General features: G+C 43.1%; 4 protein-coding genes and 2 long non-coding RNA genes across 26 annotated transcripts; 2 read left to right on the plus strand and 4 right to left on the minus strand.

Annotated features, from left to right (window-relative positions):
* Positions 1-13,814: 13,814 nt before the first annotated feature.
* Positions 13,815-45,668, minus strand: LOC119877167 (zinc finger protein 501-like). Of its 11 annotated transcripts, XR_005372388.1 has the most exons (8): positions 45,581-45,612; positions 44,577-44,650; positions 42,719-43,077; positions 41,208-41,292; positions 39,972-40,098; positions 37,978-38,091; positions 35,304-36,562; positions 28,788-29,530 (listed from the first exon to the last, which is right to left on the minus strand). XR_005372388.1 is itself a non-coding variant. In XM_038561401.1 (7 exons), exons 2-7 carry the CDS (start codon positions 29,205-29,207, stop codon positions 19,497-19,499), a joined length of 1,629 nt encoding a protein of 542 aa, XP_038417329.1. In that variant the 5' UTR covers positions 29,208-29,530; positions 39,972-40,101; the 3' UTR covers positions 13,815-19,496. The 11 variants fall into 11 exon arrangements, 7 of the variants coding, with proteins under 7 accessions (XP_038417329.1, XP_038417328.1, XP_038417332.1 ...); XM_038561401.1 differs by lacking the exons at positions 35,304-36,562; positions 37,978-38,091; positions 41,208-41,292; ... (1 more) ...; positions 44,577-44,650; positions 45,581-45,612 and adding exons at positions 13,815-20,767; positions 23,633-23,719; positions 24,213-24,318; positions 27,608-27,696; positions 28,187-28,228 and having other exon boundaries at positions 29,174-29,530; positions 39,972-40,101; XM_038561400.1 differs by lacking the exons at positions 37,978-38,091; positions 39,972-40,098; positions 41,208-41,292; ... (1 more) ...; positions 44,577-44,650; positions 45,581-45,612 and adding exons at positions 13,815-20,767; positions 23,633-23,719; positions 24,213-24,318; positions 27,608-27,696; positions 28,187-28,228 and having other exon boundaries at positions 29,174-29,530; positions 35,304-35,503.
* A 3,559-nt stretch (positions 45,669-49,227) lies between these two features.
* LOC100856603 (zinc finger protein 2) lies at positions 49,228-70,857 on the minus strand. 5 transcript variants are annotated; one of them, XM_038561409.1, is made up of 6 exons: positions 70,483-70,857; positions 67,259-67,374; positions 56,320-56,391; positions 54,913-54,999; positions 52,893-53,006; positions 49,228-52,356 (listed from the first exon to the last, which is right to left on the minus strand). In XM_038561409.1, exons 2-6 carry the CDS (start codon positions 67,308-67,310, stop codon positions 51,350-51,352), a joined length of 1,332 nt encoding a protein of 443 aa, XP_038417337.1. In that variant the 5' UTR covers positions 67,311-67,374; positions 70,483-70,857; the 3' UTR covers positions 49,228-51,349. The 5 variants fall into 5 exon arrangements, with proteins under 5 accessions (XP_038417337.1, XP_038417336.1, XP_038417339.1 ...); XM_038561408.1 differs by lacking the exon at positions 70,483-70,857 and having other exon boundaries at positions 49,228-52,407; positions 54,913-55,039; positions 67,259-67,355; XM_038561411.1 differs by lacking the exons at positions 67,259-67,374; positions 70,483-70,857 and adding an exon at positions 65,840-67,022 and having other exon boundaries at positions 49,228-52,407.
* Positions 70,858-71,226: 369 nt separating this feature from the next.
* Positions 71,227-71,587, minus strand: LOC111090603. Its single transcript, XR_005372389.1, has 2 exons — positions 71,473-71,587; positions 71,227-71,375 (listed from the first exon to the last, which is right to left on the minus strand). It is a non-coding gene; the product is annotated as an uncharacterized LOC111090603 (long non-coding RNA).
* A 226-nt stretch (positions 71,588-71,813) lies between these two features.
* Positions 71,814-92,385, plus strand: LOC611670 (zinc finger protein 514). 6 transcript variants are annotated; one of them, XM_038561417.1, is made up of 5 exons: positions 71,814-72,309; positions 73,755-73,843; positions 78,112-78,238; positions 78,578-78,661; positions 92,092-92,385. In XM_038561417.1, the coding sequence occupies exons 1-5, from the start codon at positions 72,261-72,263 to the stop codon at positions 92,277-92,279; spliced, it is 537 nt and encodes a 178-aa protein (XP_038417345.1). In that variant the 5' UTR covers positions 71,814-72,260; the 3' UTR covers positions 92,280-92,385. The 6 variants fall into 6 exon arrangements, with proteins under 6 accessions (XP_038417345.1, XP_038417342.1, XP_038417340.1 ...); XM_038561414.1 differs by lacking the exon at positions 92,092-92,385 and adding an exon at positions 81,026-85,050 and having other exon boundaries at positions 72,865-73,843; XM_038561412.1 differs by lacking the exon at positions 92,092-92,385 and adding an exon at positions 81,026-85,050.
* On the minus strand, positions 91,752-92,712 carry LOC119869698. The gene is made up of 2 exons (XR_005372390.1): positions 92,344-92,712; positions 91,752-92,233 (listed from the first exon to the last, which is right to left on the minus strand). It is a non-coding gene; the product is annotated as an uncharacterized LOC119869698 (long non-coding RNA).
* Positions 92,713-92,714: 2 nt separating this feature from the next.
* Positions 92,715-118,686, plus strand: MRPS5 (mitochondrial ribosomal protein S5). 2 transcript variants are annotated; one of them, XM_038561418.1, is made up of 12 exons: positions 92,715-92,856; positions 95,935-96,015; positions 97,768-97,905; positions 101,299-101,424; positions 102,829-103,062; positions 104,727-104,761; positions 107,542-107,632; positions 110,681-110,727; positions 111,405-111,462; positions 111,771-111,833; positions 114,863-114,999; positions 118,105-118,686. In XM_038561418.1, exons 1-12 carry the CDS (start codon positions 92,799-92,801, stop codon positions 118,327-118,329), a joined length of 1,293 nt encoding a protein of 430 aa, XP_038417346.1. In that variant the 5' UTR covers positions 92,715-92,798; the 3' UTR covers positions 118,330-118,686. The 2 variants fall into 2 exon arrangements, with proteins under 2 accessions (XP_038417346.1, XP_038417347.1); XM_038561419.1 differs by lacking the exon at positions 92,715-92,856 and adding an exon at positions 93,146-93,308.
* The last annotated feature ends 23,411 nt before the right edge of the window (positions 118,687-142,097 follow it).

Consider the following 142,097-nt stretch of genomic DNA (forward strand, 5'->3'; position numbering starts at 1 on the left):
TGTTTGTGGAGACAAAAAGACCATAATGGATCAGCTGACCACAAGTTAGCATGCATGAGTCAATAATGAGGCCAGATACCTAAGACGACTTTGTAATGCTAGACAGCTCGAGAGGTCAAAGGTCCCCCTGCAGAGGCCCAGTGGCATTGTCCTGGGCTGCTGAGCTGTGCTCTGGAACGTTAATGCCCTCTCTGGACAGCCACGACCAGATGAGACAGGGCCAGAGTACCAAGCCATAGGAAGCCACCTGAGTCCAGGACAGGACTATCTGAGAGTCAGGAGGAGGGACAGGACAGGCAGGGAAAAGCCCCCACTGGCTTCTGGTATTTCATACTAAAAGCAGCCAACGGACCTGGCCTGCCTGTCTTCTCCCACCACTTCCCACCTGTATTCTCTGAGCCTCTACAGACCTGGCCACCAACTCTAGGTCACAGCCACTGAAGGACGAGATGAGCCCAGACCCGCCTTCTCGGGGCTCTGTTTCCCTTTCTCATGTAGCTAGTGCATCGCTCAGAATGAAGATGGAGCTGGAAGTGTCTAGGGTCCCCCTGGGCCATGGGAGAGGACATAGGAACACCTTGACACTCAGGTCCCAGGCACTCCTGCACCCCACAGGAGCCCCCTCAGTAGTATCCCCCCAGTGGCATTCCACCAGGAGGAGAACGTTGTATGCAGGAAGGAATTGGAGAGTTGCTTTTCTGGGCTTCTTTGAAAGGGAAGATCTCTGCTCTCTGGGTGACCTACAAAGAGAATGCAACCCTTACCCCCATTTCATTAGAGAAGACCAAATCTCATGACAAGTGTCATATAGTACATTTATCCAGTGTACAAGTATTGCTAATTGAAACACAGGTATCGGGGCACCTGGGTAGCTCAGGTCATGACCCCAGGGTCCTGGGATCGAGCCCCACATCAGGCTCCCCGGAGGGAACCTGCTTCTCCCTCAGCCTATGTGTCTGCCTCTCTCTGTGTCTCTCATGAATGAATGAATAAATGAATGAATGAATGAATGAATGAATGAATGAATAAAATCTTAAAAGCAAAACAAAACAACACAGGTATCATGGAACATTAAATGTAGACATACTCTCCTAGGAGTGACTGCCCTAGGGGTGGGAGTTAAACATCAGTCTCTGTTCTCTGTCCTTAAGACACAAGGAAGAATCATAAAACTGTGGGAGAGGCTCCTGAATCACCTACCCTTGCCCAAAGAAAAGCCAGCTTTCAAGGAACAGGAACAATAGCAAAACTCTTCACTCCTGCAGGAGACCTCTTCCTGCTCAGATGCAAGTCCCCAAACCTTCAGCTTGGAGAACAGGTTTTTGGGGGGTTGTAAGGGAACTGCCATTTGAGCACAGGATTTGATGCTCAGCCAGTAAGAAGAACAGGGCAAGGGCAGAGATGAAGGCCTTCCATGCAGCTGGCAGTTGGGTGAGTCTTAATTCAGCTCCCCACAAAATTAACTGCAGATGCCTGAGTTGTACCCCACTAAACATGACTCTCCAGGGGCAGGTTTCTGGTATTTGCAGGTTTTGTGAGGTCTCCACAGGCTCTGATGGGCCAGGTGGACTGAGAGCCATTGCCACGGGCAGACCCAGCCCCCCTCCAGGAAAGCAGACTTTATTCTGAAGGGCAGGGGTACCCCCACCTCACACACTCCAAAGTTTCTTGCAGGGGCATGGAATAGGGTGTCAGGATTCCATTCCTGCCTGTGGCCATCCCCACCCCCACCTTTCCCATCCACCATAGGCAAGGGCCTCTGTCCAGGCTTTGGGGGACTGGATCAATACAGGTCTGGGGGAGCTGTGCATGAGGAGGTGTAGGGAGAGGGTGGGTCCCTCAGCTGTTCTCGAGGTATAAGGGGGCAGGAAGCAGGTCACAGGGAGGAGCCAGAAAAACCCCAGAAACACCTTTTGGGAAGCGTTTAGTGAGTTGTGAGTAGCTGGGATCTGGGGACTCACACCTGTCCCCAGGATGTTTGAAGGTGTCGAGAACTCCCTGACAGGGTGTAGGCAGCCTCTGGGGTACCCTGGGTCCCCAGTGAGGCAACATGAGAGCTCTGAAGAATGGGCTAACATGCCGGCAGGAAAACAGATGGGGTCAGTGACTGGAGCAGTGACATTCCCACCTTGCTCCAATGTAGAGGACAGTGGTGTCCAAGTCAAGATGACAAAGGAGGCAGAGCAATAAAATGAAGTAGACAGCAGAGCTGTGCCACTGAAATGCAAAGGGAGTAGAGCAGCGCCTCCAAATGTACAGGACACTGTAGCTGTGCCTTCGAAATGCATTGCCAAGCAGAGAAGGCAGTCCAATGAAGCAAGGAGAGCGAGCCAGCCGCAGTGATGTCCAAATACAATGAGTAGTGGAGAGGGCAGCCCGGCTGGCTCAGCGGTTTAGCACCACCTTCGGCCCGGGGCCTGATCCTGGAGACCCAGGATCGAGTCCCACGTCGGGCTCCTGGCATGGAGCCTGCTTCTCCCTCTGCCTGTGTCTCTGCCCCCTGCCCCTCTCTCTGTCTCTCATGAATAAATAAAATCTTTGAGAAAAATAAAATAAAATCTTTAAAAACACACACACAGACACACAAACAATGAGTAGTGGAGCACTGCCTCTGGAGGTGTCCCAGAGTGGCTCCCTGCCTTCCACATGCAGAGGGGACAGGAAGACCGCCCCCAGGTGCAAAGCACATCAGAGCAGTGATATCTAAGGTGGTTGACAATGGAGCAGGGCCTTCAAGATTGTAAGCTGTGCCTTCTCAGTGCAGATGACAGGGGAACATGGACTTCCAAATGGAGAGGATGGCAAAGCAGTGCCTCAAACTGGGGCCACGTTTCCTTGCTGGCTGTCAGCCAAGGGCCATCCTCAGCTCCTAGAAGCTGCTTTCAGCTCCCCGCAGTGGGACCCCTCCATGCCTCAGCCAGCAACGGTGCATCCGGTCCTTCTCACACTTGGAATCCCTCTGACTCCCTATGTGTTGCTTTTCTCTGGCCTCTCCCACCTGTCTCTCTACTCTCTGGCCTGGCTCTTCTGCTTCCTAGTCTGGGATCAGGGACTCACATGGGCCCACCTGGATGTTCCCGCATAGGCTGTCCATCTGAAAGCCAGCTGATTAGTAACCTTAATTACATCTGCAAAATCCTATCACAGCAACATCGAGAATATTATTTGACTAAACAACCAAGAGACAGGAACCTTCAAGGGTCACTCTGGGAATGCTGTCTAGGATAGGTTTCCTTACTGTAGAGCTTCCCACTGTCTTGAATTTCCTAATTAATTTTTTTTCTACGTCAGGTGTATCTGTTCAGACTATATTCAATTGAATAGGTCAGAAAATCCAAAATAACAGTGGGTATTCTCTCATGAAATGAGATTGGAGGCTGGCCATCCAGGGCTAACCTGCAAGTTCCATGAAGCAATAATAACACAGGCTCCTTCTGTGTTTTGTCTACTGCATTACCCTAAAGTACTTTCTGACCTTGTGATTGTTTCATGGAACAGATGGTGGCTGGAGATCCAGCTGGAGATCCAGCCATCACATTCACATTCTAGGCTGGGTATGGTCAGGAGGGGTTGATATTCCTCTGCCTGAGGCACCTTCTTTGAAGCAGCCTTCCCAGAAGTCACTCCTAGACCTTCAATGTACATTTCATTGGCCAGGGCTTGATCATAAGGCCACACATAGCTCTAGGGAGGCTGGGAAGCATGCTCTTTGGGCTGGGCGATTTGCCTCCTGGAAGGAAGCCAGGGTTCTGTGGCTTAGGGAGAAGGGAAGTAGGACATTGGGTTGATCCAGCTGTTACTGCCACCCTGGGTATCTCAAATGCATGTGACTACAGGTGTCTTTTTTCTCAGACCACAGTTCAGAAAGAACTTTTAACCTACGAGGGAATGCATTATGTCACATGTATGTTCTATTCTCCTAGTCCCAAAGCAATAAAAGTATTCTAAGACCAAATTATAGAGGACTGAAGAAAATATAAACAGAGGGTCAGAGAATGAAACTCAGGAGACCGAGAACATCATGTCTTTGATGGAGGGGCTACTGGAGTGCCACTGCCCAGTGGGGTGACCCATAGGATAAATTACTGCCATCTGAGGAAGCAGACTCCCCTCGATGGCCAGGCCAGGGGTACACCTGGGTGAAGAAGGAACTGGGCCCAAATGCAGGTCAGTCCCTTCAGAAGTAACCTGTATAGGGATTGTGAGTGTCCACAGGATGGAGCCAGGAGGGGAAGCCCTGAGGGAAGAAGCTGGAACCAAGGACCTAGACCCAGCCAGGGGCCAGGCAGGTTGCACAGAGCCCAGATGCAGACTTACTTCAAAGTCAGTGTGAATCAGTGAGTTGGCAGACCAGCGGGTGGCCAGAAGTAAGGGGCGGCTGCGGCTGAGCACAGCAGGAATTAGAGTCACAAGTGAGACCCAGGTGAGTGCAGATACCCCCCTCTTCCCAGGCAGGTGAATGCAAATCTCAGCCCACAGCAGCAGTCAAGGGCTGGAAGGCAGAGCCACGCAGCAGGAAGGAGAAGGCAGCTCTGGAAAGCCCCAGAAACAGCAGGATCCGGGCATGTGTGCTGGAGGCAGACGCTCCAGGCTCCAGGCTCCGAGACTCCACCTTTTTCCAGAACTGCAGTTCTGACAAGAAGACTCAAGTAGCTCTTCTTGGGTAGACCTCAGGTAGCCCGGAACACCCCGGAAACTTGCAGAGAGAAATGGATTTTGCTTCTAGTCAGTGAGTGGGCACAGCTGGAATCCCCTCTTCTGGTTCTCTCTGGCAGAAAAATCCTTGAGATTGTGCAGCACTGCCTCGCTACAGAGCAGCCCCGGCCTCGGCACCCCCACGCCCCCCGAGGGCGGTGGACTGCCTGTCCCAGGGCAACACCGCCGCCAACGTGGAGGCTCACAGGTGACACCCCCAATCATCACACTCCTCTACTTAAAATACCTCAGGGCCTCTCGTGCCCCCTAATAAAGTCCTGTCCCTCACGATTGCTAAATGCTGTGGCAAAGACCGGGTTTTGTGTTCACCCCGCCCCGCTTCAGCCTCCTCTCCCCGGGCTGAGGAAGACTGCCTTTCCCAGCGTCCCTCGTAGTTGGGTTGGGGCCATGTGGCTAATCCTGGGCACCGGGCTGTAAGGCGAAGGAAAATGAGTTACCCCCTGGCTAAAGCATGGCAGAGCAGGTGTGAGGTCCAGGTCTCTCTGCTCTCTGCTCCCTGGAGCTGCGCAGCAGGATGGTGGCCGCCCGCAGCCTGGATCCCTGGGCCTTAGCTGAGCTGCCAATCCCAACACCCCTCACCCTCCCACCCCCACATACACTCGAACCCTGGCCAGCACCACACATGGCTCAGAGTGAAAAATAACTCCTTGTTGGATTACGCACTGAGAGCTGTAGTTACTCTGTCCCTGAAACGTAACCTATCCTATCTAAATATCCTAACTAAATACAGCCACCATATGGACCGGGCACCTTCTAGCGTCTTCACTGGCCAATCCTCCCACAACCAACTGTTCTCTCCAGTGACATCTGCCATACCCTCCATCCCCAGACACAGCCACCTTGAAGTTGTTTCCACCCCAACATGCCAGTCTGTCATGCTTCTCTCCCTCTGCTATTGAATGTGCTCTGTCTGGACTCATGTGCCCTCCTGTGGTTCTCTGTGGCTAAGCCTCCACCTGCGCCACCCAGTGGGGCCACCTCAATACTGGGTGGGGGGTAGGTCCAAGGCGTGTCTCCACTGCCATACCTCTCCTCTGGTAGTATAATTATGTTTCTGTTTTCACTTCACTGGACCTGAGTTTCTGAGAAGTGAGACATCACTGGAAGAATTCAAGGCAGGCTCAATAGGACACTCCCTAGATTTTGTGTGTGAAGGCCTTGCTTGGAACCAAACCACCCAGAAGGCACTCAGGCAAGCAGTCTCAGGTATCACCTCCATGCACAGCTAGAGGGAACCTCAACTCAAAGCCTCTATTTTGGGGGTCCCAAAGACTCCCTCCACACCTTCTCCAGGGCACCTTCCATAAGGTGCTTCTTCTTCCCAACTGACAAGCAGGGGTCAGAGTCATCGCCCCACCACAGTCAGGATCTGCTCCCCCATCCTGAGGCTTCTGGTCATTTCTATGGCAACAACTTTCCATGCCTGACCCAATGGGAGACTAGATGACAAGCCAGTGTTGTGGGCTTCCTATCCTGTCCAGGCTGCAGGAGCACAGGGTGGCCACAAGTATCGGCTAGAGCAGCCTGTCCGGAGCTGAGGAAATGTGTATTGAAAAGGAAGGGAAATACTTAAAATCCGTGTGTATGTGCATGTGTAAAGCTGAAACAAAGTTTTATAAATTGGAGTCCTTATGAGAAACCCTGGAGAAAGGAGTGCTTCCAAAAATTAAAACCAGAGGCTCTGAATGTGACTTGAAGTTGTAGGAAAAGTGCATTTTCCTGTAAAAGTGCATTTTCCTTTTCCCTGTAGGAAAGTGCATTTTCCCAAAAACAATTAGTCCAATAGAGAATAGAACATCCCACATAATGAGGCAAACTGAAATTAGAGCTAAAAATAATTTCAGGTGCATTTTGCCAAGAATTCAAAAGACCATTCATTCAATCCACAAACATTCACTGAGCCCCCTTTATATATCTACCACCATGCTGGAAGCACGGATGAATGAAGGACTATCTCTCCAACTCTGTTCACTTAAAAAAGGAGCCAACCTAAATTAGTAGGGGCTATTGAAAGGACCAGGGTACAAAGATGTGCTAAGCAATGATGAGAAAACAGAATTATTTCTCTCGTTGTTTTTCCAACAGACAAGGCTTCTAAAGAGACCAGCCATCTTATTCTCTTTTGAAGCAAACAAGCTGGAAGTCCTGGATCAAATGTCAGCAAATCCATGGATGTACTAAGACCCACAAACAATGAATTGGTGAGGTCACTCTGGAGTTTTGAAGAGATGACAAGCAAAATACCATCCTGGAAATGTCAGCCAAAACACGTCTCCTATGGTTTCACTCGGCTGCCAGACCAGGAGAGCCCAGGTCCACTTCCTTAGTGTAGCCCTGGTGACCCACTGCCATGGTCACACCCAGCTCCATTTTTACTAGGACTGGGACATCACAGAACATCTTTTCATCTGTCTCTTCACTTGGAAATTGGTGTGTTAATAGTCCCTACTCACTAAGGCAGAAATGACATCATGAATATTCAGCACTTAAAAGAGTTCTTGCCTATGTGGCAAATGCTCAACAAACGTTAGTAATTATCAGTGGAGCCTGGGGCTCATTAACACATTGAGAATCACGGTGGCGGTGGCGGGGCCCATGAAGGAGGAAGCTTTGGAGGGAAATCATGTAGACTTTCCTAACTCCTCCAAGGGGGCTATGCCACAGGTCAGCCACCCGGGAGATTACATCGCAGTATTTGGGGAGCTCTTCTATAGCCCAGGTTTCAACAGGGCCTTAAGTATATTCTCTTGATTACCTGCCATGGTGGTACATCTGCTCCCTAGATACTGATTTTTGGAAAAAAGATAAAAGCTGTTTTCAGCTGAGGCTGGAGAATGAAATAGGAAATCGAGATGAGTAGTATCATCTGTTTAAAAGTGGATTATGATGATCACATAAGGAAACCAGTTCTCTTTAGTGGTTCCTGAGAGCCTGGGTATCACTAAGATCTGACCCCTCCTAGGCACCTGCCTGGCTGGTGCAACACTGCCACCTGGTGAAGCCAAAGAGAACTACAGGGCAGTTCTTAGAAGGCCAATAAATCCCAAAAAGCACCAAGCAGAGGCGAGAGCTCTTTGGACAGCAGTGTCCTGAAGCTGGGCAGCACTACCGATGCCCTATTCCCCCCTTTCACCAAGTGTTCCCCTGAAGTTAAATTGATGCAATCTACTCAGCTAACTCTAAGTCTTTTCCAGGAAATTAGCATTTCCTTCCATTCCTTTTTCTTTTTAAGCCCAGAGACATGAATGATACAAACACACACACACACACTTTAGACAATTTTATATCCATTGCATGTATACATCTTAACTACATTTTTAAAATAAGATTTTATTTATTTATTCATGAGAAACACAGAGAGAGAGAGGCAGAGACACAGGCAGAGGGAGAATCAGCCTCCATGGAAGGAGCCCGATGTGGGACTCGATCCCGGGACTCCAGGACAGAAGACAGGCGCTAAAACGCTGAGCTAACCAGGTGTCCTTTAACTACCTTTTTAAAAAGATTTTATTTATTTATTCATGAGAGACACAGAGAGAGAGGCAGAGACACAGGCAGAGAGAGGCAAAGACACCTGAGCCACCCGAATGCCTCTAGCTGTACCATTTTGATAAACAGATACGCACGTGTGCAATCCATACCCCAGTTGAGGTAAGGAGTGTCTTCATCACCCTAGAAAATTTCCCTGCCCTTCCCCGGCAGTCCTCCTCTAAGAGGCAGTGACTCTTCTAATTTGTCACTTAGATCGGTTTTATCTTTTCTAGAGTTCCAAGTATCACGTATACAGAATCATGTATCTGTACTGTAGTGTTCTGACTTCTTTCATTCCACATGATGTTTTGGAAATTCATCCATACATCAGGAGCTTGTTCTGCTTATTGTGGAGTAGTAGGCCATTGTGTGATTATGCCATACCTTGTCTTTCTCTTAAGCTGCTGACAGACATCTGGGCTGTTTCCAGTGTTGGCTACAAGAATAGTACTATGTATTAGGAAAATTCTGTGTAAGTGTTTTTGTGAACAAATATTTTCATATCTTGGGCAAATATTCAGGAGTCAGCTTTCTGGGTCAATGGGTAGGTGTATGTTTATATTTAGAAGCAACTGCCAAATTATTTTGCAATGCGGTGGTAGAATTTTTCCCTTCCTGCCTGCAGTGTTTCATTTCTAAAGCTCGGAGGAGTCTAATTCTACATGAGCAGCAAAACAGGAGAATAAACCTTCATATAAACTATTATGTCAGCATTAGTTTCCATAAAACTCACCACATATTAGGGGTGCCTGGGTGGCTGAGTTGGTTAAGCTTCCAACTCTTGATTTTGGCTCAGGTCATGATCTCAGGGTCGTGAGATCGAGCCCATTATCTGCGTCTGAGCTAAGCATGGAGTCTGCTTAAGATTCTCTCCCTCTCTCCCTCTCCCTCTGCCCCTCCCCCCCTTTGCACACATACAAGCACTCCCTCTCTTTCTCTATCAAAAAAGGACATACTCAAAGGAAAGGATGGAGGGGCCAGCATGAAGGGCCCCCACTTTCTCCCTTTCATCATCACAAAATGATGGGAGATCAAATTCTCAATACAGATATCTAACAAAGGACTTGTGCCAAGAACATATCAAGAACTCCCACAAATGAATCAAAAAGAATCCTTTTAAATGGATAATAGACTTAACTAGTCACTTTTTAAAAGGATATTCAAATATCACCTAGCATTCCAAAGAGTGATCAATATCATTAGTTATCAGAAAAATGAAAATTAAAACCACCACGAGAGATTACTACACACGAACCAGGCAGTTAAAATCTAAAAGACTAAAGTTACAAGGCATTGAAAACTGGAACTCTCATACTTTGCTGATAGAGGTGTTGTAAATTGCTAAAGTCTTGGAAACCATTTGACATTATCTTCTAAACAGATGTGTGTTCCATGACCCAGGAAGATATATATTCTGGAGAAAAACATATGCCTACCAGGAATGTGCATAACAGTTATAACAGCCCCAAACTGGAAACAGCTCAAATATCCATCAACAGTAGGATGGATAAACAAGCTGCCGTATATTCATACAGTGGAATACTATACCATCAGCGAAAAAAGACAAATTACTGACACGCACAAGATGATTGAATTACACAAAATGGGGAGTGAGGAAGGCAGATCAAAAAAAGTACATACTCTATGAATTTTTAAAATGATGATCCAGAATGGGTAAAACTAGTTAAAGAAAATAGAAACCAAAACGGTACTTACCTTGGGGGGCAGGAAGGTGAAAGGCTGGGAAGATAAGGTGGGGTGGGGTGGATTGACTGGAAAGAGACAAGGAGGAGTCTTTGGGATAATGGAAACGTTCTGTATCCTGACCTAAAGCTTGTTGGTGGTTAGTGGGTCTGTGCATATGTAAAAATTCATCAGATTGCATATTGAAGATTTATACACTTTAGGAATGTTTAACCTCAATTAAAATAAAATTAGAAAAAGAAGTCTATGAACCCATAGTGATACCACAAAAACAGAGTGGGAGATGGTGATGGAAAGCTCTTCTTTTTGCCAGCTACTTGATGTAGAAGGAATGGTAGGATTAGAAAAATACCATTTTGTAAGCACTAATAATTGACTCAGGCAGGGATCATCAAGAAGTCCAAAAACACTGGGTGAAGGTTGTTGTTGGGAAACTAAGTATTCATAGATAATTTATTAAGTCCAAAAGAAGAGACTATTTAATTACAATGAAGGAATTTGCACTGCATCAGATGTAAACAACGTAATCAAATTAAGCATTAGGAATAACAGTACAAAATGGCATCTTGAGTCTCTTGGTGTGACTTGAGCATTACACAATGTCTATGTAGATTTCTTGCCAAATATGCTTAATATGAATCTAATCATGAGAAAGTAATAAAAAAAAACACAGATTGTGGGACATTTGACAAAAACAACTGGCCTGGGCTTCTCAAAATGTTACTGGTATGAAAGAGAGGTAGAAAGACCATCCCGAAGAAGACTAAAGAGGCAGGACAAATGTGCAACATGCCAACATTGATTGGAAACTGGGCAGTGGGGCTGTAAATGACAGTTTGGAATAAGTGTGGGTAAGTTAAAACTGGCTGTATGTTAGATGATATTATTGAATATTATTGAATAAATGTTATATTCCTTGAATGATGGCATTGTGCTTATGTTGGAGAATGTACTTGCTCATACAGGGTGAGCAAGTACAAGCTGTTAGATACTCTTACAAAACATATGATATCAAGGTGAAACACCACAATGTGGGCAATTTAGTTTCAAACAGTTTAGCAAAGGAAAATGTATATAGACAAAGATAAAGCAAATGCCTTAGAGGAAAAGAAAAAGGAGAAGGAAGGGAGGGAGGCAGGATCCTGAGCTCCCTTCCTGCTGTATCAGTTATTGTGGCAACAATTGTCTCATTGTAAAATTAATCAAGTTAATAAAATACTGCCATTTCTTAAAAAAAAAAACACACACACACACATTTTATTTATTTGAGAGAGAGCCAGAGAGTGTGAGTGAGCAGGAGGGAGAGCCAAAGGACAGGGAGAGAATCCCCAAGCAGACTCTCTGCTGAGTGTGGAACCCAATGTAGGGCTCAAGCTCACAATCCTGACATCCTGACCTGAGCTGAAACCAAGAGTTGGATGCTTAACTGACTGAGCCACCCACTTCCCCTTAAAATACTTCAATTTCTAGACAAAAGAAATCAGAAATTTCCTGTCTTGCATGCCAATCTTGACAACCTGGAACTTGGGATTCCAGAGCCACTGGAGGCCAGGAGGCAAGGACTTGGCCCAGAGGAGGGTGGTTAGTTCAGTCCAGGACACCACATATGATTGAGACCCTTCATGAAAAGGAGGCAGAAAATAAATCTAACCACCAAAAAGGGGAGTTCACAGGGACACTTATCTGAGCACTCCTCATACTTGGTGATGGAAGTTGGGGGATAGGGTAATTTCCCCCCAGTAAATCATAATTACAGACTTATCCCCGGAGGGTTTGGCATTTTAGGTAGTATTTCCTGCATGGTCCAGGAAATCTCTGTTGACAAAAGAGTTACTCAATTCTTTTCTGGAGAAACACCCCACAATACATTTTTCAATATTCCCACATAGTGAGGTCAGTAAAATTTAAGCTCATAACTCATGGTTATGAAACCATGAAAAACCAAGCCAGATTAAAGTAGAACAGTATCTTTAAAGTTCTGAGAGAAAAATAACAGCTAGTCTAGAACTCTTTACCTGGTGAAAATAGACATCAGGGATTAGGGAAAAATAAAAGACACCAGTCAACAAAAACTGACATTTTGCAATCAGCAGATCCTCACCAGAGTAACCTCTAAAAGATGTCATTCAGGAAGAAAGGAAGTGCCTCCAGAAGGAAGGTCTTCTGGAATGCAAGAATAGAGATAAACATGTGGGTTAATCTAAACAAGGACAATGGTAGCGTTTTACAATACTTAAGGTGGGGGAGGGGGAGGGAGTGTGATGTGTGTATTCCAAACACTGACCCAGTTCTTTGCCCCTCCCTGTCTCCACACCCTCTGTGATGTGACTGTACAGCTCCTTTAATGCAGAGGTGGAGTCTCTTTCCCCACCTTCTGAATCAAGGCTGGCCTTGTGACGTGCTTCAGCTGATGGAATGTGATGAAAGTCTGGGTGCACTAGTTTTGAGCTGAGGCTTCAAACGGCCTTGCATGCTTTCTTCTCTCGGACCTCTGCCACCAGGAGAGCATGTCTGAGCTAGTGCACTGGAAGAGCAAAGAGAAGAGCAGAGCCATCCCATTCAAGGCCATCCTCTGCCAGCTAGCCACAGCCAAACCTCCTGACTATAGACACATGACCGATCCCAGCTGAGATCAGATCAGTAGCACCATCTAGCTGACCTGCAGATTCATAGCTGTTGTTTTAAACCACTAAATTTTAGGGGTGCCTGGGTGGCTGTTAAGTGTCTTCTACTCACGTCATGATCTCAAGGTCCTGGGGTCCTGAGCCTCACATGGAGACCTGCACTCAGGGAGGAATCTGCTTCTCCCTCTCCCTCTGCACCACCCCCCAGTCCTGCCCCACTCATGTGCTCTGTCTCTCTCAAATAAATAAATAAAATCTTAAAAAGAAATCCACTAAATTTTAGACTGGTTTGCAATGCAGCAATAACTAGCCGATACAGTAGTGATTACAGTTAAAACATTCTAAAGTCTTTAATGTCTTTGTAGGAACAATAATGAAATTGATTAATTTTAGAGTTTCAGTGAAACATATTTTTATATAATTTAGCTTGTTAAAATGTTACCAATAACCATGAAAAAATAGAAAGAGCATATACATTTCAAACCTATAAAGGAAAAAATAAAACTTATTAATCAATCTGAAAGAAAACAAGAAAGAAGGGGGAAAGGCAAATAGAAGTAGAAGACTAACTGGTAAAAATGTATTAGTGTGATGGTTAATTTTATGCATCAATTTGACAGGGTCAAGAATGTCCAAATATCTAGTTAAAAATTATTTCTGGGTCTGTGAAGGTGTTTTCCAGAAAAGATTGAATTGAGGGACTGAGAAAATCAGAGTGCCCTCCTCAGTGTGGGTGGGCATCACCCAATATGCTATGGGCTTAAATAGAGCAAAAAGGCAAAGGATTGAATTGGGTCTCCCTGCCTGACCGCTGAGCTCAGACATTGGTCTTCTGCCCTAGGTGTTCTTGGTTCTCAGGCTTTTGGACCTGGGGTGGAATTACACTACCAGCTTTTCTGGGTCCCCAGCTTGTAGACAACAGGGTCATGGTACTTTAGTCTCCATAAATGTATGAGCCCATCTCTTATAATAAATATCATTGTTTATCCAATAGAATATATATATATATATATATTCTTATCAGTTGTGTGTTTCTGTGTGTTTCTGGAGAACCCTAATAAACTCTTTCAGAAGTGGGAAAAATCACTAAATTAGATGATCTGAAGGATGCAAGGGTTCTTTGACATTAGAAAATCCACATTAACAGATTAAACAAAACCATAAGATCATCTCAAGATACAGATTTTACTTCTGTCCAAGAAAACTTATTTTAAAAAAAATACGAAAAGACACATTCCATTATATTCACCATTTTTATTGGACTACACCATCATAAAGCATACATGATGAACAGCTCATAAAGGACTATATCAACAATACTTAATAGTTATATAGCACTTGATAGTTTGCAAACCACTTTGCAACCATTATCTACATAATCTAGCCACTCTGAAGGAGGTATTACACTTAAAAATATATATATAAATGAGGAAATGGATTTAAAAGGATGAAGTGATTTGTCCCAAATCCCAATTATTTTCATTCTTTATTTTATTGGTTCTCTATGATATCCTATGTCATACATGAAATTAAAATAAACAGATATCTACATATAGATAATACGTAATAGAAAAAAAAGCACACACCAAAACCCTGAATTCAATTCTCTAGTGGTTTTCACATGCTCTTGGAACAAAGACAGATGTAAATTTAAAATTTAAATTTAAAAATTAAAATTAAAATTTTAAATTTAAATTTAAAAATTAAAAAAATTAACACTATAGTTTATATGTTTATATTCTTTTTTTTTATATGTTTATATTCTTAATCACATCTATCTTTCCTGCTGAAATTTGTAATCTGCAATTAAATACTGGCATTTCCTCAATTTAAACACTATAGTTCCTTGAAAGCTAGATGAACCTTGCAGCCTGGTAGTTTCTACCTACCAACTTGGCAACTTAAATTTGAGGAACATGTGAGCATTCCTCTTGGTACTTTTTTTTTTTTTTTAAGATTTTATTTATTTACTCATAGAGACAGACAGAGAGAGGCAGAGACACAGGCAGAGGGAGAAGCAGGCTCCATGCAGAGAGCCTGACGTGGGACTCCATCCAGGGTCTCCAGGATCACGCCCTGGGCTGCAGGCGGCGCTAAACTGCTGCGCCCCCAGGGCTACCCTTGGTACTTAATCCTAACTGGTTGCAAATGACCTATGTACGCCACAAAACTTTGACAACTTGACCTGCTATTTTGGTGTCAAATGAAAGGATGTCATGGGAAATATGTAGCAGTGCTTTTCCCTATTTCTCAAAGTACAGCTAAAAATCATGCACATTCTGTATAAAACAACATAAGATTCTGAAAGGTGGAGAGAATACAGACTGGCTGGGGACCTCAGGACCTGAAGAACAACACAGCACAGAGTTCCTTGTGTTTCCTTTTGCCTCATCTATCCCAGACTGGATTCTGAAGAAGCTAGCAACTGAGAAATGCCAATGGGCTCAGACCAAACAAAACAAAAAAGGCCCAAGAAAGTCTATTCTTTTTGGACAAAGAATGAGGAAAGAAGTGGCCTAGCAAGACAGAAAATTTTTAGACAATACCCAACCTACTCCAGTCAAAGACCAAGTGGGGAGCCTACATTCTACGCTCACCAGTCCATAATGAGGCTCCTCAGTGCTCCACCCCCACACCACAGTGGCATCAGAGAGGGTCAAGTCAGGGACAGAATTTTCCAAACCAACTCTTTCCCCATCCCACGTTGGCAGTATCATTGGAGACCATATGGAGAGTAGGCTTCCAATCCTACCCAGGGACATCTCTCTCCTTCCTTGATGGTGTGATGTCAGTAGAGACCTGGTGAGGAATTGTAACTCCTACCCCTTCCTGGCAGTAGTGAGGACCTTTATCCAGGTGTTGGTTGAGGCCAATGATGAACTTGCACTTCCAACACCAACTTACAGCAATAAGCAGTATCCCCTCAATCCTTTCTCCACAGAACAGTATTAGAGGAGGCCTGCCACACAGAAGCTTTAATTGGACACAGAATCTCATAACATTAATACTCAAAATGCTCAGATTTCAACTGAAAATCACCATCACACACCGAACCAGGAAAATCTCAACCTGAATGAGAAAACCTATGGAGGTCAACACTGAAATGACACAGATGTTAGAATTAACTGATAAAGATTTTAAAATAGCCATCATAAAAATGCCTCAATGAGCAATGACAAACATGCTTGACACAAATTTTAAAAATAGTTCCAGTATATAGAATACAGAGAACCAAATGCAACTGAAAATATAACTGAAATAAAACCCAATGATGGGAGTCAACATCAGAATGGAAGGGGCAAAGGAAAGAGTCAGTGAAGTTGAAGACAGAACAATATAAAATACCCAACTTTGAGTGACAGAGAGAAAATTACTATGGATGGAATTGTGTGTCAACCATCCCCTAACCACTGCCAATTCATGTTGGAAGCCCTTACCATCTTGGGGCAGCCCCGGTAGTTCAGCTGTTTAGCGCCACCTTCAGTCTAGGGCCTGATCCTGGAGACCCGGGATCGAGTCCCACGTTGGGTTCCCTGCATGGAGCCTGCTTCTCCCTCTGCCTGTGTCTCTGCCTCTCTATCTCTCATGAATAAATAAATAAAATATTAAAAAGAAAAGGAAGCCCTAGCCATTGTGACTGTATTTAGTGAGAGGGATTTTAGAAGGTAACTAAGGTTAAATGAGGTCATAAGTATTGGGTCTTAAGCTGATAGGATTGGTAGCCTTGTAAGAAGAGGAAGAGAGAATTCTCTCCACACACATGCACTGAGGACGGATTGTGAGGACACAGCAAGAACGTGGCCATCTACAAGCAGGAAGAGAATCCTCTTACCAGAAACCAAGACAGCTGGCACCTTGATCTTGGCCTTCCCAGCCTCTAGAATGGTGAGCAATTAACTTCTGTTGTTTCAGTCCTCCAGTCTATAGTATTTTGTTATGGTGCCTTCAAGCAGATGAACAGATTTTGGTACCTAGAAGAAGGGCGTTGCTCTAACCAATACCTAAAAATGTGGAAGCACCTTTTGGGTAGAGGCTGGCAGACTTTTGAGGTGCACGCTATAAATATGGATGTCAAAGACCATTCTGATGAGTTCTCAGACAGAAATGAGGAACGTGTTTGGAAACTGGAAGTAAGGCAACCCTGTTGTAAAGTGGCAAAGAACTCGGCTGAATGGTGTTCTAGTGTTTTGTGGAAGGTAGAACTTGTGAGCAAAGAAACTGTGGACATTTAACATGGGAGATTTCCAAGCAAAGTGATGAAGGTGCAGCTTGGGCCCTCCTTACTGCTTATAACAAAATGAGAGAGGTGACAGAGAAATTGAAGAAGGAATTGTTAAGAAAAACAAACAAACATACCCCAGAACTTGGGAGATTTGGAAAATTCTGTCCACCTATATTGCAAAGTATGAGAAAGCTTGTTCTATAAAGAACACTAAAGGTGTGGCTTAACCACCACCTGAAAAAGAGATCATGGATGTGACTCATGGGTATGATTAAGTTCAGCCATCTCCACAGAAGCCAGGAATAAAAAGGGGATTACACCAGCAGAAACATGCCAGTGGGGACTCAAGGGACAGAAAAACTAAACAAATGGAGGAAGACTGTCAGACTTCTTATATCCTACAGGACTGTACAATAAAGCTACTCAGATACAAATGTGCTCTATGCTTCAACAAAGTCAATGTCAATGTCAGGATCATCAGGCTGCCTCCTGTTTCAAAAGGTGGGGACATCACCTCAGTTTCAATAGGCTGGTTGACCTCCATCCAAAGTTCTGGAGGCAGGGCTGCCCAACAGAGCCTTGGTGGTGAGATTGCTGTACCAGTGGGTCTGTAATGTGGGGCATCAAGCCAAACAGAATCATTCTCAAGACTTAAGATTTAATGGAATTTGTCTTGCTGGGTTTTGGACTTGCTTGAGACCCCTCACTCCTTCTTTCCTCTTTCTCCCTTTTGGAATGAGAGTATCTATCAAATGCCTGTCCCACAGTCATATTATGGAAGCATATAACTTATCTGGTTTCACAGGTTCACAGCTGAACAAGAATTTTGCCTCAGGATAAATTCTACCTCAAGCCTCATTCATATGTGATTTATGTGATATTTAGGTAAGACTTCAGATTCAATGCTGGGATGAGTTCAGATTTGAGGGGTTGTCGGGATGGACCAAATGGGTTTTGCATGAACATGAATTTGGGAGAGTCAGGGGCAGAACGCTATGGGCTGAACTGTGTGCCCCCCAAATCCATATGTTGAAGTGCTAACTCTCAATGTGATTGTATTTGGACACAGGGCTTCACAAAGGTAATAAAGGTTAAATGAGATCATGAGGGTGGGGTCCTACCAGATAGGACTGGCAGCTTTATAGGAAAGAGAAGAGAGAGCTCTCTTTCCACATGCAAACACCAAAAAAAAAAAAAAAAAAAAAAAAAAAAAGGCCATGAGGACATAGCAAGACGGTGGCCTTTTGCAACCCAGGAAGGGCACCCTCATCAGAGGCCAAAGCTGACATCTTGATCTTAAACTTCCAAGCCCCTAAAATTGGGAGAAATTATTTTTTGTTTGAGCCACCCATTCTACATTATTTTGTTATGATAGCCTGAGCAGATTGAGATAAAAAATAATATATACTAGAAAAAAATAGAAGCAGCGAGCCTCAGGAACTACATTCAAAGATCTAACATGTGTGTCATCAAAGTCCTGGAAGGAAAGGAGTGAGGGCTGGAGAATATGTTCAAAGAAATAATGGCTAAAAATTGCCCAAATATGGCAAAACACATAAACCTACAGATTGAAGAAGCTGAGAAAACAGGATAAACTCAAAGAAATCCATATCCAGACACATCGTCAAACTTGTGAAAACTAAAAACATGATCTGCAAAATGTGTGCAACAACCTTCAAAGTCTCAATGAAAAAAAAAATATATATATACAAGGCTGTCGTGTGCCTCTACCCAAGAGAAAGATGGTGAAAGGTAAGTATTTCAAAGTCTTTTCACATCTTTCACAATCCAATGTATGGTGTCAACTCAGGTCTACAACTTAATTTTACTGTGGTTATGAATAAATCTAAGTACAAACTATATACGATTGAGGTAAAATCTTTATAAATAAGCACATTTTCAGGTAACCTAGCTTAAAATGAGACTGAGAACATCAAAGGTCTCTTCTATGCGTTCTCTTTGTAGGCTGTCAGTCTTGACCCCTGGAGTTAAACAGGATTCTTAGCAGGCTGGGAATCAGTAAGCAAGGTCTCCAAGACAAAAAGTGCAGAAGCGGACTGCCAGGTCAACATTCCTTGGCTTCAGGGTGGAGACTTTGTACCTGACCAACTAAAAAGTCTACTATTTTCCCTAGTTGGGAGCACTCATTTGAGCAGTTATCTCAATCAACATCTCTTGAGTTCACTCTCCCAGTTCTTTTTCTTGGTCCTTTCCACCTATCTCCTAAGCATCTTGGACTTAAGACTAAGGACACCTTCCCTTCCACCTCTACTCCCAACCCTGGACAAACTCATCATGAATTCTCAATCTTTTATTTCTGCCTCTGCAATTTCCCTCAAGAACCCCTCATTTCTTTCAAGCTTCATTTCCTTAGCATTAAGAGACTACCCAACCCAGACAAGATGTCTTCTTTCCATCATCACACACCCTATTTCTCTCACAAGGATTTGGAAGCTTTCATATGCTTTAGGGTGCTGGAAATAATCTTCCTCTTTCCCCAGGGTAATTCAAAGTCCTCTGCTGCACTGAAAAAATGTAAAACCCCTCCTTCACATTCTAAGTAAGCTATGTCCTGTATCAGCAATGACTTCTCAACTAATATCTTTTTTTGTAACACATTCTGAAATTCTTTTGTAGCCCTCACACGCTTAGTGATTATTAAATAAATATGTTCTGAATGTACCATATTTACATAGCCTTTATCCAGTATGAATTCTCTTTTGCTGGCCAAATGCTGAATGCTCACTAAAGGCTTTTCCGTATTCTTTGGTTTTCCCTCCAGCATGAGTTTTCTGATGTTGAGAAAGGGATGAACTCTGGCTGAAAGCTTTTCCACATTCCTTACACTTATAGGGCTTTTCTCCAGTGTGAGTTTTCTGATGCTTTGTAAGAGATGAGCTCTGGCTGAAAGCTTTTCCACAGTCCTTACACTTGTATGGTTTCTCTCCAGTGTGTGTTCTCTGATGACGAATAAGGGCTGAGCGGTCACTGAAGGCTTTGGCACAATCATTGCATTTATAGGGTTTCTCCCCAGTGTGAGTTCTCTGGTGTTGAGTCAGGGCTGAACAGTAGCCAAAGGCTTTCCCACACTCATTACACTCATAAGGCCTCTCCCCAGTATGAGTTCTCTGGTGCTGAATAAGGCCTGATCGATCACTAAAGGCTTTCCCACATTCATTACACTTATAGGGTTTCTCTCCAGTGTGAATGACCTGATGCTGGGTAAGGAATGTGCTTTGGCTAAAGGCCTTCCCACATTCATTACACTCATAAGGTTTCTCTCCAGTATGAATTCGCTGATGTTGAGTGAGGTATGAGCTCTGATTAAAGGCCTTCCCACATTCATTGCATTCATAGGGCTTCTCTCCAGTATGGATGATATGATGCCGAATAAGGGCAGAGCGGTGACTGAAGGCTTTTCCACATTCATGACATTCGTAGGGTTTCTCTCCGGTATGAATTCTCTGGTGTAGAGTAAGATGTATGCTCTGGCTAAAAGCTTTACCACATTCGTTACATTCGTAGGGCTTTTCTCCTGTGTGAATTCTCTGATGCAAGACAAAAGCAGAGTAGTAACTAAAGGCTTTCTCACACTCATTACATTTCCAAGGTTTCTTCTCTGCACAAATTTTCTCGTGCTTCATTAGATCTGAATTTTGTTTTAAGTTCTTTTTAAACAAATCGCAGTTATGTAGTCTCTCTCCTTGCTGCTGAGTAAGTAATGACCTCTGACTAAAACTTCTCCCAAATTCATCACACTGGTAACTTCTCTCCCTAGAAGATTTCTTCTGAGTGATAACCTCCTGTATTAAATGCTTTTCATGGTTTTCCTGCTGACTCTCTAAAGAATCCTCACATTCACTGGAACTTTCCTTTGGAAATCTTTCTATTAACACCGCAGGGGCTGATTCTTCTTCAGAAATATCCTGCTCTGGAGTTAGCTCTTGGCTTTCTGGTCTTGTCTCCCAGTCTGAAAGAAACAAAAGTACACATGTATCATGTCCTACATGGGAAAGAAAAATAATTGCTGTGGTAAGAAAATAATGAAAACCAAACAAATGAAAAATGCTTATAAGGAACACAGGAACTTGAAAGCTCTCAAAAACAGCTTTAATCTTGAGAGAACTTGAGAAAAGAAAGATGAGTTGGCAAAGAAGTGCAACTGCACAAAAGGGAAAGAGTGAGCAGGCACTCACTCTTCTATGCAGGAGGGTAGGAGATGAGGAAGAATAACAGAGAATAAGACTAAGCAGAGGTCATACGGGAAAATGGCAGATGAGATTTAAAAACCTGCAGAGACAGAAAAAGGTAGTCTTTCAGGGATGGCCCACTCTTGCCCCCTCACTGGAGCTTCTGCACTTCAGGTCTTGAGAATGACCACTGTTAGTTGAGCTCCTTGCCATCAGTCTTTCCCTATCTCAGGATTTCCCAATCACTGCTAACAGACTCACCTTCAAAATCATCATTCTTAAATGAAAATCTCTGTTGGTTCCATTGTCTCAAGATGAGACACAGATTCTTTTTTTTTTTTTTTTTTAATTTATTCATGAGAAACACAGAGAGAGGCAGAGACAGGAGAAGCAGGCTTCATGCAAGGCGCCTGATGAGAGATTCAATCCCAGGACTCTGGAATCATGACCTGTGCTGAAGGCAGATGCTCAACCACTGAGCCACCCAGGCATCTCGAGACACGTATTCTCTAAGCTAGTATTCTGAGTAGAGATCAGAAAATTCACATCATCATAAAGCTTAGTGATTAAGAAGCTTTGTGAGTGAGTAATCTGGGTAGCTCAGTCAGTTAAGCATCTGACTCTTGCTTTTGGCTCAGGTCATGGTCTCAGGGTTGTTGAGACTGAGCTCTAGGCTCTCAGGCTCTGTACTCTGATTGAGTACATTGGTCTGAGCATGAGTCTGCTTGGGATTCTCTCTCCCTCTCCTCTGCCCCTTGAACTTCTGCGCGCTCTCTCTCTCTCTCTCTCTCAAATAAATAAATCTTTAAAAAGGATAAAAAATAAAATATAAAAAAAGGAAGCAACTGATCACCTCTGATTCCCCCATACCTAACAAACTTTAAAGAGTTAAACAGAACGAAGCTTTAAAACAAAAGAGCAGCATATAGGGAGAAGAAGGTCAAGTCCCTATATGCTCAGATTGGTTCCCAACCTGTCAGGATAGCTGTCCTAAATCCTAGGTTTCCTAGTAAGAATTTTGGGAGGAAAGCTAAAAATGCTAAAAAATGTTTAAATATTTCCAAACTTAAACATTCTTTAATACCCATTCCAGGAGCACCTGGGTAGCTCAGTCAGTTAAGTGTCTGTCTTCAGCTCATGTCATGATCCCAGGGTCCTGGGATGGAGCCCCACATTGGGTTCCCTGCTTAGCAAGGAGTCTGCTTGTCCCTCTCCCTCTACCCTTCACCCTCACTCATGCTTTTTCTCTCTCAAATATATAAAAGCTTAATAAAAAAATCCATTCTAACCATGACTCTACATGAAATAAATCAGTACAATATAACGTTCTCAACTACCTATCATAATCAGGGCAGTGCCTCAGATTTTAAAGGGGAAATGGGTAGAAAGAAGTTAAAGGCAAAAGACTTTCAGCTAAGGGGAATGGAGGAATTAAATTCCCCAAAATTCATGGAGAACACACAGTTAATGAAGGAAAGTAAGAGACTACCTATCTGGTGTTAAGGGTTCAAGCTGGAGAATAAAGAAAGTGAAGTGGTTAGGCAGGTAGTAACAAAAGCCTTGAAACCAGGTAGAGGACTACAGACTGGCAGAGTGGGGAATCTAGCAGTGGTATGCTGCCTCAGTTAGACAACGTTAAGACTAAGGAAAGTATAATTAGCAGATAGTCTAACCAGTTTGATAGAAATGATCAGGTCAAATTTATAATATCTTTCAAAAGAAGTTACCAGGACCTAATCAATAGTTATCACTTGCTTAGCATTTGGCCAGATACCATTCTAGGCATTTCTCTTGGATTATTTAATTTGATCTTCACAGCAACCCTATGAGTTAAGTGCTATCATTATCCCCATTTTACAGTTGGGGAATTTAAGTCACAGAGAGGAACATTCACTGGTTAAAGCTCACAGAGCTAGGATGTAATTGAGATTGGCTTTGAACACAGACTGGTTCCAAAGTCTGCATTCAACCACTATTCTATGCTACCTCTGCTTAGATAAAGAGGAAGGCGGGATCCCTGAGTGGCGCAGCGGTTTGGCGCCTGCCTTTGGCCCAGGGCGCGATCCTGGAGACCCGGGATCGAATCCCACGTCGGGCTCCCAGTGCATGGAGCCTGCTTCTCCCTCTGCCCCTCTCTCTCTCTCTCTCTCTGTGACTATCATAAAGAAATAAAAATTAAAAAAAAAAAAAAAAAAAAGATAAAGAGGAAGGCAGGGGAAACTCAGAGACCAATTTTTAGTCATTGGTCTGAGACAAAAAGTCACATTATCCTACAGAGATAAAATAACATACATGAAAAAGCCTGGTTTTAGAGACTAACACCCAAGCATATTATTAACAAATACTGAAATGTTGACTTCATTTTACCTTATTTGGAAAAAAGAACTGGTTTTAAAGGGTAGAAAGTATTTACTTTCTAAAAAATTTTTTTTAAAGTATGAATTTATAACAGATAATCATCCACAGAGCTGGAGTGTGACACGGGAGAAAGGGACTTCACTTTAAATTTTCCATAGGTCTAGTGAAATCTGGAAAGGCTCCTCCACAAGCACTTCAAAGATGTTTTGAAAAAAAAAAAAAAAAAAAAAAGATGTTTTGACCCATTTGATGCCCACTGACCATCTGGGTTTTACATCATCACTCACCTGAATGAGTTGCTTTTGAGACTTCTCTCTGTAGTTCCTCCCCACACTCCAACTTAGAGATTACATCAGGCTTGGAAATTGGAAGCCCTGTTCATGGGAAAAGAAAAATTAGTTTGGTAAAGAGCTTATTCAGGGTTATTTCCTTGGTCATTAGGGAAGACAGTATAAGAGAAAGAAAGAGAGAGGTCGATTCTAGATTTCTCCCTCAGAAGTGCTCAGAAGCAGGTAGGAAGATAGATATGGGGTCTATTTGAGCAGAATAACTAAGTCACTTGTTTATTACCTCTCTCTATTTAAACAATAAGCACCCATTTCTCAAGAGGTGTCTTCACTAGAACTTTGTCTCAACATCCTTAGGGAGTAGAGAAGAAGGATGTTGCCGCCTAGAAAAATACACTCAAAAGGTGTCCGTCTCTAACTCTGGGAGAGTTAGGTATTTATCCAGAAACAAAAGTAGACATTGCCTGTCTCAGGACTTACAAAGTGATTAAGAATCTTTGATTCTCAGAGCTCCCAGGAACTGAGAAAGCAAAAGTATCACACTGGGTAAGTTCAAAGGGAGGGAGGAAGCCATCCTTACCCAGCAAGACCAGATTCCTATGCTTCTTAGGCACATCTCCCTGAGGAGGGTTCAGCTGCCCCCACTGGGTGAGAGCCTCAGCCATATCCCTGATCACCAATGACTCCTGAAAAACCAAACACACCAGTGCTCACCAAGGGATCTTCCAGGAGCCTCTGAGAAGGACTCAAACTGAGAGCATAAGAGAAGGAAGACAGGAAGGACAGGAGGACATTAGACAAAATGACCTCTACCGTCCCCCTTCCAACAGTAAGATTCTCTGGCATATCTGTAGCCAGACTCGCTTCTTGCCTCCATGCATGAGAACTGCATGTAACCTGCAAGTAGGAAGGAACCTCCACTATAAAACATGAAGGTACCAAGTTACTAGTTTATGTATCAGTAAATTAAATTATAGAACTACAAAAATACTTACCTTTTAGACACGGGGAAGGGAGAAAATATAATTATGAACTATTTTCTTTGTGGTATGGTTTTAAAATAAAAGGAGTTCAAGAAATAGGAAATATTTTTCTCTCTAGTATTCCTTTGAGAATAAAAGCAGTTCCATATAAATGAAAAATTAAGATGTTTGCTGTACATGTCACCAAATGTAGATTTATTTATAAAACAGTATCTCAAGCCCAAATTATAAAAGTTCCCAGAGTGTTCTTGCTATTTCTCATAATGGCCCTGATCAGCCTGACACCCACCCCTCTCTTCACCCCCTGTTCCCTCTCCTCTCTACCCTATACCATACACTCTTCCTTCCACATTCCCTGCGCTCCAATGGGTGGCTGCCTTTCTGCTGCTTGAAGTGTGTGCCACATTCCCTTTTACCCCTTTATACATGCTGCTTTCTGTTCCTGAATGCTCTCCCCTTGCCCCATCCTTTCAGCTATTTTAATCTGACTCACACTTCAGATCTCAGCTCAGGTGTTGTTACCTCCTCAGGAAAGCCTTTCCTGGCTCTCTGAGTTATAGCACCATGTTCCATTTCTCTTGGGTTGTGCATACACTGAAGGGACTTTGTGATTAATGCCTGTCTCTCCTACTAGATGGTAAGCATCATGAGAGCAGAGGCTAGGTCTAATTCTGCTCACTGAAGCAACCCTAGTTATCTGGCACAGAGCAGGAACACTGTTAAGTATTTCTCAAACAGATGAATGAACATGAGAAAAAGAATTAGTAGGAATAAGTTTAAACAGGGTGTTCTGTAAAAGTGTGCAGGAGAATAGATGTGGGGAAGGGAAGAGAAGGCTATCAGTTATTGCAGGGGTACAAGCCTAACCTGGGTCTATGTGACAGGTACAAAGTTCAGATTATCTACTAAAATGCAGGGCAAGGGAGCAGAGTGGGTAATGCTCCTCTGAATCTGTAGCTGAATCTATTTACTGCTGATAAGACAGATGTCTAACAATTTTTCTAATTCTATACAAAAAAAGTCTTGTACAACATTAATTGTGATACATTAAAACAGACCAGTCCCCAAGATGCTAGCAAATAAAGAGTCTAGTTTCTCTTTGAGCCTCCACTTTTGCCATAGCTCCCTGAACATACATATGAATATCCTGGGTCATTCTATTTGTAGTCAGCATTCTAGTGTTTATGATATAGCCCTCCAAATGGTAAAACAATTCACATAATAAAATAAAGTTAAGAGAACTACCTACTTGGAAAATTCCCTGCTCAAAATAATTAAATCTTTATTTTTTTATGTTGAATCTTTTATTAATTTAAATTCAATTAGTTAACATATAATATACTATTAGTTCAGAGGTAGAGTTTAGGGAGTCATCAGTCTTATACAATACCCAGTACTCATTATATCACATGCCCTCCTTAATGTCCATCACCCCGTTACCCCAACCTCCTCTCCTCCAGCAACCCTCAGTCTGTTTCCTAGGATTAAGAGTCTCTTACAGTTTGTCTCCCTCTCTAATTTTGTTTTGTTTTATTTTTCCCTCCCTTCCCCTATGCTCCTGTTTTGTATCTTAAATTCCACATACGTTAACACTTCATTTTAATACTTGAAGTATGAAATCACTACCCTTTTTATTTAAGTTCATGGTCCCTTAAGACCATATGCCTCAGGAGTAATCAACACAGCAATGCAGTATGTACAGTCTCCTCTCTTTACAAATAATGCTTTTAGTAACAGACTGGCAGTTCCTTTCAGACTTTAGTTCCCTGAGAAAACCTCAGCAATCAAACTTGTTTATGGAGCTGCTGCTCAGTGTGCATGTGCTAGGCCTGGAAGACACAGAAAGACCAACCAGAAACTGTCCAGTGGAGGCTACTGACTTTCTCTCCCCTTTCCTCTGAAAGAGATCTACAACTTCCAATCAGAACCCCCAGCGTTTCAGACCTATGCACTGTGAGGCAGGTCTGAAGGTGTCAAATAGTCCCAGTGCCTTTACTACAGAGTCTGCCATTCCCCTAGTATCTAAGGACAGATCCTAAAGAAGCATCTTGACTAATTTCCCTTCAATCAGAGAGAGGAATTTTTCATCTTGCTGGGCCTCTACAGACTTTCCTGGGGCTTTATTTACCTTTGGAATACGACCTTGTGTAGGTTTTTCTGCACTCTGGCTACAACACACCTAAGGTTCCCTTACCACATTCCAGCTCGCCCTACGGTGACACACATACCCCTGGAAGACCTCCAACTTGCTTTTTGCCAAAAACGAAGTTTCTCTCTCTTAGAACAATCCTGTATTCTATTCTCTAATTATCTACTCTCTCTTACTTTCCAAAGTACAGCTTTTATCCCAGTATTTTTTTCCCCAAATACTCTAGAGGATAGAAAACCTTTTTCCAAGGCCTTTTCTTTCTTTCTTTCTTTCTTTCTTTTAAGATTTTATTTATTTATTCATGAGAGACACGGCGGGGGGAGGGGGGGGTTAGAGACACAGACAGAGGGAGGGAGGAGCAGACTCCATGCAGGGAGCCTGACGTGGGACTTGATCCCGGGTCTCCAGGATTATGTCCTGGACTGAAGGCGGCGCTAAACCACTGAGCCACCGGGGCTGCCCTCCAAGGCCTTTTATGACTTGTCTGCACCAGTTATTTATGCATCTTTATATATATATATCTTCTTGCTGATTAACTATTCTCCTTATCTCTATCTTATTTCTTCAGTAAATTCTGTGAGGCAGGGAAACTGGCTTTTATTATGTTGCATCTGACTATGAGACCAATGACAGCACTGAAGAGCTAGTAAGAGTGAATTGAGCACTAAGTGAATTGCAAAGTAATATTGGAGGGAAATTTCTGTAAGGAGCATTTACTGTCAGTTCATCACTCATCATTTTATCAGTGGTCTAGGAATCAGAGCTGAGCAACTCCATAACAATGGAAGAAACCGGATTTCTGTTCTGAGAACAAAAAGGAAAAAAAGAAGAAATTAAACTTACCTGGGGTGTGGGGGTCAGCAGCACAGTGGTCATGCCATTTTCTTTTGGGTTTCCAGCATAGAGAAGGTCTGAGTCCTCAGAAAGTAACCCTACAAGTGGAGACAGGAGCCATGATGATTACTCTTGCCTTGCAGTAAACTTGCAGAAACTGCCATACGCAGCTACTTGTCACCTAAGAAAAGTCAACACAGGAAATCAGGGGACAATCCCACAACATCCCTGAATCAAGACAAGTATGATCGTTGCCTCCCATTCCTCCTATCCTCCTCTGCCCTTAAACTCTAGTAGGACTCTGCTATGAAAATCTGGGCACATAAATACATATTTCTATCTCTCATCTGAGTGAGAGTCAAAGTAATATTCAAAGTCTTTCCGTGTGTCCATCTGTGCCTCACGTAATGATTCATTCTTGTTCTATTCCACGCTCACAGGATGAAAGAAGACTAGTTAAATTCTTTTTGAACACCGGCTTTTCATATACAATACTCCATTCTTAGAAAAGCGATGGGTCTTATAGGGAAAAAACTCCAGAATTCTAAACAAATTGTGACTTCTGGAATCCTCACTTTCCCCACCTACCAAATGGGTATAGCAATCTCCTTCCACCACCTGACGGGGTTCCTGTGCAGACAAAACGAAGTCATTATCAAAAGCCTAATTGCTGGATTTGGTGATTTTGGGGGGCAAGGGAGGCATACATCATCCTAAAGACCAGCAGGGCTGTACCTCAAAATCCCAACCTGAGACCAACCAGTTAGAAAGGGCTGTCGTCTCCCAGAGACGTGATGCTTCTCCTTCCAGAGCCTGCCCCAGCCAGAGGGCAGCCTTTCCCCTTTTTTTCTCTCCAGCAGGTTCTGCGGCCGCATCCCTCCGAAATTCTCACCTCTGCCCCCAGGCTCCATGGCGACTCCCTCCCCCGGCCCGCGCGGGTGACGACTGCAGCGCGAGAAGGGTGCAGCGAACGCGCGCGGAACCCCGGGGGTCCACCGCTCGGCTGCACGCGGGAGGCCCGGGAACGCGCGCGCGACCCTCGCAGAGCAGCCTGGCGCCACCCGGGGGTCCTCCCGCCGCCCTTCTTCCGGCCGCTCAGACTTGGAAGGACCCGCGCCCGGCCCTCCTCGACACCGGGCTCGACCTCCCGCACGACGCGCAGCAAGCGCCCGCCTGGCGACAAAGGTACCTAGGAGTCAGCCGGGCCAAGTTGCGCCGGCCCGAACTCGAGGCTGAACTACAGCTCCCAGAACCCTCCGCGGGGCGCGGCTCACGTCACCGGACGCCGCTTCCCAGAGGACTCCGCGGGACGCGGGCCAGGTGGCCCTCCCCACTGGGGGCTGACGATCCCGCGGCGCCGCGCGGTTACTGGGTCTTCAAGAGCGTTGAGCCCCTCAGAACACCCCTTGCTGGTTGCTCGAAAGGCCGCCCCTTGCTCGATGCCGACTCGGGGCCCGGCCCAGAAGATGTACGCGGCCGCGCTAAACTCCGACTCGCCTGGGACATTCACTGCCCTGAGGCTGACGGGCCGGGGGCTGGGCGGCACCCCCCACCTACCCAGGATGCCCTCCTTACCTGCCGTGCTCCCTCGGAGGGGAGGCGCCTGCATCCCAAAGGATGCTCACCCCGCCCCCATCGCTTCCCTTCTGCGCCTTCCATTGTGGCGGGGACAGAGGCTATAGTAGCTTTCCAGGCTGCATCTCAGAATAATGAAAAGTGCAATCTCAGTCCTGGACATCACCTCAACCCAGACACAGGTCCCCAAGAAGTTATTAGTTAATAACTGGTACCGCTGACCTCAAGGCGACTGGAACATGAAAGTCTCCCAAGGCTCCAGAGAAGTTCGAGGAGCTGCCAGCTGGGATTGGGCGTATCTTCAGGATGGTGCACGTTCTCAAGTATCTTCCCTCAATAAAGTAGCCAGTTTTGTCTCTAGTTCAAATTCCCAAGAAAGAAAGTCAAATTAGCCTAACTGCCCCTGTTTGGGTATAAGCCACAATGTCCATTTGTCCTTTCTCTAATAGCATTTTCAACTTTTAGGTAGCCCTAAACCTTCCTAGAGTAAAGCTTACATTTCTTATGAGCCCTACTTCTGGCCAGAGAAATGAGAGTAAAGTGATTCTTAAAAGGGACAAGGAAGGCTCCTCCATGCTGGCCAGAACACAACTTTTCATGAACTACATGGCTAAGGTTAACAACCAAGGAATGACAAACCAAAATCGTAGAAGGAACTGAGCCCCTGACAATTTGGTGGAACAGAGCTTGAGCTTTAATGTGAGAGATGTAAACTTCTATTTTATATAAGCTACTATTACACTGGGTTTCTGCTATACAGATAGTTACACTTATTTCCTAACTGGTTTATAAGGTTGGCTGCTTTTGGTCCGATTAGCTAGGGCTGAGAGGAGAGAGGGCATGTAATAGAGAACACAGCCATACCAGCTCAAAGGACAGGTGGGAGGAGCCTCCCCCCCCCCCCACCTCCTCCCCTCCATTAGCAAGAGCCACGGAGTGGGCAGTTTATTTGAAAAACTTGCATATGAAAGGCACCACCAGGTGTGGCTGGTGGCTCAGTGGGTTAAGAGTCTGCCTTTGGCTCGGGTCATGATTTCAAGTTCCTGGGATCCAGCCCCACATCAAGCACCCCACTCAGAAGGGAGTCTGCCTCCTCCCTCTGCTCATACTCTGTCTCTCAAATAAATTTAAAACAAAGGCACCACTAGTTGACTTGTCTGAACACGTGGGAATACCTTCCTTTTGTTAACCAACCCCATCACAGAAATCCTCCTTCTTTTGTTATCAAACCAATGGTCAGTTCTGTCTTGCTCTCACTTTACCTATCACCAGCAGTTAATAAAACTGACTACTCCCTCCTCCTGGAAAAACTGTTTTTCCTCCTGGTCATTCCCAGTCTCTACTCTCTTCTCCCCAGCTTCTAACCTAGTGATTCTCAAACTACCAATGATCAGAATCACCTGGAAGGCTTCTTAAAACACAGGATTGAATTCCACCCTTATTCAGGATTCTGCAGTGGGACCTGAGAATTTCCATCTCTCACAAGTTCCCAAGGGATGCTGAAGCTGCTCAATTGGGAATCAACTAAATGTTGGAATGTCCTGTGCTTCAATCCTTGGGCCACTCTTCTTTTTCTGTGAACACTTCTTAATAATATTGTTCAGTCTAGATGTTCTAAATAGCATCCAAATGTGATCAACTCCCAATTTGTATCTCTAACATGGGCTTCTTCTCTGAACTTGAGCTCTCTCCTCAGCCTCTTTACTTGGATGTTTAATAAGTATCTCCTATATGGGATGTTTAAAACTGAAATTTTGATGCCCTTCCTTCCCCAATGCCATAATTCTTTATCCTGCAGTTTTACCTACTTCAGTAAATGGCAGATCATCCTTCTGGTTGCTCAAACACCTTGGAGTCATCATTCTCTTTATCTTGCAACTCACATCTAGTTCCTCTACAAATCCTGCTGGCTGTACTTTCAAAATATATGCAAAATCTGACCACGTCTCACCACCTCTACTGCTGCCTCCCTGGTCTAAGCACCCAACCTCTCTTTCCGGATCACTGCAAATGCCTGCTAATGGGTCTCACTCCTACTCTTGCCCTCTACATCCTATCCGCACTATCCACACACACACAAACTCTCTGATCTCATCTTCTACCACTTTCCCTTCATTTATTCTACTGCAGCCACACTGGCCTGTCATTTTTCAATGGAAAGAAGCATGCTTCCAATATGGAGCCTCTGTGCTTGTTCCCCTGGCTAGATAGACATCCTGGGTAGATACCCTCCAGGTATCCACATGGCTTGCTCTTGGACTTCCTCGAAGCCTTTCTTTGTGAAGCCTTTGCTGACCACTTATTTTTTTTTCCATAGCACTTATCTCTAACATATCATTAATTTTGCTTATTGAGTGTCTCCAACACATGTACACCACAGATTAAGCTCTATGGGAGGAGTATCCTAGAGTATTTACTGCTACTTAGATGATCAATAATTGAGTATACTCTTCTCTATACTTGTAGAGAAGATGTAAATGCCTAAAACTAATATTGCTCTAATTGCTTTTCTCGGTTTTCATTTGTGTGCTTTTGGAAAACCTGGACTTCCTTCATAACCCTACGTTTATTTACAGAGGCTCTACTTTAGAAATAATGTAGCCCTGAACACTACCAGCACATAAATTGGTGTTCCACAGTAGAGTGGAGTTGGAGCCCTTTAAGATAAAAATCCACTGGTCCCCAATGAGTCCCCATTGTCTATTAAGGGTTTTCCTAAATTTAGTGAGGGTTTCTGTTTCCTTCTAGTCTGTCTTCGTGTTTGCCACAACATCCCACCAAGAAAGCATCTTTAGGGACGCCTGGGTGGCTCAGCGGTATAGCACCTGCCTTCTGCCCAGGACGTGATCCAGGAGTCCCAGGATCAAGTCCCGCATCAGGCTCCCTGCATGCAACCTGCTTCTCCCTCTGCCTGTGTCTCTGCCCCTCTCTCTGTGTGTCTCTCATGAATAAATAAATAAAATCTCGGGATCCCTGGGTGGCGCAGTGGTTTGGAGCCTGCCTTTGGCCCAGGGCGCGATCCTGGAGACCCAGGATCGAATCCCATGTCAGGCTCCCGGTGCATGGAGCCTGCTTCTCCCTCTGCCTGTGTCTCTGCCTCTCTCTCTCTCTCTCTGTGTGACTATCATAAATAAATAAAAATTTAAATAAATAAATAAATAAATAAAATCTTAAAAAAAAAAAAAAAAAGGAAAGCATCTTTGCATTCCTAAAGAAGCTACAGTGCCTTGAAAGGCCATCTTCTTTGAGGTTGAAGTTGATAGGTGGAGAGATAAACAAGTAATCCGTTAGTCATCATGGAAGAAAGCAAAACTGAAAATGTGAAGGTAGGATTTGGATGGCAAACACATGGAGGTCTCAAGGACATGAGATTCAACAGAAGAGAGAGGTGCTACAGGTCTCAAATAGGGAGAAAGGAAGGCATACTTGAGACAGGCAATCAAACTTGGAGTGAAATAAACAGCAAAGGCAATAAATTGGGCATGAGTATATGCCTAGTCAAGTCATGTTTTACCTTTGGGCCTCTGCACATACCCTTGGTGCTTTGTTCCACCTCAGCTGCCTGAACCTATGAACCCATTCACATTTGACTGCACCATCTTCAATCAAAGCTGGGCAGTTAACTGCCTGGGAGTGGCAGTCTCTCCCCCTTGCTTGCCACATGCCAAACAACTGCACAGCTCAAGTTTCTGGTTCCTTGCACCACTTCCAGGCTTGCTGAAGTGTCACACAATGGGCTGTGGGATTTGACCTCCCTAAATGGCTGGATGAAGCAACCTGAAAAATTGAGGGAAACAGGAGGAACTTGATCAGACAAATTCCTTCTGCTTCTCTTTGTCCATCAACTCTAATAGGAATTTCATTTGGCTGTGAATACAGTGATTAAATATATAAGGGTTTATTCTCTCATGCAAGATCAGAAATAGGCAGTCCAGAGCTGGTGTGGAATCTCCATAAGATCATCAAGGAATCAGAGATCTTCTATTTTTCTCCTTTCCTATTCTTCAGGCATGGCTTAGATCCTCAAAGTCACCACCAAAAAAAAAAAAAAAAATCCTCAAAATCACAAAATGGCTGCTGGAATTCCAGCCACTAAATCCACATTCCAGGTAGAAAAGGGAAGAGCAAAGGCAAAAGGAGGTTTCTTAACTGCCCCCCCCCCCCTTTTTTTAAGATTTTTTATTTATTCATGAGAGACACAGAGAGAGAGAGAAAGTGAAAGAGGCAGAGACACAGGCAGAGAGAGGGAGAAGCAGGCTCCATGCAGGAAGCCTGATGTGGGACTTGATCCCGGGTCTCCAGGATCATGCCCTGGACTGAAGGCGGCGCTAAACTGCTGAGCCACCAGGTCTGCCCTGGCCCTCCCTTTTAAGGCAACTTTCCAAAAGTCCTATTGAACAAATTCCAATTGTACCAACATATCATTTGCCTACTATTTGATATATCAACATACTATTGGCTTGACATTTGATATATTGGTATTTCATTAGCCTGACTAGCCATACCTCACTATAAGAGAGGCTGAGCAATATAGTTGAGCACTCTGTTACTCAGAAGAGACTTGGATTTCTTACTAAGAAAGAAAAGAAGTATGACTACAAGTTAGGCAACTAATAGCTTCTGCCACAGTAAGCATTAGTCAATGCTTAGTCTCAACACTGGCTTTTGCAAGTTACTTAATCATGAGGGTCTTTAAATTGGCTTAATAAGTTGAACTACTGATCCTGGGATATTTAGTCAATTGCCTCTTTTGCAGACTTTGCACAGGTTTTATATGCATGTGTGATGGAAAAGAAGCTACATCTTTACATGATACCTATGGCATGTTCGATAGGCTGGGCATCATACAAGGGGTCAGATCTTTGATCATCACAGGGACTGATTTTTTTTGTGGTCTCTGCTACAGGTCTGTACTCTAACTCCATTTTTCCTGCCCAAGGTTCCAGATTCCTGTCCATTAACAAGATAAAAGAAGAGTATGCCACGCTAATTCTCTACCTTCATCCATTGTAATACCAATATGGTACAAGAAATGAAAATAACTGTGCTTTAAAAAAAAAAAAAACACCTAGAAGTGAGGAACCTTTCTTCCTTCTCATCTAGGTACTCATGTTCTATAGGCTGCTTTGTGGAATTACTGCTTTATTACTGAAGGAATTCTCAAGATGTAGGTGTGAGGAAGCCAATCTATATCTCCTCTGTGTAGTTGTAGATAGGACAGTATGCATTTTGGTTTCACAGATACTGATGCTCTGGCAAGGAGGATATCATGTCTAATAGGATGTGGTGGCCTGGCTCTCATTTGCATCCTCATGTCTGCTGCTTTTGCACCGAAGGATGACTACCCCTGGATGAGCTATGGTATTAACTTTGGCTTTGAGATATTCTTTGAGATAGATATAGCCCCATCTCCTGGTTCACTGTGGCTGACTTCTTCAGCCTGAAACCCTACCCAGCTGTCATGGCTACAGCTGGCTTGCATTTGGACTTTCAACTTTCACTGTGAATATTTTTCCCTTCAACAGTTTTATGTGAAAACATATGAGAAAGGGAACGTGTTGTGCTCACGGTATAGATGGAATGGCAGAGCCAGGATAAGGAATTTTAGTTATTAATGAGATTCAACAAATATAACACAAAAACGCAACCACTAACCTAGAAACAAGGGTAACAGGTTAGTCTACTAGAGGTCAAAGTTCAGGTTAGAGGGCAGAAGAGACAAAGCTCAGGGAAACTAAGGATCCTGAGTGAAGAACAGAGCATACCCAAACTAGGGCTCTAGAAACGTCCAAGAGTGGATTAAGAGCTAATAGCACAATTATAGTGAAGGTATTTAGAGTCCTACATACATATTAGCTTCATGTTAATTTTCTTATTCAAGTTTCTAGCTCTAGAAAGTGCTTTTGATTGGGGACTCAAGTTCTTATGACTAGACAGGTATTCATTCATTGAGAAAATATGTAATAAGTGGCAGGCACCACACGGGGGACACAACAGTGGATAGATATGAAATAGTTCCTGTTCTTATTGTGCAATCTAGAAATAAAAAAATAATTATAAGTAAATAAATAAGTAAATAAATAAATACAAATATATGATGCTTATCTTAGGGTCCCCTTCAAACACTTACAAAACATATTGATTGGAGAGCTTCTGACCAATCTGGGGATCCTCGGAGTATTATATTAAGTATGAGGCATCCCAGGGGAAGTCTATGGCATGGTCCATTGAGACTATTTATTGAGACTCTAATACCAAATGGAGGCATGAGAATAAGCAGTAGTTAGAAGGTACTCAAACAAAAATCTTCATTATCTTGAGCAAAAGCATCTTACGTCTCTATGGGAGTCCCTTGCTGGCCTGAAGCACCTCTATGATACTCTGAAGCCTGCCTGGCATAACGTCGCTGATGTTGGATGATAGAGGACTTGCAACTGAACACCTTCCCACACACACTGCATTCATAGGGCTTCTCCCCAGTGTGTACTCTCTGATGCTGTGTAAGTGGTCTCTTCTGAAGGAAGGCTTTCCCACATTCATTGCATTTATAGGGCTTGTCTCCATTATGAATTTTCTGATGCTGATTAAGGGATGAGCGATCAAAGAAAACCTTCCCACACTCATTACATTCAAAAGGAGTCTCTCCTGTGTGGGCTCTCCGGTGGCGAATGAGGGAGGAGCGGTCAAACAGGGCTTTGCCACACCCCTTGCATTCATAAGGCCGCTCTCCAGTGTGAGTGAGCTTGTGACGAGCGAGGATGCTTTTCTGGGTAAAGGATTTCCCACATTCTGTACACTTGTAAGGACTTTCTCCAGTATGAATTCTCTGATGGCGAGTAAAAGATGAGCGGACAAAGAAAGCCTTGCCACATTCGTGACATTTAAAGGGCTTCTCTCCGGTATGAGTTCGCTGGTGTTCAGTAAGGGTCAGCCGGTCATAGAAAGTTTTCTCACATTCATTGCACTCAAAGGGACTCTTCCCAGTGTGAGACATCAGGTGTTTCTTAAGGCTACTCCTATAGCTGAAGGCTTTCCCACATTCTTGACAGTTATAGGGCTTCTCGCCAGTGTGTGTCCTTTGATGACGAGTGAGGGATAAGTGGTTATATAAGGTCTTACCACATACAGTGCATTCAAAGTTTTTCCCCTTCTTGTTGGTTTTCTTGGCAGGAGTGGATCTTTGCGTGTCCTCCTCCTTGGGGGAGGATTTCTTCAAAGTCTTCCCTGAAAGATGTTCTTTCCTGGTGCCCTTGAGGTTTTCTGGGCCAAGTACAGGACCCAGAGGACCACCTTTTCTGAGTTTTTCCGTTAATGTCTTTTGTGACTTTGCTTTTTTAGAAACATCCTGCCTTTGAGTTGAGTTCTGGCTCTCAAGTCTAGCATTCTGGTCTAAAACAAATAGAAATTACAGATATAACTGGGTCTTAATGTGAGTAAAAAAGAATACATTATCTGTGTTAAGAATAGAATGAATACAAGATCCTGCCTGGTTTATTGGTAACCCCTCGAAAGAAAAACATCACAGAAAAATGGCAGAGTAACAGAGAAGAGAAGTGGAAGGTGCACACTTAGGCCACTAAACAAGTTTTCGTTATTCATTATTAGATGTTTATTAGGTGCCTACAAAGTGCTAGGCACAGTAGAAGTCTCTGGGACTCTACTGAACAAGAGAGACATGGTCCCTGCCCCCATGATGCTTATATTCTACACGACAGAAGACAAAGAGTAAACAAACAAAATATAATAGATGGTGGTAAGTCCAGTGAATGGAAGTTGCAGTGGGGTCTTCTTTAGAGGGAAAATTCAAGAATGGCCATCTAGAAGTGTCATTTAAGCTGAATTCTGAGAGATATGTTAACCATGCAAACAGCCAAAAGAAGAGCATTTCAGGGAAGGAGACATGCAGAAAAACAGGAGATACACAAAGAAATGATTAGGCAGTTTATTACATGTCAATGAGTTTAAACAGCAGAGAGTTTAAGTAGGAAGACCTGCCAGGACCTGAGAAAGTAAACTGTAAATTACAATGGTTTTTAAAGGAAGAGGAAAGAGATATGGTAAAAGGTAACTAGTAAAGATTAAAAAGTGTTATCAGAATTAAATACAAATAAGGTTCTCAACCCTCTGTCTTACTTCCCCCAACGAAAACCTCCAACAGGTAGGATCTTGCTACTTGTTCATTCATCTGACAAATACCTGAGGATGTGCTATGTACCAGGTACTGTTCTCAACCCTCTGTCTTACTTCCCCCAACGAAAACCTCCAACAGGTAGGATCTTGCTACCTGTTCATTCATCTGACAAATACCTGAGGATGTGCTATGTACCAGGTACTGTTCTAAACATTCATTCATCTGACAAATACCTGAGGATGTGCTATGTACCAGGTACTGTTCTAAACATTGGGGATCCAGTAGTAAACAACATAAAACCTCTGATGGAGTTTACATTTTAATCAGGGTAGGTATGGACAAACACTAAACAAAATAAAGAAGTAAAAATATAGTATGTTAGGAAGACAGCCCTGAGAAGAGAGCTAGGTAGCACATGGCTGGGGAGGAGGAAAGAGGTGGAGAGAGTTCAATTTACAGACAGGGTTGTCAGGGCAGGCCTGACTGAGAAGGCAGCATATTTAAGCAAAAACCTGAAAAAGGCGACAAGAAAGCCACGTGGCTATCTGGGCATAAGTTCTCCAAACCAAGGCCCAGTAGGGCAGTGACCATCTCCACAGGCCTATGACCATCCCAAGGTGTGGTCTCTAAGTGAACTGTCCAGCAAAATCCCATCTGCCCAGTTCACACATACCTAGAAAAGTGTTTGCTGGGACTTCTCTTTCTTCATCTTCCTGAAAATCAAAATTCCATGGCTCTTCACCTCTCTTCAACTGGAAAATCACATCAGGTTTAGGAACTAGAAGTCCTGCTCCCAAAGGACAAAATGAGAAATGGCTGTTTGGGATAGAAATTCACAACCCTCCTAGGGTGTAATAAAATCCCCTTTCTCTCTAGGGAGGAAAATGGAAGTATCCAAAAAACATATGCTCATTTCTAACATAAGATGCTAATTCTCATTCTCTGAAGGGAAGTCAATACTGACTTTCTAGAAAATCCAAATTAGATCTATTGAAGTAGTTCATGAATTCTTCTCTGATCTAGGAACCTACTCAAATGGAACTAGTATTCTTGTGAGTTGAAGGAAAATTCTTAGCTTAGAGAAGTGAAATATGGAGAAGGTTCTGCATCTCAAGGGACGAAGGTGAAGAAGCTACCCCATTTTCTTTTGTGGTTTTTAAAAATAATAATAGATTTGTATCCCTTAATTATACTTCTGTGCAATTATACTGAATTTGATGCAACTATAAATCAAACTGGAACAGTTTAAGAAATATTATTTAATTTAGATGCAGTTAATATTAAACATTTAAAACTGAAAACACTAATAATTTTTTATAAATCTTTAAAAAGATAAATTATAATACCTTTGGCTTTTAATGATTTAAAGCAGTGATATTTATTTTTATTTTTAAAAAATATTTATTTATTTATTCATGAGAGACACAGAGAAAGGGGCGGAGACATAGGCAGAGGGAGAAGGCTTCTTAGGGGGAGCCCAATGTGGTACTTGATCCCAGGACCCTGGCCTCACACCCTGAGCCAAAGGCAGATGCTCAACCACTGAGCTACCCAGGCATCCCTAAAGTAGTGTCATTTATAAATGTCATATATAAATAAATTTATATAATAACATACATAAATTTTCTATATTTAGTTTTTAAATGCATTATTAAATGTTTAAGACATACAAAAGGCATAAAGACTCAAATCTACAAACCACCATCTGACTTAAAAAATAAACATTAACAGTAAATTGAAGCCCCTCCCCAATGCCCTCCCTTTTCCCCCCATGAGGTAACCATTATACTAAATTTGGTGTTCATCACTGTGTCTTTAAAAATGTCTCCTTCTTTGTAGTTTTCCAGACTTTTTCTTTTTTTTTTAATCTTTTTTTTAAATTTTTTATTTATTTATGATAGTCACACAGAGAGAGAGAGAGAGAGAGAGAGAGAGAGAGAGAGAGAGAGGCAGACATAGGTAGAGGGAGAAGTAGGCTCCATGCACCGGGAGCCTGACATGGGATTCGATCCCGGGTCTCTAGGATCCAGACTTTTTCTATGCATACAGATATACGTTGTAAATGTACTCAGGTTCAAAAAAAAAAAAAAATGTACTCAGGTTCCAATCATTTCATATCCTGCTTTTATTATTTAATAATATATCATTAGTATCTTTCTAACTCTATAAATATCATTCATGGTTAAGGCCCATACTATACTGTAGTCCATTATGGATATATAATGATTCATTTACCTAGATCCCTATTACCAAGTGCCTGCATTGTTTCCATTGTTTCACAATTTTAGATAAAAACAGAGAAACATTTATCTAATTTTGTCTTATGGCAATTCCCAGGAAAGGGGCATTTTCCATTTTATATAATAAAAATTTTTGCTTAAAGCTAGGGTCTCAGACCAAATTTCACTTATCCTACAGACTCTATCCAGATCAAAATGGCCATTTACTGACAGTGTTGACAGTCATTAGTTAAATACAAACAATAAAAGGCAAATGAACTCACAAACGATTCATACCCTTCCTGGGGATCTATCCAAAGGTGTACAAGTCTGCCCCCGTAAGAAAAGAAGGGCATCTTCTTTACACACACACACACACACACACACACACACACACACACACACACACAATGGCAGATTCTGAGTAACTGCAGAAAGTCACGCTTACCCAAAGAAACAAAATCCTGATAGTTCTCCAGCATCACTTCCCTGTAAAGGGCCCTCTGAGCAGGGACCAGTTGCTTCCACTCATCCTTTGAAAACTTCACAGCCACATCCTTAAATTTAAGAGACTTCTGAAAAGACAAACATGTTCTTACTCATCTATAGGTCTTCTTTTACGTCTCACCAAGGAAGACAAAAGAATACAGCACCGGAAGACACATAGAATAGGAAAGAAATGGTTTTAATGATGTAAGGGCACTGGATATTTTGCATAAGAGGTACAGGTCCTAGGGGCACCTTGAGTGGCTCAGTGAGTTAGGTGTCTGGCTCTTGATCTCATCTCAGGTCTTGATCTCAGGATTATGAGTTCAAGCCCCATGTTGGGCTGCACACTGGGTGTGGAGACTAATTAAAAAAAAAAAAAGATGGGGTACCTGGGTGGCTCACTCAGTTAGAGTCTGCCTTAGGCTCAGGTCATGATCTCTGGGTCCTGGGACTGGAGCCCAAGTCAGGCTCTTTCTCTCCCTCTGCCCTCCCCACGGCTTGTGATTAATTTTTTTTCCTCTCTCTCTCAAATAAACAAAATCTTAAAAAAATAAAAATAAAAAGAACTATAGGTCTGTGACCTGAGGCATGAAACTCTTGGTGATGACCTCATGTCATCGTATCCATGGCAGAGCCTCTAAACTTCAGGGATACTGTTATTAGCCTCAATTTTTTAAATTACAAAATTAAAGAATTAGATGATCTTTAAATTCCCTTCCTGCTCTAATATTCATGGATCCATGAGATTTCAGCTGAACAACTGATCCTTAAGTCAAGGGAATATCTCTGATAAGTATATGAGGAGCAGAAGATACATTTAAGAACTAAAACTGGAGAAAAAAAGATAAAAAATATGGTATCCCTTTGAAAAGAATAGAATATACCAGACTAGATGATTCAGAATTTTTATATTCTCATGAAAGTTCTCTAAGCACTCCCTGAGCTCATTGCTAAGGGCATAGCTGCCCCAATCCTCTGCTCCCCAATCATTACAAAACACATGATGGGGCTGGTCACCAAGGCTTTATGAAGGGCCATTCAGAAGATCCCTACAATTGTGTTGTATGGTGAGAAAGAAGAGAATCTGAAGATAGAAAAAGTACTAGTCATCTCTACAGAGCCCAACTTCTACCATAACAGGACCAATCTCCAAGGATGGCAAAGAACCTCTGGACTGAAGAGAAGGCCAACTCACCTGCCATCTGGCTGTTAGGGGCACAGCTGCCATTCTTTCCTCTTCTATGTTCTCTTGGAAAAGGCCCAGGCCAGAGTTGGCTAAGCTAGAGAAGGAAACATAAAAGAGGCCAATTCCATTTTGTAGTTGTCTGACCCAGACTAAAAATCTCTACATATTGGGGGATCCCTGGGTGGCTCTGCGGTTTGGCGCCTGCCTTTGGCCCAGGGCGTGATCCTGGAGTCCCGGGATCGAGTTCCACATCGGGCTCCCTGCATGGAGCCTGCTTCTCCCTCTGCCTGTGTCTCTGCCTCTCTCTCTCTCTCTGTGTCTCTCATGAATAAATAAATAAAATCTTAAAAAAAAAAATCTCTACATATCAATTAGGTATGAAACAGCCCTCACTCTCAATACTCTACAAAGAACAAAGCAAGTCTAGAAGTAAATTCACCCTTTCCCAGGGCATGGAAATTATGGATATTGCCACAACTCTGTTCCTGAGTTAGCAGCTTCCTGGGAACAGAACCCACATCAGAAACCTAATAAAAATCAAATAGTTTACAATGAAGTTGATTTTTACCCCATTTAATAAGTCTATAAGGATTGTGTTCTGTAGTATTTTGACATAAATAAGCCATTTAATAAATAACTCAATTTGACTTTCAAATTCACGATGACCAGGAGATTGTTTATACGAACATTTTTTTGTAAGGCTACTATGAAGCCTTTACGAGCAGGAATAAAAAAAGTAAAAGCAAATTACTGTATTACTGTATTAGTCAAGTTTTATTTAGTTCTAAGGATGAGAAATACTTTCAAGACAGCTCAGGTGTTATTTTTAGGGTACAAGGGGCATTATAAGGATACTATAATTAAACAGCATCTAGGACTCATGACATTTGTGGCCCCTACCAGGATCTAAAGAACACTGGCTTCCTGTCCTAACTCCTTCCTGATTGCCAAAGGTCCCAAGTACAGGTTCAATAAAGTGACTGAATCTCATTCAACCCAGAAACAGAGTCAGACACCAGATGCTAGAAATTCCAGCCAGTTTATTTAGGTTCATTTTGTTGTTGTTGTTGTTGTTAGAGCCATTGTTTAGTTTATTTATTTCCACATCAATATGGGGCCTGAACTCACAACCCTACACTCAAGAGTTGTACATTCTTCCAACTGAGCCAAGCACCCCTGTCAGTCATTTTTTGTTTCTACAGAACTAGGAGGTTATGCACAGAATGACACCCAGCTATTCAATGGTGAGTCCATGTCTGAATACATTTGCTTCTCTAGCAAGAGAAGAAGGGCAGCAAGACCAACCAGGATGGCCTGATTGACCACTGCCCCTACAGCATTGGCTGGCATCACAGAAGACCATGGGAAATAAAGGATTAGCTAGAGAGCTAGGGTGTCCAAGAGGGTATTGTCACCGGCAGAGGCAGACAGGCCCCACCCCAATTTTGGTTCCAATACTGAGAATGATGATGCCATACACACAAACACAGACCAAGTATATGAAAGGGTTTATTACTTACATAATTGAGGTCTTTTGGAGAGATCAGGGCAAGCCCCTTAAGCAGATCCCAAATGGCTTGAGTGAGGAAAGGAGACTGTGTTTTTATTGTGGTTAGGGCCAGGGTGAGCATTCCTACATGCCCACAGGAAGGGGTCTGTGTGATGTGAATCTCTTGCCAATGCCCAGGAAGAGAGCATTCAGGCTTCCTTATCAGATTGTCCAGGTGTGGGACACAAGTGGAAAAAGCTGTCAGCACTCAAATATCAGAAAGTGAAGGCAGACTCCACAGAGTAACTATACATCTGGAATAGGATGAAGAGTCTCTAGTCGTACTCATCTCTGGGCCTGATAGGGAGACAGTCTGTGATATAACAGTACCTGGAAGACATAAGAGGTAATAATATTCTCATGAGAAAGATTCCTTCATCTAACAGAAGTTTTATTCAGAGAAGTCTGAAAAACCCTTCCAGGAGAGGAGCCAGGAACAATGGTCTCCCCAAGGTTGCCAATGGAGAATGCTAGAACAGCATCCTGTCAGGGTTTTATTACAAAGGCTGTTGCAAGATGGAGTCAGTACCACTAGGGAGGGCAGAAGAGTAGAAAAAGAAAGAGGGTAAAGGGACCTATCAATGCTCGTCTGAGGCTGATCTATGTAATACAATCCACACAATCCAGTAGGATAAGTCACATTTGGCACCATCTTCTGGATTCTAATTATGGTTGTGATCCACTACCAATTAGATTTTATTATTTTCATTAATAGACTTGTATACTCTGGTGGATACTGAAGGATAATGATGGTCCTGTACATCTTTCTCTCTTGCTCTTAAGATCTCTACATAGAGAACCTGGATGTGCCACAGTGGACATTTAGAATGGCCAAGAGCAAGATTATGCTTATAATTTCTATGTATGCAGGCCATCGGACATGTGCTAGGAGGTGACCACAAAGGAGAATGGTGCTAGAACAAAGGGTGCTCTCTAAAGCCATCAAGGGCTAGATGGGTCTTATATCTCTTCATCCCCCAAGAGAATGTTTTCAGAACATTCTCCTCTGTACAGAGAAGGTTCAATGAGGTCTTTAACTCCCAGCCCTCCAGGGCTTATGGATCTCACACCCACAATTAACTGGCCAATGCTTCTGTGTCTCCTGCTTAGAATTCTCAAGAACATACTGGTTGCTAGCCATTGAGAGATCAATGACCTTAGATCATGTTTCCACCTCTTGCCCACTCAGCCATTTCCAAGGAGCAAAAGGAGAGTAGTTCTTAGAGAAGGAATATGTAGTCATATTTCAAGGTGAGTGACAGGCAGCAAGCTGCAGCTATTGTTCTGTCTCTTGAACTCTGCCAACACTTCACACTTTTCAAGGAAATTGCTTTACCCACATCCATACAATAGTAACTGACTCTATTTCCTGGCCTAAACTGATGGGCATCTGAACCAACTAGTCCTTCCCATGAAATTTTGGAAGTGGAACCAAGAAAAAGAAGTCCATCTCTTCTCATGAGGCTCCACTTGAGGGCATGAAAACTTGGGAGACCTCGAGAGTCACATTTTGTCATACAATCTGAGAGCCGAAAAAGCCAGTCACCAGTGACAGGGAAATATAAAACTTAAATACATACAGAAGCAGAAGCAAGGGATTAAGAGAGAGTCTTGAATTTGTTCCATCCCCAGTTCGTTTACACACCTGTAGTCTTTTCTTTGGGGCTCTGTGACCTAACCAAGTATCCTCAAAATGAATCCCCCTCATACTAGTTTGTGCAGGGCTTTGGTAATTTGCAACCCAAGAAGACCTAAGACAGGTAGCAAAGGCAAGCTTCCATCTTCCTCACCTGAGGTTTCATTGTTCATGTTCTGCTACTAGACCTCACCTCTTAAGTGCTCTTTGGAGTCCTGGGAGTATAGAGCAGACAGGGCATCCTGTCTTCATCCATCTTCATTGGTTCTATGACTCAGAACCAAAAGGGGATATTAACCTTAAGATGCCCACCAATGTCATTAAAATAAGCTAAGGATGTTTCCAGCCAAGCCTAGAAACTCTTTTCCAATCTACAACCAAATGGACCCACATCATGAAACAAAGAGTCGGGGTCTTTATCTTCTTTGAACTCTCAGATTTCTGATTCAATCACCCAGTATATAAGTATCTTTATATCTTTATCCTTCCAAGTAGGCGGTAAATCTTGGGAATCAAATCTTGCTTTCTTCAAAGCATATAGTACTCATATAGTACTCAAGAAGTATCTGATTAATTGAAATACCAAGTTTTGCACGAAGTCTGGTTGGTGTTGGAAAGCAGTACTCAGAAGAGGGAGCGCCGCTGGGCAGCTCCAACAAGCCTGGTGGAAGACGTTGAAACCCCTGGACCCGGCCCAGGGAACAGAGAAATGAGCCGCTGAGTGCTTTCCGGGAAAGACGGACCAGCAGGTTTCAGCGGAGTCAGTTCACTCCTGGGGTACTGAACCCCTAGCCCGGGTAAGCAGGGGAAGGACCGCACGGCTTCGGAAGGAAGGAGAGGGGAGGAAATGCGCCATTCTGCCGGGGAACACGCCCTGCGGAGCGCGGCCCTGCGCACCCCAGGGCACGTCATTTCACGCTCCGGGACCAGGCTACCGACATCTCACTTCACCTCGCGGCCACGTCATCACCCGGAGTCCCGCAGGGAATGCAGCGGGCGCCTCCATCCCTGCCCCGCAGGAGGTCGGATCAAGGTCAAGGATGGTTCGGGGCGGAGCCAGGGATAGTTCGAAACACCCCCATTGCGATTCCACCCTCACCTCACTGCGCCTCGCATCCCTCCTTCCTTGTCTGCCCTTCCTTCAACACCTCCCTCCCTCGGCCGCCGCTCTCACCACGCCCGACCCGTGGTCCTCACCTTGGGTGCCAGCCGGCTCGCAGCGGCCCCACAAGGCGCAAGGACCACAGAGCGCCTGCGCGAAGTGCCCTCGGAAACTACGACTCCCAGAAGGCCGCGGGCGCAGCGGAAACCCTGAGGCCCAGCCCCTTCTCGGAGGTCCCGCCCCCTGGGGTACCAATCCGGTTCTTGAATGCGTCATTCAAAAGGTGGTAGGGATCGCTTCTCGGCCTTTCGGCTAAGATCAAGTGCAAAAGGGCTAGGAGACATTTGTAGGAAAAATGAAGGGAGGGCAGCCCGGGTGGCCCAGAGGTTTAGCGCCGCCTTTGGCCCAGGGTGTGGTCCTGGAGACCCAGGATCGAGTCCCATGTCGGGGTCCCTGCGTGGAGCCTGCTTCTCCCTCTGCCTGTGCCTGTGTCTCTGCTACTCTCTCTGTGTCTCTCATGAATAAGTCTGTTAATTTTTTTTTTTTCTTTTTTTAAATGAAGGGAAGCAGAGGAGTGAAGAACCAAAGCTGTCTCCTGGGCCTGTTCACCTGCCCTAGGCCGACTCCCTACTGCGGGCCCCTCTCTTCTTAGGCAGCTTTCTGTCTAGTTCAGCCTGTGCTCCTCAGGCATCTGCTACTTCACCTTCTCCCTCACTTACCATATTTGCCCGTAATTAAGTATACAAATTTGCCTTTTTAAAAAAAATGTCCATTCTACTGCCCTTTCCAATTATAACAATAAACAAGGGCTACACTTGGGCTTTGCAATTATATCAGTTAATATTTCTTCATGCCTGACACCATAGTCACGGGGAATTTGATGACGGCATAGAGGTCAACCTGTTTCTCCTGGGGGAGCTTTTTTGGAGGATATTTGGACTACCTTCCGAGAGGCAGTGTCTTGGGCCATCAGAATGTAGATGCCATCTTTTTGTGTGTGTGTGACTGTGGGCGCCTTTCAGCACTGCTTTATTGGCCTCAGCCTCCAAAGCCTTTGCTTTGGCTTCTGCTTCAGAAGGGCAAAGTTTTCCTCCTTTGCCTTCCATGCAATCTTCGTGAAAAGGCGAATGACCTCTTGACCACTTGGCGACATTGAATGGTTTTTATTCTATTTCTTCAAAGTCTTTCCTTTGACCCTGTTCTCACCTAATGTTTCTCTTACCTCCCTGTCTTCTATTCATTCTCCTTTTATGGGCTCTTCCTCTCTTCATTCCTGTTAAATCTCAGTGTTCTTCAAGGACCTATCCTAGATCCTAGTCTCTTCCTACACACACCTTCATAAGCTATTTCCCACCACTCCTATGGTTTCAGATACCATCCATATATCTGAGATCACTCTTCAGCTTCAGTCTGCCCACAGAACATTCTGGATATTTCAGATATGTATGTCTGGATATTTCACAAGCATTTCAAGCTCAATTTCAAATGAGCTCACTCTCTACCCTCATACCAAACACCTTGGGTGCACTACCTTATATTCTCTTGGCCTAAACTTTACCTCAGCCATCTTTTGCACAAACGTAATCAGATAAGCCCTTGCTTCAGTTGTACCCCATACTTGTCACTTTCCTCCCTAGTGTTAGTTTTTGATTACGCCACAGAGAATGACTACAGAAACCGTTGGTGTTCATGCAGCAACACTTAACCAATGGGGCCAGTAGACAAATGCTCCCCACTTCAAAGCAGACAATTCTGAGGCTTATTCAACAGGACTCCCCAGGTCCCAGTGGGATTGAGCCTCAGTTGCCCAAGGCAGTGACCAACTTGATTACATATTGTTTCTTGGCTTTTACTCCTTCTCTTTTTAACAGCTACTGTCATTAGTGTAATGAGTAACTTCAGTATTTTAATTATTTAAATCTTGCTTTATCAAATTATGGTATAATGCAAACAAAATAAATATCTCAGTGGCAGACCAATAAAAGTAAATTGCTAGTATGTTCAGTTACGTTAAATTTACACTGCTATTGGTGGATCAACTTAATGGGTATAGAAAAGAATGTGTTAACTAGATCAGTGGCTACATATCAAAGAGCACTTTATAGCTATCTTCCAAAATAGAAACAAGGCAAAGCACAGAACTAGCCACAGTGACTTCACTTCATTAGATTTTCTGTAATATCAGAGATAGTTAACTTCTAGTATCTAGGTTTTTTTTTTTTTTTTTTTAGTATCTAGCTTTTTGACTAGCAAATCAAGGAACTGGAAAGGAAATGGTGGGATGAATCACTCCCAGGTCCTCCAACTTTATCATCATGGCTATAATTTTCCTCACTGTTTTATATTGACAATTTTGGAGTGGTGGGGGAGCTCCAGTGATTTCTACTGGGTACGTCTATTGCCAGCACCCATTCATGCTTTGCCATTCTAATAGAACACCCCCCTCCCTCCAGATCATAATGGATTCTCATATCCTGCTGAGAAAAAGGTGAAATGATCACACAAAGTATCTTATTTTTCACTAACTGGCAAACCTAGGTATTTCCTCCTCCATATCCGGATTGGGTTGTTAGAGGTTCCTAAGTAAAATCTCTTCCCCAATTGAGATAACAAAAGATCCAACTCGGAACAAAGGAGTCAGGTACACAGAGATCAAAGCAGCTGTTTTGAGATCTGTTAAAAATGTGTCTGAGGGATGGTAACAAGAGACTTCCAGGACTTGGATCCCACTTGACCTACTGAAAGCAGAAGACTGCCTTCTACAGGTGCAGCGTGCTTGCCACATGGACAGAAGCAAGCATCCCTCCAACATCTCCAATGATCAGAATAACCCCTTTATCTTTTCCCTCTAAAATCTCCTGATGGCTATCCAAATCTGTGTTTGATACAGTAGCCTCTGGCCACAGGTGGCTACTGAGCACTTGAAATGTGGCTAGTCTGAATTTGAGATGTGCTCTAAATACAAAGTGGTTGAATATTTCGTTTTTTAAAAAAGGATGTAGGGGGGTGCCTGGATGGCTCAGTGGTTGAGCATCTGCCTTTGGCTGGTCTTGATCCTGGGGTCCTGGATTGAGTCCCACATTGGGCTCCCCACGGGGAGCCTGCTTCTTGCTCTGCCTATGTCTCTGCCTGTGTGTTTCTCATGAATAAATAAAATTTAAAAAAATTAAAAAGGATGTTTCAATAATTTAAATATTGATTACATGTTGAAATAACATGGAGTGAAAATTTTAAATATTTGAATTAAATTCAAATATTTATTGAATGAATTATTAAAACTAATTCCACCAGTTTCATTTTCAATTTTAAAAATATGGCATACTTCCAGTTTGACCAATTCCTGATTCCAAGATTTGATACTACTAATGATCATTTGGTGAAGCTAAAACCTCAAAATTGAAGTTCGGTACTGTATGCCCTATTGAAAGATATCAGTTAAAATGTAAAATGGCCCTTCCCTTAGAATTTTTAGTAAGAGGTGGAACAGTACTTCACATTTTAAAAAAGTGCTTTGTAGATCACCAAATTTAAAAAGGGAACAAAGGGAAACTATAGAATTTATGTCCCCATTCTGTTTCATTTATCACTATGCTCCAAAGTCCATCAGTATTCTGAATTTGTTCTAGTCTCCTCGTGCTGACAATGGCAAAATAGCTTAGGGCAATACTTGATCCTCAATTTACCTTTAAAAAGGGAATAAATTAAAGATTCAGAACTCTCAGATAGAATCACCAGTCAAAAGTTTGTCATAGTCCCTTTTATTTCCTACTTAACTTATTAAATAAGACCAGATATTATCCACTCTGATAGATTCTGCACTTTCTGAAGTGTTTTTCCTCAAGTTGCTTCAAGAGTCCACATGTGAAAAGTCTTCCCTGCCACTCATCTGCTTTAAGAAAAGTCGTTAGTAGGCTGGGGAGAGGTCTGTTTGGCAATCCAGCTCCTTGAATCTGACTCTTAACTCCCAGGAGAAATGCATCTTGGTCCACTGGGATTCATGCAGGGTGAGCTAAGTTCCAGACAGCCTTTCAGAATCGTCCTCTTCCAGGCTTCACCTCAAGCAACTAGGTAGGGAATGCAGATGCCTAGAGTCAAAGGTGCCTAGTGCCTGACCTTTAATAAAATAAAAACATAGGGCTGGGCCCAGGGTATAGAAGAGGTTTGAAGGTCAGAACTTAAAAGTTCAATGAGATGGAATCACATCAAGGCAGACCTGAAATATTCAGAGAAGCTTTCATTAAATAGGGAGCTATTTTAGGTCTTGGGTAAGGCAATGATGAGCAGGAAGGGATTATTTAGAAAGACTGGTCTAACAGTAATGTGCAAAATGTTAGTAATGTGCAAAATGTAATTTGTGACAGAGTTGTTGATGTTAACCAAATATTGCTTGTTTGCTTTCCTAGCCTCTGGTGCTGGGTTCTGGTTTGTGAGATGTGGACAGACATGATGGCCCTTAAAAATATCCTAAAATATCTTCTAGCTTTCTCTTTCATGATAACCTTAGAGGCAACATGTTCTAAATGATAAGGATGGAGTACGATAGATTGACTCACATCAGATTTTATGGGAGACATGAATCTTCAGTTGGGGGGTTACTTATTATGGCACTGTAGCTTAGCATACCCCTATTCAATAATGAAGAGGGACGAATTCCAATTAGGAAATAACTGTCACCGGCAGCCCAGTGCCTCAGTGGTTTAGCAGCGCCTTCAGCCCAGGGCCTGATCCTGGAGACCTGGGATCGAGTCCCACATCTGGCTCCCTGCATGGAGCCTGCTCCTCCCTCTGCCTGTGTCTCTGACTCTCTGTGTCTCTCATGAATAAATAAAATCTTAAAAAAAAAAAAAAAAAAAGGAAATGACTGTCACAGTAATGGGAGCCTGAGAGGATAAAGGTGTAGGCTAGACTGCAAATTCAGAGAAAGGATATACATCTAAAAGGTGTTTTATATAAAGAGAGCTTGTTAGGTAGAAAAGTCATGAATGCAGATAAATATTTATTGAGCACCTATTATGTGCAAGGCACTGTGTGAGCTACAAAGACACATAAGTCATGCCTCCGAGTTCTTACAATCTAGTTGAGGAGATCATACATGTACATAAATTATTAAACAAATCATACAGCATAAAGGTTAAGAGAAAAGACTTTGAAGGTAGACTTGTATTCAAGGATTGGCTTCACCTTTTACTAGCTGTGTCACTTTGGGCAGATTATTTAATACATCTAAACTTCAGTTTGCTCGTCTGTAAAACAAGGATGGTAACAGTACGTACTTCTACTTCATAGGGTTGGTGAGAGAACCAAACAATCTATTCTTTGCCAAACTCTCTGCTGAGTGCTTACCCCATAATAAGCGCTCAATAAGTGCTAGTTAGCTAGTAGTAGTAGTAGTAGTAGTAGTAGTAGTAGTAGGGACCTAAAAGGTGGGACACAAAGAACAAGGTTGGTGCCCAAAAAAGCCCCTGGAAAAAGGGATGCAGCTATAAAAAGAACTTTTCTGGAAACAATAGTGCTGCTCTAATTTTGCCTTCCCTCCTCTTCGAGCCTCCAGTTATTAAAGTGCAATGGTATCTCGGGCCTCAGACAAGAGGCATGTCTGAGGATCACCTCCTACTGTTTATCTTGTTGTCTGACAAACTTCTGCAAAGTGTCGACCCCTCAGAGTCACATCCTAATTTCTGGCATCCCACATCAGTTCTATAACATGGTAGGTGGAGAACGTTTATTCACATTGTGGTAGCAGAAATGCAAAAGGAGAGTAGAAGCCAGAATAGGAAGAATGCTCACATGATGGATTTGCTTATGATGGGGAAGACCTATCTTGAGTTTCTATGGAGGTCCTTTGACTAAAGGTTTCGCCCCACTCAGTCTATTCCTTGTTTGGCATAACGCCGTTGATGTTGAATAACGGACGATTTAGAACTGAACACTTTCCCACACACGCTGCATTCAAAGGGTTTCTCTCCCGTATGCACTCTCTGATGTCGTGTAAGCCGGCATCTCTGGCTAAAGGCTTTTCCACATTCGGTGCACTCATATGGCTTGTCTCCAGTGTGAATCTTCTGATGCTGTGTAAGGGATGAGCGGTCAAAGAAAGCTTTCCCACACTCACTGCACTGATAGCGAGGCTCTCCAGTGTGAGCTTTCTGATGCCTATTCAGTGATGAGACACCATAGAAGGCTTTCCCACACTCATTACATTCATAAGGCTTCCTGCCAGTGTGGATGAGCTGATGGCGAGTAAGAATACTTTTCTGGCTAAAGGCTTTCCCACATTGATTACATTCGTAAGGGCTTTCCCCAGTGTGGATTCTCTGGTGTCGAGTAAGGGACGAACGGTCAAAGAAGGCTTTTCCACATTCACTGCATTTAAAGGGCTTCTCTCCGGTATGAATTCGCTGATGGACAGTTAGGGACGACCGGTCGAAAAAAGCCTTCCCACATGCGTTGCATTCATAGGGGCTCTCCCCAGTGTGTGACATCAGATGTCTACTGAGACTGCTCCTGTGACTGAAGGCTTTCCCACACTCATGACAGTCATAGGGCTTCTCACCTGTGTGAGTCCTCTGGTGGCGGATAAGGGATGAGTGGTCAAAAAAGGTCTTCCCACAGTTGCTGCATTCCTGGTCTCTCCCTTTAGTAAGACTTTTCTTGAGAGGGGTGGACTCTTGTTGCAAGTTTTCCTTCTGGGAAAGGGACTTCTTGCAAGTCTGCACTGCAGAGCTCTCCTTCCCTGCTTCTGACTCACTCTCTAGTGCATGAACTTCAAATTTAGGGCACACAGGAACTTCTCCTTCAAGCTTCCCCCTCACTGTGCCTTCTGATTTTTCTTTATCTGAAGTACCGTGAATCTCAGGCTTAGTCTCCCAGTCTGGAACGGACAGAAAATATAGATGTAGTTTCTCTCCTGGGCTAGAAAATACTACAGCAGAAAGAAGACATGTTACAATAAATCTGAAAAGTAGTGCATGGTGACTGCCCCGCTTGCTCCCACAGGTGGTTATACATGCTGGGAACAGTCTAGAATAGAGCTGATAGTGGACAGCTCAGAAGAGAGAAGACTTTCCATTGAAAGTATGGCCAGTATAATTAGAAGCATATGCTAAGTGTTGGGGGGTGATAGTAGGGAAGAGGAATATCAAAGTGTGAATGGGCAACATGAGAGATCTTTTTTTTTTCTTTTTTTGCAACATGACATATCAGAGAGAATAATAAACATTTGGTGGATAAAGATGAGTAACACTTTCAAGTATGGAGAAAAAAAGGAAAGCTGGTGGGTGACAGAGAATAAACTCTAGAGCAGAAGATGTGAGTGTGAGAAAAACATGGTACCCAATCCTCCCTCCCACACACCCAAATGACAACCACAAAACAAAATTCTGCCCTGCCCTGTTCACACAAAATTACCTAGAGAGATATTCTCTGGACATTCTCTCTCCTCGGATCCATGAAGATCAACTATCCAAGGCTCATCCCCTCTCTTCAACTGAAAAATGACTTCAGGACAAGGAACTGGAAGTCCTGCTCAGGGAGAAAGAAACAAGCCAGATATGGGATGAAAATACTCAACTATCCCAAAGCTTAAACCCGGCCTCTACATTTTTCTGAGAGAAAATGGAAAGGCAGAGGGCGCACACCAGGAGCGCAGAGTACAAAGTAATGCAAAAGAATGCAGGGAGCTCAGAATGGAGATCAAGACTGAGGCTCTAAAAAGGAACAAGTAGCACTTGGTCAGAACATTGATAAAATCATATGAATTAATGTGTTTATCCTCCCCACTGAAGAGAATGGGATGTTCTGGCTTTAGCACTGGTGGAATGGGGGGAAAGAATCCTTGGCTCAGGGAAGTAAGAGTGAAAACAGATCATCTTGAGTAAAAATGTATAATTTTATTTGTTGGTTTACCCTTCAATATTAAGCTTTTATTTAAACAAGTAGGTCATGTTCATTGTAGGAAAATTAAAGGTAAGTAGAAATAAAAAGAAAAATCACCTTTTGTACTTTGTATGCATTTTTTCTATTAATTTTGAAACTGAAAAATATCTATACATACATTCTGTTAAAATCTGGGCTATAAAATAATGTTGATTTGTAAACTTGATTTTTTTCACATAATAATAAACGGAAAATATTTTTTATTTCAATTAGTACAGATCTACCTCACCACTTTAATGGCTACATGATGTTAATTGTATGGAATAATCTTAATTTAATCTCCTGCCGACAGACATTCAGACTGTTTTTACTTGTTTTTGCTATTAACAAACAATCATGTGATGAACGCTTTTGTATATCAGGGGCTGCTAATCCTATGATTTCCTTGAGACAAATTTCTACAGTGAATCTATCCATATTTGATTGTTTAAAGAAATAGAACCCATCCTAGAAGTAGTGTAAAAGAAGCAGCAGGTGACAGTCAAAGGAATCACACTATAGATTTTATACCAAGCAGGTCAAGAATTTAAATAGGCCAAATTGGAAAAACAGTATAGAATGTTCAGGGAGCATTAAGGGAGATTGCTGAGCCTTTGTCACAGGCTTTGGTGGGATGAAATATTGGGGAAAATAGAATTCCTAGAATCAGAAACAAGAAGCCACAGGGAGGCAATGCATGTGGCTGATTTGTCAGCAGATAATCAGCATACAACCAGACAGGTGATCCTTGGGCTCAATTAGAAAATATTTCTCTTTCCCAAATATTCAAAATCAAACACATTTCTAATGACCTACTCTCAGTTATAGCCCTGTATTTCTATACCCATACAGCCCTCTTTTTAAAGGGAAATATTTCTCCCTCCCTGCTTCTCTGAGGAGAAATTTTCTCTAACAAGATGGTACCCTTAGTCCTCTGGCTGCTGCTGAGTAAGTTACCTGACTGATGAGCTAGGGGAGGAACTGGGCATATGTAACTCAGTTTCTAATGTCTGCCCTCCCCCCTCCCACTCTGGAGGAAGGACAAACTGTATTGTAGGGACAGGCTGCTGAGCAAGAAAGGCCACGGTTGTACAATCTGCCTATGGCTCAGGAAGTAAGTCTGTCCAATGCTGGGGTTCAGGATTGAGAAGCCCACAGTTGTTGTACACCTAAGCCATATCCTTCTACTCTTCCTTTTAAAAAAAAAATTATTTATTCATGAGAGACACAGAGAGAGAGTCAGAGACATAGGCAGAGGGAGAAGCAGGTTCCCTGTGTATCAAGGTCCTGGGATCAAGTCCTGATGTAGGACCAGGACCCTGGGATCATGCCCTGAGCCAAAGGCAGATGCTCAATCACTGAGCCACCCAGGCATCCCTCCTTCTACTCTTCTATCTTGTCTTCCAGTGCTTCAGAACTCAGGTGGGAAAAGAGGTATCCTTTATTGGCCCCTCAGCCTCCCCGCCCCTTAACACAGTACAGAGTCTAACTTCTTATGGAAAGCTCTCCTTACCCAATGAGACAATGCTCTTATAGTTTTCCAGCATCACCTCCTTGTAGAGGTCCCTCTGAATAGGGACCAGATGCCTCCACTCTTCATCTGTAAAAATCACGGCCACATCCTCAAATGTCACTGATTCCTGGAAACACAATCACATTGCCCCTTACTCATAGCCCTTCTCTTTACATGGACCAGATAAAACAGTTCTAAAGATGACAGCCCTGAGGTTGTGGAGAGAGGGTTTTGAAATAGAGCTTTGAAGTACTGGGGGAAAGTGGCATAATTCTCTGAGGCATGAAGTTCTTGGCATTAACTCTTCTAGTCACAGCTGAGCCTGTGAGTTTCAGGGGCTCTTTTTCATACTTACAGAAAATTTGCAAGAATGGAACAAAGAATGCCTATGTACCCTTCATTCAGCTTCCCCAAATGTTAACATTTTCCACATTTGCTTCTTTTTAAAAAAATTTTTATTTATTTATGATAGTCACACAGAGAGAGAGAGAGGCAGAGAGACATAGGCAGAGGGAGAAGCAGGCTCCATGCACCGGGAGCCCGATGTGGGATTTGATCCCGGGTCTCCAGGATCGCGTCCTGGGCCAAAGGCAGGCGCTAAACCGCTGCGCCACCCAGGGTTCCCTCCACATTTGCTTCTATCTGAACAAGGATATTCTCTTGTATAATCACAGTATAATTATAAAAGTCAAGAAAATAGCACTGATATTATACTGTAATCTATAACCTTATTCAAATTCCACCAATTATCTGGGTTTGTTTTTTTTTTTTTTACAAATCCTTAAAATGATGGTATTGATGAGATTATGATCCCCTCATTTCATGCTAATGCTTTGTGACTGTATAAGATTGCATCTTTTCCCAATCCTAAAACTCCAGATGAATCTCCAGTGTGCTTGCTGAAGTTCTAAGCCAGAGCATAGAATTCAAGACTCTGTGTCCCTGGGCAAGAATGAGGCAAGCCACATGTCTCCACCCACATTCATTTCTCTTCAGGACTCTACTATTTCACTGAGGTGCTCTATAGCAAGTGTCATATTCTCCAGCCTAACCCAACAGTTCCTGGAATACTTGGGGTCTGCTCTCAGATGGATGCACTGAATGGAAGTCAGGACTAGAACTGTTCCCTAAGCCATCCGAGCCTACCTGTACCACCATTTTTTAGGCAAAATCTCTCAGAGCAAAGGCCACAGTAGCTGTGTGCCTGGTGACAAGGTGATGGGCACACATTCAAGGCAAGAAAAGGTCACTGAAGTATTCCACAAATCAAATGGGAAAGACACATTCTCTATGGAGTCCTTCATTCACCTGGTTAGGTTTGATTGAAGAAACTCCAGCATAAAGAGAGAAAAGTGGTTATATTCTGGAGACTAACAGAGTATTTCAGAAACACAAAGTCTACCTCACCTGGAATCTGGCAGTCGGAGACACAGCAGCCATTCCCTCCTACGTGCTCTCCTTGTAGAAAAGGGCAGAGTCCTAATGAGGAAGAGGTGTGGGATGAGAATGACGGTATGAGAAAGGCCAGTCTTGGTTTGTAGTTTTCTGAACCATAAAACAAGAAATCTCCAAATATGTGAGTTATATACTCATTCTTTCTTAATACCCTACAAAAAGGGAAGGCAAAGCAAAGCAAGCGCGAGAGTAACCCCAACCCAACCCACAACTGGAGTGAAAGGCCACAGATATTGCTATTCAGGACACAGTAGGGTCCTGAATAGCATGTTTTACCATGATCCCAGAGGAAAAGTTCTGTTCCTGGGAATCAAGAACATATTAAGCTTATTCTGATTTATGAACTCACATTCAATATTGCCCTGATGGTTACCAGATGAAAAACCTAAGAAATTTTACAAATGACTATATGGATAAGACATGTCAAGTAAATACCCATAGCCTCTTTAAAGAAAAAATACCCCATTTGCAACCCTGTACTAACAGAGAAGCTACGTTTTTTTCCACATGATGCTGTGTCTCCTCCCGGAGCCACACTAACTTAGGCCACAGGAAGGCAATGCACAGGCTGGCCAGTAGACTGAAATGTGATCTAGCTTGAGAAGGTGAATGTGAACTAAGAAATGTCGGTACAACAGGTGGGTGATGAGTGGAAAAGATATTATGATGGAGGATCCTCTATGAGGATCAGGGGAGCCAAAGGAAACAAAACCCATGAACATGTGGGAGGCATGACACAGACTAGTCACAGGCAGGGGGAAGAAGAGCCTGGTCACATTAGTAGTGAAGCCCTAAGAGTTTTTAGTGGCATTGAGTCCTTTAATTCATGCAGTACCACCGTGGGCTCCAATCTGCATTTAGACTAGCCTTATTTATTCTTTGATTTCCATTAACACTCTAACGCTCTTAGGCTTTGTGTGAATCCTATTATTAAACCTCCTTTACTCAACTGAGTTAGCTGAGTAGGTCTCAGTTTCCCACAGTCAAGAGTCTAATTAAACACAGTTAAGTCAAGCATTTCTGGGATTCATGAATGGGAAGGGAAATGTGATTCCAGGAAAAATAAGGAAAAGAGGTGGCTCACTGATTACTCTCCTGCAGTCAAGGGGGATATATTTATTCAACTATCCAACCAACACTTTTTTAGCACCAATGATTTATAACAAACACAAAAACCATAGGACACTGTCCTTGCCCTCCAAAAGCTTATAGCTTAGAACACAGGAAAAACAAGTAACCCAAATAACATGTCACGTGATATGTACTATAAAGAGATACGCGCAACAGACTATGAGAGCCCTTCAGAGGCTTGCTCACCCAGATAGGAGGTTGTATGTTTCTTGGAGGAAGTGGGATGTAAGGTAAGTTTTTAATTTTTTTAAAGATTTTATTTATTTATTTATGAGAGATACACAGAGAGAGGCAGAGACATAGGCAGAGGGAGAAGCAGGCTCCCTGCAGAGTGGGACTCATCCCAGGACCCTGGGGTCATGACCTGAGCCAAAGGCAGATGCTCAACTGCTGAGCTACCTAGTTGTCCCTATAAGGTAAGTTTTGATTTGGGGGAGGAGGTGGAACATTCTAGGCAGGAAAAATACACCAAGTTTTTCAAAAACGAGGAGGCAGGTCGTTACATGGAAAAGATTAACAACTTTAGCTAGTTTAGAATGGCAGAGGTCTAGACTGTGAGCAGTGCTGTGGGGAAGTAGACAGAGACCAGCTAGATCAAAGACAGCTTTGTATGGTCCCATACATGGAAGAGGGACCACAGGCATGGAGATCACTGAGGGATTTAAATATGGAAGTGCTATCATCAGATTTGTGTTTTAGAAAGATCATTGCAATCTGTATAAAGGGGCTTGGAATACACATATTCTTTGGCTCAGTAAATTTCTACTAGGAATTTGTCCTAAGGAAATAAGTGAGGATATATATATATCCATCCTTAGTCATCATTAACACTAACCTTTATTGAGTGCTACATTTACATTTATTATCTTACTAATCCTTACAGTACAGGAAGAATTTGAAATATCCTAAGTTTCTAGAACAGGAGATACGAGTAAATAATTTGTGGCCTAGCCCATACATGCACTGTAATACCATTTAACATCATGTTAATGATAACTAGCATTTATTGAGCATTTGCTATTTACCAGGCACTGCGCTAAGCACTTTAAAAAAAAAAAAATTATTTAAGAAAGAGAGCACACAAGCAGGGGGAGGGGCAGAGGAAGAGGGAAAAGCAGACTCCCCACTGAGCAGGGAGCCCTACTTGGGGCTCGATCCCACGACTCGGATCATGACCTGAGCCAAAATCAAGAGTGAAATGCTTAATCAATTAAGCCACCTAGACACACGAACTAAGCACTCTTTTAAAGGATAATTTAATTCCACCTTCATAAATCAATAAGGTAGGTACTATCTTACAGATTAGGAAAATTAAGGCTTTTTAAGAAGTTGAGGTAGAATTTGAACCCAGGTCTGTCAATCAGTTTTTAACCTCTATGCTATAATGTGATTTTTATTTTCATAAGAAAATAGCCACACAGATAACAGACCAATAGACTAGACTAAAAAAATCCCCAAACATATCCAAGCATGTAGGGAAACCTGATATACAACTGAGCTGGCATTACGAATCACTGAGTAAACAATCACTAGTGATAAACTGCAAATGACTTAAATGTTCATCAGAAGGATACATTTTTATTTCATGTGTGTGAATATGTGTATTGGAATATTATACATTAAGATGAGTGAAGTAGAGCCTTATGTTAATAATAAATCACAAAAATATAATTACTGAGCAAAAATAAGAAAGTTTTAGAATTACTGTGTAATATCTATATAAAACTTAGAAACAGATCAGGGTACCTGTATGGTTCAACTGATTAAGCCCCTGACTCTTGATTTCAGCTCAGGTCATGATCTCAGGGTTGTGAGATCGAGCCCCAAGTCAGGCTCTGTGCTCAGTGGGGAGTCTCCTTGAGATTCTTTCTCTTCCTCTGCCCCTCCCAACCAAGCTCACACCCCTCTCTCTTTCAAATAAATAAATCTTGAATTAAAAAAAAAAAAAAACACAACAACAACAACAACCTGGGATGCCTGGGTGGCTCAGCAGTTGAGTGTTTGCCTTCAGCTCAGGGCATGATCTGGGAGTCCCAGAATCAAGTCCCACCACATTGGGCTTCCTGCATGGAGCCTGCTTCTCACTCTATGTCTCTGCCTCTCTCTCTCTCTCTCTCTCTCTCTCTCTCTCCCTCTCTCTGTCTCTTATGAATAAATAATAAAATCTTTTTAAAAAAACCTTAAAAATAGGTAAATAGTATCTACAAAAATCTGTATGGGACAATAAGCACTAAATTGTGAGTTATCCCAATATGGGATTGGGTCAGATAACCAGGAGAGTTCAACTTTGTCTGTGATGTTTTGTTTGTTAAAAAATTTTTTTCTAGGGCAGCCTGGGTGGCTCAGTGGTTTAGCGCTGCCTTCAGCCCAGGGTGTGATCCTGGAGGCCCGGGATCGAGTCCCATGTCGGGCTCCCTGCATGGAGCCTGTTTCTCCCTCTGCCTGTGTCTCTGCCCCTCTCTCTCTCTGTGTCTCTCATGAATAAATAAATAAAATCTTAAAAAAATTTTTTTTCTAAACAAATTCACAAATATTAAGTGAAGAATGCACACTTAAAATCACTTATTTATGTATACACATATATATAGAAAAGAGACTGAAAGAATATATACTAAAATATAAGTGGAATTTGAGTGGTGGCATTATAAGTGGTTTTATTTTATTTCTTATAATTCTTTATATCCTGATTTTTGTTTCTATAAGTATGTATTTACTTTACAGGAAAAATAATAGGAAGGAAAGGGGATATAGAAAAGTTATAGCAGACCCAAGACTGGTATTCTTAGAAGGATCTACTTGTGAGACTGACCCTTGGCTAGGGTCTGGGAACTTCAGTTTTGGGAGGGTTATCTAAGAGAGAGGGATGGTCCACTATGCCTGAACTATTTGAGCAAACAATGTGCTTTATGCTGAACACTTGCTTTCCTGCTAGAGGATCTGGAATTTTGGTATGTTATGCAAAGGCTGCCTACCTGACCAGCCCTCAATTAAAAAAAAAAAAATTGGTCTCTGAGTCTCTAATGAGCTTTTGTGAGCTAGAATATCACATGCATGTTGTTGCACTGCTGGAGAAGATGGTTCAGTATGACCCCTCATGGCTGGAAGAGAGAACAAGAAAGCCTCCATAAGGATTCCTCTAGACTCTACCTGTCTCTTCCCCTTATGACCTAGCTGTGCATCCTTGCAAGATCCTGGTCATAATCTCAGCCATGAGTGCAACTATAGGCTGAGCTCCACGTCCTTCCCTTAACATGGGTGATCTTGGGGCCCTCCAACACAGGCAGCCATGCCACTCTGGGTAGCTGTAGCAGAATGGGACTAGAGGAGGGCAAGAATGGAAGTGGGGCAGACCAATGAGGAATCTCATAATTAAAAAAAGAAAAATGATGCAAAACTGAACAGAAGTAGTACCAGCAGAAATGGACACAAGGGGAACTAGTGTCAGGACAGAAGAAGAGACAACAGACTGGCTGCAAGTGGAGGATGAAGGTAATGAGAAAGGCAAGGAAGTCTTCCAGGTCACTCAACTGAACAACAGTGTGCACAATGGTACCATTCATGGAGATGAGAAAGAGAGAAGAAGAAGGTTTGGAAGGAAAGCTAATGAGTACAGTTTGGAATATTTAGAATTTGAGCTGTTCCCTCACCTTTGGATAGGAGAAAATCAAATGACTGTGGTTTCCACTGGCCAAGTTGTAAAAAGTATTACTGCTAAATGAAATAGTCTGAATTCTGAAAGACCATGAGTTCCATACTCAAACTAGAAAAATTAATATATTTAAAAGTGGTAGTACAAAGAGAGCAAGGTTTACTGCCTTTAGTAATATAAATAAGTACTTTGGTTTTTTTCCTCTTAATTGTATGACTATTCACAAAGTATCCTTAGGATATGTACTTGTATAAATTCACCTAAACATGAAAAAAGAAACCTAGAGAATGGGGATAAACCATGTAATCCTAGAATCAGGAACTACAAACCCCAAACAGACACATCAGTACTGGGGTGAGGAAGAAAAAAGAGCATGTGCCCCAATACTGAATCAACCTCAGATTCTAAAGAGGCAAAGTAACCATGCAGACTTAATTCTTCCTCCCTTAGGAGATAGGAGCCCACTATCTCATCTTATTAGTTATAAGATACTAATAAGGTGCAGTTTTCAAAAACACCAAAAGACCAGATCAATACATATTTATGGGACAATGGGTTATTGAACACTGGCCAAGCAGAACTTTAAAAGAATACTACCTTGAGGGTGAATATCAGGTTGCAAAAATGTTTAAAACCTATGCAAAAGGTAAAAGCCTTGAAAAAAAAACTTACTGGAAAAAACATGCTTAGTATAACTATAAAATAAAAATTTTGACCTGAGGAGAAATTGAGATTTGAATCCTTTTAGGAAGAGGCAGGGTGATATATACACAAATAGAAACAAATATCATCAGTAGCATGCAAGCTGTGTTAAGACAGTATTCTTTCCTTTGCTTGTCAAGATTCCTCCATTTCCAGGAGGGCCTTAAAACATTACTCTTGGGCCCCAGTTAGATGTCAAAATTAGAATTTAGAGATACAGGAGAGTATAATCATTAGATATACAGACTCTGGCAGACTGCCTGAAATAGAATTCCAGCTCTGCCTCTTACTACCTGCATGATCTTAGGCAAGTTTCTCACCTTTTCTCAGTTTATCTGTAAAATTAGAATAATGAAAGTACCCATCTCATACAGTTACTGTGATTCTTAAATAGAAGACAAATAAAGCATATAAAATAATATGCTACCGGTTAGCATTAGCTTAAAATAATGTTATAATTTTAGGAAGGTAGAAATAATGAAAATATTAATTACAATGTGTTGTTGCTGTTTTAGAGTAGGTGTAAGTGTAGTAATAACTTTGGAATCAAAGTATTTGAATATGTTGTCTAAAGCATCTGAGCTTTTCAAACAAATCAGTTGAATTACATCTGAAATTGTAGTTGAAACTGCTCAATGTTTAAATCCTTAGACAATTTTCAAAGCTTTATTAGTTTATGACTTCATAAAGTGAGCATTGAACAAATTACAAACAGTGGTGAGCATAAAAGCTCCCCAACCATTACGTAACCAGTGGATATTCCCAAGGTGCTCATTATCCATGGGCTCCCTGCCAGGCTGACTTCCCTCCCCTGGCAGTCACTTCAGGAGGCTCTGAGTGATACCCAAGGCTCCCCAAATCCACCAAATTCAAATGGAATCACTTATGTTTTATCTTGTCCTAGTCCTAGCTCTCAGGAGTATTTCTGGAGGAAAAAAGTCTTCAAATCTTATTCTAGATCTTCAAATGAGTCCTTGCCTAGAAAGCTTTTACTGTTCCCATCCTTGTTCTGTAGCTGTTCCAAACCTCCATGGCTACCCTCCAATTTGGGCAGAGCACTCACAAGAGTGAGTTCCAAAGGAGACAGGTCTGTGTGGTAAAAAAAAAAAGCATTCCACAGGCATTTAATTATTAACTGTGAAGGCGTGGGCAGATCACTTAAGCTTAAAGTGGACCTCCAGTTGTTCAATACATACTTCACAGAGTAGTTATAAATAGTAAATGAGGCAGTTAATGTAAAGGATTTATCTTATGGTCTGTTTAATAAATGAAAATTGCTTTCCTTTCTACTGCCCAACACCAACCCACATGCATCCACTCATTCATTGTGTTATTCAACAAATATCTCTAAGTACCCGCTATATGCAAGGTTAGCATGGAGTGTGAGCACAAAGAAACAGAACTGTCTGTCTCCAGGTCTTTCCCTGAGTGTCCTCTGTGTCCTACTTCCTTTTTGACTACTGTAGCCTCTCAGAATCTGCTCCTTGCATAATACAGTCTTTCTTTCTCCACCATCTTCCACCTCACCAGTAGCTTTTTTTTCCCACATCTTCCAACATACATGACCCTCATCTATCTGAAACTATCTTCACTGCATCCCACGGCCTGTCTCTAGCAAGGGTTTTCATTTTAGCTTCTCCTTTTCATGATCAAACTTCTTGGTAACACATACCTATCAATTCCACCTCCTCTTTCTGACTCCATTATTCTGCTTTTGCCACCCCAAAACTGCATCCTCAAAAATTACCAATGCATTTTTATCTCTAATTACGATAGTCCTTTTCTCTTTATTTCTCTGCAGCTTTTGATGGTTCTGACAAGTTCCTGCTTCTCTAAGTGGTTCCTGTAGCTGCTATGATACTGCACCAGCCTGACTTTCTTCCTACCAATAAAACCACATCCCTGTGTCTCTTTTCCCCGGTCTTGTCCTGGAAACTCGGATGCTGTCCAATGCTCAGTCTTTATAACAATGTTCTTCTTGCTTTTCTTCAGACAGTCCATCTACCTGGTGCTCCATTGTCTACCTCTACAGAAATGCTTCCCAGTCTAGTCCCAGTACCTGTTCCAAACTCAGCTTGCATTTCCAAGTGACTGCAAATTTTGATTTAGGCATTCTGCTAGCACCTCAAAACATCTTCCCCTATGCAAATCCCCCAATTAACCCCTCTCCCTAGTTGTACATTTCTGTGAGATGTTCTATTATCTTCCCAGATGCCCCAACTCAAACTTTTACCTTACTCTCTTTCCTTCCAAATCTAGTTAGTTACCAGGTCCTTCCGACCTTACTCTGCATTATCATTTTTATCCTTCCCTACCCTAGTATGGTATTCTGACACCATACTTCAGGTATGAAGGACTAACTTTACATTCCTAGCTGGCTCTCTGCCACGAGTTAGTCCCTTCTTTTCTCTAGTCCTGTATGTGACCTCTAGAATTACTGTCCCCAAATAGTTTTATTCCTGTCAGTCTCCAGATTGGAACTATACAATCCATGCTGCTTATTGTATTTTGTCCTGATCCTCTGTGTCCTCATGCCGGTGTACTTTTCTCCACCCTTGTTGCCCACTACTTCTTGACACTTCAGTTAAAATCAGCTCCCTCTCAAATCTGCCTAATGCTTTGCTACTTATTTCCTGTTTTGTTTTTGTTTTCCTCAAATCCTGCCTCCTCGGGGCACCTGGGTGGCTCAGTGGTTGAGCATCTGCCTTTGGCTCAGGTTGTGATCCCAGGGTCCTAGGATAGAAAATCCCACATCAGCCTCCCCAGAGGGAGCCTGCTTCTCCCTCTGCTTATCTTTATTATATAAAATCTTTTTTAAAAAAATCCTGCCTCCGGGGATCCCTGGGTGGCGCAGCAGTTTGGCGCCTGCCTTTGGCCCAGGGCGTGATCCTGGAGACCCGGGATCGAATCCCATATCGGGCTCCCGGTGCATGGAGCCTGCTTCTCCCTCTGCTTATGTCTCTGCCTCTCTCTCTCTCTCTCTCTCTCTCTCTCTCTCTGTGTGTGTGACTATCATAAATAAATAAAAAAAATTTTAAAAAATCCTGCCTCCTACATGAAAGGCCCAACCTCATCAAGAGGATGCAACTAAAGAGTGATATTAAAACATTCGTTTTACCCCTTGTTCCTCTGAGCTAAGAAAAGATTGTGCATGATGTTGACAGCTGAAACAGACACATTAGGCATTAAGGTAGCTTTAATTATTGGTTTAATGGATAACCAAATATGTCAAACCAAGATCTTAAAAGGACTGCATCTCAGGCTCAATTCAGGAATATCCCCCCCCCCCCTTTATTTTAAACCACGGATATCTTTAGAGACGTAGTTACTTCTAGAATTAAACTTGTCAATAAGCTAAAACTAAGTAACAACCCTCGGTGTCAACAATGGATTCCAACCAGCTTTAAAGTTGAACTGCCATGGTTAAAATTAAATAAAATGAAAAAAAAAAAATTAAATAAAATGTTCAACGAGGAGGTCTAAAAAATGTTATCTACCCTTAAATGAGGGCCTCGTAAGGACGCCCAAGGGAGGGAGCTAAGCGAGACACTCTGAGACGCTTTCTGAGAAAGAGGGAGGGAGACGCAGTGGGCTGCCCCACAGATTTAGTGTCAATTCCACTCATATTTATTAAACACCCATTACGGGGACGAGGACGAGAGGAGCGGAGGAGGAATCTAAACTTCCAATCTGAAAGTTGGGATCTAGCATATAGTGAGTGTATACTGAAAGACCACTCGTAACAGTGCCCACACTCCACGGAACACACGCACACACAGCGGGCGAGCGGCAACTTTCTGTCTGCACTTCTCGGAGCTGGGACGTGTACACACACACACACGCACACACACACACTCTCACTCTCTCTCCTGCAGCCTGCCTCCGCTCGCGTCCCCCATTCTACAGCACCTCCCCCAAGTTCTCAGTGTCCCCTTCTCTCGGCCGCTGCGCTCACTCCGCATCTCGAAGACAAACGCCAGCAGCCCTCACCTCCGGCACAGAGTGCTCGGGACCCAGGAAGACGGCGCCTCTTCAGGTCGGGAAAGCAATGCGCCTGCGCACAGGCTCTGACGTCCGCGCTCCCAATGTTTGGCCTTCTCACAGGGACTCCATTCCCCAGAAGTCTTAGCGGTCGGCGCGCTCCAATATGACGTAAGAAGTTCTGCGCAAGCGCACGCTCCTGGGAAAGAGTCCGCTTTAGACCTGGTCGGTGGTGGTGTCCCAGTTGCTGTAGCTGGGCGAGGGAACGTTTGATGCCTGGGAGATTTATGGGACCCTGGGTGTACCGCCTACGTGTGATGTCACGTCCCCTCCAGGCCTCCGATGGAAGGGCCGTCGGAAGGAAATGTGTCTGACCTATGGGGCCGGTCCCTAGCCTTGGTTTTCACCGCCCGGAAGACCGAGGACGAGTCCCCTGGCGCTTCAAAGAGGCTTGTTTCTGCTTCAGCTTGTACACTTTCGGGGACTTGGTTCTGAAATTTGGGCTGGAGACACACAGATTTTGGTTTTGAGGACGAGGCTGGGCCTGAGACACGGTATGCGCACATTTTTGTGCGGGAAGAGGAGCGCCCAGGATACACGTGTGTTCACCTGGACAGACTCCGGACAGTGTGAGCGCACTCCAGCCTGTCTTCCTGCTACTGCTGGAAGGGCCCTAGTCGGAGACATCGTAGGGATTCTCATCCTTGGCTGCATGTCGGAATCACCCGAAGAGCTTTGGGCATATTGATACCTGGAGTCCAGTCTGAGGAACGAGAGTTTACAAAGATCTTCAAGTGATTCTAAAGTGCAGCTAAAGCTAAGAACCACTGAGCTAGCGCTTCAGAAAACACTGGAGATTACACGAATATGATAAAATCCTACTTCGGATCTAGTAGTGAAAGTCCACATTTTCACTGAAAAAAAACAAACTAAAATGCCTACTATAGATAAAGCATTGTTACAAATACCAGTAAGACACAGTTACTGCCCCCAATGAACTCATGGTCCAAAGGAAAAAACAGAACGTAAAAGTAGGGATCCCTGGGTGGCGCAGCGGTTTGGCGCCTGCCTTTGGCCCAGGGCTCGATCCAATCCCACGTCAGGATCGAATCCCACGTAGGGCTCCCGGTGCATGGAGCCTGCTTCTCCCTCTACCTGTGTCTCTGCCTCTCTCTCTCTCTCTGTGTGTGACTATCATAAATAAATAAAAAATTTAAAAAAAAGAATGTAAAAGTATTACAACACAATGCAGTGTGTTCTATATATCACCTCTAAGACACCATGCAAGAACAACCAGGAAGCAATCAACTATGGCTGAGAAAGTTGAAAAAGGCCTATAACTCCTACACTTGAAAAAGACCAATTATAGGACGCTACTGGCGCACTTAAAAAAGGGTATGTACTTTATTAAGAAGAAATAAGGGGTACCTGGGTGGCTCAGGTGGTTAAGCTTCCGACTCCTGATTTGGGTTCCGGTCATGATCTCAGGGTTCTGAGGTGGAGGCCCAAGTTGGGATTCTCTGTGCCTCTGCCTCTCTGTCCCCCTCCAAATAAATAAACAAAATTTAAAAAGAAGAAGAAGAAAGAGAAGTTCAATCAATGCAGAGAGATAGTACTGCAAAGATAAAGACTAGAGGATAAAAGTGGGGAGAATTAATAGCAAGATGAGTTGCCAGTGGATATTTAGGGGCTGACAACCATAACTGGGGGCTGGATTAGGGACAGTCTTATACTGTAGTAAGGGTTTGGACCTTCCAGAATTAGGACTTGATTAAAGGTAAGATGTCTGAGACTGATATATTTTCCTGCTGTTCCTCCTGTGTGGTGTTTTGTTGTTATTAATTTATTTAGCCTGATACCACGAATGGAAATTTGGGGGTCCTCGACGAGTTCCCTCTAGAATTCCCCACCCTTGGTGAAGCCTGTAGGCTTTATCTCTTATCTTTGCTCACCCAAGTAGCTGTCAGCGTGGAAACTTAAGTTCTCCAGGGTTTAGCAATGTAAAAGATTTGCTTCCCTGCTCACTTCTCAGAGTTCTGGCTCTCAATTTTTTTTTTTTTAAATCTGCAAATTCCTCACTTCTGTGCTTGACCACCAGTGTGTTTATAAAGGTGTTCTAGAACTTTTCAGCATATTTAGTGTTTTCAATTAGGAGAGTTATTCAAGGTATCCAATCTGTCATGTTGCTGGAAAGTTTAAGAGAATTTATTTTTTAAAATTAATTATTTATTTGATAGAGCCTAAGCAGGGGGAGCAGCAGAGGGAAAGGGAGAAGCAGGGTCTCCACCGAGCAGGGAGCCTGATACAGGGCTCTGTCCTAGGACCCTGACTGAATCACCAAGGATGCTCCAAGAATTTCAACTGATTGGTGTAAAAGAGGAAGGACATATGGATACCAGCTAACCGAGAAACAACATTTACCCACCAAGTCTAGAGTAAAACAGATTTCTGCTAGGCCCACCAGCTGTGAGCTCTGACAAACTTCAGGATGTTATGGCTATCTGCTGCTATGTAACAAACTACTCTGAACTTAGTAGCTTAAAACTTGTGTATCATGCTAATAGATTCTGTGGGTCAGGAATTTGGACAGGGCTCAGCAGCAATGGCTTGCTTCTGCTTCACCATTTTATGATTTCTGGACCCTCAGTTAGGAGGACTTAAATAGGCTTCTCCATTCGTGTCTGGTACCTGAATTGGGCAGCCGTGGCTGGGCTCAGTTGGGACCATGGGCCAGAGTTTCTACTTGTAGTTTCTCTTTGTTCTTGGACTACCTCACAGTAGATGGTTTCAGGGTAATCAGGCAGGGTATATGGCTGCTCAGTGCTCCAAGAGAGTACCTCAGTGAGCAAAATAGAAGCCCCTTGGCCTTTTAGGACCTAGCCTTGAAAATCAGTAGTGTCACTTGTACACTATTGGTTGTACACTATTGGTTGAAGCAGTTACAAGCTTGGCCAGATTCAAAGGAAGACACCATATACCCATGACTGTGTGTCAAAGAATCTGTAATCATTAAAACAAACTTGCCACATAGGATTTCAGCCTTCCCCCTTTTATGGATGTTTCTCTATAAGAAGTAGGGATGGAGTGGAATGAAAAAAAAAAAATGATGGATTGCTTGTAATTAGGGACTCTGGCTAGTAGCTTTGCAGTGTCCCTATTTCAACCAATACTCCTCTGCCTCACAGTTCTGCTTGCCTGTATTACTTCCTAAGTTGCTTCTACCAGCAATCTTTGCTCTTCCTAGGCCACCTCTTGCAGTTGTAAGACTCTTCTTGGACACCTTTTGGCCTTATTTCTCTAAGCATCTCTTCATAGCTGCTGCTAACTGGTATTCTTTGTTCAGATCTACATCCTTCCAATATCTATCCACCTACCTACCTCTCTCACAGAAGAAAGCATCACCCCTTTATGTCATGGGGCCTTTTTAGAGGGGCTACCTTAGAAGAATAGCATGGCCCTTAGTGGTAATTTTTGTCACTCATTCTAAGGGGGAGGAGATGGTTACTCTTCTAGAAAAGAGGTTTGGCTACTTAGTAGTAATATTGTTTAGTTACTACTACTAGCTTTCTTTCCTGGAGTGCATGTGTATCATCAGAAGCTGGGTGATAGGGTGGGAGAGAAATAGGCACAATTTCACACTATACCTGAAAAACACTGCTTCTTTTCATACCCAAGTCTGATTCCAGATTGGAATGGCTTTCTATGTCTACGTTTTTGTTTTTGTAATACTTTTTTTCAAAATGGCCACCACTGGGCATCTTTAGTCCACCCTCAATGACTCCATATACCTGAGGCTTAATTGTGAACACGTTTCTGTTTTTACCATGGGGCTCCCAACCCAGGAAAGTTGGAGGTTGTGTGATGAGGGATGTCTGAGCACACAGAGGACCTGTAGAAAAATCTGTGCTTCAGTTTTGTCTTACAAAAGGACCTTTCAGGGATGCCTGGGTGGTTCTGGGCGTGGTCTGGGAGTTCTAGGATCAAGTCCCCACATCAGGCTCCCCTTGAGGAGCCTGCTTCTCCCTCTTCCTATGTCTCTGCTTCTCTCTGTGTGTCCCCCATGAGTAAATAAAAAGCTTAAAAAAAAAAAACCAAAAGGACCTTTCACATTTTTGTTTTTTATAATTAGTTCTTAAAATTGGGTAAGCCATCTCCTTCAGGCTAATTTGATTTAGAGATGTTCTTGCTACCTGTTCTTCCTCTGGGTAAACTACAGTTTATCAATATTATTCCTAAACTTTGTTGTTTCCCATTTTTTCTCTCCATCTTCCATGGTAATAGAATTTTAGCTGGGCACATGTTTAAAGTACGTTTCTCTGCAGCTAAATGTGGGCAAGTGTTCTGGTATATAGCATGTAAATAGATGTGCTCTATAGTTCCTTAGGACAGCCTTCCTTACAGGACAGCTGGACTCGAGTACAAAGGGATGAACTCTTGATCCCCATGAAAACACAGATCTCAAGGTCTTAATGCTGAGGTATAAAAGCCACTCTCAAAAGGTTACATACTGTATAATCCTATTTATATGACATTCCGGAAAAGGCAAAACTCTAGGGACAGAACAGAGCAGTGGTCACAAGGGTTGGAATGGGAGGAATGTTTGATTGCAAAGGAGCAGCAAAAGGGAATGTTGGGGTAATGCACAAACTTACCAGGTTGCTGGGGACCAGAGCTACTCTGAAAGTAGTTGACATCAAGTGGCACACCAGAGCACTATGGAAGAAGGGACATCCCTGTTAAGCTATTGATTAACTCCCCTGGGTAACAAATGTGTATCGTGACACAGGCCTTGGTTCAAGCTCTGTCCTAAATTTGAGGACCAAAATTTCAGATTCTGCAGCAGGCCAATGCCAAAAGGCCTGTCAGGGACAGGTGGCACCCCTCAAGTTAATTACTGAAGCAGTTCTATTTCTATCTAGTCCTGCTAAGCTACCAATGAGATGAATTTTTTTCCTCTCATTTGTCCATCTCTTCACCTTTTTAATTCCAGAGTCCAAAGGAGAACAGAAATTCCTGGGCCAGCCATGGTTTCCTGGCAGACGCCCCCGCCACCTCCCTCCCCCCCTGCCCCCCGCCAGGTTCAGGCGCTCCCTCCCCACCCCAGAGGAAGAGGGCTTTCTTGTTGGGCACTTGCTGTGCCATCCTGGCCATGTGTACCACTATAGTGCCGGCAAAAAGTGACACAGAGATTGAAAGCAAGATGGGAAGATGGGAGGTTTTGCCCTGATTTAAAGGGTTGTCCCTGAACCCCTAGATAGGGTCTACAATAAACCACTCTCAGTCCCCACAGGTCCCTTCTCTGGCCGAGGACTGCCACCGGGGAGCCGTTGTTTTAATATTCAGACCGTCTCTACATTTCTTTCAAGTCCTAAACGATACTCATTTCTGGAGCAGGAAGGAGTCCATGGTCCTTTATTCGAGAACTTGGGGCGGTGGGAAAAAGGCGGAGAGGCACGGGACAGCCTGTATAACAGCACTTCGTAGCTAGCGATGAGCCGTTCAGTATCTCTTGCGCAGCCGGTAAGAATTATGCCCGGGGAACCTCCTGGAAGTCAGTACAAATCAGGTAGGGCCCAGGCTTCTTATTAAAAATTTCCAGTGGCTTCTGGCTGGACAGCCCCAAACCCCGCTACGGAGCCTACCAGAGGGGCTGCTCCCAGTTCCTAGAGGGGGGTGGGAGCACAGCAGCTCCCAGGGACGCCGGGACCCAGCGCCCGAAACCCGGCGCTCGGGCTCCAGGGCGCAGGCGCGCTCGCCCCGCCCCGCCCCGCCCCGCCCCGCCCCGCCGTCCCTCCCTCCTCTGACCTCCGCGCGGCGGCGCGTCTGCGCAGGCGCGGGACGGGTGTTGGGTCGGTACCGCGGCCGCGGTGGGCTCCACATTTTGTGGGCTCCGCGCCTTGGGGCGGGCAGGCCTGTGCTGGGCACGGCGCCCCAGTCCGTGACGGCGTTGGGAGAGCCCCTCCGCCTGCCCGCCTGCCCGCCTGCCCGCCTGCCCGCCTGCCCGCCTGCAGGGGCTGTGGAGGCCTGGAGCTGCGGGACAGAGTTGCAGGGCCGGTCCTTGCCCAGGGAGGCTCTCCCCTGAATCCCGGTTGTCCTAGGGCCGCGGAGGAGCACTGGGCCCCGAGGTCGCTGGTGGTGTGGTGGTCACTGTGGGTGTGGGTCCGCGTGGGAACGGGGTCCCAGAGCCTGGTCCCGAGGAGACGGGCGGCCGAGCGGGGCCAGCGGGCCCGGGCCCGGGTCGTGAGGGTCTGAGCGCGCGCCCGAAAGCGGGGAACCGCCCCGCCCGGGCGTCCGGCTTTGGCTGCCCTGCTCTGGTCCCCGCGGGTGGGCTGGACGTCTCCGCGCGCAGTGGGAATGCCCGGTGTCACCCAGCTTGCTCTCTGCTGCCCGAACCGAAGGGCTGAGGCCACAGGACAGAGATTTGGACCTAATGAAAGGACGTCGCCCCTTAGCCCCAGCTATGGACTCCACTGCATCAGGTTTGGCTCTCGAGGGTGCAGAGGGCCAGAAGCCCTTCTGGGGAGTTAGTAGCGGGCCGAGGCGCAGGGCGACCCTAGGGAGAGGCCGGGGAACCCACTGATGGGGCAGAGGCTGCAGCCGCCTTCCCTGTGGTATTTCCTGATTTTTCAGGGCCAGGAGCATGAAGTCCCAGTGTCCAGACACTGTGGTAGAGGCCAGTCTTCCATGGCCACGGAAGACTTTCCAAAGGCCAGAGAGCAGGGAGGGTGGGAGAGGAGGCTGTGAGGGAGTGGCCCTTGGCCAGAGATCAGATGGCAGCGGGGCCATTTAGAGCCTCGCCATCATTTCCTTTATTGCTTCAATAAGTAGTGAGATTCCTCTAGTTCTGCTAGCTCAGCTGCGTAGGAGATTAGCAGTGTACATGGGGGGTACCTCCTCTAGACACCCTTTCATTAGTATTAGGGACCGGGCAAACCAGGTGACCCAGGAGGTTTTAAGCCATTCCTTTGTAAATTTAGAATCTCCTGTCCTTCATCAAATGGGCATTTTAATTTGATTTTTCATTCTTCACACAGTGTCAAGGTCGCAAGACTGGCCAAAAGAACTGGGCCACATCTTAGAGACTACCACCCCCCATGTATTCCTTTATGCTCTGTGTTCTGTAGACCATCAGCACAGGAATCATCTCGAAACTCTTTAAAGATGCAGACTCTCAGGCCGTACACATCCACTGAATGAGAGTCTGTTTAATGAGATCCTCAGGAATCCGTACACACATTAAAGTTTGAGAAGTGCTGACCTAGATTATACTATGTTGCCTGCCACTTCCATGCTTCTGTTTTTGTTAGCTATAATCACTACTCTGGTATGGCTGGGGTTAGTTGTTTGTATTCAGGCTTTAAAAACAGTATGAAACAAAACTCTATCATAGAAGGACTTGCAAAATGTGCTTACAGAGACCTACTGGTGCTTGGGAACTCAGGAAGAGTTGACCTTTGACCTGGGCTCCCAAGGATAAGGGGAAAGGTGTAACTTCTTTTCCTTAAAGTCTATATCCCTCTCTGGCTGTGCCTTGGGCCTTGTCTTGTATTCTTAACCTGTCTTACACGGCAGGCTAGATTTAAAGTTCCTTGAAAGTCTTCTCCATGTTTATGTTTTAAAAAGGCCTAGTAGAGGACCTATATGTTGGATGCCCAGTAAACAACTATCCAATGGAGTGGCCAGACTATAGTGATACTTCAGTTACTTGCAGCCTGCTGTGGCCTTTGGACAGGGGAGTGGAGTGTTGTGTACTTCTCCCTTGTGTGGGATAGCTAGAAGCTGCCCCTCAGTTCCCTTTAACCCAGCTCTGTCCCCAGAACCATGGAGGTGACACATTGACTCTTCAGGGATCTCCAGCCTGGGGAGTCTGGGAGCTGCAAAGGCCATAGGGTTAGCCTTCCTTATGCTCCTTTCGCCTTCCTAGTTCTCCCTTCTCAGGACCCTGCTCTTCCTCCAGAGAGATACCCAGGAGAAAAGGGAACAACCAGTTTATTCCTGAAAGCCAGGCCCCAGGTGAGTTGGGGTTCTCTTCATTTTTCCTCAAATTACTGAACTATGGATGTCTTTGCCTCCTTTTCTCTGAGGCCTCTTTGTTCGCCAGACTGACCCCAATTCCTGCTCTGCAGGAGGCTGAGCTCATCAAGGTGGATGCTGGCCTCCCCATCCCTTTCCAGAACCCTTTCCCCTCTGCTCAGTATGCAGTCAGATCCTGTGATTTATTTCTGTCATGAGCACTGCAGTGAGTACCAAGTAATGTGAGAGATCCTTGGCCTTGAAAATGTGTCACTACCACAGAAAGGGGAGGACTCTGGTGCTCAGGATGCAGCCCCAGTCACAGTAAGGATATCTGTGGTTAATGACGGAGAGGAGTGGCACAGATAGGCCTTTCCTTCAAGGTTTAGTGAAAGAATAACCCTGTGTTGGAGAGGTTGGGGGAAGGCTTATGGAGAAGAGGGGACAAGGAGGTCTGAAGGTATGGAGGCTGTGTCCTTGTTCCAATGTTATCTTCCTGGATTAGTGAGGAAATAGACTTAACTCACTACTTCCTGGCTGGGAGACTCACCTAACTTCTCCATGCATTGTTTTTGCCAACTGTAGAATGAGGATGGTAATCACATTAATGATAGTGATAAAAACAGCAATAGCCATTATGTACTCAGAACCAAATATGTATCAGGAACTACTCTACACAACTTACTTATACTGCCTCATTTCATCTTTCAAACATTCTCATTTTGAAGAGTGGCAACTTAGGCACAGAGAGGTAACCAAGAAAATTAAGGCGCAGAGAGATAAAGTAACTTGTTCATGGTTATCTAGCTCATAAGAAAGGCATCCTAGTTTCAGATCCAGGTTGTCTGGCTCTAAGATCTTAACCACTCAATAATGCAATTACCTCATATTTTTGCTGGAGTCTTCCGGCAAATAGTAACTGCTTAGTCCTTGTCAGCTTCAGCTGTGATGGAAGTAGAGGAGGTAATGGTGACTGATTCCGAAGTGGATTCAAATTTGGCTGTAGTAGGCTGGAGAACCAAGTGGAGGGCTGTGGATGCCAGCCTGCGTTGTTTCCTAGCACACAATATGGTAGTTTATGTATTCTAGCTTAAGGATAGACACTTGAGTTTAATCTTCTAGCCAGTAGGGGAACCCCCACCAATAGGGAATTCTTACAAATAACTAGTAGAGTAATAAATAGAGTTTAAACCTCTTTGGCCTCAATGTAGAGATTCAGAGTTTTATCAGCTTAATTTAGTTATGTGGTAATAACAATGGCCTGTAGACCTCAATGGCTCATAGTAACAAAGGTGTATTTCTTCTTTATGTTACATATCAGTAGTGGATGAGCTGTGATTGCTCCAACCCTCTTTGCTCTGGGATTAAGGCTGAAAGATCAACCCTGTGCTGGGATATGTTATGTGGCAGGGAAAAGTGCAATGTCAGAACCAGGAAGTGGTTCTGGCTTCTGCCCAGAAGGGGCAGGTGTTGCTTCTGCCCACAACCCTTTGGCTGAAGCAAGTCATGTGACAAGCCTAACTAACATCATTGAAGTGGGAGGTATAAGCCTCCCATAGTGAGGGGTGCCAGAGGAGGGGCAGTGAATATTTTGAACACATAATTAGTCTAATACGGTCTGTTTTCTTACAAATATTCACTTCCCTTCCTCCACACAAATTCTCTCCTCAAGATAACCCAAAACTCCATTTAGTTAACTAGTAGGAGCATCAAGATCAAAGTCCTGGATGGTGTGATGGCCTCACCTTCAGGTCTGGATGTTTCTCCTTTGGATCTGGAGACAATGAGCTTAAAGGACAAATTGCCTCAATCCATATATTCAATGTACAGTGGAACAATGGAGATAGGATAATCATAATAAGCATCCCTATTCAGAATGGGGAAGCATGGGGGTAGCCCAGCAATCTCAGGTCCATAGCAACTATGAAATTCCACTTGGCAGACTTGGTGAGCCCCACTGATCTCAGGATTGGGAAGTCTTTTGGTTAAGTTCTGGTTCTCCTTCCTAGGTGGAGCTCCTCAGTCCAGTGTTCCCCTTAGCTCTTGGCTCTGCTCCCAAGTTCCTTTTGTAGTATCCTCCTTGGTCAATGAAATGATTTTGGAGAATAATGTCACTTGAGGGCTAAGCAGGTTTTTCATCCTGCCTGAGTAGGTTGATGGCCCAAGAATTTTCTCAAGTCACGGACTTTCAGTGTAACTCTTGAACTGTAATCAGCTTTTAATCTATTTGTTTTCTATCATTTCTATATGTCAACAGTTTAACCCAGAGTTCTTTTTTTTAATATGCTCCTTTAGGCTTAATTATGGAACTTGGGTGTTATCTCGGGACAACCATTCTTAGTCACTAAGCAATTTAGTTGCCCTGAAAGGGATTTCTTGGGAGCTATCTGAAATTATTCAGAGATTTAAACAAAAGGTTTGACTACCACACTCATGATTTGGTTCTTCCCTTAGGTTGAATTTTAATAATCTTTTGTCATGCAAAAGCCCTATCTATGTTGCCTTTGACCAATTGGAAACGATAATTGGTTAAATCTCTAACTCTGCAAGTCTTGAAATTTCTGGACACTTTCTTTTGCTTTCCTTTTTTATTTTTGTCAAACTGGTAAACTCTTGAGCTCATTTCTTTCTCTTGTAGTATTTTGTCAAATTCTGTCAATAACAAGCAACTCACACTACTGATGTCCTAGCCTCTTCTTAAACATCACAAGTTCATGCTTATGTTGTCCATCTTTCCAGTTATTGCAGACAACTGTTTTAGCACACATTCCACCACCAAATTACATGGGCTGCCATCTCACCAATAAGTTTCTTTACTACCCGGCCCTGAAGCCAAAGTCACATGTTCTAGGGTTTTTGTTATGGTGGAACCCTATATTGAGTACCAGTTTTTTAATGAGTCACTTTAGGCTAGTTATGCTGTATAACAGCAAATCCTCAAAGACTTATACGAACAAAGGTTTATATCTTGCCTGCATTACATGTTTTACATTCCATTTGGGAAAGCAGATTATTTGAATACCACTAGGTCAGTGGGGCTGGGAACTCAATCCTGTAGGGAGAGCCAGTGACTATTTTGAACAAATAGTAGTGAGTTTTCCATATTTTATATTTTGGACAGACTTTCGTGTTAATGTAAAATTTTACTTTGACTTATCCAATGGAATCAATGCCTAAATGGGATTTGATTTCTAAACATATTTTGGAAAAAGTAAATTTATACTGCCTTCATTTATCTGCATTTTAGTTCAGATATGTGGATTATTATACAGTGTAAATCAACTGGGACGTGTTCTAATTGCTGTTAGATGATGACAGGATAGTTCTGGCTGGGACCCCCAGAATAGTTGTACCTTATGGGGACCTGGGATCCAGGGTCTCACTGTCAATTTTGCACATTCAGGAACTGAATGAGTAGGAATTAAAAAGTGAATAGGCTTTGGGGGAGAGGATTCATGGTAATCCAACTCACAAAAGGCTTAACTGATTTATTATAAGGCCACTTGATATACTTCTGCTGAACTGTGTGCCTGTACTAGTGGGAGGGGGTGATAAATTATAAATCCCAAATTATTTGATTTGGACTTAGTAAAATTGTCATTAAAATTATAGGTCACATGTTTCAAAAACAGGAGACTGCTGATTCTAGTGCATTTGAGAATGCAAAACGGGCCCCTAGGTGGCCCAGTTGGTTAAGTATCAGACTCTTGGTTTGGGCTCAGGTCATGATCTCAGGGTCTTGGGATTGAGCCTCATGTCAGGCTCCAAGCTCAGTGAGGAGCCTGCTGGAGTTTCTCTGTCCCTCTCCCTCTGCCCCTCCCACACTCACTCACATGCTCTCACAAATAAGTAGATAATTTTTTTTTTAAAGAATGAAAAACGTATTAGTCTGTTCCTTCTAGTTGATTCTAATTAAATGCAACTAATTTGAGAGTAAAACCTGTTGAAAATGGATTGCATTTATTTCCCTTACCTAAGCAGAATGTTTCTACAGGCCAGATTCCCTTGAGGTCCTAATTCTATTTCTAAGCACCATGATATTGACAAAAGTGTGCATTGGATAGAATACCAAATAGTAAGGACAATACAATCCCTAGAGCAGCTTAAAATATTTTTGAGATGACAAAACCCAAAATGGGGCATTGGGATAGCTAGGAACTCTTGGAATCCCTTGTACATCCTAAGGTTCTACTCAGACACCACCCTCTCTTCTCCTCAGGGCTGTTAGTGCACTCCCTAAGGGTCCAAGGGTGTTTTCTATGTTTCAGGATCTGATGACATTCGAGGATGTAGCTGTGGAATTCACCCAGTGGGAATGGGGGCAGCTGGACCCTGCTCAGAAGGACCTGTACAGTGAAGTGATGCTGGAGAACTTCAAGAACCTGGCCTCTCTGGGTGAGCTCGGCTCCTCCAAAGCCCAATGTCTGCCCATTAGGCCTGCCATCTTTATTTCATTGGTGTTTAAAAACTTGGAGTTTCTAGGCCTCTTGGCTGAGTTTTGCCCTGGGGTTATGGAATCAGACATTTACACTGTCTTTGGGGTCCTCATGCCTAAGAAAGGTCCTGTTCCATATGAAATTGTAATAAGTTTCATGATTCTGCTCCTAATGTTTTACAATGCCTATTCTTTGGAGACTCTCCACACCTACAGTATTTCTCCCCCAGAAAGACCTAGGGCCAAACCCTTGGCCTCTAACATATGCAGTCATGGTCCTTTTCTTTTTCTACCGTCAGGGCTTCCAGTGTCTAAACCATATGTGATCTCCCAGTTGGAGGAAGGGAAAGAGCCCTGTGTGTTAGAGGGAGAAATCTCAACAGGTGAGTGAGTGAGACCTAAGCAGTATCACACATAGTAAGAACCAGCCATGGGCGAGAAGTTTTCCTGAGCCCTTGGGGGTCAGGGGGCTCTCCTTTGAGGTGAGGCCACTTGTCAGGAGCCCTCCACTGCAGTATTTTAAATACTCTTCAGCTTTTGTAATTATATCTGGTGTCAGAAGAAGAGATGTTCATTTTCTTCTCTAGCATTTATGCTTTCTTTGATACCTATCTCTGCCCACCCCTTCTGGGTTCTTGGAGCCACTCAGCATCACTAGATGTCACATGGGTAATGTTGGATGGAATCTAAGGACTGACAGTTGTAAATGGCCAGGCTATCCTGTATCAGCAGGGTTAAGAGAGTGAAAGACCAAACAGTGCAGCTGAGTGGCCTATATATTAAAGAGTTATAGGCAAGGACAGACAGGTGGATGTCAAGATCAAGGTGAAGACCTTCAAGTTTGATTAAGCTGAGCTTCAACAGAGCTGGTTCCAGGAACAAAGATTACTCCCTGCTGTCTGTTGTCATTTCTTTGAGACCATGCATTCCTAGGTGACTTGAGAGTACTTGACAGGTCTCACCTCTTGGAGCAGAATTCTGGACCCACCTGCCATGTGTAGTTCAAGCACACTGGAGGAAGGTGACAGTCTGTGCCAATGTCTATCTCTGAGGTAGAATCATAGCCCTGGATCAGAGGTAAATCTCAGTGCTCAAATCCTGGGAGCACAGGCTGGGCCTCATTTTTTAAGAATTATTTTTATTATTTTTTTAAGATTTTATTTATTCATTTGAGAGAGAGAGAGAGAGAGAGAGAGAAACAGACCACAATCAGGGGGAATGGCAAGGGGGGCAGGGTGGGGGGAGGAGGAGTCTCCCCATTGAGCTGGGAGCCTGATGTGGAGCTTGATTCCTGGACCTGGAGATCATGACCTGAGCCCAAGGCAGACACTTAACCATCTGAGCCACCCAGGTGCCCCCAGGCTGGGCCTCATTAAAGGAGCCTAGAAGAGAGGACAGAGAGGGAACTTGCTGATTCCTGCCTCATGAATATTTTCTTGATCTTTTTGATCCAGAATGGGAACAAGGGTATGACCTGTTCATCTAGTCTTAAGATAAATATGTCTGCTGACAGTGCTCTACAAACATGGCTGTTTCAGAATCTCTCAGGGAGCTTCTTGAACATCCAGATTTCCAGGGGTCACATAAGACCTACTGACTTAGAATCTGGCATCACTAGTCATTTACCTCTTCAGAAGTGTTATTTTTAAAAAAAGATTTATTTATTCATGAGAGAGAGAAAGAGAGAGGCAGAGACACAGGCAGACGGAGAAGCAGGCCCCATGCAGGGAGCCTGACACAGGACTCGATCCTGGGACTTCAAGATCATGCCCTAGGCCGAAGGCAGGCACTAAACTGCTGAGCCACCCAGGCATCCCAGAAGTGTTATTATTGTACTAGTTTTCTACTGTTGCTGAAACAAACTAATACAATGACTTTAAACAATACAAGTTTATTAACAGTTCATAGGTCAGAAGTCTGACATGGATCTCACATGGATCTCACATAAGATGTCAGTAAGAGGTGTTTTCCTTTCTGGAGTGGCTAGGGGAGAATCTGTTTTCTGCTCATTTGAATTGTTGGCAGAAGCAATTTCTTGCAGTTGTGAAACTGAGATCCTTGTTTTCTTGTTGGCTGCAGACTGAGGAATGTTTCCAGCTTCTAGAGACTGCTACATTCCTTGGCTCATTGATGCCCTTCCTCCACCTTCAAAGCCAGAAGTGGTGGGCTGAATCCTTCTCACACCACATCTCTCTGACCCAGCCAGGAAATGTTCTCTGATTTTAAGGATTTATGTAATTAGATTGAGCCCACTGAATAATCCAGGATAATCTCCCCATCTAAAGGTGTGGGCCCTTAATCACATCTGCAAAGTCCCTTTTATCATGTAAAGTAACATATTTACAAGTTCTTGGGATTAGGGCATGGATGTCTTTGAGGGAGAATTATTCTGCCTATCTTAATTATATACAGTAATACAATATATTACTGAGGTGCTGAGGGGACTTTGTGGAGAACATCTTCCTACCATCTTCTCATCTTTATGATCTTTGGATTTACCTTATGTACTGGAATCCAAACACTGTTTTTTCAGATTTTCCTAATCTCCATTCACTTGCTTATCACTTCTTGATAACTTCAAAACCTTCTTTGGACATATACTATTTTTGAAAGAAACTGTGTATGTCTCAGATATTATTTTAAAACTTTATTATCTTACATCCATTATAGGACTTCCTCTGGGCACATGGAATAAGTAATGCTAAAATGTTGGGGTTTTTTTGTTTTTGTTTTTTTTTCCCCCTCAGACTGGGAGAAAAAGCCTAAAGTCAAAGAATCAGTACTAAATCAGGGAATTTCCAAAGAAGATTTACTCCAGACAACACCAGTGGAAAAACATATCAGAGATGAACTCTGCTTCTGCCAACTGAAAGCAACCCGTGGTCATGATGACCAATTAGAGATACATCCAAAAGACCAGGAGACCCATCTGAAAGAAATATCAATCACTCACAAATCTACTACCCTAAGGACAGATCATGAATGGAGTGAACTTGGGAGAAGTTTAGGCTTAAGATCAGTCTTTGCTAATCAACACAGTGTTCTTATAAGAGAAGGATCCTATAAAAGTGATACAGAATTCAGACAGACTTCAGGGAGAAATAACTCCCCAAGAACCCATCCAGGGAAGAAACCTTGTAAATGTAATGAATGTGGGAAGTCTTTCCATTTCCAATCAGAACTTAGGCGCCATCAGAGATGTCACACTGGAGAAAAGCCCTATGAATGCAGTGAATGTGGAAGAGCCTTTGGTCATATTTCATCCCTTATTAAACATCAGAGAACTCATACTGGAGAAAAGCCCTATGAATGCAGTGAATGTGGGAGAGCCTTCAGCCAGAGTTCATCTCTTGTTCTACATTATAGATTTCATACTGGAGAGAAACCTTACAAATGTAATGAGTGTGGGAGAGCCTTTGGTCATACTTCATCCCTTATTAAACATCAGAGAACTCACACTGGAGAAAAGCCCTATGAATGCAGGGAATGTGGGCGAACGTTCAGCCAGAGCTCATCTCTCATCGTACATTATAGATTTCATACTGGAGAGAAACCTTACCAATGTAATAAATGTGGGAGAGCCTTCAGCCAGAGTTCCTCTCTCACTCAACATTATAGATTTCATACTGGAGAGAAACCCTACAAATGTAATGAATGTGGGAGAGCCTTTGCTCATACTGCATCTCTTATTAAACATCAGAAAAGTCATGCTGGAAAAAAAGCCATATAAATTCAGTGAATGTAGGAAGCTGGAGTGCACACATTACTCACATGACACACTGGAGGGAGATCTTGCATGTGTGATGTATGTGGGAAGACTTTTGGTTGAAAAACATGTCTTAAAAAAAAGAAAAACATGTCTTATTCAACATCAGACAGTACATGCTAAAGAGAAGCTCTATTGATGTCAAGAGAGAAGGTGGGCTTTCAGAGAAGCCATATTGGTGAGAAGTCAAGTAGATGTGACTGATTTGGAAAGGCTTTTGTCAGGGGACACACATTATTCAACATCAGACAGTTTCTACTGGCAAGAGAAACCTTATCAGTGCAATGAGTATGACACAGCCTTCAGTCACATTTTATTCAGTAAGTAAGTAAGTAAATAAATAAATAAATAAATAAATATCATGTAACTCAAACTGGAGAGAGACTGCAAGTGTGATAAAAGCCATCTGTGATACTTCTCTAAGCACCAAGAACACATACAAAAGAGAAGCCCTTTGAAAGCAATAAGTGTGGGAAGGCCTTCTAGTAGAGCTCATCTCTTAATAAACATCAGACAATTTATTCTTGAGAAAAAAAAAACACTATGGAAATGATGAATGTGGGAGAGACTTCAGCCAAATCTCTTTCCTTTATAAATATCAGTGAACTCACCCTGCTAGAAACCCTGGGAATGTATTGCATGTGGAAAAGCCATTGGCATATGTTCCATTCACTCTGCACATCAGAGAATGTGCACTAGAGTGACTCTGAATTTGGTGAAACTGGGAAAACCCGCTAGTATAGTTCAGGCTTCAGCATACACTAAGACTTTACTCCAAAGAGAAACCCTGGGAACTTAACAAATGTGGGGGAAGTTCCTTTCAGACTTGAGATTCATAAAACAAGAGCTGAAAGGAATCTGAGAAATCAACTAATTTGGTGATTTTTTGCCTGGTGGAGGCTCTCTATAACTGCACTGTGCTTCACCTCCCCATCCTGTTACTGATGGGAGCAGAGGTGTTATTGTGTGGGTGAAGAGAATGGAGGCTGAACAAGATGGAGAGCCACCAGTGATGCAGCTCCACCCTATTTTAGGGCTAAGAAAACATCTGAAAATACCATGCACTGGGCTGGGCCTCTTTCCTTCTGGTTCACAGCTGTGGTTTTGAGATTGAGAGACTTAAGGTCTTCTGTACAAAACCCCATGCACTAAATGTTACCTCTAAGAGGCAATGGAGTGGTATTTTTAAAGTTTGACCAAAAGACAATTTTTATTAAATCTTTATGCTGTGAGATTTGGAATTTTTGAAATTAAATGAAATCTTTTTAAACATTAAAATCATTAAAATATGTGTAAAAGAATAAAAACTTCAAAAACATTATTCTTAGTGAAAGCCAGATACCAGACACCATGTATTGCATAGTTCCATTTATAGGAAATGTCCTGAAATGGCAAAATCCTCAGAGGCAAAATAGATTAGTGGTTGCCTGGTGCTGGGAGAAGCAACTGGGAGTAAATGCAGATGTTATAAAGAATCTTACTGGGGTAATGCAAATGTCCTAAAACTGGTTTATGGTGATGGTTGAACAAAATCATTGAATTGTGCACACAAAATGGGTAAAATTTATGGTATGTAAATTACACCTCAGTAAAAGTGTTTTCATAAAATATCAAATACACAGATACACCAACTATTGCTAAACTACTTTTCCTATCTTGTCTGTTACTTCAAGCCATCTGTGTGTCTTTATTTTCTGTAGTAGTTAACCCTAAGCTTACTGGGTCTCAAGTTTATATCATGTTGCATCTGAAATTTATGAGGAGAGGCCAAGAGTAGGAGCTAGCATAGAGCAGAAGAGTCTTGACTAAAAATATTAGTTTATACTAAAGACAGTCCCTCAAGCATTTTAAATCCACATGAGGAAGCTGAGCCAGACTTCAGGGAATCGGTTCAAAGTGGTCCATGAAGACTGGGAGAATCTAGGGGCCCCACAAGTTGGCTAATGCAGAGGGGTGCAGGCAGATAGGATAAACAGGAGGCATCTGGACAGCTGAAATCAAAATGCCAGTCTAGGAACCTAGAAATCATGGGAATTTCTTCCCAGAAAGCCAAGGTGTACAGGAGAGAAATAGCAAATGTAATTACATTAGTAATAGCTTAGTTGACTTACCTTTTCTCCCAGTGCCCTTTTCTAATCCCAACCTAAGTCACTTTATATACCCGGATACCTGAAACTTTGTAGTTGGTCTTTGCTTAACATCTGTCCCTCTTGTTATCTTTTTTTTTTTTTAATATTTTATTTATTCATAAGAGACACAGGCAGAGGGAGAAGCAGGCGCCATGCAGGAAGCCTGATGCGGGACTTGATCTCGGGACTCTGGGATCACGCCCTGAGCCAAAGGCAGACACTCAACCGCTGAGCCACCCAGGTGTCACCCCTCTTGTTATCTTTGTGGTGGTAACTATTCTTATCAGTGTGCACTGACTTCTCCATCTGAAAGTCTTTGTACTGCCCACAAGATAAATTCCCACTCCTCACTTTGGTATTTAATGTCCTCTTCACTCTGCCTTAACCTCTTGTTGCTCCTGACAAGAACCTCTATTACAGACGAACTTGCTTGCCATACCTCAAACATGCCTTCATAGTCCCCTGCCTGTTCCACCAGCCTGGAATGCCCTCTCCACTTCTCTAAAGCCTAATAGGCAGTCAGAACCCTGTTCAAACACCCTCTCATCAGGGAAGAATTCTCATTTTTTTTTTCTTTAAAGATTTTCTTTACCTAAGAGAGAACGTGAGTCAGGGGAGGGGCTGAGGGAGAGGGACAAGTAGACTTGGGACAAGCAGACTCCGTGCTGAGCACAGAAGCAGATGTGGGGCTTGATCCCACGACCCTGGGATCATCAGCTGAGGGCAGACGCTGAACTGACTGAACCACCCAGATGCCCCAGGGAAGAATTCTCTTGAACACTACTGTGAAGTCATTATCTTACTGACTTGCAATTGTAAAAGCACTTGTGTTTGCTTAAAGTTTTTAAAAATGAAAGATGTGTTGGGATAGTTTTTATTACTGTCTTGATCTATTTGAATCATTTATCAGCTTGCCACTTTCTTGTCTCCTGAAACATTAGCTGCTTCAGATAATTTCTCATACTTCCTCTCAAATGAGCACACAGTAGGTGCTTACTAACCATGTGTTAAGTTGAAAAATTTGTATTGCCTACATTTACTCACTGCTTCTGACTGAATTCACACTTTAAGATTTATTTATTTATTCACCAGAGACACACAGAGAGAGGCAGAGACACAGGCAGAGGGAGAAGCAGGCTCCATGCAGGGAGCCCGACATGGGACTCAATCCCAGGTCTCCAGGATCACGCCCTGGGCTGAAGGCAGCGCTAAACCGCTGAGCCACCTGGGGTACCCTGAATTCACACTTTAAAACAAAATATTTTACTGTACAGATATATCACATTAAAAAAATATTATTTAAGTAATCTCTACACCCAACATGGGGCTTGAATTCATGACTCCAAGATCAAGAGTCGCATGCTCTTCTGACTGAGCCAGCCAGGTGCTCCTGACTTCATACTTTTGTACTAGATGAAAAACTTTCCTTCTAGAAAACTACCAATTAAATATTTTCTTACAAAAATAGTGTTGCTTCTTATAATTATTTTTCAAATTCAAATATAGATTGGCATTGTTCCATCTTTTGGGGGTGGGTTGGTATGTGTATACATAAAAACTCGTTGCTATTTTATTTTGTAGCACTAGAATGACTTCTTATATCAACTACTCAGAATTAGGCCAAACTTCACAGGTTAAAGATAGAGTACCCCACAAGATTGCTCTCACTTCAGATACCAACCACAAATTTGAGGGTCCCTAGGCTACTCTTCTGACCAGCTGGCTACAAACTTGGGAGTTCCCACCAGCCCTTCAGGTTTGATAATTCTCTAGAGCAAATCTCAGAACCAGGAAAGGGCTATATTTATTATGATAATTTTATTATAGCAAAAAGATAGAAATCAAAATCAACCTAAGGAAGAGGCACATAGATTGAGGTCTGGGAGCATCTCAAATGTGAAGCTTTCATCTTTCCCAGGAACACATCACCTGCTGGCATATCAATATGTAACTGCAGAGTACTGACATCTAGAGAGGTTCACCTGAGCTTCATAGCCCAAAGTTTTCACTGGGGTTTCATTCTGTTGTCATAGCTGGTTGACCAGAGTTGAACACAATCTTCAGGGCCTCTTCCCTCCCTGGAGGTCAGGCTGATATCACATGGCTCAAAATCCCAACCCTCTAATCACAAGATTGTTCTGACTTGGCCAGCCCCCATCCTCAATCACCTAATTATCATAAACTAGGGGCAACCAAAAGTTCTCATTAGCATGAACTATCAGGTGTGGTCCCAGAGACCCACTATGAATAATAAAGATACTCTTATCACTGAGGAAATAACATGGGTTTAGGAGTTAGTTAACTCCAGGAACTAAGGACAAAGACCAGCCAAGTTCTTTATGACACAGCACACACTTAAGACAATGTGAAAATGCTTCTTCAATTATTTTTTTCTTTTCATCCAAGTATTTGTCAATGGGCTGTACGTTGTAAGGGGACTTAATTTTATCTACATTCTTTTCCCATTGTTCTCCCATCAGCTGCACCTGTTTGCATTCCCACCATCAGCGCAAGAGGGTTCCTTTTTCTCCATAGCCTCAATTCTTCAATTAGTATTCAAATAAATCATAAACATGAAGACTACACTTGAGATATTCCTCTACTTATCGACCACTGGCAAGAACTTAGACTTAGGACCACAGCTGATGGCAAGGGAGGCCAGAAATTGGTCTTTGGGCAGCAAAGAGCCCAGTTAAAATTTGGGGGATTCTGTTATTAAGGAAAAAGAATATGATGTATATTGACAGATGACCAGGAATCTGTTTCTTGAGACCCAAATACTGCAAAGCCAATTGGGTGTGAGGCCACATCCATAACTCTCCGGTATCAGCCTTCTCTGTAAGATGAAGGGCTCTGTACTTGTGAAAATAAGTGAAGCCCACTCAAATGAGAACACAAAGGCTATTTATTCAGAGCTTGTTATAGCAAAGGATCAGCTACTATCACCTGCATTTGGCAGAGATCCAGAGGCATACAGAAAGTAAGAATGCTTTGTAATGAGAAGAAAGCTTCAGGTACGCCCTGATTGGAGGTTGTTGGCATGGGAAAGCTGGAGGTCAGTTAACTAGGAGCGAACATCTTATGTGATTGGTTTGGGAAACTTATTTGGCTTTCTACGGTTGGTCCTAAGTTGAAAGTGGGGGGCAAACAAAATAGAACTCGCAGTCATTGACCAAGTTCTGGCTGTTCTGAGCTGACTGCTGTAGAGGCTGTGGTTTGCCTTTCAGGCTGGTTGGCAGAGGTATGTGTCAGAGTTCTGTTGTCTTATCCGGTGTGTCCATTGGTATATTTAGTCCCTCAGCTCCTCCTCTTTGGTCATTCTCTTGCTTGAGAGAGGTTAGACAATTCAGAGACACTAGACATTCAGATCTTCACAACTTGGGGATTGTTCAGTTGTCTTCATATAAACTGTATCTTAAGATATTTTTGTTGTTGTATCATCACAGCAATCATGTAATAAGAGAGCAGCTGTGCAAAAGCATTGAGTCAAGTAATGTTTTAAGGCACTCTGCAGACTGTGCTACCATGCCTGTTTCATGCATCTAAGAATAGCAAGAAATTATAGCCATGGTACAGATACCATCATGATTAATCAATGAAAAGTTTAGAGCAGTGAAATTGCCTGTAACTACTTGTGCCAGTAAAAATAAGGCAGACAACAGATCTTCTATGTAGTGAAGAGGTGATATTATTTTTTGGGGGAAAGAGGTGATATTATTAATAACATATTATTAATAACATTAATAACATCTGCCAGAATCAGTTATAGGTCTCTTAAAGTTTTTTTATTTCCTTCCATTGGAAATACTGTGAGTTAGCAATTCACCAGAGTGCCTGAATAATCAAGCTCCTCATTATGGAGCTCCTGAGTTAGAAATTCCAGCATTGGTGATTTACAGTTAGGAAATCTGTACAAGGGATTTCTGTACATAGACAGATCTCAGGATACTATTCCTAAACTGCATTAGGTTTTAGTCTGAGAAAAACAAGGCAGTTGTCCTGGCTGCAAAGGAGGTAGAATTTAGTAGGGACACATAAAAGTCAAGGGGAAACATGTTGTTCATGACATGAGATTGGGACCAAAGCTTTATATTAGCTCTGTTACCTATTTGGATTCCTGTAAATGATAAGTAACTGACCCATTATACTATAAAGCTGCATGGACTGATTTATCGGGTTCTGTGCTGAGTAGCCAAAAAAACAAACAAACAAACAAACAAACAAACAAACAAACAAAAAAGACGAGGGCAAATGCAAGAAGACCAGTTAAGAGGCCATTTGTGGTGTCTAGTAAGGGATGCTGGTGGTTTGGGCCAGAGGGTGGAAACAGGTGGTAAGACACTGTCAGATGCTAGAATTTTTTTTTTTTTTTTTTAAATTGGGAGATGACAGTATTTCTTGGTTGTTTACACGAAGGGTTTTAGAGGAGTCTAGGGTGGATCTAGATGGCCCTAGCAACTGGAAGAATGGGGCTTCTTTAAATGAAAGGAGCGAGGTATGTCTGGGAAAGCACATCAGGAGTGCAGAGACACCTGGGGGGTGTCAGCTGCTTGTTTTGTTTTTTAAAGATTTTCTTCATTTATTCATGAGAGACACACAGAGAGAAGCAGAGACACAGGCAGAGGGAGAAGCAGGCTCCATACAGGGAGCCTACGCAGGACTCGATCCCAGGTCTCCAGGACCACGCCCTGGGCTGAAGGTGGCATCAAACTGCTGAGCCACCCCGGCTACCCAAGCTGCTTGTTTTGAATTCATTCTCAAAGAGGAGTCTTTGGCTGAGGTCAAGATATTCAGAAAGGCTGTCAAATTCAAATTTATAGTTACCTGTGGTCTGATCATTAGAGTGTAATAACTAGTATTTTATGGGAGACAGGGACTCTAGTAGTCACAGGTTGATTTAAGATCATTTGTCCCTGTAGGTACAAGTGGAAAAACCATTGACTATAATTCCCTATAGTCTCATTTGATGAGACCAGAATTGCTTTCATACACACACACACACACTGGTGACCTGGCAATGGATGGCATATTCAGCAGCTAAGACAGAGTAGTGCTTACCATTTAGGATAATTTAAGAATGGCAGAATGAATATGTTCTGAACTAATTATAGTAAAGAGGACAGAAAACAGAAGAAAGGACCATTATGGGTGGATAACAACCACGTATTTGTAGGAATGAGAAAAATATGAGCAAGCAGAAAACCATGTATCTATAGGAATAAGAAAAATATGAGCAAGCAGAAAAAAAAAGACAGGACTGACAGAAATCTTGGTCTGACATCTTGGGCAGAAGCTACTTATTATCTGTGGTCACCTACTTATTCCAGAAGTCTTTGGTTAGAGATATACTTCTGAAGATCAGGTGCTTCTAGAGTGTCTTGGAGAATCCTGTTTGAAGTCCTCTAGTGGAGTAGGCTTCCAGTTGTATTACATCTACTTTCTGAATAATTCCTTTTTTAGTTGTGAAATATATACTGAAGAATTAACTCCCTGAAGTTCCACTGCTGTATTTTTGTTGACAGTACCTGATAAAGTCCCATACAATGAGGTTCAAGAGCATTTTTTTAAAAAGATTTACTTATTTATGATAGAAAGAGAGAGACAGAGAGACAGAGAGAGAAAGAGAGAGAGAGAGAGGCAGAAACACAAGAGGAGGGAGAAGCAGGCTCAATGCCGGGAACCTGTTGTGGACTCGATCCCAGGATTCCAGGATCGCGCCCTGGGCCAAAGGCAGGCGCTAAACCGCTGAGCCACCCAGGGATCCCCTCAAGAGCAGTTTTCTCTGATGTCTCTTCCTGTAGATAAAATCTCATGGCTGAAGATCATAAAGAGGCTATTTAGGAAGATGCTATGAGAAGGTGGCCTTAACCTGTTGATGCTAAGACTGGGTATGATTCTCCTGCAATATTTTGCCATGTCTGCATGCAGCAGGGTAGAGTGTTGGAAGTGGAACCTCTAAATAAATGGACTTTCCAGTTATCAGTTTTTAGGGGAATAACTGTTCTATCTCCAAGGGAGTGATCCACATAATAAGGGTTTCTGGCCATAAGGACTACGTTTGGCTGGGTTGCCAAAGGGTTTCTAAAAGTTTTGCTATTTTTTTAATTTAGGCATTTATTTTATGGAGTTTATTTATTTATTTGAGAGAGAGCGAGAGGGAGTATGAGTGGGGGAGGAGGGGAAGAGGGAAGGAGAGACGAGAAGCAGGCTCCACACTGAGCAGGGAGCCCAATGTGGGACTTGACCCCAGGACCCTAAGATCATGACTTGAGCTGAAGGCAGGTGCTTAACTGACTGAGCCACCCAGGCACCCCAAGTTTTGCTAATTTTAAGTTAAAGATGCCATTAGTTCTTACAGCCTTTCCAGAATATTATGTATGGTAAGGACAACATAGTTTTTGAGTAAGGGATAATGCCATATAGAGTTTTTTTATAATAGTTCCTGTAAAATGTGTGTCAAGTTGACATGGGATGGACTGTGATGGCTTTAAAACGTCAACTTGGGGGATCCCTGGGTGGCTCAGCGGTTTAGCGTCTGCCTTCGGCCCAGGGCATGATCCTGGAGTTCTGGGATCAAGTCCCACATCAGGCTCCCTGCATGGAGCCTGCTTCTCCCTCTGCCTGTGTCTCTGCCTCTGTCTTGTGAATAAATAAATAAAATCTTAAAAAAAAAAAAAAGTCAACTTGGCTAGGCTGAACTACATCTCTTTACATGGTAGCTGGATACAGAGGGGATGAAAGTGGAAGCTGCCAGTCCTCTTTGGGCCTTGCTGAAAGTCCTAGAAACACTACTAACTTTCCAATGCAGTCTTCATATATATTTTTTTCTGCCTTCTCAGACTCCCATTAGATGTGTATTGGAATGTTCATGAAGCTCCATTTTTCTAATTTTTTCTCTCTCTGTTCTTTGGACTGTATAATTTTTATTGCTCTATCTTCTAGTTCACTGATGCTCTCTTCTGCCTCTTCAAGTCTGATGAGGCCTTCCACCACTTTCTGTTGATCAAAGCTCAAGTAATAAGGACAATCAAGAAAGGGGGAATAAACTTCACTTTTTTTTTTCTTGAAGATTAATTTACTTATGTTTAGAGGCAGAGAGGGGCAGAGGGACAGGGAGCCTTAAGCAGACTCCGTCCTGAGTGCAGAGCACAACAAAGGGCTCCATCTAAAGACCCTGAGATCAGGGACATCTGGGTGGCTCAGTGGTTGAGTGTTTGCCTTTGGCTCAGGTTGTGATCCTGGGGTCCTGGGATCCAGTTCTGCATCAGGCTTGCCACAGGGAGCCTGCTTCTCCCTCTGCCTGTGTCTCTGCCTCTCTCTCTGTGTCTCTCATGAATTAAAAAAAATAAAATAAAATCTTAAAAACAAACAAACAAAAAGACCCTGAGACCACGACCTGAGCTGAAATCAAGAGTTGGATGTTAAAAAAAAAAAAAAAAAAAAAAAAGAGTTGGATGTTTAACCCAATGTGCCACCCAGGCTCCCCATAAACTTCACTTCTTGATGAGAGTGATAACACGTAAGTTAGAGGCAGAGAAGGAATTGTCGGGACCATCTTTGCAGGAATCCTGTCATCTATGATTTTTAAAAAATTTTTTAATTTTAATTTTTAAAAAATTTTAAATGAGCAGTAATTCTCCCTCTTCAATCCACTGTTTAAGCGCCTCTTACCCAAATACCTGCCAGTGCTGAGTGTGAACAACCTCTCTTAATGTAGCCAACTTGGTATGTTAAGTCTACTAAAAATGGGATGCATTATAAAACAGGAGTGAAACAGGTTGTCTAATTCAGCAAAGAAAAAGAAAAGAGTAGATGAAGCGACCGTGTCAACCTTAATTTTTGGAATCTAACGTGTCACTCTTTTTTTTTTTTTTTTCTGCATGTTAAAATATTTTTATGCTAAATTTGAAAATCGGAGGTCTGGCTGAGCAGGAAGACCAGCTTCTTACACGAAGTCGGTATCTCTTCTCGGTCCACATACGCCGGTCATCTGGGCAGCCCCAGAGCAGACGCTACGAAGCCACGAGGAGCAGGACGGGCGCAAACACCACAGCGTGGGTCTGGGATATGAATGTGACCAAACGTGAGAATCACAAGAATACGTAAGCGCGCGTGTGAAATGCCAGGTACCTGCCGTCCTTAATAAATCTAAGAGACTTCAGAGCTTTACCGGAGTTGGGTAGGAACAGCTTTAGACTCCACGTCTGCCCACTCCAAACCTCCTCGAGACATCACCCCTTGTAGGTTCCCGCAGACCCTTCTCGGGCTGGTCTGTACCTCGCGCTTGCGGCGCACGGTCCGCGGCCGCGGCTCCCGCGGGTACCGGGGACCCGACCGCACGCACGCGTCCGCCGCCTCTTGCTTCCGGTCTCCGCCTCCCGGCCGAGGACGCGAACCGCCAGCCCCGCCCCCGGGTCCTGACGCAAGGACCCCAGCGCGGCTGTCCGCCGCTGCGCCGGACTCGTTCTATCCCGTTGCCGGTAGAGAGACTCCCCCCCCGCAGTCTGCGCAGCGGCGCGACCCTCCGGGAATTCAGCCACAGGCTGCGGCCAGCCGTTCGGGAGTTGCAGTCGCGGCAGGCGGTGGAGAAGGCGGCCCTGCCGGAGGCGAGCTCCGGGCTCCAGCATGGCGGCGGCGGTGCGCGCTGCGGGCCGCCTCCCTGCGCTGTGCGGCGTGCCGGCGGGTGAGAGCCGGGGTGCCGGGACAGGGGCTCGGAGCGGGCGCGGGCGCGGGCGCGGGCATCGTCCCCGGGCATCGTTCCCGGGCATCGTCCGCGGGCCGCAGGTGCGCCGGCGGAGGGAAGCGCCGGGACGCGCGGCCCCTGGGCCCATCCGGCGCGGCTCCCGTCCGTGGCAGAGCCGCTGTGCGACCTTGCGCGCCCCTGTGACTTCTCGGAGTCGCGGGGTTCCCGGTCTGTAAAGTGAGGGTGGACTGGACGCCGTGCAGGGCTCCTTTCCCGTCCACCAAACGGCTGGAGCGTGCTTCGGCTCAGAGGCGCGGGGAGCGGGGAAGCAAGCATCGCCGTCCCGCGGGCGCGACGGCCGTTCATCTGGTGATGATGTCGATGTGGGGTTCAAGCGAGGCAGGTGGAGGCAGCCCTCCGGCTGGAGTCGAGTGAAATTAGATCCCAGGCTGGTCAGTGTCATTATTGTAAAGAAATGTTTTCAGTGGCCGTGCTTTTGCTGTTCAGTTGTCCTCTCCCCGCTTTGTTGGTTTGCAGCCCGCGGAGGGGCATGCACTCTGCTGTATTCTGTAGCGGAAGCTCTGCCGCCTGTGCTTCATGAGCAACTCGCCCTTTTTCTTCGCTCTATTTCATTGTAAATCCACAACTCAGCATTCGTAATTCCGAAACCCCAAAACCCCAAAACCTCTAAAAACCGAAGTTTTTCTTTTTTTTTTTTTTTTGTAACTTGGAGAGGGTCAGGTTTTTTGTATCCATATCACCTGGCTCCAGAGCGTGTTTTTCTCCCATTTTCTGGTGTATTACTGACTTTTTTTGGTAGCAGCTTTATTAGGATGTAATTTAAACACTATACAGTTAACCTTTTAAAGTGTACAATTCAATAGTTTTTAGTATATTCGCAAAGCTATACAACCATAGCCATATAATCAATTGTTAGGACATTTTCATCACCCCAAAAGTATGCTCTTTGTTCCCCATTGCCTCCAGCTCTGGGCACCCTCTAAACTCTATAGTTTACATGTTCTGTATAATTCATATACTATGTAGTCTTTTGTGATTGGCTTCTTTCACTTAGCATAAGGTTGTCAAGATTCGTTCATGTTGGAGCATGTATCAGTACTTCATTTCTTATGGTTGAATTTCTGTTGCATGTACATACTCATCATGTTTATCCATTTATCAGTTGATGAATATTTGGCTCAAATATTTTTGAGCATGTTATAATGTGCCTCAAAGGCATATTATAACAGCCTTTTGGCTATTAGGCCTGATGTTGCTATAAATATTTGTGTGTAATGTTTTTGCTTCCCTTGTGTGTAGACCTGGGGGTGGAATTACTGGATCAAATGGTAGTTCCATGTTTAACTTTTTGAGGAATGGCTAGACTGTTTCCTGATGTAGCTGCAGCATTTTACATCCCCACCAGCAGAGCATGAGGGTTCTTATTTACATTCTTGTCAACCTTTGTTATTATCTGTCTTTTTAATTATAGTCACCCTAATGGGTGTGAAGTGATTTCAGTTGGTGGTTTTGATTTGCATTTCCCTAATGGCTTATGAACATCTTTTTTGGTGGTGGTTTGTCCACTTGTAAATACTCCTTGGAGAAATGTCTATTCAAATCTTTACCTGTTTCTACATTGGATTGTCTTTTTATTAGTGAATTGTTAGAGTTATTTATATATTCTAGATACAAATCACATTCTATTTGATTTGCAAAAATTTTCTTTCAATCTGTGTGTTGTCTTTTCACTCTCTGAATATAGTGTCCCCTGAGGCACAGAAGTTTTAAATTTTGGTGAAGTCTGATTTATCTATTTAATTTTTGTTTCTTATGCTTTTGTATATCTAAGAAACCATAGCCAAATTCAAGGTCATGATGATTTACCCTTAGGATCTTTTCTTTTTTTTTTTTTTTTAATTTTTATTTATTTATGATAGTCACAGAGAGAGAGAGAGAGGCAGAGACATAGGCAGAGGGAGAAGCAGGCTCCATGCACCGGAAGCCCGATGTGGGATTCGATCCCGGGTCTCCAGGATCGCGCCCTGGGCCAAAGGCAGGCGCCAAACCGCTGGGCCACCCAGGGATCCCCCCTTAGGATCTTTTCTAAGAGTTTTATAGTTTTTCCTCTTACCTTTAGGTCTTTGATCCATTTTTGAGTTGATTTTTTTTTTTTAGTTGATTTTTATATATGGTATGAAGTAGGGCTCTAACTTCATTCTTTTGCATGTGGATATTCAGTTGTCCCAGTACCATTTCTGGAAAAGATTATTCTTTCCTCACTGATTTGTCTTGGTATCCTTTTCAAAAATCAGTTACCAGTAAATGTTGTCATCCTGTTGGGAAGCACTGTTCCATGTGAAGTGGCACCCAGTATGGTTACAGCCTGGCGCTGCTGGGGTTTCAGCGGAGGGAGGAGAGCAGAGTGCTTGGTGGGAGGGCACTGTGGGAAAAAGGGAGCCTTCACCCAGAGGTGATGTTTCCAGAGAACATGTCAGAGACACAAAGGGATTGAAGAGCAAAGAGTGTTCAAGAATGACTATAAGTCTGGTATAGAGAGGGTGGAGGGGACAGTGGTGACAGATGAGGCTAATGTGGAAGGTTGGAGGCCACATTGCAGTCCCGTAGGCCATGTTAAGGAGTTTTGACTTTGTTCTGCAGATAATAGGGAGCCAAAGAATGATAAAATGGGCCTGGGAAGTGACCAGACTTGTTAGGAAGGCCTGTGTGACAACAGGTGGGGAATGAGAGGCAGGGTAGCAAGACCTGCTAAGGGCCCATTGTTACCTTGTGACTGAGGGATGGTGCCTCAGTGAAGAAGGGATAATTAGACCCTGGGAGAGGGTGCAGCTGATAGATTTTGGGGACAGTTTCTAGGACCTGGTAACTGGTTAGATGTTAACACGAGCACGAAGGAGAATATGTGGTGTTACCTACTACAAGTCGTTGTAGGACCTGGAAGTTACTCATTTGCTTCTCTTGGTTCTTTTATTCTATAGGTATTAATATTCTTTGGGTGTTAAAAATGTTCCTTTTAATGTAGAAATCTATCTTAAAAGAATTTTTTAAAACTTACAGGTCACATATGGTCCAGGCAGCTTTACCTAAACACCTATCCAACAGCTTCCGTTTTGGCATTGAAGACTGTTCTCAACAATGGTGAGATTCATTTATCCAACTGTCTTTACTTACAGGATCCAATGCCAGAGTACTTTATATATGTGTAAATGTAAATGTACAAAGCACATTCTATATAATGGAAACGCATAAGGTCTAGAATGGCTTTCAAATTATTTATGATTATAGTTGTTATAGTACAAGGCTTTAAAAAAATAATAACTACGATTTTTGGAGTAATTACTGTGTGTCAGGCTTGTAACATGTTATATTGGTTAATTCTCACCAGTTTTTATGAGATTCATTTCCATTTTGCAGATGATGGAGTGAGTCTCTGAGAGGCTAAGTGACTCCCTCAAGACTGCACAGCTAGTAAATGGCAGGGCTGGGTCCAGAGCTGTCTGGATACTGTAATGCCTTCTGGTAATGCCGTGTCTTTGCAGAGGCCTTTGTTCCTACACCAACAGAGTGCGGGGCCCTCTGTTCAGTCACTCTCCAGAAGGGAAGGAAGCCAACCTTTGCTGAGCCAATGTTGTGCTTGTCGTCAGTGAAATGCCTTTTCCTATGGTTAGGGCAGAATTGAAATCTCATTGTGTCCTTGACCTTCTGGAACTCTGTGTGCTGAGGCTTTACTTTTAGTTTTAACTTTCTTTTTTTGTCTTGTTAACCCCACTTGTTGAGATGCCTTCATGCCTTGCTTGAGGGGGTCCTGAAGAGTGGGATGACCCGAGCTCTTCCCTTTATTTGTTCACTTACTAGTTGGATTCATTCATTCTTTCATTCATAAACTCCTGACTCTGCCCTCTACTGTGAGTAGTGTCCCCTATCTGAGCTGATGGAGGGCCTGCAGAAGGCTTCTGTGAGGAAGGCCAGAGACTGGCCTCACTTCTCAGAGATGTGAAAATAGCTGCTTTAACTTTGGCTCTCTGTTCAAGCCCAGGGCCCTTCAACAAACTTTATTCTCTTGAGAGCTGTTTTAACCCTCCTCCACACTTCCATGGTGACTAAATCCTCCATTGAAATACAAAGCTGGAGTATGTACAGTTTTTGTGATCAATAATCCCATTTCCTGGAGTCCCTGATTACTGTCATCCCGCCGTCTCCCTTGCAAGACACCTCCATCCATGGGATTGGTCAAATGGCAGCCTCTAAGACATGGCTGTTTAAAAACGTTTTTTTGTGTGACATTTGACATGCATATGGTTAGAAAAATTCTAAAAAAACCAAAAAAGCAAATCTTTCCTACAAACCACAGATATATCAGTTTTCTTCCTCAGAGGCAACCGCTGTGACCAATTTCTTGAATATGCTTCTGAAATTAGTCTATAAAGTATATTCATGTTCCCTCCTTGTTTTTGTCAACATGAAGGGTAGGGTGCTCTACTGTTCAACACCTTGCTCTTCGAACCAGGCCATTTAGGTCTTTCCACACAGGTACATTGCCTGTTGCACACAGCAGAGGTCGCCATTTGCCCAGAGTAGACAGTGCTGATCCTGGGGTCAAAAGGGCAACATAGCTGCATAGCATCATGGCGATCCATGTCAGGACAGACTACTTTCTTTAGACAGCTACATCTGTTGTGTGGATGAACTGTCTAGGATAGGCAGTTATGTCTGTAGTCTGAAGTTTTGCTTTAGTTCTAAAGAAAGACTATCCTCAAAATACGACTTTTAAAAATTCAGGATTTTAGTGACTTATTTGCATCAGTAATGGTTAAATATTTGCTGCTGGCAATATTTTTTCCACAGGCTTGGAGCATCTAACTCAAAGAGTTTTATTCCATCTACCTACAGGCCCTTTGTCATATCCAGGAACCAGAAACAACCATCATTTCATCAGCTTGACCCGTGCACTACAGACACAATGCTGTATTTCTTCTTCCAGTAATTTGATGGGTCAACAGTACAGATCCTATAGTTTCTTCACTAAATGTACGTAGACTGGCCACAAACTTGCCATTTCATGAAACAGGAAAATAATCTTTTGTTATCTTAATTTTTCTTCTTTTTCTTCTTCCTTTAATGAATTAACACTTTAGAAATTAGTTTATGATGTGCTAGTAAAATAAAATACCCTAGTGTACCTCCTAGAATTATCTCATATACTGCCAGCTATATTTGTACTGTACTTTGGGAAACACTGGTTTATTTTAATTCCCTTACTTGGGGCGCCTGAGACCTAAAGAGTAATTGAATTGTGGCCCAAATCCCTGCAAATTGAGATTCACAACAAGAATATATTCAAAGTTGGGATCCCTGGGTCACTCAGCGGTTGAACATCTGCCTTCGACTCAGGGCATGATCTCAGGGTCCTGGGATCGAGTTCCACATCAGGCTCCCTACAGGGACCCTGCTTCTCCCTCTGCCTGTGTCTCTGCCTCTCTCTGTGTGTCTCTCATGAATAAGTAAATAAAATCTTAATATATATGTGTGTGTGTGTGTGTGTGTGTAGTATCTTACATAAATCTTATATATATGTGTATATATATATTTTATATATACATAAATCTTATATATTTTTTAATATATATATGTATATATTTTCAAAGTCTGTTTTCAGGTGCACTTTAGTTGAGGAGATAGTGCAGATCAGGAAGTGTTAATTTTATGTAGACATTGTTTTGCTAACACTACTTGTACTTGAAATAGTCAAGTCTCAACTGAAATAAGCTTGTAATAAATGGAGATTGATTTCACAACTCAGCATTAAGCAAATTAAAAGAAATTAGAATTAGGGTGCCTGGTTAGCTCATTTGTGGAGCATGTAATTTTTGATCTTGGGGTTGTGAGTTTGAGCCCCACACTGGGTATAGAGATTACTTAAAAGTTTCTGTTTTTTAAAAAAGAAAGAAATTAGGATTACAAAGCCAATTTGCTTTAGATTATTACATAAATACAGAAAATCACCTGTAATTCTACTACCCTGAAACACTAGTTGCCTACTTTTTTCATGTAGCTGTCAGTGCATTATACATTTTCCCATGTCAGTACATAGATGCCTCCAGTGCAGTATTATGCCCTAGTGTATTTCATTGTGTAGGTACAGATCACTTCAAATTGGAAGTCTCATAGTAACTAGATCATTTGTGTAGCAATGCAGAAAAGAGAACCAGAAAGTAGAGGGATTACAAGTAACACAGACTCCGTTGTATCTGTGGATTTTGGTGCAAAAAGAAAAGAGAGGAACAGATCAAAAATGAAAGTTCGAAGTATAGTTTCTGCTGAATATATATCACTTTTGCACCATCGTAAAGTTAAAAAATCCTGTCAAACTGTCATAAGTCAGGGACTGTCTGTAGTTTTTTCCCTGCCCTAAAAGTCCTTTTCTCTAACTCTTCTTGTTATAGAAGTGCCCCTTGTCCTCTGAAACCCCTCTCCCTGCACTGTTGTTCACACCTGCCTGTGACTCTCTTAGCCTACATTCTTCTCCAGTTATAGGACTCTGAACCTTTATGAGTTTATTGCTCCCAAGTCATACTAAGGTTAACTTTAAGAAAATGAACTCAATTGAAATTAGCGTTGAGCTAGTTTATGCTTTTTCAATAGGAAAGTTTTTGATTTTGTAAATCTCCTCCAAAAAATAAACATAATTTATCAAAACTCATTAAGATTTCTTAAGAGTATTTAACATTATACTTGTAAATCTATCCCTCTGCCATGGAGGATCTCATTTAAATCCCTTTGATCCAATTTAGCAAGCAGTTTATTAGGCATGATTAAGATAGAAGTAGTTCCGTGTATCAAATTGGATGTGATGGTGGATTTTGTGTGTGTGTGTGTGTGTGTGTGTGTGTGTAAAACCATGAAATTTATTTTACCTAACTATGTTAGTTAACCGGTATATGCATTAATCTACCTAAGTTCTTCCAGAAATAACAGAAGGAATTGAAATAATAAATTTATTCTAAATAACATTTTAGGTTAATTAGAATCTTTTTTTTTAAATTTTATTTATTTATTCATGAGAGACACAGAGAGAGGCAGAGACATAGGCAAAGGGAGAAGCAGGTTCCATGCAGGAAACTTGAGGAGGGACTCCATCCCAGGACTCCAGGATCATGCCCTGAGCCAAAGGCAGACGCTCAACCGCTGAGCCACCCAGGCATCCCAGGTTAATTAGAATCTTAGACCAGTATGTTCTGATGTTAAAATAGTAAAATCTCTGTCAAACAGCTTAATTCAACTTAAAAAATTACATTCATGAATAATAGTAAAAATATGAGATAAGGCTCAGTGTAATATGTTAAAAACAAAAGGATGCAAAATTGTATGTGTAGTATAATTTCAGTTTTATCTAAAGCAAACTGAGACACCTAGGTGGCAAGAACTTTTAAACTCTAAGCATGAGGGAATGAAGATGCTCATATGTCTTCCAGAATATATTTAGTTTTTCAGGCATGTAGATAACTGTATCTTAGAGTTTTGATGACTATAACATTTGTGTGGCTCTCATTCTTCATTACAGTTGGTAATGGGACGGAATCTATGATTGTAAAATGGGTTGGTGAAAGACTGATTGTGAAAGACTGGAAGTCCTTGAGAAGATAGAACTAAATCTAATAAATGATGTAGCTAGATCAGTAAAATTCAGTAGCATCAAAAGTAAAGGATCTGAATATTCCACAAAAACAAAGGGGAAAATACTGATTGAAATGTATGGTAGAAAAAGATTTAGGGATCCTAGAAATTCACAAATGGAAATAAATCAGCAGTGTCAGGGTCTATACATAAAGTAAAAGACAAGGGTGATTTAAGAATATATACACTCCATGCAAGTATTAATTATCAGACCCCTACGTACTCATTCTTTCTGACCTATTGATTAGATTTTAGGGTTAAAGATGACTTTGGGCATCTTATTTTGAAGAATACACAGGCATTTAGATTCATAGAAGAATAGAGCAAATAACCCAAAATATTAAGATTTATGGGTTCAGATTGAAATGTTGATTGGTTGGGCTAATAAACTTGTGTTAAAGAAGGATAGGTATTGATGATTATCTTGTGGTTACAATGGTGGCAAGAGAGCAGGGAATAGACATGTAACATAGTTGATAACATGTCTGGGAAACAGACTACAGGTAAATTAGATTTAAATATTGGCCGTCTTTTGTAGAGGGAGCCCACATGCTTTGAAAATAGTAGAATCCTCTCTTGGGCTGTCTGCCTGTAATCATGTGATATATATACAAACAGTGATTTAGTTTTGCCTTCATCACCACAGTGATACAAGTGAGGCTAGCTTCTTCTGGCCTTTTTTATTCAGTAGGGGATCATAGATCATTGCTTGGTAATTAAAAAAGCCAAAAACCTGTTTTATTACAGTGACGGCAGATGAGCTTTGGAAAGGCGCTTTAGCAGAGACTGGAGCAGGAGCAAGAAAAGGAAGAGGCAAAAGATCTAAGAAAAAGAGAAAAAAGGATTTGAATAGGGGTCAGATCATTGGTGAAGGTAAGCTTATTTATAAAAAAGCTAATATGCTTTTTAAGGTTTCCCTCCCAGTTTTGTAGAGGTTTCTATGGTCTAGAAACCTCATACATTTCTCATGAAGGGCATTGGGGTCTGCAGTTTTAGAGTTCAACCAAATGGCTCACTTAATGTGTCATGATTCTGGAGGAAGGAAATCTCATAGAAAGGAATTCATTTAGTTATTCATTCAACAAGACTTAAGTGTCCTCGTGTTACATCTTCTGTGTTCATCTCATAGCCCTTGGGGAGCTTATGATTCATTGAGAGAGTTGGCAAGCTTTCTCTGTAAAGTGTTAGATGGTAAATATTTTTAGCTTTTATGAGACACATGGACTCTTCCAACTATTCAACTCTGCTGTGGGAGCACACAAATAGTCCTGGATAATACGTGATCAAACCAGGATAGCTGTGTTCCAGCAAAACTTCACAAAACAAGTAGGGGGCAGGGTTTGGTCCCTGGGCCTTAATTTCCCAATACCTGGAACACATGATTGTTTATACTTGTGTTTTTTGAAGAGTGAAAATAGTGCAATGTACTTGAATTGATATTTTGTGCTATGGTTGCTCACAAATTATCCCTGATAGTAGTAGGCTTCCCGGCATAAAGAAAACACCTTTCGCTGCACTTGCTTGTCTATTTAAATGTTTTTCTCCAATGACTTGCCTTGTATCTTATTTTATTTTTTAACATTTTTAAAAGTTATAACAATCATATATATGTACCTTCTTAGTAAAAAATTCAAAGATTATAGAGAAATCTAAAGTCCCCTTGATGCCCCTTCTATCTCCTCCCATTCTAGTAGCTGCCCCCAAGGAAGGCGTGGATCTCATTTTGATATGTTTTCTGCTGATGTTTTTTAATGTTTTTATATACATAAGTACCTTAAATATATTTTTCTTTAAAAAAATTAAATTATATGGTATGTACTGTTTTATAGTTTGCTTTTTTGCACTAAATAATGTGTTGGAAATTGTTCCGCATCAGAATCTATATAGTTACCTTATTCTTTCAGTTTAGTGCAGAATATTTCATGGATTGAAGATGCCAGAGTTCATTTAACCAGTCCAATACTGCTGTATATGTAGATTGTTTCCATTCTTTGCCTTTACAAATAACAGTTCAGTGGACCTCCTTGTCCAAGCACACTGAGGCCTCATACATGTATAGAAGTTTGTCTCTAGGTAACATCATGAAGTGGAATTACTAGTTATGGAGTAGATACACTTAAAATTTTAATAGACAGTGCCACTTGGCCTGCCAAGTGATCGTTAGCTTAAGCTCTGTCCAGTAGTGCCATTATCTGTACCCCATTGCCTGCCATTTTAACATTTAAGAAATGGATGATTTTTAAAAATTCTTATTAATGTATGTTTTTAAACCTTTAGGACGTCATGGCTTCCTATGGCCTGGTCTGAATGTCCCTCTTATGAAAGAGGGAGCTATGCAGACCATTGCTCAAAGAAGCAAGGAAGAGCAGGAAAAGGTGGAGGCTGATATGATCCAGCAGAGGGAAGAGTGGGACCGGAAGAGGAAGATGAAGATTAAACGGGAGCGAGGATGGAGTGGAAACACATGGGGAGGCGTCAGTCTTGGCCCCCCTGACCCTGGTCCCAGTGGAGGTAGCAGAGTCCTGGTGTGGCTTCCCTTTGTGACAGAGAGAGTACTTGTAGTTCTAGAATTCCTTAAGAGGATTTTATTTACTTATCTGTTTAGATTGCCTTTTTCCAAAAAAGGATTTGAACATCATTGAGGTAACTTCACATTATTACTCAGTTGTATTTTATGGAACATTAGAGGCCCATAACCAAGAAGTATTTCACACACAGGATACAAAGTACTGGTTTTTGGCATCCTTACTCCTCTTGAATGTGCCAGTATGCATTTCGGATCTATGCAAGCCACCTGTAGGATGCAGTTCCCCAAACGCAGTGTCATTGGGTACCTATGGAGCAACATAGCTTGGAAATGCTGTTTTGATAACAGAAGATAAACCAGATAGTTGTCATTCAGCCTTATAAAAGCATACATGAAATTAAAATTGATAGTACTTATTAGACCAAATTAGAAAACAAAGTCCTCTACCTGAGCCCCACCCCTAATATGTAAAGAAGTAAAATCTGAAAAATTCACTCTTGTCAATGAGTAGGAGATGAAGAAATAAGAGTTTGGCTACTTTCTCAGGTTTGGCTTAAAGAGGAGAGGAGAAGTTGAGATGGAGAGATTCAGGTGAACGTGCTTAGAATGGAGCAAAATGGTTCAGTTGAGAGGTTGAAGGTATGGGTTGGAGAGAAAAAATGGAGAGAAAAAAATCCCTAAACTAAATCCCTAAGGAGGGCCCAGATCCAGTTTGGATAAATGGATTAACTTGTGACTACGGAATCAGGGGAGCCTGTGCTGTTGTGTGTGTGCTGGGGATGTGATGTGAGTGGTATCTGTCTGGTGGCTTCAGTTAGTCTATGAGGAAGAGGTGGGCCATCTGCTGAAAGTAGGATGGGGCACTGATGAGCATCCAATGGAGTAGGAATTAGAGTTTAGAGAAAAGAAGATTGGCTATGAGTTGATTATTGTTGAAGCTGGCTAATGGCTATGTAAGATTTAATTTTGCTCTTCTCATTTTTTATGATTGAAATTTTCTGTAGGAAAAAGTTAATGAAAATAAAAGAACACAGAGATTGTTTGAAATGGCTGCTGTGGTGAGTGGAAAGAGACCTAAAAGGACATTAAAGGCCAGTGGGCAGCAGGGAGGACTTGATTGTGTTGGAGACCATGAATAATTAGTGGTCTACATGTGTACTATGCTTTGACTTCTCTCCATCACTTCCTAACAGGCCAGGTGTGGCCAGACAGTTGCATTGATTCTGGACTGGATAGTATGGTAGAGAGAGAAGAGGGTAAGGAGTTGAGGTGGAAGTGATTGATTGCTTGTGATGTCTTAGCTGAGTGGCAGAGGCTTTGAAGACCAGAGGAGCTTAGAGGGAAGGGAAAATAGTGGTCAAGAGTCTGGAGGTGCTGGGGAGTTCCAGGAACCAACACTATTCAAATGGTTGAGTGAGAGACCTGGAGGGGTAGGATGTTGCAGTCGAGATGGTGGCTGAGTTTATTAATTTAATGCTGGAGCAGTCTCAGGTGGTGATGGAGGACCAGGGCGTGGTCTTGGGAGTGGCACTAAAAGATCTGAGATTCTCTCTTGAAAATCAGTGATGGTGCTGGTGTTGAAAAATGCTTTCATGCATTAACTGTGTAGACACATTTATCTGTATGCCTGCTTCTTTTCTCTCTCCAGAAACATATGATGATTTTGATACCAGGATACTTGAGGTAGGCATGCTGAATTAAATACTCAGTTGAGCCTTTGGAGAAGTTGGGGTGGGGAGAGTGGGAATAGCACAAGAGGAACCATGAGAAAAAGTCTTTTTTTTTTTTTTTTTTTTTGAGAGAGAGACAGTACATGGGTACAGGCAGGGGCAGGGGTGGGAAAGAGAGGTAGAGAATCTCAAGCAGTCTCCACACCCAGCATAAAGCCCAGTGCAGGGCTCAATCTCACAACCCTGAGATCATGACTTGAGCCGAAATCAACTGACTTCACTGACTGTGCCCTCCAGGCACCCCCAAGAAAAAGCCTTTGATGCATGACTTTTTCTGAGACACAGAGCTGACTTGGATAAGGAAATAATGAAATTTTTATTTCAGTTACTTGATATTGGCTCTCCTGACTGCTGCCCTTTTGGGGGGCTACCAGTTAGTCTCATGACAAGGCGATCTCAGTGGTATAAAGAACAGAGTTTGGGACAGCCTGGGTGGCTCAGCGGTTTAGTGCAGCCTTCAGCCCAGGGCCTGATCATGGAGACCCCGGGATCAAGTCCCACGTCAGGCTCCCTGAATGGAGCCTGCTTCTCCCTCTGCCGGTGTCTCTGCCTTTCTCTCTCTCTCTCTCTCTCTCTCTCTCTCTCTCTGTCTGTGTCTCTCATGAATAAATAAATAAATAAGATCTTAAAAAAAAAAAAAAGAACAGAATTTGGAGATTACTGTTAAAATCCTCCCTCTAACGCTAAAGTAGAATTAGCAATCTATCCTTGAATTCTTTTTTTTTTTTTTTTTTAAAGATTTTATTATTCATGAGAGACAGAACAGAGACATAGGCAGAGGTAGAAGCAGAAGCAGGCTCCCCATGAGGAGATCGATGTGGGACTCGATCCCAGGATCCTGGGATCATGACCTGAGCCAAAGGCAGATGCTCAACCTCTAAGCCACCCAGGCACCCCTGTCCTTGAATTCTAAACAAGCTATACCTGGCACTTGGTTCAGGGAGCAAAGGGGAGGAACCATGTACCAGGGAAAGAAAGTTTGGAGGTGCTGTGAATGCCTAGCTTTTGATGAGGAAATAATCTGCTAGGTTGTTTGTAGGTCCTTTAACTGAAAGCTGTTATCAGATAAATTTCAATCATTCTTCCCAGGATACTTCTTTTTTTTTTTTTTTTTTTTTTTAAAGATTTTATTTATTTATTCATAGAGACACAGCTAGAGAGAGAGAGGCAGAGACACAGGCAGAGGGAGAAGCAGGCTCCATGCACCGGGAGCCCGATGTGGGATTCGATCCCGGGTCTCCAGGATCGCGCCCTGGGCCAAAGGCAGGCGCCAAACCGCTGCGCCACCCAGGGATCCCCCAGGATACTTCTTAAAAGAGCTTCCCTTTGGGCTAGTACCACATACTTGACCATGTGGAAAACCACTTACTGATTTTGTGATCCAGTATGTATATTGTTTCATTATTATCAGTAATTTAAAATATGTTTGCGAGGGACGCTGGTAGCTCAGCGGTTGAGTGTCTGCCTTTGGCTCAGGGCGTGATCCCAGTCAGGGATTGAGTCCCACATCGAGCTCCCTGCGAGGAGCCTTCTTCTCCCACTGCCTATATCTCTGCTTCTCTCTCTGTATCTCTCATGAATAAATGAATGAAATCTTAAAAAAAAAAAAAAAGGTTCACGAGTATTTTATGTCTTTGGGTCCCAGTTTATACCTTTTGGAAGTTAATCCCTTTGAAGAATTCTTGTGTACGTGGATGAGTTCCTGTAAGGGTATTCATGGGCGTGGACTCGAGCTCCCTTTTCCTTTAACCTTACTTTATGGGAAAGGACTTGCCATGTAAGCAGTTAAAGGTAACAGTTTCATAATTCCTGGCCTTTTAAATACACCAAAAAAAAAAAAAAACAAAAAAAAAAACAGAAAAAGGACACAAGATAAAACAGATTTTCCTATAGATCATAATCAGGGATTTCCAAATTTTATATTATCAGGTGAGCCTAATCCTTGGCAGAGAGATCGAGTCCTATCCTAATTCTTTTTATGTACTGCATTTTTATTCATTTCTAAGATCCACATTTTTTCATATTTTAACATCTCTGATAATTGGGATATGTTATCAACAGTTTTAACTTCTTTCAAAGTTTATTTTTTTATTTTTATTATTTTTTAAAAGATTTTATTTCTTTATTTCACAGAGAGCACAGAGGGAGTGGCAGACCTATGGAGAGGGAGATGCAGGCTCCCTGCTAATAAGCAGGGTGCCCACTATGGGGCTGGATCCCAGGACCCTGAGATCATTATCTGAGCCAAAGACAGCTACTTAACCAGAGCCACCCAGGTGCCCCTATTTCAAAGTTTAATCAGCAACTCTCTTCCTCTGTGAAATTCATTAAAATAGTATATATTGAGTTTCAAATCCCTTCAAAAGTTATCTCAGTCCAACCTTCTAACTACCTTATAAAATAGGCAGGGAAAGTCTTATTTTCATTTTATCACTGGAGAAATAGTTCAGAGAGATTTCCTTGAGAAAATTTGTTCTTGGTGCTCATAACTTGGAGGTTGATGTAGCTACTCACCATGGAGGTATATGTGTGAAAATAGATCACTCCTGTTCCTTACTTCAGAATTTTCTTTTCCTTTTTTTCTTTTTTTAATTTTTAAAGTAATCTCCACACCCAAAGTGGGGCTTGAATTTAACCCCAAGATCAAGAGTCACATGCTCTAGTAACTGAGCCAGCCAGATGCCCCCGGAATTTTCTTAACGTGTAATATATATGAAACATTTTGTCTTTTAGGTAAGAAATGTATTCAATATGACAGCAAAAGAGGGAAGAAAGAAATCAGTCCGTGTCCTGGTTGCTGTGGGGAATGGTAGAGGAGCTGCAGGTGAGTGGGTGTGATATGCATAGTGCTGGTGGTGGAGGCAGGGGCAGGTGTGGTCTGGGCTCGGCTCTGGAGTCCGTGGCTTCTTGCTGCTGTCCAGACTCTTTGTACAGATTAAGCCTTTTGGTTGGTTTGGGTCTACAAATCTTGTGATAAATCCATAAAATCCCTTAGACAAAAAAAAGAAACCGATCTTCCTCTATCTGTCTTTTCCTGTGAGAACAATGGATATTTTAAGAGGCTTAAAACACTGCTGTATTATATATAATAGTACAAAATTAGGGGAGGAAAGCCACTGGATGTTCAACAATAGGGACATAGTTATAGCCACACATTGTAATAGTCTATGGCCATTAAAGAATAATGGAAAATTACAGAATAATGCTAAGTAAAAATAACCAAAAAAACTTCACAGAAGATTGTATAATATAATCCCAATTTTTGTTTTTTTACCTAAGTATTTTTCCATGCAAAGAAAAGACTAGAAGGATATACACTGAAAAAATTAATGTTTCATCCATAGGGCTTTGAGTCATTTAAATTTTCTTTTTATATTTTTCTGTAACATTTCCCCAGTGAACGTCTGGTTTTGAAGTATATACATGGATGTGTAAGGGAAAGAAAACTGGAAAACTGCCTATTTAAATCCAAACTGACACTTTCAGAACAAGTCATCTATATGACAGGATGTTGCCCAAAGAAACCACTCTTAACAGTTACTTTTGTATCTTTCAGAAATTCTATATTTATATATCACCATTTACCTTTTAAAAATATTTACACAAAGGGAGCAGAGTGTATCCATAATTTTGTACCTGGCTTTCCTGGCTTAGTATTATACCCAGAGATCTTCCTGTAGTAGCACAGACAGATTTCCCCTCATTCTTTGTACTGACTGCAGTGTTCGATTATGTGGAGAAACATGATTGTTGTAATCTTTCCCCTGTTGGTGAATGTTTATGTTATTCCCATTTTTTCCCCATTTATAAAAACAGCTTCTTGTGTATGTAATTTGTGGTAATTTTCCAAGTATACCAATGGGGGAAGCTTCTTGCAGTGAAATTACTACCTCGAAGTTATATGCAATTTAAATGTATTTAAGTTAAGTAAGTATTTCCAGATTGCCTTCTATAAAGGTTGTGCCAGTTTATGTTCTTCCCTACCAATACATCCCTGCCAGCCCTGGGTATTGTCAAACCACACTGATTGTCAAGCATATCTCTTAGTTTTGATTTGCATTTCTTTAATGATGAGAGTTTGGGCACTATTTTACATGTTTTTTGGCCATTATGATTTCCTTTTTGAGATCTGTTAGTTTACATGTTTTACCCATTTTCCTATTAGGCGATAGTTCTTTTCTTTACTAATAGTATATAAGCTCTTTCTAAGATAAGGACATTAGCCCTTTGTCTAACCTATATTTGACATAGATCTTAATTTTTTTCTACACAGAAGTTTTAAATCCACAGAAGTTTTAAACCTTTATATAGCAACTTGTTTGTGTGTGTGTGAGAGAGAGAAAGAGAGAATGAGAACAAGAGGGAGAGGGGCAAAGGGAAAGGGAGAGAGAGAATCTTAAGCAGGCTTCATGCCCAGTGTAAAGTCCAACACAGGGCTTAATTTTACTACCCTGAGATCATGACCTGAGTTGAAATCAAGAGTTGGATACTTAACTGACTGAGCCACCCAGGAGTCCACATGTAGCAACTTTATCAGTCTTGTATCACTTCTAGTTTTGTGTCTTATTTAGAAAGCTTTCATTTGAAGATGATAAATAAGTCCACTTGTATTTTTCTCTAAGGCATATGTGGCTTAACTTGTTTCCCTTAAACAGGGAATTAGGGGTGCCTGAGTGGCTCAGTCGATTAAGGGTCTGCTGGTCTGCCTTTAGTTCACGTCATGATCCCAGGATCCTGGGATCGAGTCCTGCATTAGGCTGCCTGCTTCTCCTTTTGCCTGCCCTTCCCTCTGCTTATGCTCTTGCTCTTACTGTCTCTGTCAAATAAATGAAATGAATATTTTTTTAAAATCTTAAACTAGGAACTAAAATCCATAGCCCTTTTTGTCCCAGGTTGTCAGATGTCTGGCATATCTATCTCTTGGAGCAGTGTTGCTTTATATTACTTTCCTATATATAGCTTAAAAATAAAATGCATTATTCAAAGTAAATAATGTGATTGCAAATAATGGCAGCATTTCTGTTAAATTGTGATAAATCTCATTTCATAGGATTAAGCATTCACAAATTTAAGAATTGTTGATTTTGGGGATCCCTGGGTCAGCGGTTTGGCGCCTGCCTTCGGCCTAGGGCGTGATCCTGGAGTCCCAGGATCAAGTCCCATATCAGGCTCCCTGCATAGAACCTGCTTCTCCCTCTGCCTGTGTCTCTGCCTCTGTCTCTGTGTGTGTCTCTCATGAACAAATAAATAAAATCTTAAAAAAAAAAAAGAATTGTTGATTTTATTTCCTGGTTAATTGAAATCTGAATTGCATTTGGAAGTTCCATTGAAGTCGTGGTTTTACTCTATAGCAATGAATATTTTTTCCCAACCTTTCTGGTTATTTTAATCTATTTTTTAAATGTTCAAAACTGTTTATTTTATTAATTTAGAGCATGATTAGTTTTGTTTGAATATATTTAGTTTTATCTAGAGATTTATAAAAGGTTGTGTTACAAACCTAACCTTGGATTTCATACTTTCAAATGTAATCTTTTCAAAATGTCCCAAAACAGATAAGCAAATCTGTATAGCCTCATGTTTTTGTTTTTGTTTTAAGTTTTATTTATTTAAGAAATCCCTACAACCCAGTGTGGGGCTTGAACTCACAACCCTGAGATTAGGAGTTGCATGCTTCTCCAACTGAGCCAGCCTGGCGCCCCTCTGTAGCCTCATATTTTATCATTTGTTTGGATAACAGGTTTTCTGTGAGCAGAAGATAAATGAAATGCTGTGAAATATTATAGGAACTGACAGTTGAATTGTGGTTAAAGACATTGTGTGCCAAATTTATGCCCCTTTTTATAGTTTTACTCTTTTTTTTTTTTTTAAGGTTTTGCCGTTGGGAAAGCCACTGACCGGATGGATGCTTTCAGAAAAGTATGTACATTTCTTTTTTTGATAGTAAAAGATCAGTGTGCTAGGCACCATTAGGACTACAAAAAAATAATAATAATAAAAATAAGAATCCTATCCTGAGGGTTCCTGTCAGAAGTTGCTTAGCTCTCCCCAAAAGTAGGCTTAGCACCTGTTTTCTTTTGCATCATCTTTGCAGACTGGTGATTGTTTACCAAAAGCATGAGACAGCTGAAAAGGTTGAACACCCTGGCAGGATGTTCAAAGATACTAAAGAATTATTTTTATTATTTTTTACATGTGAGACTGATGTTTTTATAAATTTTTAAAATTAAATCCTTAGCTTTTATTTTTATTTATTTATTTTTTTTAAAGATGTTATTTATTTATTGATGAGACACACAGAGAGAAAGAGAGGCAGAGACACAGGCAGAGGGAGAAGCAGGCTCCATGCCAGGAGCCTGATGTGGGACTCAATCCCAGGTCTCCAGGATTAGGCCCTGAGCCGAAGGTGGCGCTAAACTGCTGAGCCACCCAGGCTGCTCAAATCCTTAGCTTTTAGAAGTAGATAATGAAATTTTTGTTTAAGTGTGAAATTTTCGGTAATACAATATTTCATGGAAGGTATTTTTTTTAAATCTCCAAGAAAATGTAAATTCCAACAATAGATTTAAGAAAAATATTTTCCTCCTTTGTTTCAGGCAAAGAACAGAGCAGTTCACTATTTGCATTATATAGAACGATACGAAGACCATACAAGTGAGTGCTAATCTCTTGTAAAATTTGCAGGATTACACTTGTTACATGAAATGTGGCAGTATAGCTCTATGGCTACTTTTGTGTTTCTCTGCTGGTTACCATGTTCTGGAATAAATAATTATATAAAATACAGAAACAGATTTTCTCCTCTGAGAAGGTTAGTAATGAGTGAAATCAGAGTTTTGTCACTTATCCTTGGCCAATGTGTGCTACCTGTTTAGGGTAGTATTAGTTGCATTGTGGTATTTGCAAGGATATTTAAAGCTACACATCTGATTCCTTCTTATGTTTATGTTTTTACTCTTCAGTATTCCACGATATTTCTTTAAGATTTAAAAGGACGCATATCAAGATGAAGAAACAACCCAGAGGTAAACAAAAAATACTCTAATAATTTGTTAAAGCAGAGAAATTCTCACAATACCATCCTGTCTTCTATTTTTGATCACATGTATCGAACGCATTTTGGAAACACCGAAATGGACAGCCTACATTAGATTTAAGAAGGCTGATGCTCTCAGAGAGAGAAAAAGTCAACCTACTCCCATGAACACAGGCATGTTCCGGGGTGAATTCTAGGTGGTAAGAGCACACTCAGAATAGGAAATAGCAACTGAGTGAGTCATTGGGTTTGGATGAGTGGGAACATTAGTTCCTCCTTGAGTATTTTTTTTTTAAAGATTTTATTTATTTATTCATGAGAGACACAGAGAGAGGCAGAGACACAGGCAGAGGAAGAAGCAGGCTCCATGCAGGGAGCCCAACGTGGTACTCGATCCTGGGTCTCCAGACTCACTCTGGGCCTAAGGTGGCGCTAAACCATTGAGCCACCCGGGCTGCCTGTCCTCGAGAATTATTGATGCTATTAGTTGGTAGACTCTTATAGTCTCTTCAGTTCCAGTCATTTACTTACATTGTCAAGTATCAATTGAACATCTTCTGTGAGCTGGGTGCTATGCTAAGTTATGGGGATGCCGAGGTGGACCTTTCTGTCCTGTGGAAGAGCAGGCCGGCAGGCAGAGTTCAAGGTCACAGAGCTAGGGCAGTCATGCCCAGAGACTCTAGATATAGAATTTTTGAGTACTTTGATTTGTGTTTAGTCTGTGTTCTATAGTAACAGTGATACTCTAAGTATATCTTTAAAAGTTTGGATCAGAAAACGATAAAACATCTAAATTTTCCACGTCAGAGTTTCTAGTCTGTGGAAATAAATCAGGAAGATAAAACATCAAATTCAGTACTAATTGTGCACCAAGAAAACTTGCCTTCTGCTTTAAAGTAATAATCATCATATGCCTCATAAAAACCTTTATTTTATTATTAGAAAAAGTATTTAGTTGGGCACTTACACATCAAGGTTTTGACTTGCACTATTCCCATGGTAACTGCGAGCCCTTGAAATGCGGCTGCTGAGATCTGCCAAATGTCAAGTACACACCAGATTTGAAAGGTTCAGTATGAAAAAAAAAGTAAAATATCTCAAATTTGTTACATGTTGAATGATAGTATTTTAGGGATATTAGGTTAATAAAAGATCTTACTAAAATTAATTTTGCCTCTTTTTTTAAAACATCAATGAGAAAGTTTAAAATTCCATATATGGCTTACATTTATAACTTATGTCATATTTCTGTTGAACAGTGTTGGTATAGACACAAAAATCTGAAAGATTTTTGAAACATGGCTTTGATTTTAATTAATTGCCAAAGTTGCCTTTTTTAAATCTTCCCTGTCAAGTTTCTCTATAGTTGAACCCATTCCCTGTGCATTGAGGTTAAATATTCTGATCTTGAAGCTAAAACAGTATGATACATTAGAGATGGCAGTTCCTAAACTACATTTCTGTGCATCACTATTTCTGTGAGGAGATCTTAATAGGTATGAACTCCAAAAAAAAGAGTACCATGTGGGAAAGCAATTATGGAAACTAAAAAAGATGGCTATACCTCTTCATGATTGTCAAAGTCTTTAATCCGCTACTGTGCAATTTGAATCTCCCAAAGGGGATAGAGAAGGCAGCATTCCCAAACTTATTTAACCATGGGAAGCTTCTTCCTTGGCTGCAGCATGGTGTTTAATGCTTCACACAGCACTGCCAAGCGCTTCCCGTATCACACCGCGCATACACACACACACAAATTTAGCTTTCATCAAACAAGGAGCTTGGGTATGGTGCCTGCCTGGTTGTCTTCACGACCAAAGTATATCCAAATAATTACCACAGGACTGTGACCACTGTTACATGGATATTTGTATACGTACAAAACTGGATACCATTTGGGGAGTGTAGAGTATGGTCCAGGGGCTGTGTGGAATGTATGCTTTCCCTTGGATGCTCATCATCAGCTCTGCTAAGTAGGTGTGGAGGGGAAGAGAGGCTCTTACCTAGGATCATCCGTTGAGCAGTAGCAGGTTAGTCTGTCTTCTAGAACCTTCCAAGGATCTGCCTTGCACCTCCTTGCATGGGCACCAGTTTCCAGGTGTGTGTGCATATATACACATTTATGCATGCCTATGTTTGTTCACACATGGATACATGTTCTGTGTATATAACTCCTCCACACACAGAAAAACCACCCTGTTGTTGTTTGTCTTAGCTATCCTCTGTGGTCCCTAGCTTTCACATAATCTGGCATAGCTATGGGGTCCACATTTAATTGGCTCTTTCAAGTAGAAGGGACAGTTTTGTGTGAGGTGCTTGTATCCAGATATAGTTTATATATATATATGTATTGAATTGTCATTAAGAATTGGAAATCAGAAAGCCAGTAACATTCGATTTCTAGAGTAGCTCTTCTGCCTTAAAGCAGGGACTTGTGTATGGAGTTCCACGTCTGGCTAATCAAAATGATAAGAGTCTAAACTTGGGGTGCCTTTCTCTCATTGCTACCTACGTTTGCTGGGACTGATCTAGGGTCTGGGGATGCAATAGAAACAAATAATATCATAGCCCTCACAGAGCCCACATTCTACTGAAGGGAAAGATCAGAGAAGCAAATTCCATTAAGTTCCTGAAAATTAAGATGCTGTGTTTGGGGGGAATGGGAGAGAGGGTGTGTTACCAAAGCCAAGAGAGGAAGAGGTAGTAGGTATCTCTTCTAAGTGCAACTGAGCAATTGAGGAGGGTGAAAACAGGTGTGTGCCTCTAATCTTAGCCAACTCGGGCATGTTATAAAGCATTTCTTTTAATCTTTATAATATCTCTTTTTTTGCCCATATGCTTAAGAAATTTATGTGTATTATTTCTTCAGTCTTTATAACCTCTCAGTTAAATCAGTGTCATTATGGAAGTAAGTTGTCCAGGGAAGCAATGAAGCCAGAATGTGAACCAAGGCCTCCTAAACCCAGAGCCCAAAACTGCATGAAAGACAGCAGGGGGACTGTGTTTTTCCTTTTCTAGGCTACGGCCTCCGCTGCCATCGGGCCATCATCACCATCTGCCGGCTCATTGGCATCAAAGACATGTATGCCAAGGTTTCTGGGTCTGTCAACATGCTCAACCTCACACGGGGCCTCTTCCATGGGCTCTCCCACCAGGTAATCCTTCCCTGGGCTCTGAAACAGAAGTTCTTGTTTGTGTTTCAATTGTGTGCATTTAGACTGTGATGTCCTGGGAGCCTCTTGGAATTGCTGTCCTGATGCTGCCTGAGGACTTGGCCATTCTTTGCTGCCTGTGGCTGCATCTGTTTAGTTAATACAACTGGAGAGTTAGTTCATGAAAATTACCCTTAAAAGATACTTCATGGAGGGGTACCTGAGTGGCTCAGTCAGTTAAGCGTTTGCCTTCTACTCAGGTCACGATCCCCTATAGGGCTTCTTACTCAGCAGGGAGTCTGCTTCTCCCTCTGCTCCTCCCCCTGCTTGCGTGCTCTTTCTCTCTCTCTCTCTCTCTTTCTTTTCTTTTCTTTTCTTTTCTTTTCTTTTCTTTTCTTTTCTTTTCTTTTCTTTTCTTTTCTTTCTTTCTCTCTGTGACTCTCAAAAAAATAAATAAAATCTTTTTTTTAAGAAAATCTTCATGGGTGTTTTAAAGTTTTGAAATTAAGTATTTATAAAACCCAGTAATTATAATCTGTGTTTTATTATGAAAAGAATTAATATGCTTGTTCTACAACTCTAACAGTATAGAAATATAAAGTAGAAAGAGAAAGGCTGTTTCCTAATTTAGTCCTTTTAGTTGGGACTAGAGTAAAGCCTTTACTCAAGAGCACTGTCTTTGGGAGAAGCACAGGTAGTTTTCACGTTACCTGCATAGGTCATTCAGATGGACACCTGAGCCAGTAGGAACTATGAACATTCATATGCCAAGTTATTTTTCTGCAGAGATGAGAGCCCTGGGCTGTCACCCAACCTGCCCCCCTCAGCCTGGGCTAGGTGCACAATTGATCTATTCCACAGCAAAGAAGCCCCTCCTCCTGGGCTGCCCTCTTACCTGCTCCGAGGGATGGCCTGTTCTTTGAAGGAATGGGTAGACCTTAGCTGGATGAGCAGAAAAGACAGCCAGGTTCAAGAGACTCCATTTTGATAGTCTTCCTGTCACCAAGAAAGCTGGTTTTGAATAAAGTAGTTCGTGGAATATACATGTCTCTGTGTAAAGTAGGAAAATTAATTTAGAAGAAAAGCTTTGGTTAAAAGATCCTTTTTGAAAACTGTGTGTGTATGTGTGTGTGTGTGCGTGCACGCGCATGTGTGTTGGTACTATCTAAAATATGCTTCAAAAACACTTCTAAATCAAGTAGACTTGTTCTTTTATGTAATGTTTTTTATTTGTTCATTTGTTTTTTAAAGATTTTATTTATTTAAGAGAGAAAGTGCACACACACAGGTGGGAGGGGCAGAGGAAGATACAGGCTCTCTGATGAGCAGGGACCCCAATGTGGCACTTGATCCCGGGACCTCGGGATCATAACCTAAGCTGAAGGACGATGCTTAATAGACTGAGCCACCCAGGCACCCCTGTAATATTTTTGTTTTATGTTAGTACTTTGAATTTTCTGTGATTACCATGTTTTATCTCTTCTAAAATTTTCCATCAACTATAAAATGTTGCATTATTTGGGGTACCTGGGTGGCTCAGTCAGTTAAGCGACTGACTCAGTTTCAGCTCAGGTCATGATCTCAGGGTCATGAGGTCGAGCCTTGCATTGGCCCACACTGAGCATAGAGATAAGATAAATAAAATGTTGCATTATTTCATGTGCCACTCGAAAAGAAATGTCACCAGTTTAAGCAACAAACTATTGATTGTAAGACTCACCAATTTAAATTACCTTATTTTGTTTTTTAAATAACTCATCTCTTTTCTAATTTCAAACTTATATAGAATTAGACTAGGACAAGATGGCCATAAAGTCTGGAAACAGGTTGGACATACCCAGTATTTTAATGTACCATAAACCATCTACTAAATTTATTTGCCTTTTTCTAGAATTCTGTGGCTACTGTCTGTAATCAGTCCCCATGGCCCTCTCACCCAGTGTCAGCAGTTAGGAGCTTGTGGCCCGCCTTTGTCTCTCAGTGCCTTCCCCATGAAGTCCAGTCATTTTGAACCAGGTCGCAGACATTACTTTATATCACTCATAAATATTTCAGTATGTATTTCTAAAAGATAAGGACTAAAAAATACCCCCCTGGTATTATTATACCTAAAAAAATTTTTTTTTAAAGATTTTATTTATTCATGAGAGATACACAGAGAGAAGCAGAGACATAGGCAGAGGGAGAAGCAGGCTCCCTTTGGGGAGCCTGATGTGGGACTTGATCCCAGAACCCTGGGATCATGACCTGAGCCAAAGGCAAGACGGTCAACCACTGGGCCACCCAGGTACCCCTATACCTAAAAATTAATAACACTGCAGTATCACCAGTTACCTAGGTAGTGTTCATAGAAATGCATTCGTTAGGTTTTTTTTTTTTTTACATAATTCATTTGAGTTAGATTGCAGAAAAGGTCAATACATTATAAATTCTAGCCATGTCTTTTAGGTCACTTCTAATCTGTAGGTTTCCCTCTTTCTGTTTTCTTCTTCTTCTTTTTTTTTTTTTAAAAGGAACTGGGTGTCTGCCCTGTAGCTTCACAGTCTGCTGCTAAATACCCATGGATCCTTAACATCTTCTTTCCCTATACTGTACTGTAAAATAGTAGCTAGAGCTAGGGGCTTGATGAGATTCAAGTTCAGTTTTGGGCACAGCATGGCACAGAGTTGGGGGGTTTGGAAAGCAAGAGACCAGAGCCCAAGGCCCTTCCTCCATTCCAGTCGAGAGTTGGGAGCTGATACCAGCCTCCCTAGGTCACCATGGTTTATATTTTATTTTATTTTATTTTATTTTTTTAATTTATTTATTTATGATAGAGAGAGAGAGAGAGGCAGAGACACAGGCAGAGGGAGAAGCAGGCTCCATGCACCGGGAGCCCGACGTGGGATTCGATCCCGGGTCTCCAGGATCGTGCCCTGGGCCAAAGGCAGGCGCCAAACCGCTGCGCCACCCAGGGATCCCGAGGTCACCATGGTTTAGCTGCAAAATATATCACCCAGAATTGACTGAAATGTTAGGTCCCCCAAGTGGTACATGGAAGTGCCTGTCCTTTAATTTACAGTTGTGTCTCATAGACCTAACCTGCCATTACCGATTTGGTCTTTCCAGGAAACCCATCAACAACTGGCTGATAAGAAGAGTCTACATGTCGTAGAATTCCGGGAAGAATGTGGCCCTCTGCCCATCGTGGTTGCCTCCCCCCAGGGAGCCTTGAGAAAGGACCCAGAGCTAGAGGATGAGGTTCCAGACATCAAACTTGACTGGGAAGAAGTGAGGGCTGCGCAGGGAATGAAGCGCTCAGTGTGGTCAAATTTGAAGAGAGCTGCCACCTGAGCTTCCCCTGGCCTTGTACTGCTGCAGTAGTAGCTGGTGCTGTCCAGCACCTGGAGAGACTCAGCCCCTCACATTTTGGAATATCACTCTCTTTCTAAAGGAAAGGCTAACCTTCTTTATTTACAAATAATAAATAACTATAGCTTTAATTTATTGAGCATGTGGTATATACCAGGAACTGTGATAGGAACGGTACATACATATTTTCAAGACTACTTTAAATATTCATTTAAACTAGCAAAAGTCCATGAATTAGGAAGACAGAGCTTATAGCCTGACCCAGTAAAAAATAATATGCAAAATAATAATTGCTATAATAATTATAACTAATAAATATTAACTTTGATTTGTCCAAAATGAATGTTATTAACTTCATTTGACAGAGCAATTAAGTACTTTACTACAGTCACACAGCTAGAAAGTAAAGGAAAACAGGCAAACCCTGTTTTTGACTCTAGAAATTCTCTTTTTAAACCTCTTTGTGTGGCTGTTTTAGTTGTTGGTCTAGGTATTACATTATGCGTATGTCACTCATCACTTGTCTACTAGTGTTGATATTTTACCTGTTTGAAGTGTAGAAACTTACCTCCCTTTAAACCCAGTTTTTGTAATTGTTTCAGAATTTCCTCTATCTGCATTTAGAACCATGTTAGATATTTCACTTTTTGCTTCAACCATCAAACATGTTATGGAAGACTCAAGAAGAAAAAAAAAGTTGTGTTTATCCATATTTTAAATTTTTATTTATTTTTCATTATTTTCTTCTTCTTCTTCTTTTTTTTTTTTGACTTGGCTTTACACCCAACGTGGAACCCAAAGCAGGGCCTGAACTCATGACCCTCAGATCGAGACCTGAGCTGAGGTTAATAGTCAGACACTTAACCGACTGAGCCGCCCAGGCACTTCTATTTATTTTTTAAATAAACTCTACCCCCAATATAGGGCTCTAACTCATGACCCCGAGGTCAAGAGTCACACGCTCCACCAACTGAGCCAGCCAGGCACCCCTACCCGTATTTTTGTTCTTTCAGTTTTTTTTTTCCTTCTTTCCTGACCTTCCAGGAGTCTTTCTGTTACCATTTGGAGTAGGGAAACACCTAGTTCTCCAGCCTGTCCCCTTCACTGCCATACTCACCATGCTTCCGAACGCAGACTTTGCGGGTTTTCCTCCCACAGGCAGTCTGGGTGTCCTGCAGTATAACACAGCTCTGACATTGTTTACCTGATGGTAGGGTCAGGTGCTACCAGTCAAGGGCTCAGTCTCACAAGATTGCCCTTGCCCTACTTTAGATGCCAGTTGCAGATGGGTTGTCAGGTGGGCTTCTGAGTGATCAGCTATAAATCAGAGGTTCCCACAACACCTCCACCAGGTTGATTAATTTGCCAGGGAAGCTCACATAACACAGGAAAACGGTTTACTTGGTATTTACCAGTTTATCATAAAAGGATATGATAAAAGATCCAGACGAACATCCAGATGGAAGGGATGCCTAGGGCAAGGTATGTGGGAAAGGGTGCGCAGTCTCAGCACCTCCATGTGTTCACCAGCCTGAAAGCTCCCAGAACCCTGTGCTATTGGGATTTTTATGGCGGCTTTACCACATAGGCATGATCATTAGGTCCATTTCCAGCCCCCCTCCCCTCTCTGGAAAATGAGGGGAGAGGCTGAAAATTCCAAGCTTCTAATCATGACTTGGTCTTTCTGGTGACCAGACCCTAGCCAGGAGCCCATCAAGAGTCACCTCATTAAAAAAACAAACAAACAAAAAAACGAGTCACCTCATTAGAACAAAAAACATTGCTATCACCTAGGAAATTCCAAGGGATTTAATGAACTGTCAGGAACTGGAGTCAAAGACCAACTGTTAGTATAAAACATGCTGCCAGTGCTCTTATCACTTCAGAAATTACAATAGTCTTAGGATCTCTGTGCCAGGAACACATTTTATTTATTTTTACACATTTTCTGTTCTCTCTCTATATGTCTTCTATAATAAATAAGTAAATAAATCTATTATCGCACACATTTCCTTCCTGCTTCAAGAATTTCCTTTAGCTAACAAATTCTTAGTTTTCCTTCAATGAGAATGTCTTTATTTTTCATTCCTAAAGAATAATTTTGCCAGATTTGTTGCCATACTCAAACTTGTCTGTATCCTCAATGCACAGTAAGCCAATGTCTGAGACACTGGTTTTGAAGCAAAGAAAGCTTTATTATCAGATGAAAAGGCAGGGGATCATTCCCAAAGCAACCTTGCCCTGTTGAGCCTAGGGACAGCTTACATGCAGGAGAGGAGGGTAAGGAGTTTCTAGAAACCTTGAGTTGGGGTGGGGGTTGGGGAGTTTGAAACAATCTGGAAGTGAGCATTCTGGACAATGAGGTACTATTTGGGACCTGGTATGATCAGATACGTCAAGACCAACACTACCATTAATTAGGTTAGGGAATTAATTAGGCAGGGAACAAAATAATGTGGAGCTAAGTTAATAACGCAACTAAAACAACTATAGTTCTGCTTGTGCTTTCAAAGTAGGTCCTGAGGCCAGGTGTTAGTGTCAGTCTGACAGTTCTTTCTCTCAGCACTTGACTAATGTGCCACTTCTGGCCTCTGGTTTCTGATGACAATCTGTTTTCCTTTGAATGGTTTCCCCTTACAGACAAGGTGTTTTTCTCTCCATGCTTTCAAGAACTTTTCTTTGTCTTTAGTTTTCTGCAGTCTGATTATGATATGTCTTGGTATAGATTTCTTTCAGTTTATTTTTTTTGGGGGGAGATTGCTCACCTTGAATCTATAGGTTTATCTGTCTTTTGCCAAACTTGGAAATTTTTCTCCTATAATTTCTTCTTTTTAAATTTTCTCTTAACAGTTTAGTAATTTCTAGTTTATTCACACAGTTGTGCGATCATTGCCACAATCTAAGAACTTTTAATCACCACAAGATGCTCTATAACCATTAGCAGCACCTTCCCACACCCCCTCTCTCCAGCCTGGGGCAACCACTGATCTACTCTATGGATTTGCCTATTCTGGACATTTCACCTAGGTGCAATCACACAATATATGGTCTTTCGTAACTGGTGTTTCTGAACTGCATAATGTTTTCAAGATTCATTCATGTACATGCATCCAGTACCCCATTTCATTTTATCGCCAAAAAATTCTTCCTTGTATAGCTATACCACTTTTTTATTTATCCATTCAGCAGTTGATAGGCATTTGAGTTGTTTCTAATTTTTAGCTATTATGAATGCTACTATGAACATTTTTAAAAAGATTTTCTTTTTAAGTAAACTCTATACTCAACATGGGGCTTGAACCCACAACCCCAAGATCAAGAGTTGCATGCTTTTCTGACTGAGGCCAGCCAGGTGTCCCTGCTATGAACGTTCTTGTACAATGGAGAGGAATTTTGTGTAGGCCAATGTTTTCTTTGGGGTATATACCTAAGAGTGGAATTGCTGGTCATATCATGATTCTATGCCTAACTCTGAGGAACTGCTAAACTGTTTTCCACTATGGCTTCACCCTTTACATTCCCACCAGTGACGTATAAGTGTTTCTCTACATCTTTGCCAATATTCATCCTATCTTTGGTGATAGTTATCCTAGTAGATATAAAGTGGTATCTCATTGTGGTTTTTTTTTTAAAGATTTTATTTATTCATGAGAGACAGAGAGAGAAGCAGGCTCTATTCAGGGAGCCCGATGTGGGACTCGATTCTGAGACTCTGGATCACACCCTGGGCCAAAGGCAGGCGCTCGACTGCTGAGCCACCCAGGCATCCCCTCATTATGGTTTTGATTTGCATTTCCCTAATGGTTAAGGATGTTGAGCATCTTTTGATGAGCTTTTTGGCCATTGTTTATATTCTTTGGAGCAATGTCTATTCAGATCCTTTGTGCATTTAAAAAAATTGGGTTGGGATCCCTGGGTGGCGCAGCGGTTTGGCGCCTGCCTTTGGCCCAGGGCGTGATCCTGGAGACCCGGGATCGAATCCCACATCAGGCTCCCAGTGCATGGAGCCTGCTTCTCCCTCTGCCTGTGTCTCTGCCTCTCTCTCTCTCTCTCTGTGACTATCATAAATAAATAAAAAAAATAAATAAAAAAAAAATAAAAAAATAAAAATAAAAAAATTGGGTTATGGGGATCCCTGGGTGGCGCAGCGGTTTGGCGTCTGCCTTTGGCCCAGGGCGCGATCCTGGAGACCCGGGATCAATCCCACATCGGGCTCCCGGTGCATGGAGCCTGCTTCTCCCTCTGCCTGTGTCTCTGCCTCTCTCTCTCTCTCTCTCTCTCTGTGACTATCATAAATTAAAAAAAAAAAAAATTGGGTTAGGGACGCCTGGGTGGCTCAGCGGTTGAGTGTGTCTGCCTTTGGCTCAGGGTGTGATCCCGGAGTACCAGGATGGAGTCCCGCATCGGGCTCCCTGCATGGAGTCGGCTTGTCCCTCTGCCTGTGTCCCTCTGCCTCTCTCTCTCTGTGTCTCTCATGAATAAATGAAGTCGTTTAAAAATAAATAAGATAAAATAATTGGGTTATTTGTGTCTTTATTGAGTGGAATAGTTCTTTACAGAGTCTAGATACAAGCCTCCTATCAGATATATGACTTGCAAAATTTTTCTCCTGTTCCGTGGGTTGTATTATTATTTTATTTCTTTGGATATTTTTTCAACTTCACCCACATACTACTGGGACATTGATGACATAAACGTTAGGTCTTTGTTATATTCCCACAAGTCTCTGAGACTCTGTTTGTTTATAGTCTGTTTGTTTACTCTCTGTTGTTCAGATTGGGTAGTTTCTATTTTTAAGTAAACCAACAATAGGAGAGGGTGGGGAAGGGTGGGAGTTACACTGACAACCACCAGGGGGCAGAGAGAACTCCCCCAAATAGTCCCTGTTCCCTTTACCCAGTGAGGCAGCACCTACTACAATGTAGAAGTTGATGATTCTAGTAGAAATGCATCTCTGCTCTCTCGAAGAAATATTTTGTAGTTAGAAATGCTTGTTTACTATGTAGATAAATCATTCCAATTTGCAATGATACAGGTGGGATCCCCAGGGGAGCGGGAATATAAACACCTACTAGCAACAAGATTCAGGTTAAACTTCCAGATTTGTACTACAAATACCATCCTGAGGGACTCATATTTGCCCCTCTTCCTCTCATGAGGATATTCAAATTTCTTTCAGCTGCAGATCACTGCATTCAAACTAAGGTTCACAAACCCAAAGCATAAGTCAAGGTGGGGGAGTGGGCAGCTGCAGGAAGCACGTGGGATCTGGGGATTATAGCTCAGTCCGCCAACCTGCTGTGTGACATCAGTCATGTCGCTCAGTCACTTTATGTACCTGCAGCTCCCAGTCTCAGCTTTCTAAAAATGAGGAGTGACATGAATGCTGCTTATAAAATCTACACAGCCTGCCCGTGCAGCCCAGGGCCCGTATCAGAGGGAAGGGAACAGGTGAGCCAGGTCCACAGAGGAGAGCGGTGGCCGGTGGGCTACAACAGACAAGTGGCAGCCCTGGGAGGGGAACCCTCTATTTGGCACACTCCTGGTACCTCACCCAGGTAAGGTACCCAGGTGAGACCAGCTCCTCTCTCCAGTCCAGCGCTGCTGCTTCTAAGGCCTCCTGTTTCCAGAAAAAGGCAACACTTGCTGGCAAGTGAGAGAGCTGGACGCTGGGCAGAAAGTGCCTCCCTCTGAGCATATTTGGGAGCAATGACCAGGTGCGCCCCTGCCTTTTTCTTAGCATGAATCGGTGCTTCCAGACCTTCAGATATTTCGGTGTCGGGAGGGGGGGGGCCTCCAAACTGAGGAACCGCAGGTGAGCACCCGCAGGGGGCCGGGAGTGGGTTAGTGCGAAGCCTCAGCGGGAGGCCGTAGGGGCCGGCGGGGTTGGGTGGCCCGCGGGGTGGGGGGTCCCGGCTCTGGGCGGGCCGCTGTGGGCGGGCGGCGCCCCAGGACGTGGGCTCCGGGCTCCCCGGGCCGTGGGACAGCCTGGCCGCGGCCTGGGAGCTGCGCAGGACGGGGCGCGCCGCCCCTGGGTCACCGTGGGCACCAGCTCCAGCCTCGGCAGTGTCCCCACCCCCTCCTGCAGGCAGGCCGCGGGCCTGCTACTTCCCCTCGGGCTGGGCCCCTGGACTCTACGTGCAGGAAGGAGACTTTGTTCTTTTCACCAGGAAGGCCCCCGTCCCGTGCCCACCCCCGCCCCCGCCCTGGTAGTTTAGGGACTGTTCTGTGCCCATCTAGACGCCCCCGCCGCGCACCACGCCTTGAAGGGGGGAGTGAGGCAGGAAGCCTCGCAGTTTCCTTTGGGAACACCACCCCCATGCCTGAACCGGGTTAGATACCAGGATTTCAAGAAAGATTGAAGCTGGGGGCACCCACATGTAGGGGACACCCACCCCTGCCAGGGTGAGCTGCATGAGGCAGTGACTTCCAAGGGGGTGGCGTGTTGGTGAGAGGCACAGAACCTTGCTGACTGTGGCTGTTCTATGCCATCTTCAATTTGTATTTATTTATTTATTCATTCATTTATTTATTTGAGTCACACAGAGAGAGAGAGAGAGAGAGGCAGAGACATAGGCAGAGGGAGAAGCAGGCTCCATGCACCGGGAGCCTGACGTGGGATTCGATCCCGGGTCTCCAGGATCGCGCCCTGGGCCAAAGGCAGGTGCTAAACCGCTGCACCACCCAGGGATCCCCTCTATGCCATCTTCAGCAGAAGAAAACACATGAGCTTCACATTCAGGCAGAGCAGGACACAGGGATTGGGTGGCATTGGAAAGCTTCAGAAGGGTCTTTCTTTGATGTGTCTCAAAGAGAGACCCTACAGACAGACCCTACAGACTACAGACCCTACAGCAGAAGAGAAAAGTCTTTTCTTGTTCAAGTCATGGGAAACTGGCTTCTTCAACCCCTGTCATGTGTTCAATGAATGAATAACAAAAAGACAGCCATATGGCCTGGGGCTGCTCTAGCCTCCTCAGGCCTCAGTGTCCGCATCTATAAAGCAGGGGATGGACCAAGTAATCACTAGCTGGGGCTGAGAACTACGACCTCAGTGAGGTCACTGGAGACAGACCCTGATACTGGGGCACAATGTGACGTCACAGTCCCCTGGCACAGGAGATGGACACATCCATAGGACACTCAATCATGGCATCTGCCTGAGCAACTAGCTAGGTATAAGCCCTTAGCTTAAAAGGTTCCTCCTTGGCAGTTGGTGACTCCTTGGGAAGAAAGCTGCCCCTGCTTCCTGAGTGTCCATAGAGGGCCCACACAGCAAGGCTGTATTATTTTTGTCTCATCATGTCCCTGGAGATCAGCTCAATTCATGTCTAGTAAACATCGACCAGAAGATTCTTTAAAAAATTTTTTTTAATTTATTTATTCATGAGAGACACACACACACACAGAGGCAGAGACACAGGCAGAGGGAGAAGCAGGCGCCATGCAGGGAGCCTGACGTGGGACTCGATCCCAGGTCTCCAGGACCAGGCCCTGGGCTGAAGGCAGTGCTAAACGGCTGAGCCACCTGGGCTGCCCCGACCAGAAGATTCTTTAAGGACATTGCAAATATAACTAAATAATCAGGATAAGATTTCATCTTAAAAATGCACAAGTGTGAACCCTAATTCCATAGGGATTCAACTCACCAAAACTGATGTTAAACTCTCTTCAGAGAATGTCATCCTTGGGGCCCAGGACAGAGACCCAGCATATGTTTTCTCTGCCTCCTGAGGCCAGGACCTAGGAGAAATCTCTTGGAGCAGATGCCAGAGGACACATCAAGAGTAGGGGAGATTGCCATCAGCATGGCTTAAGGGCATTCTTCCAAGGCAAATACAAGCCCATGAGTCATGTTCTTTATGGCTCTCAGGAAACCTCTTGATGCCTCCTCTGTCTTTTCTTTAAATATAATATAGGCTCCACACCCAGCATGGAGCCAAATGAGGGACTTGAACTCAGGACCCTGAAATCAACAAGCTAAGATCAAGTCGGACACTTAATCAACTGAGCCACCCAGGTGCTTCTATCTTTTAAAAGGGCAGTTTGACCTCACTTAAGCCCTTTGCTAGTGCTGGGATCATAGCAGTCTTCAGAGGAGACCCCACAGCTGTACCCCTTCCCGATGTCACCTTGGTGAGCAGCAATCCTGCTACCTGCAGTCTCTTCCTGCCTGGATGCTGCCCTGCCCTTTCTAGAGGCCACACAGATTGTGGTGGCAATACCCTTTTGGGTTCTGGCCTTCTCCTGGGGAGCAAGGCTTTCTCTCCAACCACCAGCTGTCCTTACCTGCTGCCCTGGTGGCTTTATTCCTGTTTACCCCCAGCCTGTAGGCTGTGACCAGGCCTCTAGAGGCCCTTGCCCTCTGCTCCCCGGGTTGGATAGGGCTTCTCTCCTACCCAGAGCCATCCTGGAAGCCCTCAGACTGGCAGCCCTTACCCCAAAGCTGGTAGCCTTCAGCAGCAAGAAACCATTCCCACCACTGGGCCCATTCGGTCCCTTCTTTCCCTCTGTTGAAATAAAACCTGGAGGAGTTCCTTGTTATGTTGGAAGACAGCTTGCAAAGAAACTACTTCAAAGCACTAGAGCAGGAAAGGATTTTACAGGGGTGGGGGTGGGGCGGTGTGGAGGCACTAAGAACAAATGGCAACACTTCTAAGAATGGGAACAAGAGCAAAGTTCTAAGCATTCTGTCACAAAAGTTTTAGCAAAATAAGATGACAGGTTTCTCTGATATTGGAAAATAGAGCATTTCTATGAAACAATTCGTAAGCCACAATGGCATAATTTGAAGAAGTGATTACCATTAATTTATATGGAAAGAACTTTGAGCATTCCCAGACCCCCAAAATAATCTCTCTTAGGCTTTTCTGATACCTTAGGACATAACTTGCTAACGTATGTACAAAATAAATCAGGATAAAGCCCAGATTCCAAGCTCAGCAGCTGGAGGCTGAGATGCTGAATGTAGTTCCCAGAGAAGGAGCTGGGCGGCGCCACTCCTGCTCAGAGCACAGGCAACCTCTGTGATGGCTCACCGAAAAATAAACATTGAATGGCTATTTTTGCCTTTTTTCATAAGAGAAAATCATCTTCGGGTTTCTCACAGTTGGCTCAAATAGGTACCGATGTAGGTCTTTCGTAAAAGCAATGTGGTCTAACGCAAACTTTCAAAAAGCAGGTATACCTGTCTTGGTTGGCAAGAGCAAGATAAATGGACCCCTCAGGTTTCCTTGAGAAGGTAGGAGTGCTTATTTCTCAGAAATTGCATTTACTCAGGACTAAATAGAATTTCCCAACTGGGCCGAATGGAGTTTGGGGAAAATGTTGTGAGGACAGGGCGTTTCAAGATAGTTCGGGATAATGCAGTCTTTTACCACACACACACCCCTCAGATGTCCTGTGTGTTCTCAAGATGGTGGCATTGTCAGGGTTTTTGTGCCCTTGAGGTCACGGGAACAAAGTCTGATGTCCTCTCGGCAGGGAGCCATGGGGGAGTGTCAGTGACCATCTGATTTAAGCCGGTGAATCAGATACTTACCAGGTCACTGAATTTATAAGCTTTTTGTACCTTGGGAAGGGCCAAGAAGTTGATTAGGTAATGAGAGCTTATACATGATGACTCTGTAGCCCTTAGAGAAGCTTTCGAGGCCATTAATATATAGACTCTTGCACTCAAAGTTAGGAGGGCTGAGAAATCCCCTAGGATCTAAGAGTCAGCCCGAAACAGGGGAGGGAAGGGGGAAGGAGTCCACTTGGATGGCAGCCATAGTGCCTTCCCCACTCACTCCCTACTACTATTCTATAGTCAGATGACCTACTCTACCCCCGGGTCCCGAGTCTCCTTTCTAACGGAGCCCTCGCTGTCACAGACTGGGATGACTCAAGGCCGGGAGAGCACCCGGGCCAGCTGGTCACCCGAGTGGGCGGGGTGGGGGGTGGTGACTGCCTGCCCAGTGGACATGGCAGCAACATCCCAGCTGCAGTTAACTCAAAGGACACTGTTGGTTCCAGGGGGCCTCTCCCTAGGACTTCCCAGTCTTTCCATGGATAAGGATCCTAACTAAAATTTTAAAAACAAAAAATAAAAACCACAGATTGGCTTCTTACCCAAGACACATGTAATAGTAGGTACACTTCTAGTAACTGTTGATAGAGAAAAATGAAACCTATAAAAGGAGACTCTGAGTTCAGCAGTGTTTTTAAATAATGTTATATTGAAGGTACCACAAACACATCTACATATATTGAAAAATAGCACTAAAGAGTATATAAGTGTTTGCACTACAGATGGACACTCAGATACAATTGCCAGGATTTTCTGGGCAGGGACCACAGGTTTATGAAATCAGAGTTCCCCCCTCTCCCAGAGAGAGCTGGCTTCAGCAGTGTGCACACACATATACACTTACAATCCTGCTTCACTTTGGATAGATCAGGCTATAAGGTCTGTGGTATCCATGTGATCTCCATGACCCTACAGGAATCCCTAGGTCTTGGTGGTGATGAGGCTGAGGCCAGGAACTTCCAGTCTTTTCCTGGTTGGTGGTTCCCAAACCCGGCTATCCTTAAGAATCCTCTAAGCAACTTCTTAAAAATACAGATTCCTGGGGCACCTGGGTGGCACAGTTGGTTAAGTGTGACTCGGTTTTGGCTCAGGTTATGATCTTGTGGTTATGAAATCGAGCCACATGTGGGGCTTCATGCTCAGCATGATATCTGCTTGGGATTCTCTCTCCCTTTCCCTCTCCCTCTGCCCCTTCCCCCGTTCTCTCTCACTCTTTCTCTCTCATAAATAAATAAATAAATAAATAAATAAATAAATCAGATCCCTGTTTCCATCCTGGGGCAACTGGGTCAGAAACTCCAGGGCTTGGATCCTTTACTGTATTTTTTTTAAAGCTCCCCTAGTCCATGCAGTGCATGAAAAGAAAACTGTGTAAATCCCACATATGCATCCCCAAAACAAAATCCCCAGTAAATTATGGTGTACAAAGAACATCACACCATTACTGTGTTGGGCCCTGCTGAAATTGGCAATTATTCCTCTTTCTGGGTGAATCTTTACTTTGATTCCTTTGATCTCAGAGAGATGAACTTTCAAGACACCAAGAAATGGAGAGTAATGAATGTGTTGCTCACCCCAACCATCTTTCTATCAAGGGTACAATTTCTTCTGAGCCTGAATGTCTTGGACTCTGGAGCTGGTGGCTCCCTTATTTTACAGGTGGACACAGAGGGGTTTGGCTGCCGTCCATAACCAGGCACTGAGGGCATGAGCAGATGGGTGTGGGGGTGTTCTAAATGGTTGTTTATATCCCTTAAAGCAGAAATCACAAGTCTGGATCATAGTCTGGCTTGGCTCCATAGTCTTTCAGGACCTCAAGTGTGCAACTCTTCACTAAACAATAAACCCAATCTCCAAAGACTGTTCAGACCAGGAAAGTGTGTAGAACTACATGATATTGCTACTGGAGGCTCTCTTCCTATAAGGGCCCTAACAGACACTGGTGAAAGTTGCCTGAGAATATGGGGTCTGATTTTTCTCTCTGTCCACTCCCCTGAGAAGTAGAAATCGTCACCGATGGGGTTAAGGTGTTGAGAAGGCTGCCAGAACAATGGCTCCAGGGTTATATCAACAATAGTGAGATCAAGCCCTGTGTGGGGCTTCCCACTAAGTGGGGAGTCTATTCCACCTCTCCCTCTGCCCCTCCCCCCCTCGTGCACACATACTCTCTCAAATGAATAAATAAATCTTAAAAATAAAGAAAAGAAAATCAAGTTCTTTGGGAGGTAAATATGGCAGATGAAACATATATATCTACTTTGATGCTTTCTTGAAACTATTCAAATGATGGTACAGGTTTTTGAAAGGCAAAGCCTACAACAACAAGACTAATGAAAGAAAAAAAAATTAGAAGCTGGAAATCAGATAGACTGTAGCTAGCTTTTCAGACTAAAAAAACCCCTGAATCCTGAGGAGGCAGTAGGGAAAGCCTAGAACCAATCCAATCTATAACATCTTTTGAATCCTTAACAGGCTTGGGAACTGTTCATGCCATAGAGCTCTTGTTAGAGGTTGGGCTGAAGGAGTCTAAAAATAAGAATGTTCCCCCTTTGGGGTCCCACAGGGCAGGCCCCCAGCCTATCCCCTTTGGGCCAGAAAGCGGACTAGCCTGCTCCGGCGGAATCTGACTAGGCAAGAGGAAAGACTATTAGATAGTGGTATTAGAAATTCCTTTACTAAACAGCCCATCCAGATCACCCTGCAGCAACACTCTAGGAAAGCCCACCTTTGCACTCAGAACTCCCAAGTAGCTTTTAGATTTCATTTTAATATGTGCTATCTCAAAGAAAACTCCAGATTAATTCAACCAAATATTTAAAGAATAAAACAATGACAATCCTACGCAAACTCAGAAAATGGAAAAGGAGGGACAACTTCCCAACTCATTCTATGGGTCAGCATTGCCGTAATATGAAAATCAGACAAATACATTACAATGCTAGAAAACTAAAGACCAATAAGCCTTATGAACAAAGACACAAAAATATTTGGTAAAATATTACAAAGTTGAATCCAGTAACATGTATTGTTATATTATTGTTATATAAAAACATTAAAAATAGATTATAACCAAGTGGAGTTCATCTTAGGAATGCAAAATGGATTTAACATTTGAAAACCAGGTAACGCAATCTACCATATTAACAGAATGAAGAAAATCTATATGATTATCTCAACAGACACAGAAAAAGTATTTGACAAAATTTGGCTAAATTCAGCAACTTTTATGATAAAATCTCTGAGAAAATTAGGAATAAAAGGAATGTCTTCAACCTGATAAAGACTATCTATGAAAAACCTGCAACAAACATATTTAATAGTGAAACACAAAATACTCTCTTAGATTGGGAAAAAAAAACAAAGATGCCCATTCTTCTCACATTTATTCAACATTGTACTAGAGGTCCTGGCTAGTGTAAAAGAAATAAGAAGCATCTAGATTGAAAAGGAAAAAGTAAAACTGTCTTTATTTGCAGATGATATGATTGTATAGGTATAAAATCCTAAGGAATCTATGAGAAACTTCTAAACCTAATAAGTGTTTAGTAGGATCATACAAGATCAATACATAAAAATCAAATATATTTTTGTATATAGCACCAAATATTTTAAGATTAAAATGAAAACTGTTATCATTTGCAATAGCATCAAAAAGGAAGAAAATGAATAACACTATGTGCAAGATATGTATCTAGAAAACAAAGGGTTGCTAGGAGAAATTAAAGAGATTAAATAAATTTAAAAATAGACCGCATTTAAAGATGAGAAGACTCAATACTCTTAAGGTGTCAGTTTTCCCCAAATTAAGTTGTAGGTTCAATGAAATCCCAATCATAGACCCATCAGGCTTTTTTGCTGAATTTGACAAGGAATTTATATGAAAATATGAACGATATAGAAGAGTCAAACAATTTTGAAAAAGAATACCAAAGGGAGCATACAATACCTGACTTCAAGACTTATTATAAAGGTACGATGACAAAAAACGTGGTATCGCCAAAAGGATAGACACATGGATCAAAGGCACATCAAAAGAATCCAGAAATAGACCTATGCATATAGGGTCAACTAATTTTTGACAAAGCCTCCAAGATAACCTGATGAGGAAAAGGATAGTCTTTTCAACATGCAGCAATGGAACCCTTAGATATTCATATGGGGAAAAAAATCTTGACCTTACTTTAAGCTAAACACAAGAATTAACTCAAAATGGATCATAAACCGAAATATAAAAGTTAGCTCAATACAACTCCTAGAAGGTAATGTAGGAGAACATCTCAAGACCTTGGGTTAGGCAAAGACTGATGTGTCTGAGAAACACAAAAAGCACAAATGATAAAAAGAAACATTGATAAACCATCTTCATAAAATTAAAATCTGCTTTTCAAAACACATGCTCTAGGCTGGGAGCAAATATTGACACTACATACATTTAACATAGGTCTTGTATCCAACTTGGGTCCTGTATTCCTCTGACTGTACATAGTTACTTTTCATTAAGTGTGGATTCTGTACCACAACTTCATCTACTCACTAAAACTCATTTGTAACCCTGAATTCAATACTTGTGACAACAAAATTTGGGTTTCTGGATGTGCATATTCTGGCTGAGGTTGCCAAGCAGATGCTCTGCTTCTTGTTTCAGCCCTTGTACTGTAACCAGATGGCCTTTCTGTGGTCTGTGTTATGCCATGTGTCTTGCAGTTATGTGTTTTGCTAGTGATTTTGCTTTTCAAAATGGTGGCCAACTATAGTGCTGGCCAATACAAAAAAGGGGTGATGTACCTTATAGAGAAATTACATGTGTTAGATAATTTATTTTCTTTTCTTTAAAAAAATTTTTTAAAATTTATTTTAGAGAGAGCATGTTCAAGAAAGCTCCGGGGTGGTGGTGGTGGGGAGAGGCAAGGGGAGTCTCAAGCAGACCCTACTCAAGGTATGGCCAGCCTAGAGCTTGGTCCCAAGATCAGGACCTGGACCAAAACCGAGAGTCAGATGCTTAACAAGCTGTGCCACCGAGGGACCCCTGTGTTAGATGACTTTCAGGAATAAATTATAATGCTGTTGGCTATGAGTTCAATGCTAATGAACTGACAAAATATATAAAATAAGATGTCTTTAAACAGAAACACACATAAAACAAGTTTATGGGGGTGCCTGAGTGGCTCAGTGGTTGAGTGTCTGCCTTTGGCTCAGGTCTGATCCCAGAGTCCTGCATTGGGTTCCCTGCAGGGAGCCTGCTTCTCCCTCTACCTATGTCTCTGCCTCTTTCTCTGTCTCTTGTGAATAAATAAATAAAATCTTAAAAAAAAACAAGTTTATGTATTTGTTAGATGACAAAAATGCTGTGACCAGAGACTCATAGAAATTAATCCTGTATTTACCGTAAGAGCAGGAGCTCAGTATTTGTTAAGTCAGTGTTTGTGGTGACTTTATAGAACATACTATACTGCAAATGAAAATCAAATATATATCTCTCACACACAGAACCCAATAGAAAATGTGAAAAAGATTTCAACATACACTTCACAAAGGAAGATATACAATGGCCAATAAGCTCACGAAATATTGTCTGACATCAGTAGTTATTAGGAAAATGCATATTAAAATTTCACCTCCCAGAATGACTACAATTTAAAAAGATTGTTAATATCAAGTATTGGGAAATGGGAGGAGGAACTGGGACTCATAAGTTTCTGTGGGAGTGCAGAATAGTGCAACCATTTTGAAAAGTAAAATGGTTTTCCCATAAACCTAAATATTCACTGACCACATGACCCAGTTATCCAACAACTAGGTTTTTACCAAGAATAAAGAAAACGTGTTCACACAAAGACAAAGCTTTATTCATATTATCTCAAGCTGAACCAACCCGAATGTCCATTGACAGATGAACGGGTAAACAAATTATGACATATTCATACAATGGAATACTAGAAAAAAACGCCATAAAAAAAGAATAAATTCCTTAAAACTCAATAACATGGGTGAATTTCATAGATATCATGATGAGCAAAAGAAGCCAGGTATAAAAGAGTACAATCTGTAAGATTCTATTTATATGAAACTCTAGAAATAACAAGTCCATCCACAGAGACAGAAAGCAGATGAGTGTTGCCTGGGGCCAAGCGGTGGGAGCAGTAGGGATATTGATTGAAAGGGGCATAAGGGGACTTTTGTATGTGGGGAACATGTTCTATATTTTGATCAAGGTAATTGTTACACGGGTGTGTATGTTGGTCAAACTTGTCAAATTGTATGTGTAAAATGGGTCATTTTATTATATCCAAATTATCCCTCAGTAAAGTTGGTGAAATAATTTTACTTGTCCTCTCTGAATGCTCAAGGGGGCACGTCCTGCATAAATCTGGCTGTGAGGCAGAGGAGAGTTGTTGGACAGGTTTGGTTTGGTTTGGTTTCATTTGGGTTGTTGATAATTTCTTGTATTTTAGTTTTGCTTGTTTCTTTCTTGATCTGTTTTTGCTTCCTGTTGGTGTTCGCGTTGTCTCAGAGGAGGCAGGTATGTGAGCCTGTGTGGGCAGAGGTGGAAGCCCCAGCAGGGAGCAGAGCAGCCACAGAAGGTTAGGAGTGGGGAATGCTGGGAGGAGGCGTGGGGTCTGGCAGTGTGGGAGAGGCTGGCCTTGCGCAGGTGAAGGAGCTGTACGTGGCCAGCAGGATGGAGGTAGGTTCATAGAGGAGGATGGACGGGGCAGGAAGAAGGAGCCCAGAAAGGACAGGCAATGTGGAAGTTTCTCTGATGGGCTTCTTCTTTTTCTTCCTTTAAAATTTTTGGAAGTAGGAGATGAGGTCTCTCACTGTGCTGGAAAGGAGTGACAGAAATGGGCTGGAGGAGAGATGTGAGCATCACATTGTTTCAGGCTGTGGACGGGCCTCCATTGCCCGTGGAGGTCCTGCTCAGGGAGGTGATGGTCAGACGCAGCAGCTCTGAAAACCACAGAGTGTTCTCAGCACCCTGGGTAGGAGGACAGGAGACGGAGAGCCCTTTCTCCTTGACCAGGGAGGAAGGAAGGGTCCCTGATACCCACCCTCTGGGCAGAGGGCAGGGGAGTGCTCTGGCAGGTGACCTTGGTCCCAGGGCTGACGTGGAGACTTGGAGGGAATGAAGGTCATGTAGAAAGCAGAATGCCAAACCCATGTCTGCCATGTGGTCACATCCAAGAAAGAAAGGGGGGATCCTTTACCCATCCTTGTCCCCTGCGCCTCTCCTGGCCACCTGACAGCTCTCAGCCCCTGAGGGCTTCTGCGGCCGCATCTGTTCTTTCTCACAGCTGTCTGGGAAATAATTTATCTGGGCCTAAAGAGGATAGAGCTTACTTAGGCAAGCTGGGGACTTCTTATTGCTCCTCAAGACCGGGAGGGTGGGTTGTTGTCTCTCACTCCAGCAGGAGCAACATCCTCACTGGTAGAAAAGATTTGGGACGTGCAAGAGTGGGATTATGTGTCTGACACAGCACCATTAAAACCTTCCTCTCAGATTTGCAAGGGTCTCCTGCTAAAGTGCAAGCATCCTTTGGAGCAGTAGCCCTTTTAAGCTCCAAAAACAAAGGGAGGGCAGCTGAGAACCTGTGTCCAGCCAGGCCCGGGGGGTGGATGTTGTGGTTGAGACAGTGCTGGACGGAGGCAGGGGGTTGTCGTAGATGCATTAGTCCATGTGACACTTCTGCAGGGCTAGCTCCATCTCTGCCTGGGCTCTGGGTGGGCCTGCCACGGTTGAAGGCTGGGCGCAGCCTGGGCACTATTCAGATGGTCATTATTCTGTGTCCGAGAGCCTGTTTCCTGGTCTGCACGATGGACGTGATCATAGCATCTACCTATAGGATTGTTGAGACGGGACAGCAAAGAACATGTGGGGACCTCTTCGCTTCAGTCAGTCCCACACTGAGAATGTGCTCCACTGAGGACCCACATGTAACACAGCAGGGGACAAAGCTAGCAGGACGGGGGCAGGCAGCCAGTGATGACCACTGGGCAGCTTTCTCTGCCACTCCATCACTCCTCTCCCCTCACCTTCCTGCCTAGTGAGCCCAGAAACCCCTGCCCCTTCCCTTACAGCTGGGATGAGAGGGGCTGCACCAGAGCCCAGAGGACGCCCTGTGGGGCCACCCCTGAAAGGGTCAACATGGTTTTCCCCATTAGCAGCGGGGCCAGGAAGCTGCCTGCCTCAGGGAAGTGGGGTGAAGGGCAGGGCGGCCCTGCCAAAGCAGCTGGCTGTTGAGGCCTGCTCCTTGGGCACGCTGTCTCAGTATGCGTTCCGGTTATTATTTACACAAAGCAGGGCAGAGGCCAAAACTGGGGGCCCCAGCCCTGCTTTTAAATGTGAGAGATCCATGGAGATGGACTTGCGCTTCCCCTGCTGGCCATCACTTCCTGGTCTGGATGGTAGGTACGGAGAGGCCCTCGGGGCCAGTTCACTCCCTCCTTCCTTGGCCACTTTCCATCCTGGTTGCTGCATAGAAGCCCTCGGTCCCTCTGGCCTCATTCTATCCTGTGGGGGATGGGTACAGGTTTCTGCAGAGAAACTGGTCAGGTATCCTGCCTGGGAAGTGGGGTGCTTTCAGGCTTAAGGAGCAGAGGCTGGGGGTGTGTAGCCAGGATACCCAGGAGCAGGAGCCAGCCGAGTGTGGGGACAGTGCCCTGGAGGATGCGGCAGGTTCAGACTGGTGGATGGCATCGTTGCCACCATCATCACTCTCATCATCATCGTTGCTGACATTCATAGGACTATGTACACAGAGTGTACTAGGTGCTTTGTGAGTGATGTTTGGGGACAACCATGCCCCTCACTCAAGCCATTGGTGGATGTGTGTCCTGTGTGATGCTCAGGGTTGTCATCAGTTCTAACACCAGCAACTGAAGGCCACGGGGTCTCCCCATGGGCTGTGGAGCCTGGGTATTTACCCCCACACTCACAGGACTGGCTCCTCTCCCCACCCCCTTGCCATGTCACCAGTGCAGTTTGCTAATTCAGCCCCTCTCTGTTCACCTCAGTGCAAGTGGCAGAAAGCAGTGAGGTATCTTCAAAGAGCAGGGCATAATGCCCTTGAGGTCTATCCATGTTGTCGCAAAGGCAAGATTTCCATTTTTTTTTTTTATGGATGAATAATGTTTTTTTTTTTTTTTAAGATTTTATTTATTCATGAAAGACTCAGAGAGAGAGAGGCAGAGACATAGGCAGAGGGAGAAGCAGGCTCCCCACAAGGAGCCTGATGCAAGACTCAGTCCCAGGACCCCAGGATCATGACCTGAGCCAAAGGCCGGACGCTCAACCACTGAACCACCCAGGTGCCCCTGAATAATGTTCCTTTCTGTATCACATTCTTAACCCATTTGTCTGATGACAGATACCCAGGTTGTTTCCATGTCTTTGCTGCTGTGAGCAGGGGGGATCCTGATATCTGGGTTAGTGACTTCCTTACGCTAAATGAAATAAGTTATAGAAAGCCAAATACCATGTGATCTCACTTAAGTGTGGAATCTAAAAAAAAACCCCGCAACAAGCACATAGAAACAGATGAGATTAGTGGTTGCAAATGGTGAGGGGGTAGGGGGCAGGAGAATTGGGTGCTGGTGGTCCAAAAGCACAAACTTGCAGTTACAGAATAACTTTGGGGGATGTGATGTACACCATGGTGACTCTAGCTAACAACACCGCTCTGTATATTTGAAAGTGGCTTAGAGAATAAGTCTTAAAAGATCTCAGCACAAGGAAAAAAATGTAACTACATGAAATAATGGATATTAATTAAACTCATTGTGATAAGCATTTTACAATATATACACAGATTCAATCATTGTGGTGTACACCTTAGACCTGTACAATGTTATATGACAATTACATCTTAATAAAAATAGGAGAACCAGGAGGGCAGCAGGGGCAGAAAGACGAGAAGGTGGCTAACAGGGTAGGGACCCTGGGGCCCTGAGGCTGAATGACAGCTCCAGCACTAACTTGCTGGGTGCTGAATGGGTCTCTTGATCTTTGGGGTCTCTTGTTCTTCACCTGCAACTTCTCTGATCCCTCCTAGCACTGCTGTCCCGCCCGCACCCAGGGGGATGGGGGTTTCAGGCTCAGGCCTGGCTACTCATGCCCAGGAACCTGACGGGACCCAGGGCTCTGGTTGGATGACTGTGACCCTCTCCAGCCCTCACGGTGCACTTCATGTAGTTGTCAGTAGGGCTCTAGAAGAAATGGCCTCCTTCCAAGGGACTGAAGTTTGGTTTACTAAATGCAGGTTTTTGTTTTTGTTTTCTTTTAAGAAAGAGTGCATGTATAAGCTTAGGGAGTGGAGCAGAGGGGGAGAGAATCCCAAGCAGACTCCATGCTGGGGGTGGATGCGGAGCTCGATCTCATGACCCTGAGATCATGACTTGAGCCGGAATCAAGTCTTGGATGCTTAACTGACTGAGCCACTCAGGCTATTTTAAACTATGTCATGGCTAATAAAATGTTCAGTTCTGTGGGGGGAAAGCAAAGTATTCAAGTTTCTGATGTCAGGAACGTGGTTAAAGAATAAAGACAAAGCCAGCAACCATCATCTGCCCAAGTTAGAAACTTCAGGATCATTCTAGACCTTTCCCATCATTCCCATAATGGTGACCACAGCTGGCACTTCCTTGGGCAAGGAATATGAAGTTGAGAGAGAGACCACACACTTGGGCTAGCTTGGGGAGCCCTCCACCACTCCCTCCACCAGCTCTTGGCTCACCAAAGCCTGGTCAAATCTATCCCCCCACCCCGCCCCGCCCCAGCCTGGCTGCCCACCCCACTGCTGCTGTCCAGACCCACAGCATCTCCCACTTGGACATCTGCCAACACACAGTCTACCACCAGTGCTCCTTGGAGAAAAGCCAGGCTGCTGCCTCACCTTCAGAGGCAGGCCCTCATCACCTCCTGAGACCTCTCCTTCCCCACCCGCCCTGGGTTGGATCCCCACCCTGGCTCTGCCCAGGAAAGCTCGTCCTACCATCTTTGCCTAACAAAGTCTCCCTCATCTCAGACATACCTCCCAGGCAGGTTGGACTTCTGGCTGTTTCCCCCACATGCCTTGTGTGTAGGTTGGGACCTTCTTATATCATCTGTCAGTGTTGTGGGATGTGAAGAACTTGCTTGGCATGTCTGTGCTCCCTGCTCCCAGAGGGACAGAGACCCTATCATGGTGAGATGTGGCACATGACAGGTATCTTTGGGGCTTTGAAGCTAGACCCCTGGAACTGGGATCACATTTACTTGCTGTGTGGCTTTGGGTAAGGCATTTAACCTCTATGCGCCCCCAGATTCCCCATTTAATGGTGTCTACCGCGTAGAGTTGTCATGAGGATTATGTGAGGAAGTTAGGACTTATGCAGCACTGGGCACTGGTGTGGTTGGCAAGTTTTCTTCCCCTTCATGTCCCTGGGTGTCTGTCTGTCCTAGCAGGCTTTTGTTGACCTTGCATTGGCTGAAAGAAGCCCTGGAAGCTGAGCACCCTGTGTGTATCAAATCCACAGAGCCTGGCACAGTGATTGTCCCCGGGTTACCTGAGAGGGAGCTCTGGCATCTACCCCCAGCCCCACAGCACCGTGGCTGCCATGGCCAAGTGTGACGGAGACAGAACAAAGGCCTTGAATGATGCAAAGAGTAGGCAACATCACTTTAAATCTGTTTTTCCAAATCATGTTATTTTAAATGCCCCGGGCAGATGTCCATGTGTGCAGGGGACACTTGGCTGGGCCAGAGGCGCTTTGTCCCTTGAAAGGCCCCATTGTGACCCCCGAACCGGCCCCGAGTGATTCCCGGAACAACAGGCCCTTGTATGGGCCCTGAAGGCCTGCTGGCTCTGGCTCTCGGCTGGCAGTGCGAACCCTTTGCTGTCTCTTTAGGGTCAGCATAAAGAGGTCTGAAATCCCCCATGTGGGCTGCTGCCAGGGTTCTGATACTAAGTGTTTTTTAGAGCTTGGTTCTGGAATGTAGATGAAGCTCAGCTCCTATAAACTGTCCTTTCCCTCTAGGAGGAGGGCAGATGCAGTGGGGACCCACAGTGAGCAGAATGAGGGCGTGGTCAAGGGTTGGTTTGCAGAGGAGAACCATATGCAGATGAGACCCCTCTTAGGCCACCCTGTCCCCCACAGGGAAGGCCACCAGGAGAATGCCACAGCCATTGAAGTCACAGACAAGAGTCTCCAAAATGCTCTGGTTGGATTTGCTCTACACACGTCTGTTGCTGTTTGCCCTCCCGTGATGCATGCCCTCACCACATATTTGGGGTGACTGTTCTGCAAGCTTTGGCTCTTAGTCACGTCACAGATAATCAGCTCCTTAATCTTTTCTCAGATCCATGGAGGTGTTTTCTTTACTCCAGGACCTTAAAAACATCCAGTTATTCACCTTCTTTACAAAGAATCAGCTGGGGGGCACGTGGGTGGCTCAGTGATTGTGCATCTGTCTTGGGCTCAGGATGTGATCTTGGGGTCCTGGGATCGAGTCCTGCATCAGGCTCCCCAGAAGGAGCCTGCCTCTCTCTCTTTGCCTCTGTCTCTGTGTCTCTCATGAATAAATAAATAAAATCTTTAAAAAAACAAAAACAAAGAAACCACAAAGGATCAACTAGATCCGGTGGGCCTTTGGCTCTCTGAAGGCTCCTAAGAGGAACGTGGTGTCTGCCTGGACTGGCACTGTCGTGACTTTGCAGCTCAGAGCCACCAGCCCCTTTCAGTATAGCCTTATGTGGCCTCCTGCAGACCCTGCTAGTAGTCTGAGCTGTCCCAGGGAAGACCCCTGCCTGCTGGTATCAGGAGCACCACAAGGGCATGTCTCATTGTTGCCTCCTGAAAGGTGGGAGGACAGATCACATGAGGACCAGTCTAGGGACCCTAGAGCAGTAAGCAGGAGGAGCTGGCCAGAAACCCAGCTCTAGTTTTCACTAGCTGAGTGGGCCTGTTTCCTCTCCTGTAAAAACAACAGTATTAGCTAGCTCTTGTGGCCACCATGGGGATGACAGGAGGCTATATACATACATGTACGGAGCTTACGCAGTGCCTGGCCCAAGGCAAGAGCTCCAGAAATGGGAGGCAAATGGCCACACAGATGCAAATGTGGTCCTCTGGGTGGTCATGTTCGGGTGTTGGTGCTACCTTACCTTTGGTCCATCAGGGACACCAAGCGGAAAGTATCTAAGGAATGTCCCATCTCCTCTTGGGCTGGAACCAAGATATGCCCCAGAGAAGGACCTCTCCTGTTCAAGACGCAGAGGCGAAGAGGTGAGGCATGCCAACCACAAGAAGCTTTATGGGGGCAGACATCATCCCACATCTCCAGGGATCAACAGTCCCAGGAAAACAGATGCTTAGTCGGTGTTCATTCTGTGGGGTCCAAGGACCATTTGGCTATTGCCCAGCAGACTTCTTAAGTGCCCCCTCCCCAGGCATTATGGGTTTCCAGAGGATCAGTGCCCTTAGCAGGAAGGCCTGCCCAACAGCCAGCTCTTGTCCTTGCAAACACTTCCTAAACAGCAGGATGCAGAAGAGCTGAGCAGTGAGACGCTGGAGGGAAGAAACTAGACCAGGGTGGCGGGAGGGGGTGGAGAGGAGGGTCTGGGTGAACAGAAAAGCAAGACCAGGAGAGGGCATTTTTGGAAGCTAGCCATCCATTAACATCCAATGAAAACAGGATGCAAATCAAATGCCAGATGAAACTGCAAATTAAAAAAAAAAAAAAAAAGGACTGAGGATGGGAGGAATGAGGAAGTCCTGTCATAGAATCATCTGCAAAGCCTTGGACTAACAAGGATTTTTATCGTTAGACCAATATGCAATTGAAAATGAGAAAAAGAAAGAACAAATCAAAATTCCTTTAAAGAGAATGATTAAAATTCCAAAACATTGAGGAACCTTTGGGAAATTCAACCAAGCCTTTGGTTTCTCTTTTTCGATGGGGGTCAAAAAATGCTCCACCATTGGCATCATGTTTCTGACTCACCAGCACGCAATCAGGGAGTTTTGTTGAAAAAAAAAAAAGCCTATTTCCCTCAATCAGTACCTGACTGCAAATTTTTTTAAATACATGACAAATTTCCTACCATTTCCTAATGATTTCTAATTTGTATTTTTTCAAACATTTTGCCCCTAATTTGCTATGAAATTTTATTTAAATTTTAAGTGGACTCACTAACAGTGACATTTTTCT

Source organism: Canis lupus, chromosome 17 (assembly GCF_011100685.1).
Source record: "Canis lupus familiaris isolate Mischka breed German Shepherd chromosome 17, alternate assembly UU_Cfam_GSD_1.0, whole genome shotgun sequence".
Taxonomy (NCBI): domain Eukaryota; kingdom Metazoa; phylum Chordata; class Mammalia; order Carnivora; family Canidae; genus Canis; species Canis lupus.

Excerpts from the sequence above, each read along its gene's own strand:
- LOC100856603 (XM_038561409.1), bottom strand. The coding sequence starts at position 67,310 with ATGACCGGAACCCAAATCAGGAGTCGGAAGCTTAACCACCTGAGCCAC. Across the intron at positions 56,392-67,258 it reads TAACCACCTGAGCCACCCAG|GACTCTGCCCTTTTCTACAA; the intron begins GTACCCCTTATT and ends CTTCCTCATTAG. Across the intron at positions 53,007-54,912 it reads TAAGAGCATTGTCTCATTGG|GACTTCCAGTTCCTTGTCCT; the intron begins GTAAGGAGAGCT and ends CTCCCTGAGCAG.
- MRPS5 (XM_038561418.1), top strand. The coding sequence starts at position 92,799 with ATGGCGGCGGCGGTGCGCGCTGCGGGCCGCCTCCCTGCGCTGTGCGGC. Across the intron at positions 96,016-97,767 it reads GAAGACTGTTCTCAACAATG|GCCCTTTGTCATATCCAGGA; the intron begins GTGAGATTCATT and ends ATCTACCTACAG. Across the intron at positions 104,762-107,541 it reads TTGATACCAGGATACTTGAG|GTAAGAAATGTATTCAATAT; the intron begins GTAGGCATGCTG and ends TTTGTCTTTTAG.
- LOC611670 (XM_038561412.1), top strand. The coding sequence starts at position 72,261 with ATGAAAGGACGTCGCCCCTTAGCCCCAGCTATGGACTCCACTGCATCA. Across the intron at positions 72,310-73,754 it reads TATGGACTCCACTGCATCAG|TTCTCCCTTCTCAGGACCCT; the intron begins GTTTGGCTCTCG and ends TCGCCTTCCTAG. Across the intron at positions 78,239-78,577 it reads CAAGAACCTGGCCTCTCTGG|GGCTTCCAGTGTCTAAACCA; the intron begins GTGAGCTCGGCT and ends TTCTACCGTCAG.
- LOC119877167 (XM_038561401.1), bottom strand. The coding sequence starts at position 29,207 with ATGCAGGCGCCTCCCCTCCGAGGGAGCACGGCAG. Across the intron at positions 28,229-29,173 it reads CCTCCGAGGGAGCACGGCAG|GAACCCCGTCAGGTGGTGGA; the intron begins GTAAGGAGGGCA and ends TTGTCTGCACAG. Across the intron at positions 27,697-28,186 it reads GAGATTGCTATACCCATTTG|GGTTACTTTCTGAGGACTCA; the intron begins GTAGGTGGGGAA and ends CTCCACTTGTAG.